Source organism: Ascaphus truei, chromosome 1, assembly GCF_040206685.1.
Source record: "Ascaphus truei isolate aAscTru1 chromosome 1, aAscTru1.hap1, whole genome shotgun sequence".
Taxonomy (NCBI): domain Eukaryota; kingdom Metazoa; phylum Chordata; class Amphibia; order Anura; family Ascaphidae; genus Ascaphus; species Ascaphus truei.
In genome coordinates, this window is record NC_134483.1 from 350,282,905 (window position 1) to 350,427,083 (window position 144,179).

The 144,179-nt window shown below is 43.6% G+C and overlaps 2 protein-coding genes across 3 annotated transcripts in view; one reads left to right on the forward strand and one right to left on the reverse strand.

Annotated features, from left to right (window-relative positions):
* Positions 1-9,432: 9,432 nt before the first annotated feature.
* Positions 9,433-105,800, forward strand: LOC142499569 (NACHT, LRR and PYD domains-containing protein 12-like). Of its 2 annotated transcripts, XM_075609101.1 has the most exons (7): positions 9,433-9,747; positions 17,170-17,447; positions 19,982-21,689; positions 27,402-27,488; positions 59,277-59,360; positions 99,558-99,641; positions 105,177-105,800. In XM_075609101.1, exons 1-7 carry the CDS (start codon positions 9,683-9,685, stop codon positions 105,562-105,564), a joined length of 2,694 nt encoding a protein of 897 aa, XP_075465216.1. In that variant the 5' UTR covers positions 9,433-9,682; the 3' UTR covers positions 105,565-105,800. The 2 variants fall into 2 exon arrangements, with proteins under 2 accessions (XP_075465216.1, XP_075465227.1); XM_075609112.1 differs by lacking the exon at positions 9,433-9,747 and having other exon boundaries at positions 17,193-17,326.
* A 21,889-nt stretch (positions 105,801-127,689) lies between these two features.
* BANK1 (B cell scaffold protein with ankyrin repeats 1) overlaps positions 127,690-144,179 on the reverse strand; it is a 562,852-nt gene continuing 546,362 nt past the window's right edge. Inside the window, exons 16-18 of the mRNA XM_075609123.1 lie at positions 144,160-144,179; positions 135,958-136,035; positions 127,690-130,228 (exon numbers count right to left, since the gene is read on the reverse strand). The exon at positions 144,160-144,179 is cut by the window's right edge and continues 48 nt beyond it. Of these exons, the coding sequence (XP_075465238.1) occupies positions 135,964-136,035; positions 144,160-144,179 (92 nt within the window). The 3' untranslated portion in view covers positions 127,690-130,228; positions 135,958-135,963. The remainder of the gene's footprint in view (positions 130,229-135,957; positions 136,036-144,159) is intronic.

A 144,179-nucleotide genomic window follows, 5' to 3' on the forward strand; every position in this document is an offset into this window, starting at 1 on the left:
GTATAAATGTATTGTTTCTGTGCCAGTGTCAACACCACACACACACACTGGGGCTTAAGGGGTTAATGAGCTGCAGATTAGGAAAATACAAATATGTGGTGTCTTTTCAGAAATATCTGGGCTTCAACAGGCTTGATTGAAGTTGGGTGTGAAAAGTACAGAGGGGGTTTGGTGTATGTTAACACATATTGCTGGTAGAGACAGCTAGGCCCATGTCTGGGGCATTGGGTGGGAAATCTAGCACCTGTGACAAATGTTCTCTACACACGAGTCCCTGCTTCAAAGGATTTATTGACATGGGGTTATGGGGGCCAGGGGTGCGGTTACCCAAGGAGATATTAGAATGAGTGACCTTTTTAAATATAAGAATATTATGAGATGTCCTCGGCTGAACGTGCTAAAAGCTACATATGTGTATTCGTGGGACTGATTCGCACATAACGATTACAGACACATGATGTCTAGCAGGTCCTAAGAGACAGATATTAATATCTCTCTGCATTTTAGTATTACACGATAATATTTAGTCTCATTGGGAGCGTCATGCGTGCCGGAATGTATTAATATGGCTCGCGTGCCAGTAAGTATTACTGAACAGAAGTTATGAAGTTATTTAGATAGGAAAAGCAGTTTTTTAAACGTCCTTGGGTGGGAGGAGTTTTACTATGTGGAAAACTGTCAACCTCACCACTGATTTATGAGAGGGGCTGGGTTTAGGTTGTGTTCAATGGGAAATAATTGTATAAGAACCAGGGTCAGCCTATGGCTATTGTCTTTCGTGTCTTGGTGATTTTGAAGATTGCTGTATGAACTGCCAGTCCAGAATTATGACTGCTTCATCATTCCATCTTAAGAAAGAGCCTATATTTTGTCTGTTATTTGTATAATCTCGTGTGTTCACCTTTTTCAAGGAATAAATTATATTTTATCATATCGAAGCCTCGTTCAGTTTAACCCAGTTATATCTTTGGTGTGTATTACTAATAGCCTGTCACAAAGTTACCGTCACACTTGTATGTTCCCCCGGTCATTTACAGTGCACAAGCATAATACATATATACTTAACCTGTTTAATAAAATATACTTTGGACACTTTTACCCATCTAAGTATTTTGGTTATGCGGGGTAGAATGGTACTCTATATTACTCTGCCCACTAGCCATATCCCTCAAACACTGGAAACCTGACTTAGATGTTAATAACCTTATAGCCACATTGGCTATTGAACATTTTATGAAACACAAAAAATATTTTCCTAATTTTTTTTCTTCTAAGTCCCAAAGTAAAATGGAAAGATACTTAGGGGGTCATGCACTAAGCAGTGATAAGTGCTTTTAAATGAGATAAAAAGCCATTATAGCGTGATATTGCCTGCTGTGAGATTCACAAAGCAGTGATAAGTCTTTAAAGTGAGATAAATGCCTTTATAGCGTGATACTGTCTGCTATGAGATTCACAAAGCAGTGATAAGTGCTTTTAAGTGGGAAAAAATGCCATTATACCTGTAGCACGATACTGCAGTGTTATCCCTGCTTTGTGAATCTCACAACAGGCAGTATCACGCTATAAAGGCATGTGTCTCACTTAAAAGCACTTATCACTGCTTTGTGCATAGCACCCAGAAAACCGACTTATCACTGCTTAGTGCATGACCCCCTTAGAGTCAATTCCAGAGCTGTAGCCCCTTCCATTAAGGAAACCTAATTTTCTTTAGAACCAAAAAACGCTTAGGCACACTCCCAGGGCTGTATCTCTTTTCTTTACTGAAACTAGGACTTAGGTTTCATAAAACCCCTTGCAACTTAATATACAGTTGGAGAAACCCCCCAGAATCTCTATACTGATCCTGGGGAACCGGGCTTATACCGGGGAACCCTCAGGACCCTTGACTGTACCTGGGATATACAAATCCATATGCCCTCATTTATCTTTCTGGACGGTGCTGAAGCAGGGAAACCTGGCAGTGAGTCGCGTACATTGGCAGCCGCCTTTAGTTTAAAGTGGCCGCCTCCGCGATTAGTTTTAAATTGCGTTCAGACGCAGGCTTTTTTTTTTTTTGCAGCGCCGCAGGCGCTTCCTTTGTTCAGCGCCACTAGGCGCTGATTGGAGAACCGGCCACGCGCTGCTGTGAGATGCGGCTGGCGTGCGGCCAATTCCGGCGGCAAAATTGAAACGGCCGGGACAAATGCGGGCAAGCTTTAGAATAAGCTTGGCCGCAGCAGTAACTGTTTTCAAAGGAGGATTTTGACCGGAGTGATGTCTATATGTCCTCGGGAATATGACCTGATTCCTCGATACATTTTTGGGGTAGCTAGCAACTCTATACCCCGGCTACCTAGACACAATCTGACAACACTTTTACCGCAAGCCCCCCTTGAAACTCATAGCCTGAGACTCTCCATTGTTAGCACTGCCGAAAAGGTAAAACACATGCATTCTTTATTGACATACAATTATATTCATTGCACGTACTATACACAATAGCTGGTAATCTAAAACCTGAGATAGGGCTCAGAGGTAACCAGCCGGGCATAATACCTTTATTGATGGCCTGGTTACCCTTTCACCATCACATCTATGTTTCCACTTAACTTGAGAGAGAACCACATTTCCTAGCCATTGTTGCTCCATTGTTGCTCCTCGCAAACCTTCACATCCCTTGTGGAGCATAAAGGCAACCGATGCATCGCTTCCTTGATCCACTATACTCAAATTCCTCTAGATTTGCAAAAAAAATGCTTTCATTCCTCCCATGCTTAATAAGCGCCTGCCAGGTGTTCCACCAATTCCACTATTCTTCCAATGCCAGCATCTGAAGTTGCTCTCTGCCTGGAACAAGGCTGCGCTGCTGAGGCTGCTTCTGGAGCCACATCTCTTTATACTATTAACTTAAAGCGAGAAAGGACACCGGTTATCATATGCTTTATCCCAGAAACCAAGCCTTAAAACAGATATTTTCTTTTAAACACCATAAAAGCAATCATCTTAAAAGCATAGTGACAGCCAATGCATTTGCTGACAGGCCGATTCTTGGCGAATCCACTTCCATATTATGACCTGAAAATGACCTCCTTAGCCAATCTTCAACAGAAAACGTTGCCAATCTGCAAACTCCAAATGCATTAGTAATGACTGCAATTGCTTTAAAGTTGCTTTTTAATCATCCTTATTGTCAACTCTACCAATTTCTTTTAAGGAAGCCTGTATCCCCTATTTATTGTGTTAATCTCTATCCTGAGAAAATGAATCACCATAGCCAGTTCTTCCTTTTTGTCTTGCACCAATGGCACCCCAAATTCCCACACCATAGTCTGGTGGCCATTCACACACACCTGCAGTCCCAGTAAATAAAAAATCAGAAAGATATTGTAAATGACTTCCAAAACCGGTTCTCAACTATAAAACCCACTTCAAAACAGTGCTAAGATCTCCACAATAATGTCAGGAGATAGAGTACGACATGGGAAAACATAAGTCAATATTGAATTTACAATCTAGCTTGCAACATAAGATATGTAAACATTTAGAATTAATGGGCAACTACCTACATGCAGATTCTACATCCTTTTTTTTGGGGTATCAGTAAATCTTGCCCACAATCCTACACCAAGATCATAGCTTTATCAAAGGATGCATAGCTCACTTTACATACCACTGTATCAATAGCATCATTAACACAACCCCCTGGATGAATAAAAGATGTAGAAGCGCTGGCAAGAGTTGTGCAAATGTGTTACATTTGCTCTGCAAAATCTTTTGTGTTTTTCTCCTTTAATTTCACATTTTCGTTAGTGATCAGTGTCACGGGAGACAAGAACTTAACTCTGGATCAAGGCATCAGACAGGACGAAGCAGTTCAATCAAGATTTTTTTTTATTCCAGCCGGAGTCAGAGAAAGCACAGCACAAAAACACAATCAGAGCTATACTCACTACAACAGGGGCATACAGTGGGAATCCTAGCTGGTTAGGTGCTGGGTGCCACATTGAAGACTTACCCAGGGTTTTCTTCCACACACTGTAGGAGTAGGGACCGTCCAGACCTCTCTGGTACAATTTGCTGCAGAACACTTTCACAAAGTCCCACTGAAAAGTCCTGCTTTCTGCTCCTCCGGCACAGTTACCGTCAGAGGCGTAACAAGGATGGTGCAAGTGGGGTACAACATAATCAGGGGCGCAAAACAAGTAAGCAAAAATAGTAAAAAAGTTTTTAAAAATTGTAAAAAGCGCGGCATGTGCTTACCTAGTTTCCCTTTATTTTTTGGACAAATGCGCATTATATGCACTATGTGCACACACACACACTCACCCTATGATGACGCGCGCGACACTTGCTGATGTTGATGATATTATGTGCAATGTCGGTGTATCAATGCGTATGGTGAGTTGGTAAAAATATGTCATGATATTTTCCACGCCCCTGTGTAATTTTTTCAACATGAAATGTTACTATGACGTCACTACATTAGGTCCTAGAGGGGTCCTATCATATGAACTGAGTTGTAAGTGTTTCTAAGTCATTATTATGTCACGTCATGAAATTGTTGAAAGCTGTTTTGATTCGTTAATACATATCACGTGGCCTTATGAGTAGCCAATTAGAAGTAAGCCATCAACAACCATGTAATCTCATTAAGGATAATATTACTCTGATAAATCCCACTGACATTGCAAATGCATTCAATGAATACATTGTGGGGTGTACTACTAACTTATTAGCAAAACGCAACCTGAACTACAAACATGAAGCTCAATCTGTGAGTACCTCTATAGCCCCACCCTCTACCAACACTGCTCTCAATTTTCAATTTGTCCCAGTATCTGAAGAGGAGATTACACAAGCGCTCCTCAAATTAAAACTAAGCAGCTAATATGGACCTGACCTACTGCAATCAAAGTTCCTACAACTTGGTGCCCAGCCAATGCCATACCACTTGCTTTGCAGGCCATATACCTAAGGCCTCGGTCCCGCTGCGCTCGTTGGCGCGGGCGGCAATGTAGCGAGTTCCCCACCAGCAGGGGAATCCTCGCGAGCCGGTCCCGGTCCCCACTGGCGGCACAGCTGACTACACGCTGTCGCGCGTCAGCCGCTGGAGACACCAGAGAATGGTGTTTTCTAGCTTTGACGCGTGACGTGTGTGGCTGTGAGCCAATGGGGAGGGGAGGCTTCGGGAGGAGGAGAGGCTTCGGGGAGCGGGGAGGAGTGTGGAGTGAAAGCAGGTGAGTGCCTTTCTCTGGGTGTGTGCCTGTCTGTGTGTGTATGTGTGTGCCCGAGTGCGTGAGTGCCTGCCTCTCTCTGTGTGTGTGTGTGTGTATGAGTGCGTGAGTGCCTGCCTGTGTGTGCGCACGTGTGTGTGTATGAGTGCGTGAGTGCCTGCCTGTGTGTGTGTGTGCGCGCGTGTGTGTGTGTGTGTATGAATGAGTGCCTGCGTGTGTGTGTTTAAACTTACTTTCCAGCTCCAGCCCGAGTCCGTGGAGGGAGGGGGGGGAGAGTAGCGGGTCCCTCCGCTCAAGCCACGCCCCCCCTCCCTGTCAAACCGCCCACCACCCGCCCACCTCCCGCTCCGGCTCCCGCTCCCTACAGACCGCATATCGCGGTCTGTGTATCTCAGCGCACCGCCTGTCAGCAGTGCGGGTGCGCTGACTCTGGGAGCGGGGCCTTAGCCTTAGACTTTGAAAATTGCCAGAGTTATCCCAAGCTTTAAAACACTGTCTCAAACTACAGGCCAATCTCTCTTCTCTCAATATTACCAAAAGTGCCCTGCAGGCACCAACCTTGTATTCCTAGGTCTTCTTCCATTTTCACCACCCACTGTCCAGCTTCTTCTGCCACAATCAAGCTTTTGCTACTTCATCCCACCCTTTCCTTTACCTCCACAGGTACCCTAGACCAATGGTGGCTCATTACTATCGTTTCCACCTATCCCTGGTGTTCTCAATAGCATCCTTAGCTTTTCTGGAAACCATGTGGGTCTGTCTAGTGTGACCACTATCTCAGGATCTCCAGCACTGACTCAACTCACAGCTATTTCTCCATCCCGCTGGACTAACAGGTGTATAGAGGTAAGCTCTCCCTCCAATCTTATTTTCTCCACTCCAAGCTCTTTCCCTTAACCCTTTACACAACAGTCGTCTCTCAACCCCTCAGTCGTGTCTGACCCTCCTTCATTGTCAGGGTTCTATTCTCCCCTTGCTGGAGAGCGTAAACTACAGTAGAAAAAACACTGCAGCAGAAACTGGATAATATGCGGTAGAACATAAATTTACATAAAGAGGTATGCAAAAGATGCACAAAACAAGATGTTTTCTAACAGGGACATGATTCCTGTCAGCAGAGTAGTTAAAGTACAAAATCCTAAGGGTATGAATTTAATATTACAAAATGTATATGTAAGGGGGTCACCCCCGGTATCCCTGATTTTCCTTTGCCCCCTGTCTTACCCCTGTGGTAGTGGGGGAAAGGGACGGCGACTTCTCCCGGTGGGAGCCACCAACTTGGTTGTGACGCAAGGTTCGCGCAATGCGCAGAGGTTGGCAAGGGTAGCGGTGGCCATTACAAGTGTGCAGGAGCTCTGGGAATTTGTGCAGGCGCAGTTAAGCGTAGCGGCGGCCATTACAGCTTCGCACAGGCGAAGGAGAGATCACGCACGCGGTCCCCATAGGAAAGAGGTCCTGAGTGGACTACATCTCCCAGCAGCCTCTGGGGAATGCCCTATGATCCCTGTCACCTGCAGCCAGCCACTAAGGCCTCGTTCAGGGTGCCAGCTGCAGGACTCGGAGGGAGGGCGGGAGGGAGGCAGTGCTGCAGTTTGCTGGGCGATCTGTGTTTACCACCCAGCAGACTTTTCAGCGTTGGGGAGGGGGCGGGGTTACACACAGCAGGGTAAGTATCCAAGTTGCAGTCATGAAATCATTCTGAAGAATGATTTCATGCTGCCTAGGTCCCTGTGACGCTGCTGCAGTTCCAAAAAACGAAATTTTCATTTATTGAAACTGTAGTCAGCTTCAACTCCTGGCTTCGGAGACAGGGCGGTTGCTACCCTGACAACCAGTATTCAAATTGAATACTTTGTTTCTCACGGCAGCACGCACGGCAGCACGCCCTCCCTCCGAAGCCAGCACCCTGAACGAGGCCTGAGACTTGCAGATTCTTTGCAGCAGGGGATTTGATACAATGTTGTGAAGCACATGAGTCAGTCAGGCTGAGGATACAGAGGGGGAAAGAAGGGGGGCAGAGAGCTGCGAGCTTCTGCCCTAAGCCAGGAATCCCCAGGCTAGAATTGAGGCTCTGACTTCCCACTAGTGAGGGTGGGTGGTCACAGGGACAGGCCCTAGGATAGGGATCTGTCACATTAGAGAAGGAGAAGGAGCTCTGCGTGTAGGGAGGCAAGTAGCCCCTACACTAGGCCCTATACCCCAGGCCCAGTTAGGCCCTGAGTCATTGAAAGGTTGGAGCTGCTACAGGGACATACCCTAGATAGGGAACGGATCCCCTCAGCAGTCAGGTGTGTTATAAGATAGTCAGGGACACAGCTGTGTGCACGTGGCCTGGCAAGTTTGGTCTGGGAACAGAAATCTTCGGGAAAGAGACAGTCTTCACGGTGGGAGCGTCTGGCGGGACATCACCCCACGCGGAGGCAGGTTTCATCGCAGGATCAGCGGATCCTTTGTGAAGATTCATCATACTGAGTGTGGACACACTGGGCAGGTACAGTCACCAAGTGCACCACCATTACCGGTACCACACAGGCACTGATCACGCCTAAGGTTGCATAACTCTTGGGACACTTGGGACTCAGGGAATAAGGTGTGGGGTACAAGGCCCTGCGAGGTGTGTGGCTAGTTGTGTCTTCAGTGGGTAGAGTGATAAGATATTATCATAGAGTTATAAGTCAGTACATTAGAGCGTTAAGAGATATGTTATGTTCAGTAAAGCCCTTTGCTATTTCACATCCAGTGTATGTGTTAATTTGTATGTGTCCTTCGAGGAACAACTCCCGCTCTGCTGGGAGCCATCGCAGGTGGAGGCGCTGCACCATATAGTAGTGTTAAGAGTAATTCACCCCAGGTTCCCCGTGGCGGAAGCTCAGCCCTCCTGGCTGCCAAACAGGTACAGCACCACACTGATAAGTAGTCAGATAACCTACCCACCTCAATCTCCCTTAGGGTGGGGGTAAGAGGGCTTCATATGTATTCTTTGTGACATTCTTTAAAAGGGATAGCACCTGATTGTTAAACATGCAGGTGAAAACAAAGGTAATTTCTAAAGATCAGCCCTTTAAAACAGCAATCCTACTTACTCTTTTTTTGTAATCCCTCATCTCTTTTACAGTAGAGGGGAACCCCATTATTTTCAGCTTTCAGGACTCCACAGTTTTAGAGATACTGGTATATGGGAAACCAGGGGATCCCCAGAGCTGTAAATGGTGCGGTTCAGCTTCAGAAGATCCCCAGTTCCAATCCTGTATTTAAAAAAAACAGACAGGTATATTACGGGTGCTCCTGCAAAAGTTTGTTATCCCCTTCTTTGCAATGCCATCAGGCCAACCAGAGAGTGGGAGAGCCGGGACACCTGTACTGAGCCTGGCGGCTGCGTAGGGGTCCAGACGCACCCTCTCACCCCCGCAACCAGTGGGTGGGCCTCTGGTGGCAACCTGTATCCAGCTTTCCCCTGCTGCGGGCCGGTCTTCACCCTCGCACGAGTTTCGGATATTGGGCCCAACGTCCGCATCTGCCCACGGGATCGACCCAGCGCAGGTGGCTTTCCACCAAGGTAAGGTTAAGTAAAGTGTGTGTGTATTGGGGAGGGGCTATTCTGTGTGATCAGGGCAGAGAGTGAGGGGGGAGAAGTACATGGGGAAGTTTGAGAGATGGGGGTGTAAGAGAGAAAGGAGGAGAGGGAGGGGGGTATAAGAGAGTTGCAGTGTGAGATGGAGGGGGGAGAGTTGGGGTGGGAGAGAAGGTGAGTGAAAAACAGAAGAGAGGATGAGGGGGGGAGTGAGAAGGGTAGAGAGAGAGCGAGAATGAGAAGGGTGTGAGAGAAGTGGGGGGGGGGGGGTGTATGAGAAAGAGAGAAGGTCTCACAAGGCCGCTATCATGGGAGGGGGAAACAGGGGAAACTCTAGTCCTGGGCCCTGGGAAAACTGTCGGCGGCCCTGAGTGCAGTTCTATCTGACAGTAAAGGAGTTAGTTTTATATTTGTCAACTAACCCTGCTGAGCAGCGCGGAAACTTGTTTCAAAGGACTGTAACTTTTAAAATTGTGACGTCTGATCAAGCTACTTTCTAACTCCAATCACTGTACCTTACTGCTGAATCATTCTGCAATGCATTTAGTATTGGCAGTTTTATGACCATTCTTAACAGAGAGGGTGGTGTAAGCAAGGTTAGGGTGTGTGCTAGGAAGTGAGCATGTGACAAATCAGAGAGAAGAGGTTGTGAAATTGTGTGGGAGAGGACACGGCGGTGGCTGTGTTATGAATTAGTTAGTCTGTGAGGTTGCTTGTAGTGTGACCTTTTATCTTCAGCGCTGGAGCATAGGGTAAGAAATTATGCTGCTCACCTGTACAACTTTAGCAAGAAAATGATAGAGGCAAAAACAAACAGAAAGCAAATTGCAGCTGGAGTGATACCAACATATACGTGGAAGAAAACGAATGAGTAATTCACTCAGTGAAGCACGAGATGGAGGAAGTGTCGGTAACCTGTGAAGGGGAAGAGACCGTGCTAAGCAGCTGGCAAAGTAGCAGGTAAAACTAGTACGATGGCAGCAACATTTCAATACTGTTAATCCGGCTCAGTTTCATGATGAGATCTAGGTCCAGTACTGATTTTCCATGTCTCCGCTTCCCATAGTGATATGGCTTTCACCAGCCAGAATACTATGGCATTAGGATTAGAAAACAGAGAGTAGATTAAAGTCTCATGATGACCATTTTGAATCACTTTATTCCCAGAAGGAGAGTGGGATGCATGTCTGTGCCTTGTGCGGCAGTCTTCTGTGGCAGGGGAGGAGGTTAAATGTGTGTTAAGGGAGATCTGTAAATCCTGTTGTTTACTGTGATGATTTGTGTGATTGCCATTGCAGCCTTGGAGCATTCGTTCTGTACTGAAATTAGTGGTGCTGCTGGCTCTGTTTTGCAGGTCACTCTTTGTACATTTCTGTTTCACTCATTCACCACATGGAGTGTCACCACAGATGTAATACTATAGAATCTTTGCTCCTAGATCTCTTTCCGCATGTCTTTCTTTGAGACGTGTAATAATCCCTCGTGATGCAGTAATCCATTCTGCTCGTTTGTTTGTATAGTAAAGCCTACAGTATCTTTTGTTGTAGGTGATCTGGTTGCAGGCTTGCAATGTTTTGACCAAAGGATTCAACTAAATGACTCATACTTATGAGAAGAAAAAATATTGAAATATCATATAGTAATGAACTAAATCATTTGTCATAATAGATGTGCATTGAGGCTTCTTTGTTTTTTTTTGTAGTTAATTGAGGTCACTTTCCCTGTGGCACTTCCGTTGACACAATTATATACATATATAATATTGTGTGTCTGAGTTCTGAGCTTGCTAAGATTGTGTATGTTTCATTGTTAGGGGATGTGTGCACCATTTTAAACTTGTAGTTGCATTATGCGGAAATACAGTAATATTAGAAAATGTGCCTTCACTGGGATTTTAAAGTGACAGCTGCCATAGTCCTATCTTCAACAAAGAGAGGATCTTCATGGTGCCAGGACAACTAAAAACAAATCAATGCTAGGTTTAGAAAAAGAAGGTAACAGCTGGTCACACAACATACTGTATACTGTAATGGAGGGAAATGATTTCCCAACACACTTAGCAACATAACACTGAAAGTTATTACAGTATAATATTTCCTCTATCATTTAATGTTTTTTTTTTTTTTTAAGCATGTTAATAGCTATTGAAATGTAGACCCAAAGTATGTTGCATAATGAAGAATACAGTATGCCTCTTGGGGGACTATGAACAGGATGCAATATTACCATGCTAGCCAAATCCCAAATTATCATCTCTGTGAATTATAATAATAATAATAATAATATGTGTCCTGCAACAGAATTGTCTATTTCCGTTTCCCCCTGTTTCCTCCCCCCCTTTTGCAGCTCTGCCTGCCAGCCCTTTACAGCAGGGTTTCCCAAAGTTTTTTTTCCGTGACCCGGTTATTTTTTAACTTCTTTTTCGTGACCCACTAAAAAATGTATCGCCAATACTGGCCTATAGGGCCTGCACAGACACACACACAGCCACTGATATACACACACACACACACACACACACACACACACACACACACACACACACACACACACACACACACACACACACACACACACACACACACACACACACACACACACACACACACACACAGCCACTGATACACACACAGACACACACACAGCCACTGATACACACACAGACACATACACAGCCACTGATACACACACATACACAGCCACTGATACACGCATCCACTGACACACACACTGATACACACACAGAGCCACTGATACACACACACGCAGACACTGACACACACACCCAGCCACTGGCAGACACACAGACACTGCTACACACACACACACACACACACTGATACACACACACTGCTACACACACAGAGACACTGCTACACACACAGAGACACTGCTACACACACAGAGACACTGCTACACACACAGACACTGCTACACACACAGACACTGCTACACACACAGACACTGCTACACACACAGAGACACTGCTACACACACACACACACACACACACACACACACACACACACACACACACACACACACACACACACACACACACACACACACACACACACACACACACACACACACACACACACACACACACACTGATACACACACACACACACACACTGATACACACACACTTACACTGATACTGATACACACAGACACACACACACACACTGATACAGATACACACAGATACACACACACACAGACACTGATACACACACACACAGACACACACACACACACACACTGATACACACACACTTACACTGATACACACACACTTACACTGAGACACTGCTACACACACAGAGACACTGCTACACACACAGAGACACTGCTACACACACAGACACTGCTACACACACAGACACTGCTACACACACAGACACTGCTACACACACAGAGACACTGCTACACACACACACACACACACACACACACACACACACACACACACACACACACACACACACACACACACACACACACACACACACACACACACACACACACACACACACACACACACACTGATACACACACACACACACACTGATACACACACACTTACACTGATACTGATACACACACACACACACACACACACTGATACAGATACACACAGATACACACACACACAGACACTGATACACACACACACACAGACACACACACACACACACTGATACACACACACTTACACTGATACACACACACTTACACTGATACTGATAAACACAGACACTGATTCACACACAGACACACACACACACACACTGATACAGATACACACAGATACACACACACACACACACACACAGACACTGATACACACACACACACACACACACACACACACACACACACACACACACACACTCGCTCTCCCCTATACGCACACAGACACAAACAGTGAATTACAGGCAACGACGGATGTGAGTGACTGGAGGGGGGGCCAGGGACACTTGGGTGGGAGGGAGGGGGCCAGGGACACTTGGGTGGGAGGGAGGGAGGGGGCCAGGGACACTTGGGTGGGAAGGAGGGAGGGGGCCAGGGACACTTGGGTGGGAGGGAGGTTGGGGGCCAGGGACACTTGGGTGGGAGGGAGGGGCCAGGGACACTTGGGTGGGAGGGAGGGGCCAGAGACACTTGGGTGGGAGGGAGCGTGCCAGGGACACTTGGGTGGGAGGGAAGGGGCCAGGGACACTTGGGTGGGAGGGAGGGGGCCAGGGACACTTGGGTGGGTGGGAGGGAGGGGGCCAGGGACACTTGGGTGGGTGGGAGGAGGGCCAGGGACAATTTGGTGGGTGGGAGGGGGGCCAGGGACACTTGGGTGGGAGGCAGTGACTGGGTGGGGTGACTTACCTTGCCGCCGGACGCTTTCCCCTGCTGCCCCCGATATCGGTGGGCTTGGGGGCACGGGAGGTGAGCTCGGGAAGCTGGCCGCGGGGGGAAGCAGGCTGCAGTAGGAGCTTGTACTTCCCCCTCAGTCCCCCATGTAACGTGCGGGCCGCAGAGGAGCTGGTACTTCCTCCTCTGTCCCACGTTGGGAGCGGGGGGGGGGGAGGAAGGGAGCGGGCCCTGCTTGCCCTGCGCAAGCGCGCGGGTCCGCGGGGGGAATCGCCGCCATTTTTTTTACTTGAGCGGGGGGGACGGGAGACACCGCGCGGCCAGCCTCGCTGCGACCCGGCAATTTTGGTGCCGTGGCCCGGTGCCGGGTCGCAACCCACCATTTGGGAAACGCTGCTTTACAGTATTTGGATGTAAGCTTTCCCTGTAGCTATCACTCCTAGTGCAGGAGGGAATGGATACATTTAGATACTTCCCAATTCTCCAGCCTGCTAGAAGTTGGTTGCCGTGACAACCACTTTAATTCCACTGGCTAAATGGACTTTTCCATACTCCCCTGTCTGTTTTCACAGGTAGCTTAGCCCTGTCCCTATTCCTGTGTGACAAACATTACACACTTCCTTTTCTTATCCTGCAACTGAGTGAGTACTACCATTCTTGCTTACTCCCTTTCAAAGCAATCCGTTTGACTGTCCCTTGATACCGAAGCACTTCACATAGATAAACACTCTCTACCCACACAACACCCACAACAACCTTTCCATTTCTGTTACTCCCTCAATAAAATTTAAAAAAAGACAAAAGGACTTGTTGTGCTTTCAAAGTTAAGCGATCTGGCCATACATATATCTCCAGTAGCATGTAACCCTGTGGCTACAGAATATCATTCTATTTATGCTTCTCTGAAAAGCAAATTGCTGGAGATTTATACAATTGATCGAGTGACAAAGAAAAGAAAATTGTTGAAGTTTATGAATAATATTTTTGGACTGACGATGTTATGTAACCTTTTATGTATACAGCAGCAATCACTCACCCAATATTTTTAATTTATGTAACGGGTATTCCACCCCACCCAATCTCATATATAGTGTGGGTGAGTAGAACATGTGGTGTTACCGGTGTGGTGCGTATACCTGCAGGCTCACAGGAGGTCTCAGCCTCCGCTAGTGAGAGCCTGGGGTGAATCCTCTGGAACGTTTCTTCTTTCAGCGCCTCCACCTATGCAGGATTCTATGGAAATGTAGAATGACCCTAACATAGGAACCCACTCAGAAACCACATACACCAGTATTATGGATAACAGGTTTACTGAATGAACAAACACTTTACTAACACACATATAAGACATTACACAACATCATAACCTTATGCTATAACCGTATCACCTTCTGCCCAATGTCTGGTGTTCCCACCCAGTGTCCAGTAATCCCCACCCAATGTCCTGTACTCCTACGGAGGTCGTGGGTGACTGCGCAGTCACTAGGAACTAATAGGCCTGTTGGTGCACATATAATACAGAGGTACCTTCCGAGCACTCCGATGCTCGGGCCTGCAACACTCTTCTCAAAGGGTCAGACGTGCGATGCATCCGTCTGATCCTATCCAGGTACTTCTCCAGGAACCCCAACGAGGGTCCCACCGCTTCACGGGAACACAACCGAATCACGGGAACAGCAACCGCCGCTATCCCTATCTATCCCTAACTAACCCTAAAGTGACAGGAACCCTAACCTAGGGCCTGTCCCTGATGAACCGTAACTTGGGGTGGCTTGGGGAAATCTCCTAGGGCCTGCGGAGTAATAACCTGCCCCACTCCCCTAGCTACCCAAGTCCCTAATCCTCCCTAACATATAGCTACTCGCTACTCCTAGATACTAACACCTAACGCGCCTGCAGCCGACACACAGCTCTCAGTCAGCCTGCAGACAGTAACACACGCTGCACACACACTGCACTCATTACATGCAGCGTCACATGCAACACTCAACACCGCAACCTGGAACCCGCAGCAATAACCCACTGCACACACTGTGCCTATTTGCCAGTGCGCACAGCACTACCCGCTGTGGCACTGCCAAACCTGCACCTTACACACACTAAGGGTGACCTCCCTATCTAGGGCCGTCCCTTATAAATTACCCACTAACCTGGTGGGGAGTTGGGGCCTACCTGGAGGGTGAGGGTACCTATCTGGATGCAGGAGCTGCACTCACTCCCTGCATCCTTCCTTCCCCTTCAGCTCCGCTGCTCCAACTGACGTGACCAAAGACCGGGAAATGTATCTATTCCTCTCAGACTCTTGGCCCTCATTGGCCACACTGTCCCACCTGGTGTGCCTGGCCCTAAGCCTCATGGGAATTGTAGTCCCGAGGCCCCTACAATAACATTGGGGCCGCGTGCGCTCCTCCCCTCTGCCTACACTAACTCCTAATGGCCGCCGCAACCCTTCCTGAGCTGTTCCTACTCTCGCGCGACTCTCCTGCGCTTTCCCTTCCCTCACGCAACTGCTCCCTGGCGCTAGGGTTCTCCCTGCGCATGCGCGACTATCTCGGGCCGCCGGGGACTCACTGCGCATGCGCGACCCGGCGCAACATGGCGGCGCCCTATTCGCCCGGCTCTGGGAGCGCCGGGAGCCCTGAGATGCGCGTGTGGCCTTGGCAACCGGCCGCACGCGTCCCCGGCAACCCCCGAGCCGGGACCTGACCGCCCTCTCCCCTGCCACTGCCTAACGGAGCCGCCATTGGACGCGGCGGCCCCCGCGATCGGCAGTCAGGTGAGGGGGGTGCGGCAGCGCTGGGGAGACCTGGCTACATTTATTAATTTTTTTACTTATTTATTTTTTTTGCTTAGATTTTTACTTTTTAAGCCAATTATTAAAGAAACAAATATACTTACCTGAAATAGAATTGCGTTACCACTGAGGCCCAGATCCACAAAACTCCATTATTGACGTATCGTTAATCGTTAATTTAAAGTGATAATGGGGGTCTTCAGAGCTCACTAACGGTGCAAGGAAAGTAAGCGCAAAAACCCTAAAAATACATTATTAAAAATAAAAACAATAAATATCACCAAGAGGAGATGAAGCTGGTGTGAGTGATTTCGCAATCACTCAAGGTAACGTCTGGGGGAGGACACAGAGCGCAATATTCCTCTCCAAGCTGGAACAATCACTTGGAATCTCAAATCGAAAAAGGCAGCATATGTAAAGAAAAAAGAAAGAATATAGTGCAACACAATTTAATTAATAATACACTCGAGCAAGGAGGCTCCAATACACTCACATGCTCCAGGAAATAAAAAAGCAGTTAAACCACTCTAGGTTCAGAAGCAGTAAGTAAGCTCTGGTCGCTGCTGCACATCCACTTCTTCCGCATACAAGCGGCGTCTGACGTCACGGCCTGGGTCTCTCAGCGTTCCAGCAGTAGAGGAAGATCGCAAGGCTCCGTTGTTGTTAGCAGCAATGCAGGACGCACAAGTGGCCCCACTCCTTGCTACTGCTGTGCTCCGTTTTGGACCTTTTGGGACATCCATTAAAGCAGCAATTGCTCTCCCCATGACTGTTTTTTTTTTCACATTGCCAGAACTAAGTTGTCCCCCGGAGGTCACAATACTCTGACCTTTTGGGGTCACCATGGTTCCGGAGATGTCAGCGTGAGAGTTTGCTGGTGAACAAGGGGGAAACAAAGCATCATTAGAAATCTGGGATATCATCTCCAGATGTTGCAGTTTCTTGAAACACCAGAGTAAACCCAATCACCATATTTAAAATGGAAGTATATTGGGAACAGTGGGTCAGAGTAGTGTGGTTACACTCAGAAGAAAGCCCTGTATGAAATGTTTTTGAGAAATGGGGATTGTGTCTTTATTCAACTCAAATCGTTAGTGCAATGCTCACTTCAAACAAGTTAATTTATACAACAAAAATTTGGTACAGCTACTGCATTTGTATAAAGAAGGGTCTAGTCATCATAACAGTTGTTAATATAACACTTCTGTTTCTCTCTCTAGAGCGTCTTCATCTTTGTTTTTGAGAACGCACCGTGGGAGACTTGTAGATGAGCTTGAAGATTATATTGATTTCATTGTCCAACAAGCTTTGCAACAAGATCTGATCTCAAAAGATGAATATGAGGATGTTGCATATGAACCTGGTCCCAGAAAAAAAGTAAGAAAATTGCTAGATGTCCTTGACTGTCTTGGGGAAAAGCGTGCATCTCTTTTTTGCTCACTCTTCATTCAAGTCAAAAGCACAAAATTAAAGAAGCAGACAGTGGACAGTGTAAATGGTGAGTACATAAGGACAAGAAGTACACTTGTATTCACTTCATAAACATTGCATCTACAGATGCAGCCACCAGTATTAGATCACTTGCCTTGGAAAATCTGGGGCAATCTCACAGTAAATGCCCCAACATGTCTCAACATTTCTGTGACATCCTAATGGCCCATCGGATTAACACAGCAGGGGGTCCCTGCAACACATTCAAACTGAATGGGACTGCAGGGACCCCTGCTGTGTTAATCAGATGTGTCATTAGGAATCTCAAAGAATTTTTGAGACATGTTGAGTCATTTACTGTGAGATACCTTAGTTTTTACCCAGGCAAGTGATCTAATAATGGTGGCTGCATCTGTATGTTACTTTGGTTGACCATACAATTGAAGAGAGTACAGGGAAAACGGCGGTGCATCTGCTGCTGCTGCTGAAGATTGGAAACCACAAACTGCAAACCACAAAATATCCTAGGTGCAAAAATTTATTTTAGGGCATAGTAACAGCCAAAAAGAACACTCTGACGCGTTTCCCCTGGTATCCCACGCTTTATCAAAGAGTAAAATCACTTACAACGATCACATACGTAAGTGATCGTTGTAAGTGATTTTACTCTTTGATAAAGCGTGGGATACCACGGGAAACGCATCAGAGTGTTCTTTTTGGCTGTTACTATGCCCTAAAATAAATTTTTGCACCTAGGATATTTTGTGGTTTGCAGTTTGTGGTTTCCAATCTTCAGCAGCAGCAGCAGATGCACCGCCGTTTTCCCTGTACTCTCTTCAATTGTTCCTTGGTAGGAGCACGCAGGACAGGACCAGGATATCCCCAAGGTCAGCAGTGAGTAATCCATTTACTTCATTTATGTGATCAGTCCCACACACGGTTACCTAGACCACCACATAAGACTTACCTATATGGCTAGTGGCACAATCTATGGGAGTGTGTTTAACATTGGACTATCTGGAATCCTGAGTCTTATGAACTGTCCTATGCTATGAAGATGTTTATATTTTTATATCATGATCAAACATTGCCTACTCCTGGTTAGCATCACATGTGGGAATTAACCCTCCCCTTCCCTTCCAGGTTGACCATACAAAGCAGATTGTAGCTGGGCTCTGCATCATACATTAAATAAAAACTGCTTTTATGGCTAAACACATGATATGGCAGATTGTCCAATTACAAGTGCTAACCTAAGTTGTTTTCCAAGAACAATGGGAAAGTTTACCGATTCATAAGCAAGTTATACATTTAAAGGATTGCCACTGTATGAGGGAGAGCATAGAGTTGCTATTTCTTTAGTTACAGTCACCTGCATGTTTCATCTGCACTGTTTACTTCCTCTAAGTGTAGGCGATGGCTTCCTCAGACTCGAATTTCAACATTGTCTGTCATGCCATGTTGTTGTTTCGTAGAAGGGCATATTAGGGGAAATTTTGTCTACTTAGAAAAAAAAATCTAAGTTTAGAAGGGTGCGGCTGGAATGCCCTTTTAGAAGCAGGGAACTACATTTAGTTCATATTGTATTTATATAACACAGCACCACAATTATTTACTATTAATTTACTGTATGCATTATAAATGCTTATTTTATGAATCTAGATTGATGTCTCGTATTCATAAGAAAACCTGTTGCCTTGATGCACTGAAGATCCTGCAGTAATTCACCTTAGCACAGTGTTTGATTATGGGTGTATATTTCACGGTTGATATATTGTGTATGTTATTGCGTTCTGCACACGATTTGCAATGATGCTGACAGAAGGGGGGTGACACCTCTCCTTCCCAACAGTGATGTAGTGATCACATGACCACTTTGGAGGGTTAATGTAGCAAGCTTGCATGTGTTTGTGCTGCATGAGGGCTTTATGGAAGCTTCTATAGAGAGGACAAGACACACACTCCTCTTACATGCTGGATAGTATGGTGATGCCATGCAGAGCAGCTAGCAGCTGATGAGATGATCTTTGGATCCTTCCTGCACCACCTTGCTACAGATTAAGTATTGATATGTTGCATTGTAGCTGTGGGACTCTTTTTGCTTCCGGAAGGGAAGTACCACGTTTTTGTGGGAACGTCCAAGAAGGGCTAAGTGCCCAAGACATTATCGCCCCCCTTGACTTTTTGGACTGTGTTTTCCTTTTTTGTGATTGTGCCTTTTGGCACTGTGCAGCACCTTTTCCCCCCCAAATCATCAATAAAGGAGGAAGTATATCTTACTTTGCACGGATGAATATATAGAAAGCTTGACATTGTTCCGAATATAAATGTTCACGCTGTCGGCACCTATTCCACTTATATTAAGTTGGTAGATAATAATACAATACAAACATTTTAAATACGTATGCAGTAGCATCTGCAAGAACTGCCCAATCCACGGCGGATTCGAATTTCATTGAATATTTTGCCCATCTCTATATTTTCTACCTTTTCTAAATCAGGTTGCAACATACTGCTCTTTTCAGCATTCAATGAAATAATTCGCTGTGACAAAATGTCCCATACTAATAATAAGATCGAAATATCTTTCTTTCTTTCCAGAATATTCCAAAATTATACAGAAGCACAAAGAAGTTCTTATCCGGCGGACTGACTGTATGAAGTCTTATAATAGTATGCATGGGGAGAAATTCTACTTTTCTGATCATTTTGTAAATCTCCTGCTTGTCAGGGGGCATTACAGCCTTGATATTAAGAAAAATGAGTTGCTGACATTTGGTCAACAACGAATACACCTCCAGAACAAAAAAGAAAAGAAGTTTGATATAAAAGTTGACCAGCTCTTTCACAAGCTAAGTAACAGGAGGGCTCCAAAGAAAATCCTTGTGAGTGGCGTAGCGGGAATTGGGAAAACTGTCTTTGTTCAAAAAATTCTGCACGACTTTTCAAAAACACTGGCATATTGCAACTTTGATTTTGCGATCAATTTTACTTTCCGGGACCTCAATTTAATAAATAAGCCAACTACCTTGAGGCAAATCATACTTAAAAAAAATGGACATTTGTCGCGGACATTGGATGAAATTTTTTGCAATAGTGAAAAACTTCTGATCATCTTGGATGGGTTTGATGAATTTAAATTCTACAACGAGCTGGATATAGACCAATATATATGTGATCCAGATGAAGAAGCAGAGCAGTCTCAATTAGTGGGCAGCCTTATGAAGGGTGAGCTCCTTCCTGAATCAACCATCTTAGTAACCAGCAGACCCACTGTTATCAACCACATCCCTGTTGATTGCATTGAGCGCTTTGTTGTTATTACTGGATTCTCTGTCTGCGAAATAGAAGACTATTTTCAAAAATTCTATGGAGACCATAAAATGGGAAGTGAAATATTTGAGTTTGTTAGAGATAACCATTTCCTATTCACTTTGTGTTACATCCCCACCTTCTGTTGGATTGTCTGTAGTGTTCTCAAAGAGAGTTCCACTCTTCATCGTGACCAGCCAAAAACAATGACTGATATATATTGCCGTTACCTTGTAGTTTTATTAAAATTCCATACGCATCAGGTGGGTTGTGCTAAAGATGGCACCGACGACTTCTCGGCATTGAAAGCAATTCTTGGTTTGGGTCAACTGGCATACCAATCACTTTTAAAACATGAAACACTATTTTATGAAAATGACGTGAAAATATTTAATGAACTACCAATTCACATTGTTAATAGTTTTCTGGATAAAACATGCGTCCAGGAGCTGGAATGTACAGAAAACGTTCTTTCGTTTACACATTTTACTATCCAGGAATTTTTGGCAGCATTTTATTATGCTCACGAAGTTAATCTCTCAGATGATATTATGGATTTGGAAGTGCAGAAAAGATTTGGCATTCATTCTGGATACTTGGATTTATTTCATAGGTTTCTTTCAGGTTTACTTTCAGTCAGAAACCAAAGTATTCTATTAAAACATCTAAAAATTAATGAAAGTATCAAATCTGAGAGTTATACATCATGGTTAATTAAATCAATTATTGAACATTGCCAAAATGGATCTTATATTCTGAACCTATTGCACTGTTTATTTGAGCAGCAGGTTAATTGTTTGGCCAAGAGAATAACCCCAGCTATATTACGTCTTAATATAAGTGACAACATATTCTCACCAATAGACTTTGATGTACTGAACTATTTCTTGAGTCTTGTTGATGGAGACATTGCAGAGCTAGATTTAACAGCCACGCATATGAATGCTGGATACCTTAAGCAACTTCAACCACATGTTCTCCGGTGTAAACAACTATGGTTAGTACTAAGCATATAACTAATATTACATGTATAATTTGGCAACTTTGTGTTTACTTGCTGTGGGACTTGATTTGAAAATCGCCAGTCATCCTAAATGCAATATTGACTATGTTCCCATAAAAATGTCTAAAATATTGGAAGACTAGACTGTGATGTCAATAAGGATATAAGGGAGACAAGAAGTTAAACTCCCTTTACAGGGCAGGATACTGAACTAGGCATCAGGTTTTCTGCAGATGAGATTAAAATTCCTGTTTGAGCAGGGATAAAATGAAGGAAGTAGCTGCTGTCAGTGTCCCTGTTGAGGTTCTGTGAGAGGATCACACATCACAAAGCTCCCGCCTGCAGGGATCTAGGCTTGTTAACAGAGGATTTTGCCTGGCAACAGTGGGGAACTCAAAGCCCCACACAGCAGAGAACCCTGCACACACAGAAGGGCAAAAGACTTCCTGGGAGCAGCAGGAATTCAACGCCTGCAGCTGGAGAAATCGGAGACGCCGGACCAGCATGTCAGATAAGACTATATATTGTTCCTTAATATTGTTTTTATAAGATTTGACTGGAAATTGGCCTACCCAGCCATCAGATAGAAAGGGCCGGGGTAATGTTTATTTAGTCTTCTAACATGGAGTAGGTGTTTATTTTTTGATTTTGCATTTTTGCCTTAATGGGGCAGTAGCCCCAATGTTTTAGTTGCTTTTGCGGAGAATACAACCACTCAAATATTATGGTTTGCCCAAAAATGCATGTGTGGACTAACACCTTGCCTAGCTTTGGGTTACAACTTTTCATTTATACTTCTGAATTATTGTATTAGCTTCTAGTACCCACTCTATCAGCTATTGTTAACTATATATATATATATATGTATGTCTGTGTGTTCTATCAATGATTTTTGAGACCACACTATAATAGAAGAAAAAAGAAAGAAGAAAGAAGTGGCCTGTACTCCAAAAGAGATTCACTTAAATGCACACTACCTATATTTAAAATTTAACCTTTAATATCAAATACTTAAAACATATATTACCAAAAGAAAATTTGATAACTTTTAAAAATAAATTAAATAAAGTAACTCGTGCAACCAGGCAGTCTCTAATGTTTAAATGCTCCAATATATCATTAAAACTGGAGAATGAGAGGCTGCTAAGGTGCACGCAGCCAGAGTGAGCAACCAAGCCCAGCACTTCACTAGTTAGCCTAGTAGAGTAGTGGATATCGTAGTGGCCATTAATATCATATGTTGTATCTTGATATGGGCAGTATAACCTCCTAGTCAGATCTTAACCACTCCAGGAATCCTTGCCTAGCCACTACACTGATTTTTATATATTGGCTAATCTAGTGACCGGCTGACAAGTACTGTATTAAAATAGCCCCATGAAAGGGGCTGACATCATCAACACGTGTCCAACACGCGTTTCCCTCCTACTACGGAGCTTCCTCAGGGACAAAATTTTGAGCAGGGAGATATATATATATATAGTATACATATAGTATACAGAGTCAGATGGCACTCGCAGAAATGTTGAAGATAGGTGCTTGTCCCATAAAGCAATAAACAAAAACAGGAATTCCTTACCAGGCAGACCGGGAGTCCAAGACCACGCAGCAAGAAAAGAGACAGCACTCAGTATAAATTCCAAAAGATGTATTATAAGATAGGCACATACAACCGATGTTTCGGTCCTTAAACAGGACCTTTCTCAAGGGGGTGCTCCCTTGAGAAAGGTCCTGTTTAGGGACCGAAACGTCGGTTGTATGTGCCTATCTTATAATACATCTTTTGGAATTTATACTGAGTGCTGTCTCTTCTCTTGCTGCGTGGTCTTGGACTCCCGATCTGCCTGGTAAGGAATTCCTGTTTTTTTATATATATATATATATATATATATATATATATATATATATATATATATATATATAAAAATAAATAAATGCAAGCGCCATAGTGTGATACTGTATGAATTAGTTTTAATGTTACAAAAATAAAAAAGGCTCTCTTGGACATGCATTCACTAGAGGACTTGAAAAAAACAGCATTTATGAGATAAATCTCAGTAGTAGTGATGTCACCATGGAAGTAGACAGCAATCCCAATCGCTGGTAAGACAGGGAGCCCCAGTCAGATAAATGCTGAATCTTGCTTCATGGTGCGAAAGTGACTGAAAACCGCCAAGATCCCACAGCAGTTTCAATTGTTCAGTGTGTGCTGGTCTCCTCGTGGATTTGCGAGCGGACTGTGGTGACGTCAGTACGCAAGACATAGCGTCCTGACACGTTTCATCACGGGCTGTGACTTCATCAGAGGTTCCATCTCTCTATTGAGCCCGTGGGTTACTTACTGCACTGCTGCACCAATTAGATATGTAGGTGTGTTATTTTTCACTTTATCACGTACCTCCCATTATACATACCTCATCAGCTGACTTTATGAAATGGTATATGGTATATGCTATATTATAGCAATTATACACACTTAGGTGTTTAATTACACTGTGTATTATATGTTAACTTGTTTATCAATTTATTATTAACATTTTATTATTTTTGAACTTTTAGTACTATGTGGACATATATATTATATTTGTCAGTTTCTGGATAGCCTTTGGTTTATCGACCCCCTTGTAGAGATATTTGGAATCTCACGGACTATTAGTCCATCTATCCCTTTCCACAGAGAGTGCTAGATAGGATCTTTTCAGGTTCCGTTTGGAACCTACCTTGTTAAAAATGATATAGTTGTTTCCTATTGCACCCTGTTGTATAGACTTTATACTTATCTGAGTATTAGGCTGAGCAATACGGTCACCACAATTGTTTATAGAAAGACAAGGATCACTGCGCTGGATAAAGCAACAAAACGAGGCTGCACAACAGACGGTGACCCACGAGCGGTACTGATTCTGGGAGCAAAGAGAGCAAGACGGCTACAGGTGGTGACCCGCGAGAGGTACTGATTATGGAAGTAGGGTCTGTCACACTGCATAGGACTACCAGATGTGATTGGAGTATGCAGGAAAAGTGGAATAGGGTTGAGGCGAAGCTGAGCTGAAGCAGAGAAACGAATGCAGACGGTGACGGCGTGAGGTAGTGATTCTGGAAGAAAAGGTGGATGAAAAGTTTTATCTGATGGTTTGCTGAAGTCCCGACTGCACAGCGACAGTGAGACCCAACAGCAAAATGCCCATATGATGTATGGAGTGCGAGGACCTGGGCCACTCGGAAGAAACGTGTCCATACATTCATGAATATGAAGAGTACCGGCAGTATGAGGAAGATTGCCTCCAGCAAGCAAGGAAGCAACGACAGCAAGCAAGGAATATGAGCTCAGTACTGCTCATGCCTCAGAGCCTACCAAAACAAAGAAAGAAAAAAAAAGTTAAAAGAAAAGAAGTTCGCAACTGACAGCGGAAGTTACAGAAATGGTTAATGATGAGCCTGCGATGTCAAGAAATTGTAAATCCGAAGGGAGTCGAAAAATGTTCTACAGCCTATAGGGACTGGCGGAATCCTCCTGGGAGTGGCAGAATATTCAGTGTTGAAGGCGTGGATTCAAATGGAGATGGAAAAGGAAAAAGATGAGAAAAGGGTTGATTCCTTAAGCCAGGTTAAAGTATGCATTGTGAAGTGCCAAGCATAACTATGATCTCCTCCACGAACAGTTAAAAGGAGCAAGAAGCTAAGACTGAGCTACAGAGGGGTCTGTCCGCAGCGATCGTCAAGTGTATAACTCTGGAGAAGACAAAGCGTCACTTGCAGAGCGAGTTCCCAGACATGAGGACTAACCTTGAGTGGTCAAATGCAGTTCCTGCCACCAGGGATGAAGAGGCAAAGGCAGAGTTGGAAGGCTGTCAGGAGATTCGCCGTCTCATCGCAGCGCTGAATTTATATCATTACGGCCTTGAAGAGGTCAGGCAAACTATAGAGACTGTAAGAGAAGAGAAGAAAAACCTACAAGAGAAGGTTTCAGATTTGACTAACCAGGTCAGTAAAAGAGATGAGAAGCTTCACCAGGTAGAAAATGTGAAGAAACAATTGGCCCTGGAAAAGCTAGAAGTGCAGCAAGCAAGTAATGCAAGGAGAACGTGTCTTCTTAGAGCAATGCACACATGCAGAACACGAGCTGCAGAGCCAGCTGCAAAGTCTGCGCGCAATTCTGCAGGAGGCCACGGAGAAACAGGCAGATGCTGAGGAGAAGAAGCAAGTGTCACAGGAGCGTCTGAGTACCCAGTTTGTCCCCGCAGAGCAGCAAGAGGAGCTAAAGACCACACTGAGCATAACCAGAGCATTGCTGGAGGAGGATCTTAGAGGCCAGGTAACTCTGTTTGAGAAGGGACACGAGACGTCCAGAAACTGGAGCTGGAGGAGCAGAGAAGTTGCTCCATCCCCGAAAGTCAGTATGACCAGGAGAAAGAAACCTGGGAAAGGCAAGCTGATGGTAACCTAGCGGAGGAATTGGCAGACATCCTGGACATGATGATGGCAGAGTTCCTAAACGTAATTAAGGATGTGTTGATGCACGCTGAGAGACAGCACCATACATTTTACATCTGAAATTTCAGAATTACTCCTTGTAAAGTTTTTTGGGGATTAGTACAAAATCCAGGCTTTCTACAATACCAATTCAGACAGGCAGAAAAAAATCAAAACTGCAGCAGGAGACCAGGAACCTCTAATAAAGGCTCACTTTATATGCAATTGCTTAAACAAATGCAATCCGATAAAATTATGTTTGCACACACGGCCAAAGCATCTTGCTGTAAATAACACCATGCCTACATTGTTTTGTTTACATATTGCTTGTCAAGGAAAGGCAATATCCGGCAAGATCACTTTATATGGGGGCCACTGGATGTAAATATGCATACATGAGTAATATACTGTACATGGTAGAAGCAGCAATGAGAGGCTCTGAGGAGATGTGTAAAAGCAGCAATTCGTTCATTTAAAAGTTTGTCTGAACTGGTTGACCCTCCGGAGCTACTCCATGGTCCCCTGATGTCTGGAGACTCCCTGCTATCCGCGATCTGGCACGAACAAAAAGATGTGCCTTCCGGGCACAAAATGGCCACACGGTCAGGGCTTGCTCTTGCGAGCAATAGAAAGTAATGAGGTTGCTTTCTATTGGTAACCCCGGTGGCCTTTAATGAGTCTATAAAGTGTATTCCAGCCCTAGTTCTGTAGGTGTATTGTGGAATAGCACTGCATAGTAAAATTGAAAAGGAAACTGGGTTAAGGTAAACACTGACAGGCAGTATTCATTAATGTACCTTTCCTAACACAGTTTACATGCCATCTAATATTGCAATGTAGAAATGTGTAAAATGAATCTCGCTGTGAAAGTATTTATGCATTCAGAGTATAGATATTGTAAATATTTATTCATAGTCCAAATTGCTGAGCACTTTAGACTTTCGTAATAGCATTTTCTCTGGTTCTCTAGGATGTTCAATTTGTTACTGAGGCTTAAAACTCCTAAGGATCCATGTTCCTGTTTACGTTGTTAGAAATGTCTCGTGTCATCTGTCTCTTTTGCACTCTTCCTGCCAAACAGACAAAGGATCATAATGGTTAAATTTGCTCCCCCATTACCTAACCATATAGCCTGGAAACTATTTCCACCGAAGAGCTTATAGGGGAAAATAACAATCTCCACAATTAAAGGAAGGCCTTTAAGACCAGCATAACAATACTTGTATCTTTTAGGCTCGGTGAAAATAGCCTGGATATGGAATCAATAAAGGTTCTTTCAAGTACCCTCGCCTCTCCAGATTGCAAGATACTGGATTTGGGGTAAGCCTCTTTTTTTTTTAATACTTTTCATTTCACAACGTGCTTGTATCACATACTGTAACATTGCTTGTATGCTCTCCTTTTTTTACTGTTTATTGTTAATAAAGTCAACAAAAGGCTGGTTGTAGGAAATAGAAGCAAACTAATGAGTAAGAGGACAGAGGACAAGAATAGGTAAAGAAAAACAAGGATACATGAGGAGTCAGGTGTGCAATGGCTCAGTCAGTGGAGAAAATGGGTCAGACAGTTAAAAGGGGAACACAATATTGTAGGTATATAAGCAAAAGAGAAAAACAAAAGGATGGAAAGATTAAAGCGTGAGTGGAAGGACGTGTAGATGAGGACAGAAGTACAGTAAGGCAGATATCTTAAGGAATGATCTTTGCAGCCGGAGGGAAGGGTAAGGAACCACAGATATTGAACAGGAATATAAATGGTAGAATAGAAAGTGCTTGTAACACCACTTACCTTTTTTTGGTCACTATAAACAGGTGTATTTCCAGTAGACTGCAAATGTCGTCGCACTAAACAAAAGTGAAATGATGTAGGAGGCATGTAATTAGCAGTCAGTAAGCCTGACTTTGGTAGTGGCGAATTAAATAGAAACACTAATGGAAGAACAAATTGTTGAATATCTGAAATCCAGCATTCTAGGCGGCATAGATTTACATGGGGGATATCAAACGCATCCAAATAATTTCTTTTGACTGGGTGGATACAGTAATGGATAGGGGAGGAGCTGTAAGTGTAGCTCACCTGGATTTCATTGTGGTCTATGCAAACTCCAATGACTCAAGTTCAAAAATACTCCAGTACAAGGGCGGGCGGCTACCTCTGAGATCTGTACTCTGTGCTTTTTAATGTCTTTATTAGTGATATTACATTTCTTCTGGAAGGAAACATTTCTTTTTGTAGTTCATATAAAGATCTGCAACAAATATGTATTATTATGGGTATACATACTGATGAGCAATTTAGGTAACTAAAGATGGTTAAGAGTGTGACAACTTCAATTTAATGCCAAGAAGTATACAATCATGCACTTGAACCACAAGGCACCCACATGCACAGAAAGGTGCCTTGGAGTCATTAAATCAGATGACTTAAGAGAAGGCAAAGTATGTAACAAAGTGGTTGAAAAAGCCACCAAGATGCACAACTGTATATGAAAACATGGTGAACATGCAATTTTATAGATCATTGATCTATTAAATGATTACCTATAGTACTGTATTCAGTTCAGAAGGACAAATATCCAGAAGTAGATGATGCAAAAAAAGGCTACTGAAATGATGTGTGGTTGATATCATAAAATGTAGAGTATCAGAAAAGCCGGAAGGCCTTCAAAATGTACAGCTTGGAAGAAAGAAGAAAGTGGTACATGGTGGAAACAACATTGTGACAGGGTGAAGTCAACCCCTATCAGTTATGCCTGGGAAACATATGTCTGAGTGCTTCATCCAGCACTCAGAAGGTTAACTCAGGAGAAAGCTAGGTAATCAGGAGGTAAGCTGACACCTGATAACCAGCAAGGTAGAAAAGGATCTTGTTACTGGCAGTAGCTGGCTGCCTTAGACCAGAGCACGCTGCGATGTGAGCTGCTAGCCAGACGGATTCACCAAACTAACTGCTTCAACCAAAGTAAGAATTGTTCATTTGTTTTTCCTGACTGCTTAAAATACACTTACGGTTTGGTAATGGTTTAGCCAGCCAGCCTGCTAGATAGGCCTGGAGTGTTAGTCCGTTCTCCCAATGTGGAGCAGGATTTTTTTTTGTTTAAAGGGACAGTGTACCCACATGTTATGTTATGCTGTGGAGAAATAAAGCCACTGAACGTTTTCATTATCCTGAAACTATACGTGTGGACTGTTCCCTGACCTCGGCTACAGGCCGTCCTGCCACAAACATATAAAAGGGAAGCATAATACAGAGGAATGCCAGAACAAAAGGTCAAAGTAGGGTGGACGGCTCAGGTGGAACGTGAGGGTACTTTTTGTACAAATGGTTGTGGGTTAATGGGGCAGTCTCCAACAGAGATGATGGGGGCTAATACAGTGAAATAATTCAGGACTGCTTGGCTTAGATACAAGGATATTTAACATATGAAAAAACAAGGACATCATTCATTCTGAGGTTTCACATAGGTAGGAACATGGCCAGGTTATGTGGGCGCCGTTGTGCTTCTCTGCCAACAATTTATGCTTTTATGTTTTCCATGTATGACTGTGACGCTTACCTTTGTTTATGTACAGTATGCTGCTGTATTGGTATTGTCTCTGAAAATGCTGTGTGACAGAGCTCACAGTGAAAAGCATCCTCAGAATAAGAAACATTGCTATGTGCATATACTCAGTAATCACAACATGTCTTTAGTATGCCATTGTGACATTGGGTGGATAGTTAAAAAACACAAAAAAACCAAGGTCAGACTAGATGAAGGGGTCCTTTCCAGGATGTTAATAATAACACATAGTGAAGTAAAGGCAGAAGTTTTAAAGTTAGATCTATTACTAGATGATATACCCAGTGTTGCCCGGGATTGAATGGTCCCACTCCCCCTCTCTGTCCACTCACCCCCTATCTCTGCTCCCCATTGCCCTCTCTCTGTGGGTGGGTGAGTTAGTGACTGGGTGAGTTAGTGACTGGGCGGGTGAGTTAGCCAGTTAGTGAGTGGGTGAGTTTGTGAGCGGGCGGGTGAGTTAGTGAGTGGGTGAGTTAGTGAGGGCAGGTAAGTGAGTTAGTGAGTGGGGTCTCTCACCTAGTGACTGGGTGGGTGAGTAAGTTAGTGACTGGATGGGTAAGTTAGTGACTGGGTGGGTGAGTTAGTGACTGGGTGGGTGGGTGAGTGAGTTAGTGACTGGGTGTGTGGGTGAGTGAGTTGGTGATTTGAGTTAGTGACTGGGTGGGTGAGTTAGTGACTGGGTGCGTGAGTGAGTTAGTAAGTGGGTGAGTTAGTGAGTATGTGAGTTAGTGACTGGGTGAGTGAGTTAGTAAGTGGGTGAGTTAGTGAGTGTGTTAGTTATTGACTGGGTGAGTGAGTTAGTGACTGGGTGAGTTATTGACTGGGTGGGTGAGTGAGTTATTGACTGGGTGGGTGGGTGAGTTAATGACCCTTGACTTAGTGACTGGGTGGGTGGGTGAGTGAGTGAGTGAATGGGTGGGTGGGTGAGTTAGTGACTGGGTGGGTGAGTTAGTGACTGGGTGGGTGAGTGACTTAGTGACTGGGTTGGTGAGTTAGTGACTGTGGGTGAGTGAGTTAGTGACTGGGTTGGTGAGTTAGTGACTGGGTGGGTGTGTGAGTTAGTGACTGGATGGATTGGTGAGTTAGTGGGTGGTTGAGTTAGTTAGTGAGTGGGTGAGTTAGTGAGTGGGTGGTTGAGTGAGTTAGTGACTGGGTGGGTGGGTGAGTTAGTGACTGGGTGGGTGGGTGAGTGAGTGACTGGGTGGGTGAGTTAGTGACTGGGTGGGTGAGTTAGTGACTGGGTGGGTGAGTTAGTGACTGGGTGGGTGAGTTAGTGACTGGGTGGGTGAGTTAGTGACTGGGTGGGTGAGTTAGTGGGTGGTTGAGTGAGTTAGTGACTGGGTGGGTGAGTTAGTGACTTGGTGGGTGGGTGAGTTAGTGACTGGGTGGGTGTGTACTTGGGTGGGTGAATTAGTGACTGGGTGGGTGTGTGAGTTAGTGGGTGGGTGAGTTAGTGACTGTGTGTGTGGTTGAGTGCGTTAGTGATTGTGTGTGTGGTTGAGTGCGTTAGTGACTGGGTGGGTGGTTGAGTGAGTTAGTGACTGGGTGAGTGAGTGCATTAGTGACTGGGTGGGTGTGTGACTGGGTGAGGAGTGAGTGAAATTTCCCCCTCCCCCCCATACCGGAGGTGGCGGCGGCGGCATGAAGGTAGAGGGCAGGCCGGCATCCCCCCCGCAGCCCCCATACCTCACGTAGCAGCGGCATGTAAATAGTTAGCGTCCCGGCATCCCCCACACCGAAGGCGGCATGAAGATAGCGGTTAGACATCCCCCCACCTCACGCGGAGAGGAACTTTGGGGAGGCGACAGGGAGGTATGGGGGGGAGTGAGTGTGTGTGTGAGTTAGTGACTGGTTGGGTGAGTTAGTGACTGGGTGGGTGGGTGGGTGAGTTAGTGACTGGGTGGGTGAGTTAGTGACTGGGTGGGTGGTGAGTTGGTGAGTTAGTGACTGGGTGGGTGTGTGAGTTAGTGGGTGGGTGAGTTAGTGTGTGGTTGAGTGAGTTAGTGACTGGGTGGGTGGATGAGTTAGTGACTGGGTGGGTGGGGGAGTTAGTGACTGGGTGGTTGAGTTAGTGACTGGGTGGGTGAGTTAGTGACTGGGTGGGTCTTGAGTTGGTTAGTGACTGGGTGGGTGTGTGAGTTAGTGGGTGGGTGAGTTAGTGTGTGGTTGAGTGAGTTAGTGAGTGGGTGGGTGGGTGAGTTAGTGACTGGGTGGGTGAGTTAGTGACTGGGTGGGCGAGTAGTGAGTGACTGGGTGAGTTAGTGAGTGGGTGGGTGAGTTAGTGGGTGGGTGAGTTAGTGACTGGGTGGTTGAGTGAGTGAGTGTGTTAGTGACTGGATGGGTGGGTGACTGGGTGAGGATTGAGTGAAATTTCCCCCTCCCCCCCATACCGGAGGCGGCGGCATGAAGCTAGAGGGCAGGCCGCCATCCCCCCCGCACCCCCAAAGCTCACGTGGCAGCGGCATGCGAATAGTGAGCGTCCCGGCATCCCCCACACCTCAGGCGGCATGAAGATAGCGTTTGGGCATCCCCCCCACCTCACGCGGAGAGGAACCTTTGGGGAGGCGACAGGGAGGTACGGGGTTGGGGGAGAGGAGTGACGACAGTCATCCCCGCTGCGTCCGCCACTGGTCTGCTCCCCCGCTGGCATGTTAAGGGTGCGCCGAGGTGTGTGTTTCAGGCGGGAGAGGGTGGTGCGGCTGTGGCGCCCCTGAGGTCTGTGAGGTGCAGTGGCGGCGCCCAGTGGCAGGGAGGCAGCCACCGTGATCGGGCAGAAGGGGGGGCAGAAGGGGGAGACATCACCCGCCCCCCCCCGGGGACAGAGCAACTCCGCGGCAGTGACACACACCCCCCCCCCCAGCTCCCTACCTCTACTTACGTCCGCCGCCATCTTAGGCACTTGGTGCCGCGAGGGAGGAAGGGGGTCCTTCCGTCCGCCGCCATCTTGGGCACTCGGCGCCGCAAGGCAGCCTGCGTGCCCACTGCCTGTTCCCCCGCCAGGGAGTGAGGGAGGTGAGTTGGAGCGCCGGGGAGTGAGGGAGGTGAGTTGGACCACCAGGGAGTGAGGTGAGTTTTGTGTGTGTCTGTGTCTGTGTCTGTGTGGTGCGTAGTTGAAGGTACTGTCGTCGTGTGTGTGTGCGTAGGCCATGTGCCCGTTGCGGACAGAGAATGGAGTTTTGTTGCACGGCCATGTGCACAGGGAGTTGGTGATGGAGAATGGTGGTTGAATATTTGCGGCGGCCATCGGGATAATAAAAGTACACACGCCATAGCATGAGTGTGCGTTGCGGAGGGAGAATTAAGGTAATGGGCGGCAGTTTTGTCACGGGCATGTGCACAGGGACTGACATGCGGTTGGTGATGGAGAATGGCGGTCGAATGTGCGCGGCGGCCATCGGGATAATTAAAGTAGAAAAAGCCATAGCATGAGTGTGCGGGCCGTTGCGGAGGGATGATTAAGGTAATGGGCGGGCATGACAGTGTATACACAGGGGTGACAGCATTACTGAGTTTTGTGATGACAGAGGTCATTGTGAGTGAGTGTGTCACAGGGGTGACAGCGTGATTGTGAGTTGTTGTTTGACAGGGGTGAGTGTGAATGTGTGTGATCTCTGTGTGTGTACACAGGGGTGACAGTTGTGGGATGACAGTGAGTGTGTGTGTGTACAGAGTTGAGAGTGAGTGTGGGGGTGACAGTGTGAGTGTGTGTGATGTGTGTGTGAGTACACAGGGGTGACAGCATGACTCGGGTGACAGCATGACTCAGAGTTGTGGGATGACAGTGAGTGTGTGTGTGTGTGTAGACAGGGTTGAGTGTGTAGACAGGGTTGAGTGTGAGTGTGTGAGTGTGGGGGTGACAGTGTGACATGTCAACTTAGCAAGGAGTCATCAGAGGTTCTGGCCGTATGGTGTCACTGCAAGTGTGTGAGAGTGAAGGAGGTGTGTGTCAGTGATGTCACTGTACCTTTTGACCAATGAGAGTCGTGTGGGAGGCTGACTATTGGAGGGCGGACCTAGTGCCTATGTGTGTGTCACAGTGGGGCGTACCTCTTGGCCAATGAGAGTCGGGGTGGCCACGGACCAATCAGATTCACCACAGATAGCACTAACCATTCGATTTTATATATTAAGATTTGGTGCAATGGTTTGGTAGAGCAGTCATAATAAAATGCAGGAACGTTGCTTTAGTTTCTCCAGAGTCACAGGAAGAAAATCAATTTGCTGTGGATCCAGGGAAGAAGCAGCTGCGGTTGCGTGTGCATGTTTTATTATTGGCTTGGGAGGGAGGGAGGGGGGGGTGTCAGGGGTGTGAATTAGGCTAACTTTGTACCTATTGGGTGTACTCTGAAGAAATATCTTTTTTTTTTATAAAGACAAGAGCATTCAATACAAATAGGTTGGGAACCTGCTACCCGTCTAAAGACAATATAGCAAATAGCAGAAAATGTATCCCATATATAACTATATATTTAAATATTACTGCCCAGGTGGTTATCTGCTGAAGGGTTTGGTACTCAAACATCATGCCACTACCTCTGCTCCATTGGTAAGATGTGACGGTATCCTTTTTGTATATTTTTGTATTTACTATATTCCTTGTTTACAATGATTTAATTTTTTGTGTGTCTTAAATGCGTTATTTCAATTGCATATTGTGATGATACAGATATGCTTGACTAGCAGCAGATTAGTTCATCTGTTTGAAGTGATTAACTGGAAATTCTAGTTGCATTCTTCGGTAGTTTTTGCAGGTAATAAAGTTTACTTTGCTGCCACAGAAGAATGTGCAATTCTCAAAAGAAGGCTGCACAACTTATTCACATCAAACTTGCATATTGCAGCAATATCCCAACTGCCAACATACTGTATATGATATAAAATTAATATATCAAAATGTATGCAAAAAGAAAAATGACTTGCTTAGTCAACATTTGTGTCATTAGGCAATGCAACACAAAGTACGTAACACCAATGATGTCAGGGCAAGAACATTTTGTCCAAGTAGAAAAGAGTGCGCACTTTATTTATATCTTTATCACAAAAACCATATACTGTACTCAATACAAATAATGGTACTCAAAAGAACGTGCTGACAATGATGGTCTTTCTCTCCTATATTGCAAAAAAATGGACACTTTTGATGTGAAAACTGAATCCAAGGGAGATTTTTTTTTTTTAGTAGTGTATCTATTTTTTCATCGATAATTTTATTGAAAACTAGGAGAACTTCCGATTTTTACAAACTCTTTTCATTTTTAGGTAATTAGCACTGATTTTCACTATAATGTCTAAGCCCCTATGAGATATTTAGTATTAACGCTAATTATTAGGATACTTTTTAACAAAGAGAAGGAGTTTGACAACAAACGCATGCCACATTTTTAAATTGCTTCATAATTTAGGTATATTTAATTACCTTTTCAAATGTGTTAGGATGGAAATCTAAAGTATATACAGTAACAACAAATACCTAGCATAATATCATGTTTACATAACAGCAACCTAGTGTAGCTCACATAGTGTCAGATCCACTAAAAGGTGCTTAGCACACCTTTACTCCCATTCATCAAGTTTTTAGACACGCTGTAACAGCGCCTTTTCCCTGTCTAAAAGGCTTCCAAAATAAAGCCTGTCTTCAGTTAATGAGTCTAGCAGAGAGCTGGTTAATTTCAGCAGCCTGCTTAAAAGTCTGCTGCACAGAATGCATGGGATCTCTAGCACAGGGAAAGTGTGTGCTGCCAGAGAGATCCCAGGGAAAGAGAGACTCTCTGTTCCAAGGAACCCCAGTGCCTGAAACCCACCAGAAGGAACCCCCACTACAAACCCTGGACTGACTTGTAGAGCACCCTGCCTACAGCTACTGTACTTCTCTTTGGCCTGGTGTCAAAAGGTTGATAAGAGGCCTAGCCTTCCAGCCCTCAGATAGGGACTGCTTAATGCTAGACCGTTCCATGGGGTTAGGTTATTATGTTCTGCTCTAATTTTGTTTCTGTTTAAAGCTGCTGGCTAATAAATAAAATAAAGCCTGTGTTTATTTCTCCTAAAACGTCTCCAGTGTTTTACCCTCTGCGCACATCTACACATTCCAAAATAACACAATAAACATGATAAAGGTGAGAACTTGAAACAATGTAATAAATAATAAATATATACTATAGTTGGTAATATCTAAATCTGCCATTTTTATTACTGAATACATTCTTCGCAATATTGTCCAGGGCAATTGTTATTCTACTGTTTCGGAGTATGATCCCTAAGATTTGGGTGTTAAAGCATTATGACTGAGAGACAAAAATGAGTGCTAGTAGATTTAATTGTAAGATAACTAATTACGTGTGGGATAAAAATCTTTAGAATCAGCATTGTGATCTCCCGGGTGTTAAATTTGCCCAAAAGTAGTGCAAAAAACTGCACCTGTTTACTAAAGAAAAGGAATTCAAATGCATGCAATGGGACTTCTTTGCTTTGCTACAGTAAGTCAAGTACATTTATTTAATCCAGTTTCATACATAAAAAGTTTTCTGCATACCAATCCTTTATTTGTGGCAGTTGGTGAATCTGACTATAAATTATGTAATCATGCAATCAATTATGTAACAGATGCACACTGACCTACTTGCTATTAGACTTGGAAGGGGGGAAAGAGACTTGTGGCTACTGTGTTCTTAGTTCCCATATGATCACTTATTGCATTGTGCTCAGATAATTGTCCTTAGGAAAGGTTCCTATACCAATCATAGTTGGGAAGTAAAAATGACACTGAATCTCGTGGATAGTGAAGTCATAGGCTTTGATGTCTGGCCATCTGTGCTTTTTCATTGTGGTTTCCTGTATAGTGCAGAATATTTTTAGGAAGTTTTATAGAAACTTGCTTTCTGCATCAGGAACAAAATCTCTAATGTTGACCTACTGATGCAGGGCAGATACTGCTGCCTTCAAATTGTACATAATCTGAAATACATCTCAAGTAATACAATTTACATAGTCTGAAAAAAAAAATTGCCCACCCAATCATTTAACCATTTTTGTTAGGATTAATATTGTTGTTAATTAAATTTTATACGGCAAAGTTATTTGAGGACCCTTTACAATCTGGTTTTCATATAGCTCACTCAACTGAGACTGCCGTCACTAAAGCAATGACGCAAAATTCCAAGATAATTTTCCCTGCGTATCCTACTTGACCTCTCTGTTGCTTTCAATACATTTGACCAATCTCTTCTTCAGATTCTACACTTTTTTTTATCCAAAAAAACGTTGTATTCCATTTCTCTTCATTACCTTTCCCACTGATCCCATTCTGTCTGTATTGCTAACATGCCTTTATTCCCTATTGATCTGTCTCCTGGTGTACTTCAGGACTCTGTTCTAGGACCCCTCACTTTCTCTCTACACACTATCGCTTAGTAACCTCATGCGCTCGTTTGGTTGTAAATATCACCTCTATGCAGATGATATTCAGATTTATCTATCCACCCCTAGCCTTACACTTGCAATCCAATCACAAGTCTCTGATTGAGTTGGCAGAGGATATAGCCAATGGCAATCTCCCCCCCCCCTCTGACCTCTACGCAAAGAGACAGTAAACACAACAGTGTGAATAACAAAGTAAAAGTTACTATGTATGTATATCTGGCTGCAATAGCCATGTCAAACAGGTAGATTGCGTATCACAGTCGGTGCACTGTTGTGTTTACTGTCTGCTGCATAGCAACAAGAGGTCAGGTCCCCCCCCCTCCTTGGGTGTTTTTATGAGTTATTGCTATTTTAATCTTCTGCGTGAACATTTGTCTCTCTTGTCATATTCAATAATTTGTCATTCCCTTTTTATACTATGGAGTGCATGTTTTCCATTCTTTCTTTATATATATATATATATATATATTTATTGTGACATAGTCCAAAGATGTTAGGCAGCTTTCTGCCCCATTTTAGGTCAGAAAGTGCAGGAATAGTGCAAAATGATCCATTCCACAGCTTCACATTTACTCAGGCTGGTGGATGGAAAATCCAGACCACAGATTACAATGTGTCTAGTTCTCCCTCACCTGCTTTCACTAGCACAGATATTTAGAGCAAAGAGGGTTTCTTTTCAGTCAGTCTTCTTAGAGCCTGGGGGCTGGGGGTTTCGCTGCTCCCCTGCATCCAGTTCGGGGAGGACGCCCCCTTCAAGTATCACAGTACCAGAGGATTTGCCTGGACACTTGGTACCGAGTTCCCACCACGAATAGATAAGACAAACAAATGTTTATTGCTTTATCTAAAAGACTGTATGCTGTATCTAGTGACCCTAAATGAGAGGGCATTGTTTTAAGCTGGGGAACCAGGTTAGTTGGCCCAGCAGCAGTTAGAGAGGCTGATTCTGCTGTGTAGTTAGATCCCTGAATGGGATAGGATTTTGTTTATATGATTTGATTTTGGTTCTTAAAAGTGACAGTGTGTGAAATGTTATAACGGTGATATGAGTAAACCGCTGAAGGTTCATGTCTGAGTGCCTCCTGCCTACACCTGTTAAAGCTGCAGTCCCTTACTGGGATGAAAATAAAGCAGGCAGAAGCCTGAGTTAAACAACATAATGCTTTGTATGATCCGGTTATTCATATAATTAACCCTAGAAGACTGTGTCGGGAAGATCCCAGACAGACGTCCGCACTACAAAAAAAGGGCATTTGTCACAATATATATATATATAGATAGATAGATCACACTTAGTTAAGTTATGGTGGGTAAAAAAAAGTGAAAAAAACCCTCCACAGTAAAGCTCTATGGTTTACTGTGGAGGGTTATTGTCACTTTTTTTACCCACCATAACTTAACTAATGTGTGGTGACACCTATCCAAAGCTTCGAATTGCAAAGCCAGTATAACCAGCCTCACACTGATGAGACCCTAACGGTCGAAATGGCTGTCTGTGGATAGGTTTACAGGCTATGCATCTAAACCCAGGCTGTGCTTTAAAGCTGTGTAATGCAGCAGGCATAAGCTTATAGGGGATCATGTGGATTTGAAGCAAAGGGTGGCACGGTGTGCTCATTTGCATGTAATTTCCCAGAATCCCTTGCTACAGTGGAAGCACTGTATGCTGGGTGATAATGGTGAAAGGCAGGGTTGCAGACCTGTCTAAGACATGCAAATGAGCACACAGTAATATTTTAATTTTCTCTCTCTCTCACACTCTATCTATCCTATAAATATATATATATATACACACACACACACACACACACACACACACACACACACACACACACACACACACACACGAAGAAGGTCCCCCTGGGGACGGAATTGTCGGGCATATGTGTGCATTTTGGACCCAATAAACCACTTTTATGTGATTATCTCTTGTGCTGTTGGATCTCTAGGTATCCTTGCAGACGTGAACTATTTATCCTTTACCGTGTACCACACTTGCCTCTGCTGAGGTTTTTTTAAGCGTGTTGTGTGTTTTTTTCTCTCTCTCTCTCATTGAAAAAATAAAAACTATTGTTTGCAGTGGCATTTGTACAATGGCTATGTCACCATAGCAACACGCTATTCCAAAAAGAATGGAATACAGATATACTGGGAAACACATTTTATTGCATGTCTTGTACTGCAGAACTATGGTTAGAAACATCTAGACACATGTAGACCTTTTTCTGACACTCTAACGAGACTACGGGTAACTGCACGCACCTGCGGCTCCAGGAGATCTGAGCCTCCGTTAGCTGGGAGCCTGGGGTATCACTTATTAGCGCAACGTCTCCACTTACCCAGGATCCCCGTGATGTGAGATTCCCCTGGGCAAGAAACATATACACCCACATATATGATGCAACCAACTTTACTATAATGCACGGTAACCTTAGCATTCTATCATAGCAGTCAACACCTAACTTAACACTTATACTATAACGTTTATCCTTAACGCAGCTAAATGGTAATGTCCTTATAACGTGAGTGGCCCAGCCACGCTCTTAATGAGTATTGTCCTGTACAGTAGTGGCTCAGCCACGCTCTTAATGAGTATGTCCCTGTCCCGTCACCGCGTGCCCCACACACCGTGTCCTTACACTAATAGAAAGGAGTGCTCCGTGTATTAGGCCTTTGGCCACTCACTAGTGTCCCCAAAGAGTTACGCCTAAGGCGGGATCAGCGCCTGTTGACCGGTGTTGGTGCACTTGCTGTAAATAGCTTCTGGTCACGGCGGTGACCGGTAACACTTCGAAAAAGATCAGACGAATCCTTGCTTGTCTTTGATGTCCGCAGTGCAGCTGCCTGGTCCCAAGCAGCTCACCAGCAAACCTGCTCCGCACGCTTGTCCCTGTCTACACAATAAGGTGACTGATCGCTACCACTATGGGCATCCCTGCAGCACAGCAACCTACTGTGGCTCAGGGTTTTTTCCTAAGGGCCTGCGGGGTAAAGCTAGCCTATGCAGGCGGGTCACGGACCCCCTGCACGCATACACCCTCCTCCTTTACCTTCCGGAGCCCCTCTCACTAGCTCAACCTATACCTGCAGCAACTGCACTGCACTCAACCTGTGTCCTGCAGCAACCGCACTGCACTCAATCTGTGTCCCCTTGTCAGCGCCCACAGCACTGACAGCTGTGTCACTGACAAGACTCCACACCACACACACACCTAAAGGAAGGGTCCCTACCTTAGGGGCCTTCCCTCAGCACCTACCCACTACCCTATAGGGGATTGGGGCCTGCCTGGGACCTGGGGATTACCTTGTCTGGTGTAGGAGCCACATGCTCCCTACACCCTGCCTCCCCCTTCCTGCTCCCAGCTCCAACTCACTCGCTCCTAAGCCCGCGAAATGTATCAATTTGCTCTCCCAGTAACGTTGTGCTCCCATTGGCCACTCTGGGACACCTGGGGTGCTTGGCCCTAAGCCTCATGGGAACTGTAGTCCCGCAGAGGCTGCAGATACATTGGGGCCGCGTGCGCGCTTGTCCTGCGCATGCGCGATTCCCTGATATCCGCCGCATCCCCTGCACCTTACTGTGCATGCGCAACCAACGCTCGTAAGCGCGCAACCTGTCATGGCGGCCCCCGCTAGCCGGGTGCGCCGCAGAGCCTCGGAGCACTCCCTACTCCGGCCCCCACCTTCTCATCGTGCCGGCGGGTCCGTCGCTGCCTCCGGCGGCACTCGCGACCTCTCGGCATGCAAGGTGGGGGGTCTCTGGGACCAAAAAGAGATCAGGGCCACATTCTCCCCCTCGTGAAATCCCAACGACCTCGCTTGGGTAGCAAACACAGCAGATGATTATATAATGAAAATGCATTGCAAAAGACATACAACACATCACATGCATTTTCCCATTGGTACCCAAGATCATCACGTGGATACCCGAGGCCAGCTGAGTCTCATAGTGGGGTACCCCTAACTGATTTAGTGAGGGCCCCTCACTTTGACTCCTGTGAGTCTTTTGGAGCTCAAGATCGGGTGCTACAGTCTACTTCCAAACCATCGCCTCCCCCTTGTAGAAAAATAGTAAGGGGTCCTTGGTATTGACCCTTGCCTGATCATCCGCTTCCGTCTCGCGGGAGACAGGGAGGTTCAGTCTCTTGCATCGGTCCACCACATGGCGAATGAAGCGCTCCACCGTGCGCATGAAAGAGGCAACAACTACCAGAGCGGTCACAGCACAGTCTTGGTTCGCTCCAGCTATCCCTTTAGCGGTGATGTTTTCTGGGGACAGCACAATGTCTATGTGCAGGCCCATGTCTTGAGAAGAAAAAGCTGGGAGGTTCCTCATGTAGGAGTAAGCATCGCTCATGGCCAACGTACTGGATACCTTGATGAGGTCAAATCTGCTCCATGGTCTGCAGAGATCATCTAGGGTAGACACCTATACCAGGACGCGATGACGAGGTGAGCCCATCGCCCGGGTGACCCTACCTTTGGAGATACCAGGCTCCACGATCACCGGGGAACTCACACCCGACACCCCTGGGGCAGTCAACTCACCATGTCATGGTTGGCAGGTACTGATCCCAAGCCTGGGACCGATGGTACCATCGTTGAAGACCGGACTGGCCACAGTAGGGCACATGGGCCCATAGCAGAGTCCGCCGTATATGGGGTAATCAGCCCGTTGTCCGCAGCTTCACTGGAGTGGTCCGCTGGCAGGCGCATCACCACGAGTGGTTGGTCACTGGAATCATCAAAAGAGGAGGGGGGTATAGACACCTTACCCTGTGATGCCGGAATCTGCGGTTCTGGAATCGGTGGTTCTGAGGGTGTAACTGAATCTAGAACCGGGGTGCACGGACCCCCTGGAACATCTGGTATTGCACACTGACTCGGTGCGGCCACAGCTCCCAGCTCCAACTCACTCGCTCCTAAGCCCGCGAAATGTATCAATCTGCTCTCCCAGTAATCTTGCGCTCCCATTGGCCACTCTGGGACACCTGGGGTGCTTGGCCCTAAGCCTCATGGGAACTGTAGTCCCGCAGAGGCTGCAGATACATTGGGGCTGCGTGCGCGCTTGTCCTGCGAATGCGCGATTCCCTGATGGCCGCCGCATCCCCTGCACCTTACTGCGCATGCGCGACCAACGCTCGTAAGCGCGCAACCTGTCATGGCGGCCCCCGCTAGCCGGGTGCGCCGCAGAGCCTCGGAGCACTCCCTGCTCCGGCCCCCACCTTCTCGTCATGCCGGCGGGTCCATCGCTGCCTCCGGCGGCACCCGCGACCTCTCGGCATGCATTCATTTATTTCACACATTTATGCAGAAATTCATGACATCCGACCCCTGAAAACAAACACGACACAGAGTAGTTATATAGGACACAATTAAATACTTCTATTTCCCAATCAATACCCTTTTTTTTTCAGTTCTAGAAAGTCTATGAAGCAAATGCATGCCTAAAGTCTTAGTTTTGGTTCTTGTTTGAATTACAGATGTAGCCAGACTAAAAATCCCTGTAGTTAGGAAATGCTGCAGAAAACCGACCTCGGCCTTCTCCATTTGCATGTAGCTGCCAAGCTAACATTGAGCTACTGTGACGGAAAATACTCCCCCTCCCCACAGCGTCGCAGCTGTCCATTTTGATCAATATACCTTTCTCCGCTGGCTCCGGCTCTAGAACCGGATCTGGAACCGACATCTGGGGTTCCGACATCTGTGACTCCGCCTTCGGTGGCCCCGGCTCGGGACCTGAGTCTAGAATGGCCATTTGGGCACACGGGCCCTCCACAACCTCCATAGCTGGGGTAGGTTGAATAGCAGTGGCTTCAACCACCTGGGTAGAGAGATCAGTCACATCAGTGTGCTCTGTGGATTCCGCAGGCTGGGGCATAATAGGCTTCAAGAAACAAGCACCGCAGCAGGCACATTCGGGTTCCCACGCCAGTGCGCCTCTAGAACAGTCACAGGCGGTACTAAAACACTGTATACATTTTTCTCCTTCCACCTCGGTTGTCTTGAAGCCTAGCGGGAACTGGGACATGTCGACTCCCTTGTCATAGGCTTCCTGAAGGCAGGGGCACATTAGCGCGAGGATATCTATTCCTGGCAATTGCCGGGACACATACACGTTAGGGTGTAACCCCTTGCAGTCTACTTCATTCTCGGAGGAAAAATAATCAGTTTCTGCAACAGTGTCCTCCTCCTCTTCCTCTGGCGGTTCTGTAGGCTGCGGCAGTCTGAGTTTCAGGAACTGCACCTCACAGTCGGGACACTGGGGCCCCCGGGTGAAGTCACCAACGAGGCAATCACAACCAATCAGGCAGCAGTGCAGGCATCCTTCCCCATCTACCTCTGTCGTCGTGAGCACTACTGGTAACGCAGATAAGCCCGCTGCCCCGCCACCAGACACATTATATTCTTCTAACACACATGGGCATACTACCATTGGCGAGCCTAAATGTGAGGCCCGTATGACTCTATACAGCCAAGGGTGTGTTTCTCTGCATCCCTTGCTTTCCTTAGGAGGAACAGAAATGGCTGATTGCTGTTCACTGTGCTCACTCACATGGTGGGGGCGGGACTCTGATTTTCCCGCCAGTCCTGGACAGATGCTCGCAACATTTTTCTGTGCAGGCTGGCAGTCAGCCGCACATGTGTCATTTTGATTTGGCGGGAGCCGCCATTTTAGGTGGGACTCACTGTTAGCATCCCTTGCTACAGGAGCCTCCATTTTGATCACTGTCCTGTTCACTATACTAGGGCCCTCGGTGCATGCAGAAACTGCCAAGTCAGGGTAAATAAAGGGGCATCCATCAGTCGGACCCTCGGGCAGATTGAAGAATTGGGGGCCATCTTCCTCGCTTATGGCCTGGCCTACATACAGCAGTACAGTACTCCATTGCAAGGTGACATCATACCTTCGCCCTCTGACCCACATATAAGCTAGCCCAGGGAGTTTCCGAACATGCGCCTGGACATCTAGCAAAGACACGCCAGCTGGGACTGCCCCCACAGCAACCACGTGGTTAGGAGTCGCGTTAACCTTCAAGGCCCATGCGTAGACCTCCTGCCTTGTGAGCACCCACATGGTAAAACAAAAATAGCACAATTGAGAAAAAAATTACAGGGCACCCCAGGTCTGAGCTCTCAGCAGCGCCTACAAATGTAGCCCTTTTTCTTACACTCTAAAGAGACTACGGGTAACTGCACGCACCTGCGGCTCCAGGAGATCTGAGCCTCCGCTAGCTGAGAGCCTGGGGTAACAGTTATTAGCGCAACGCCTCCACTTACCCAGGATCCCCGTGATGTGAGATTCCCCTGGGCAAGAAACATACACCCACATATATGATGCAACCAACTTTACTATAATGCACGGTAACCTTAGCACTCTATCATAGCAGTCAACACCTAACTTAACACTTATACTATAACATTTATCATTAACTCAGCTAAATGGTAATGTCCTTATAACGTGAGTGGCTCGGCCACGCTCTTAATGAGTATTGTCCTGTACAGTAGTGGCTCAGACACGCTCTTAATGAGTATGTCCTTGTCCCGTCACCGCATGCCCCACACACCGTGTCCTTACACTAATAGAAAGGAGTGCTCCGTGTATTAGGCCTTTGGCCACTCACTAGTGTCCCCAAAGAGTTACGCCTAAGGCGGGATCAGCGCCTGTTGACCGGTGTTGGTGCACTTGCTGTAAATACCTTCCGGTCATGGCGGTGACCGGTAACACTTCCAAAAGGATCAGACGAATCCTTGCTTGTCTTTGATGTCCGCAGTGCAGCTGCCTGGTCCCAAGCAGCTCACCAGCAAACCTGCTCCGCACGCTTGTCCCTAACTGACTACACAATAAGGTGACTGATCGCTACCACTATGGGCGTCCCTGTAGCACAGCAACCTACTGTGGCTCAGGGTTTTTTCCTAAGGGCCTGCGGGGTAAAGCTAGCCTATGCAGGCGGGTCACGGACCCCCTGCACGCATACACCCTCCTCCTTTACCTTCCGGAGCTCCTCTCACTAGCTCAACCTATATCTGCAGCAACCGCACTGCACTGCAGCAACCGCACTGCACTCAATCTGTGTCCCCTTGTCAGCGCCCACAGCACTGACAGCTGTGTCACTGACAAGACACCACACACACACCTAAGGGCAGGGTCCCTACCTTAGGGGCCTTCCCTCAGGCCTGCCTGGGACCTGGGGATTACCTTGTCTGGTGTAGGAGCCACTTGCTCCCTACACCCTGCCTCCCCCTTCCTGCTCCCAGCTCCAACTCACTCGCTCCTAAGCCCGCGAAATGTATCAATCTGCTCTCCCAGTAACCTTGCGCTCCCATTGGCCACTCTGGGACACCTGGGGTGCTTGGCCCTAAGCCTCAAGGGAACTGTAGTCCCGCAGAGGCTGCAGATACATTGGGGCCGCGTGCGCGCTTGTCCTGCGAATGCGCGATTCCCTGATGGCCGCCGCATCCCCTGCACCTTACTGCGCATGCGCGACCAACGCTCGTAAGCGCGCAACCTGTCATGGCGGCCCCCGCTAGCCGGGTGCGCCGCAGAGCCTCGGAGCACTCCCTGCTCCGGCCCCCACCTTCTCGTCATGCCGGCGGGTCCGTCGCTGCCTCCGGCGGCACCCGCGACCTCTCGGCATGCATTCATTTATTTCACACATTTATGCAGAAATTCATGACATCCGACCCCTGAAAACAAACACGACACAGAGTAGTTATATAGGACACAATTAAATACTTCTATTTCCCAATCAATACCCTTTTTTTTTCAGTTCTAGAAAGTCTATGAAGCAAATGCATGCCTAAAGTCTTAGTTTTGGTTCTTGTTTGAATTACAGATGTAGCCAGACTAAAAATCCCTGTAGTTAGGAAATGCTGCAGAAAACCGACCTCGGCCTTCTCCATTTGCATGTAGCTGCCAAGCTAACATTGAGCTACTGTGACGGAAAATACTCCCCCTCCCCCTGTTGCTCCAGGGAAATATTAGTTATGCTACATCTGCGTGACAGGACAGTGTCACAGCTGGGTCACAATTATAGGGTAACAACATACCAGTAGTCGTGAGCCAGTTCAACTTCCTCCACTTATGTGAGATGCTGAGTAGAGATGGGTGAATTTTTTGGGCGGATTTGGATATTGCGTGTGTATCGGGCGGTTCCTTTGGTCCAAGGATTTCCGTGAATCAATCTAAAAAAAAAGGCCAATTTGTCTTTTCCTGTTTTTTTGTTTTTTTTACCACCGACAACCCAATCCGTGGATTCCGCAATCCGCTGGTGAATTTTAAGAATCCAGTCCATGGATTCGTGCGAATTGCTGAATACGCGGATTGGGTTGGTAAAATCCACCAGAGAATTTTATGCAATGGTGTTTTTTTAAATTAATCTGCATGTATTGCAACTGGAACAATCTGCCGATAGATTTTACACCGCGGAACGACTTTTGAATGGAAGATCGGGAAATTTTGACATTTTCGCCCATCTCTAATGCTGAGTAATCAGAGCACAGCTCCATGGTAGCTCAACTAATTACTGTAGGGTGCAGGCTTTTTGAACCCACCATCGAGGCACAAGCAATTTATCAGGCCCCTGAATACGCCTAGGGCAAATCTGCCTAATCATCTGGGCCTGACCCCAGAGAGCTTCCGGATGGCTAAATTTGATGCAGGTGACAAGCCCCATGCGCTGGCTCAGAATCAGATGAATGGATTAAGCAGATTATCCTGGAGCAGGGGCGTAGTGCTCTAGCAGCAGACACCGGAAGTAAGAATTCGGGGTCAGACAACTAGAGCGCGCTCCTCCCCAGCCGTCCTTCTCTCCCTCTGTAATAGCTGCTCATTCCTCTGCCGGGTTATCTTCTGTTTAATGCTGGGGCCCCACACCGCATTCCATCTCTCCCTGCCTGAGAGGAAGAGGTGATGGGGAGGGGGAGAGTTAATGATGAGGGGGAGAGGTGATGGTGAGGTGCAGTTTCTTTAAGTGTTCTTTGAAAGTTTGACCAATTACTATGATTTCATCCAGGTTTACTAGACCGGAGGTGCCTTGCAGATCTGCTAATAATATGTCCATCAGCCTCTGGAAAGTACAGTACTAGGTGTATTACACAAACATGGCATCACAATAAACTCAAACAGTCCAAGATTGGTATTAAATGCAGTCTTAATTCTGTCACTTGGGCACACTTCTGCCACACCTGCCAGTATCCACTGGCTAGACCTAGAGTTGAAAATCAGCAAGCCTATGCCGGTAGGTCTAAGCGGTGTCGTCAATCCTGGGGTGGGGGTAAGCCTAATTTTTTGTCAAATCATTCAGTCGCTTATAGTTTACAGACAGACGAAAGGCCACCATTTTTCTTTCATACTAGGACGACAGGAGCTGCCCCATGGGCTGATAGAGGGAGTCATCACCTCTCTCTCTCTTAATTCTTGGAGTTGTCCATCAAACTCCTGTTGGAAATTAATTTACTCCCGCCTTGAGCAGCCTGTATCAATCTTGTGTTGCATTAACCCTGTGCAGTGTAGATTATGACCACGAGTGCTGAACACTTCTTTACACTGCAGGAAGACATTTGTTACGGCCTGCACTTGAGTTAACTAAAAAAAAGGGAGACAATCCAGTGCAAAGATTTGTCTCCAAAAAAAGTGGGAAGGGAAAAAAGGGGAAGAATAGTATGTTTTAAAATTATCTTTGATATCCAAAAATTATTAGATATTGCGTTCACATTTAGTGCCTAGAATATAGGCATTGATTCATTAGGTGAATCTCCTTCTTGGTTTGCTGTCACAGGATGTGGGGAAAATAAGAAAACACAGGACACACAGAGCGTAATATGTAAAGTATAACCTTTAAATGGTTGGTAGGTAACTAAAGAATTCTTACAATGTTGCAATTCTTTTGAGCATTGGTTAAAACTTTCTTGACACTTGAAACCGCCAGTGAGTTTCAGGGTTGAGTTTCCTTTCTGACGTCTCTACAGTGGAGACTAACATTTTGTGAACCCTTTAGGGTTTTCACATATTTCAAATATTTCAAACTTTAAATATTATTAGATCTTAATCTAAGTGCGAATAATAGATCAAGATAACTTGATTAAACAAATGAAACAAACATGATACCTTTTCAACCTTTTTTGTATCCAAAAAATGATTCAACATTCAATATCCATGTGTGAAAAAGTATGTGAACCTTTAGATTTAGTACCTGGTGGCACATCTTTGAGCAGCAGTGACTTCAACTGTTTCCTGTAACTGCTAGTAAGTCTCTCAGATCAGTTTTGAGGAAGATTAACCCATTCCTCCTTACAGAACTGCTTCAACTGGGTGACATTTGAGGGCTTTCTTGCATGGACAGCTCACTTCAATTCTTGCCACACCATTTCAATAGGGCTTAGGTCTGGACTTTGTCTAGGCCATTCTAAAACGTGGAATTTCTTCTGCAGTAATTATTTTGTAGATCTGCTTGTATGTTTAGAATCACTGTCTTGATGAATGAACCACTTTCGCTTCAGCTTTAGATCACAGACGGGTAGCCTGATATTTTCCTCTAGAATCTTCTGATATAATGCAGAATTTATAGTTTTGACAATGATGGAAAGCCATCCATGTCTTTAGGCAGCAAAGCAGCCCCAAAACACACTCTCCCCACCATGCTTGACCGTTGGGATGAGGTTCTCATTTTTTGAACGCTGTGTTTGGTTTTCACCAAACATAATATTTCTCAGTGAGGCCAAAAAGTACTACCCTTGACTTGTCTGTTCATAGAACATTGTTCCAGAAGTCTTGTAGATCATCTGTGCTCTTTGGCAAACTTCCGACAGACAGAAATGTTCTTTTTAGAGAGTAGTGGTTCCTCCTGAATTTCCTTCCATGAACACCATTGTTATTGAGTCTTTTCTGATAGTTGACGCATGAACACTCACATTAGCCATGGTGAGAGCGACCTGCAGATGTTTGGATGTTACTCTGGGGATCTTTGTGACTTTATGGGTGATTTGCGTTTTTTTTTCTTGGAGAGATTTTGGTAGGACGACCGCTCCTGGGTAGAGTGACTGTGGTCTTGAGCTTTCTCCATTTGTAGACTATCTGTCTGACAGTGGATTGGTGGAGCCTCAAATACTTAAATAGTTTTGTAATCCTTTCTAGACTGATGAGCATCAATAACTGTATTTCTGAGGTGCTCAGAGATTTCTTTTGATCATGGCATGACGTGTTTCCACACACCTGTATGGTAAAGACAAAACTCACAAAGTTTCTGATCTTTATATTGGACGGGGCCTCCCAAACTCACACTTAAAATATCCCTAATTATTTAAACACCTAATTCTAAGTATCCCCTTTTAACTTAGCTTACAAAACCAGGGTTTCACTTACTTTTGCACATACCATGTCTCTTAATTACTCATTGTTTGTCTAATTCATACATCATTTTGTTTCAAAAGACATGGAATTGGTTAATATAAACCCTATTTGATTTTTAAGAAAATACTAGTTTTGATTAAAAAAAGGTTATCATGGAAAAACTATGGAATTTTCGTAATTATCAGTGGGGTTGACAAACTTTTTCTCGCTATGGTATGTCCGTTCTGATCTTCCTGGTGTCTGACACCACCATGTGGTCTGTCTCTTCTAATCCGGGTCTCACGGGGTCTCTCTCACTCCTGCAGCTTCTTACCCTACACGTTTCACAACTTGCTTTCTCAGGGCCTCAGAGAATCTCTCCCCTGCAATACACTGGCAGTTTCACGTTTCAAGAAAGTTTTAACCAATGCTTTAAAAAATTGCAACATTGTAAGTAGTCTGTAGTTGCCTTACTAACCTTTTAAAGGCTATACTTTACATATTACACTGTGTGCCCTGCATTTTCTTATGTACCCCACATGTTCCCAGTGAGGAAAATCCTGTGACCGCAAACCGAGAAGGAGATTCACCTAATGAATCAATGCCTACTGTATATTCTAGGCATGAAATGTGGGTGCAATATCTATTATTTTTTGGATATCAAAATAATTTAAAAACATACTATATCCCCCCCTCCCTTTTTTTCACCCTTTCTTTTTCACCCTCATTTTTTTAGTTAATCTTTGTGCTGGATTTTCTCCCTTCATTTTATTCTACAATCAAAATGGACTAAGGAATAGTCTTTTTATTTCAGCAGCATAGTTATTAGGGACAGTTCACTTTGGTCACCACTTTTATATAGACTGATATTATTGATTTTTTGGGGGGTTTATATCTTGTATTCTGTCTGTATCACTGAGTTAACTCCAAACTTCTCTGCTCTACTTTCAGTTCTTCTATCAAACCCCTAGTGGTCCAAAGGATCCTTCTTTTGCCAAAACCCCATGGTTCTCTCCTCAATCATTGGGTGCTTCACAGCCTCACCTTCTGGGCAAGAGCATCCTCTTCCATCTCCACCGACACTCCACCGTGAAGCAGTCCAAACAATATGCTAGAATATATCATCTGGGGTTGGGTAGTCACATTAGCCAATCTTTCAGGGATCAGGCCCTGTTGACTTTTTCCTAAAGAGTATACAACAAGCAAAGCCATCTGACTTGCAAATTCAGGCTCCAATAGACTATCCTCCTGGTCCAGACCAGTTCTTTACTTCTTCACTTCTTTCCATATTGACTTTCCGTATCTCCCCATCTTAACTTAAAGGGATGAGAGTGAATTATCTTCCTTGGAGGGTACAGATATGGTTTCATATCACTAATAATATACATTATCATATGAGTTACCTCATAGTTTTTTTTATTACACAGTTCACAACTGTATGTCAAGTGCATTTCTAAGCCTCAAGACTGATATAACTACTGAACAAATTAGATCTGAGAGTGCATGTAATTGTTTTTTTTTATACTTTCCCTACCTTTGGGGATAGATACCTCTTTTTAGACTTGGCTAGTTGCAACTGAACTCATAGATCTCCACTTGTTGATTACTGAATAAAAGTATCTTGGCTAAAGAGTCCTGAACTTGAGGGCTGGCCTGAGGAAAGTCTTTTACAGCCAGATGTTTCAGGGAGTACCCAAACTGAGACATTTTCTTTCCTTTGTCTTTTCTCGATTTTGAAAGGGGTGTGGTGCCGGTCATCATAGTCTTCTAGCTCCAGTGCTTCTTTTAAAGCGTCTGTTAAAACCTTATAATTTTGATGCACTTCAGCTGCTAAGCCTCTCTATACTTCTCTCACCTTTCCATATACTGTAGCAATAGACCTATGAACTTTTGGCAAACCGATTCAGTTCACCCGTTATATCTGCTGCCTTTTCGAAATGTTCCAGTCAGTCAGTCCACCCTCTTTGTTCGCCATCATAGGGGATGTGAATAAAAATTGGTCTCAGAAAAACATATGACTAGATGAACTCATGAGAAATGGAGGAGTATAGGTGGATTTGGATTTAAACAGGGCTTGAGGTAGATCTCCATCTGGACCCTTGAATTCCTCCAGTAAGGCAACCATATCCTGAATAGTGTTCGTTTCAATCTCTGTGAAAGTCTCAATAGAAGCATAGATTTTTTGAAGGAACCTCTGTGGATGGGGGGCTCACCTGGGAGGTCTGAACCCAGACGTTAGGCTCCACGGGAAGTATGGCCCAAATTACATTGTCCACCTGGTAGGACCCTCTCTAGCCCAGGTAAGGCCTGGACGTACCCTACTCCATAGCTAGGGCCAGGGGTTGTGGGGGTTTAGGTGAGGGGGGAGAGGAGGGAAATCAGAGGGTGGAGGAAAGAGGGAGGGAAAGAGTGGGAGAGTGGTGAAAAAGTGTGAGGGGAAGGAGAGAGACTGTGAGACAGGGCAGAATGTGTTAGAGGGAGAGAGCGGGGGATTCATAGGGCCGAAAAATGGGAAAGTGGACACCTGCCACTCCTGCTCAACAACCCATGGAGACTCAATTCCTGGGCCCTGGGAAAGCTGTCAGCACCTGCATTGTCTCAAATACTAACTTTTCACAGATCATTGAATTAATTTCTGTCACCAAACATTTTAGCTCTATTATAAACTCTTCTATTCGTTCACTTACACCTTATACCCTGTATCCTGAAAATATTGGGGTTACAGTACATAATCTTCATATCTTTTGTAATAGGCACTAGGCACGAAGCTCTGTTATGGGTTAACAATCCCGATACGGCTTTAACAGCCAATGACTTGCATGGTAGTTAACAGCGGATCAGGTGTGCTAACCTGCAACCGGCCTTTGTGAATCTCGTAGTAAGGCCTAGATTCACAAAAGGGTGTTTAAGCGCTAGCATGCCTCTACTCGCATTCATATGAATGGGAGCTGAGGCATGTTAAAGCTTGACACTCTTTTGTGAATATATTTTGTGGGGGCTCAGGGGTTCCCAAAAAGAGCTTGCTGGGGTTTTGTATTCTGTTAACCTATTCTCAGCTGTTGGGGGTTGGTGGCTCCTCCTTCCCAGGTTTTAAGCCCGCCCCTCCCCACTTCCCTAGTTAGTAGGTTCTTTCATTCTACTGGATATAGATCCAATGTGGTCTTTCCCCCTCCTAATAGAGGTAAATGAGAATTTTAATCCTAATAGAGGTATATTAGTATTTTATCTGGTAGTGTTAGTACTTGCGAACGGGTGTCTGCCTTGTCGTTGCTCGCAAGCTTACAACGCTTTGACCAAAGGGTTAAACTAAATGACCCTTTTTCAAGAGAATATATAAGTATTTTACTGTGTATTTCTGTCACGTTGGATGTAGCATTGGGCTTCTCTGTCGTCTGTTGTATACATATGGCACGCGCAATAGCACTCTATTTTGACACTTAAATACATACATATATTTTGTGGGGGCTCAGGGGTTCCCAAAAAGAGCTTGCTGGGGTTTTGTGTTCTGTTCACTCTTTGTGAATGCAGCCAAAGTTGTTTATTCTGCTCTGGTGATGTCTTATAAATGTTCCTTCCTTTCTTTTTTGACCTTTATAAGCAGGCAACAGCACTCTTTCTCTTCTTCTTTTGACTTCAGAGGACCTCTCGAAATTAGCTCTTCGTGCTGCTTAAACTTCTACCACATTTTCTTGAATATTAGTATTTTCATGGTTCATTCTGGGCAAATGCATAGCAGCAAATTCCCAGATTGTTCTTAAAACTGCTTGTTCTTACGGGCTTTTGATATAGGTACTGTACTCTGCCTTCTCACAGCATGTACTGTTTTTCTGCTTCCTGTGCCATAACAAGCTGCTAACAGTGAATTGCTTGGTCAGGGGAAGAAGGGGACAGTAGAGATGTTTTTTCTTAAGCATTACTGTATATTCAGCCACTTCAGTAACATGCAACAGGTCTATCTTAGAGAATTAGAGAAACTCCTCAAGAGTAACACACACACACACACACACACACACACACACACACACACACACACACACACACACACACACACACACACACACACACACACACACACACACACACACACACACACACACACCTTTAACACACAGTAACCAATGATCATGACATCTAATGTCTCCTACAATGTCACATGCTCTGTAGACACCCATATATATATTTTTGTAAAAAAAAATAATAGAAAAAATAACCGAAAAGCGCTAAAAGAAACACAATTAATCACCAATACCATTATAGAAAAAACACATACAAAAGATCTCACTAAGTACAGACGAGACCACGACTATTCTAAAGCGTGACTTAAACTAGCTCGGTTACATTCTGGGTATGTGCTGGGCTAGTTTAAGGCAAGTTTAAGGCATTTCTGCATTGACTAATGACCCATAGGATTAACACAGCAGGGGTCCCTGGCAGTCCAATTCAGTTTGAATGGGACTGCCAGGGACCCCCGCTGTTAATCTGATGGGCCATTTATCAATGCAGAAATGCTGGGGCTAGTTTAAGGCATGTATCCAGAATGTAGAAACAAATGTTATATCTATGGCGCTGGGTCAACAATATATATAAATGAATAAAAGTTATATACAACCAGTAAAATGATGCACTCCGCTGGATCTCTTCCAATGAAGACAGTGAGTCATGCAAAAGAAACAAACATGTTTCTTTTGCATGACTCACTGTCTTCATTGGAAGAGATCCAGCGGAGTGCATCATTTTACTGGTTGTATATAACTTTTATTCATTTATATATATTGTTGACCCAGCGCCATAGATATAACATTTGTTTCTAGGTTCCTCATCTGACCTGGGGGGTCAGAGTTATATCACAGGCTGCGGGTCCATTTTCTTTAGATTAGCGCTACCTTTTTTCTTTGTCCAATGTATCCAGAATGTACCTTGGTGTACCTGGGTCTTTTGGGCGATTGCCACTGGTTTGTGTTAAAATAGTCGCAGTCTCTGCTGTATGTGCTTCTTCAAAGTCCTTAAATGGGATGAAAGTCCATTTGTGGTACAGTAAGTGCTTCTACTTTCAGAGAATTCACAAATCTTGCAAAAAAGTCGATTCTGTATTGGGTTAGAAGAGCAGACACATAGCTACAATGGTGCAGATTGTGAATAAAATAAAGCTAAAAATTAAAAAAGGGGGGAAAGTTCCCACTCAAGTTTGGTGTCATCACACAGCACATAGGCATGCGTGGTAGATCACACAGGGATCTCTCCTTGTCTGCTGCCTCCGTTCTCCTCCATGGGTCCCCACACTCTGGAGTGAAGTTGCTGAGTCGTGCACTCGTGCCTTCACTTCCGGGTTTGTCGAGTTAAGTCGAGGAGTGCCATTGGCTTCAGCAGCTCCCTTGGGTGCACAGCTCTGCCAAAAGATCGCCCTGCGTATTCCGCATAACCTCTCTGCTTGCTCAGGGGCTTGGATGGGTTTCACCCTTTCCAGTAAAAGTCCCTTTTATAGTATAGAATTCAAATGTGTTACAATTGCACATGTAAATAAATAATCAATGTAAGATACACAGATATATTGGTATCAAGAGTTACCACAATAGATACAGATTTTATATAATGAAATGATCAAGATTGATCTAATACAGAGTGCTTTTCCTGGTATTATACAGGTTAATAAGAGCTTCAATCAGACTTAGATCTATGCAACTAATTTTGACAGATTTATTATAAATCATTCTTCCTGGTAATGTACAGGTTATTTAGAATCTATTTTAGTGTTAGGACCCTTGAGACGTGGTCTGCCTTGGAGGGGCTCAAGGGATTACAACATTTTGGCCAAAGAGTTAAACTAAAAGACCATTTTATTCAAAAGATATCGATATCTATCTATCTATATCTATCTATCTATATCTATCTATCTATATCTATCTATCTATATCTATATATATATATATATATATATATAGATATATATATATATTTAGGCACTGTACCGTGTATTAGTGTCTCTGTCTGTGTTTCATGTTCTGTCTCTTTTTTAAAATATATATTGCCATGCTCAGTAGCACTCCTATTTGACACTTATACGCATATATATATATATATATATATATATATATATATATATATATATATATATATATATATATATATATATATATATATATAGTGGTTATTTTGGGGGTTCAATATGAGCTTATAGGGGTCCTGTATGTTTTGCAATTCTTGTTCAGCTGGTCCTAGCTGATTTGGAGGGTGGCTCCTCCTTCCCTAGTTTGAAGCTCACCCCCTCCCACTTTAAAATGGTTAAAGCTCACTCCTTTGCATCTTCATTTGCGGCAGTCTGTGGACACTATAGCGATCAAACCCGTAAGAGATGGGACGCCCAGAGTGACGTCATCAGTATGCACCAGGAAGCTTGACACGGAGCATCAGCGTGGAGTAAGCTACATCACGCATTGGCAACACTGCGGTTTCCCCCTTGGAGAAGGGACGCCACGAGTGACGTCACCAGTGCGCACCAGGAAGCAAGACACTCAGCATCAGCGTGAAGCAGGTTTCGTCTCGTGTTGGCGGCATTGCGGTTCCCCATCTGGTGAGACGAGCAGTGTCTGAGAGGTGACAAACCCAAGACCACCCAGGGGGAGACGAGTCTTTTCATCATCCAGCCCAGCCGAGCCCCGAGTGAATCAGTGCTGCTAGCTGTTTGTGGTAACATGTCCATAACATGTCATGCCTAATATCTAATTTATTAATGTACGTGCAATACTCACCCACTGAATGAAACTAATACAAATATTTATTTACTACACTATGAGGTCTTGCGCTGTTCTCTCTTTTTGTTTTTTGTTACTACAATAGATACAGATTTTATATAATGAAATGATCAAGAATGGTGAGGTGTTAAAAAATGAGGGTTTATAGAGGTTTCTGTGATGTCTCCTCCCCCTGTGAGTTTTATGTTGTGAGTAATATGTTGTTAATGCAAAAAATGTTGGAATAACCACAAAATGGAGGAAGTTTAATGCAAAAGAATTTATTGTAATACCATGTACTGCAAACAAAAAACAAATAAACTTCAAGTTATAAAAAAAAAAATGAGGGTTTATAAAAGAAAAGGAAGATATACTGTACGTCATTGACAGTGCACTCCAACTAGAAGATCCATCAAACACAGAACCAACAATAAAAAAAATAATTAATTGATTAGCTATTTATAGTAATATCTCATAAGTTAGTTATATCAAATATATTTGAATATATTACATTTAGCTTAAATAGGTAATCAAATATATTATAATTATTTTAAAATAATTTTAATTAAAAGATTATTAAAACATTATTATTATTCTAGTGGCCACGGGGAATGAACTACTTAAATAAAATGTATATATATTTAAAAATTAAAATATTATGTGTTAATAGATCCCAAGCATGTACAAGACTATACTAATTAAATATCAATCATTATTTTAAGAAAGCAGCCAAATCAATATCTATATTTAGGCCTCTAGTTGTTAGAGTTTGTAGTTTGTAAATCCAATATGTTTCTCTTTTGCACAGTTTATTCAATCTTTTCCCTCCCCTCGGTACTAAGGAAACACATTCTATACCGTTGATAGTTAAACTTTTGGGATTACAATTATGCTCATCAAAAAAATGTTTTGATACACTATGTTGTTAACCTTTTTCAATATTTATTTTGTGTTACACAAATATTTCTTTGATCATTCTTTTGGTCCATCCCCCATATCGGAGCCCGCATTCCAATAGATATACAATATAGTGTGTTCTATAGTTAATAAATTGTTTAATTTTATATTCCATTCCTGTCGTTCTTGAATTTAAATCTTTATTTTTTGGATCAAAATAGGAACATGTAGTGCATAGGTTCCCACATTTAAAATATCCCAAAGGTTTTGTTAACATTGCTGATTTTCTGATTTAGATTTTTCCTTTTTTAATTCAGTTGGAGACAGTATGTTTATCAGATTTGTACTTTTGTTATATATTATTTCCGGTCTGTTGAGTAAAAAAGGCTTTAAAATCGGATCATTTAGTAAAATATGCCAATACTTATTAATAATTTTCTTAATTGATGATGCTCCTTCGTTAAAGCTGTAATAAAATAGGGTGTTTCATTTGTTCTTTCATGTACAACAATCTCACTTTCTTTAAGCAGAGTCGGTTTTATCAGATTTTCTCTTAAATTCAGATTCTTTTTTTGTAGTGAAGAATCAATTACTAATGGATTGTATTTGTGTTTCTTGAAGCGTTCCTTTAAAATATTCACATCAGACAAAAAGTCAGTATCTCTTGAACTATTCCTCCAGACCCTCTGGAATTGTCCAAATGGAATATTCTCAATCCTTTGTCTATGATGGCTGGTGGATGATTCCAAATATCTATTGCAATCCATATTTTTTTCTGTATATTTCAGTATGGATTTCACCATCCCCAGTGTGAAATAATTCCAAATCTAAAAATTCTATTTTCATAGCATCCATACAATAAGTAACATTTTATCCCAATGCTTCATTTTTTAAGGTTATTAAAAATTGATCTAAAATTGCAGCATCCCCTCTACAAATGAAAATAATATCATCTAAAAATCATCTTCCAAATATTATCCGTCTCCCACGGAAGAGGCTACAGAGGCAGTAGACAAGGAGAGATCCCTGTGTGATCTACCACGCTATCCCCATGTGCTGTGTGACAGCACATAACTTGTGAGAAGGAACTTTGATGCCTTTTTTTAACTGTTAGCTTTGTGAATAAAATAATCTGCACATTGTAGTGGTATGTGTGCTCTTCTAACTCTATACAAAATAAATATTTTTGTAACATAACAAAATACATTATTTTCAAATAAATGTATGATCAACTAGGCAAATATTGAAATCATTAATGCTACTGTTGTGTTAACTAGACAAAGCCCAATGATTACATTCTGAGATCTTAAAATATGGGAGTCAATATTTCATTACATAGGTCAATTCCCTTAGCAGTCATATCTAGATGAATGAAGAGCTCTCTTGGGTTTCAGTGTAGATTCAAATAGAAAAGATACCTGCTATATACAGTACAGCATGGGGGCATTTGCAGTCTCACCAAATACTGTATCTAATATTAGAAACATTTTATGGACAATTTATAGTACTTCTACTTGTACAATGAAAACCATTCAACTGAATAACTTTATCTCTTGTTAGCCATAATTATATTTCCAATTTGATACTTTCGTTTTCAGACCATATTATAGAGCTAAGCATTTTAGTTACGCTATATTAATGTATAACTCACTAGCTGTCCACTGGAGTAGACCTAAGATGCGATGTTTTAGTGATTCTACATTTGTTCTTGGTATATCTCTACAATAAAGTATGTCATTTTGTGGGTTATACAAAAACACTCCTAAAATAATGTGATTTCGGGCCTTGGTTCTGGGCATCACTTATCCAAGTTCTGAAGCTATGGTGCCACTGGCTCTTTCCATTGATAGCAGTAACCAATAATTACAGTGCATAATATTTAGGAAGTAAAACGGTGTTAAGAAATATCCCTTCTCCTTTACACACACCACCCACACCACCCACACATCCACACATCCACACATCCACACATCCACACATCCACACTCTTAATTATTTGGGTACATCCAAAGATGCTGCAATTAACCTATACAACTTGCTTGACCTTCCCTCTTGCAAGTTGAGTGGACATAATGACAAACATTTTTTCTTTACATATGTTGAAAATGAAATATTAATGGTAAAAACATAAAAAGTAATAATATTAATCATACATATTCACGTTTATTTTATAGACTTGGATGGACGAATCTGAAAGACGAAGAATTTTTAGAACTTTATAAATGTCTCACCTGCAACCATACTTTGAAAGAATTATGGTAAGTAGAGGAAGAAGGCAATGAATTGCTTTTGTTTTATTTGCAAGTTCTGAAAATACCTGCTTTCAGCAGTCTATTTAAGGCACTAGATATTTGTGATGTGTTTCAAATAAGATCACGGCCACCACTAAAGATGTTATTCCATGAATAAAACATCCGTTATGTTTAGGCATATTTCTCTTCTTAAAACCTGGTGCTGCATGTCAAACATTTGTACTCCGGCTATCCTTCCTTTTTCTTTCACACCTTATGTTTATGCTATGCTGAATGCTCACGGGGCACAATTGAGATATTGTTATGGAACATACAACACATACATTATAGATGAATGTAGTCTTGCAGAATCTTTCTCCATGCAAATATGTTCTCTGGAGTAATTCTTGAATAATAGAATTTGTCGCAGAGTGTGTTTTGTATGGAGTGTGCAAAACAAAACGCTGAACGTATTCACAGATTGTTTTTTTTTTTTTTTCTAAAGTGTTTTTATTTCCTAGTCTGTATCTTGGGTAATCAGATAAAACATGTATTAGGAATGGTGTAACAGCCATATGCACCAGAAAATGCAACAATGGTGTTCCCTTGATGGTGCACTCCGCCACACAAATCTAGCGATATATTAGTTGATAATAAAAACGTAGCTTTTAAATTAGATAGGCATACTTAAAATAAATACAACAAATAAATGACAGACATATAAAAGTGCTCCTAGATAATAGTGAATTTAAAAGATGTTCATCCCCAAAGTGTACTGAGATCAGAGCTGGTATGCTGGTATTAATGATCATGTTATACACAGGGATATTGTCTTGGTCCAAGGGGGGGGAAGGGAGCGATATATTCAGGAACACACCAAAAATAAAAGATAAATAAAATAATGGTGCAGTATATTAACACAACATGGAAAATGATGTACTCTTGGCTCTGTAGAAATTCCTACTTGCAACAAGTAGAGTAAAAAACGGGCAAGGGTCTGACACTGTCAGTATATGTGAAGCTGGATCTTCAGCAGAGAAGGAGATTCTAGATGGGAATTAATTCCGCACAGGGATCATTCGGGTGATATATACTCCGATCCACGGAGGATGTGTTGTTCATATGGAATAAAAAACAGACGAAATATGGTGTAGATCGTAAACCACAATTTATCTTAATAGGTAGGGTAAGAGATGTACTTACAATAAGTACATAGAGTATGTACACATAAAGGTATCGTGAGACAGTAGAGGGCTTGATCTTGTGGAAAGGCTTGCTGTACTCTCTCCCTCTGGCTCCCACCTCACCGCCGGTGGATGGCGTCTGACGTCACTTCCAAAAAACGGGTGATGACATCCGGTTGGGAGCGGGGAAGATAGATACCAGCAGATCAGCACCAGTTCAGCAGACACCTCTGGACGTCTTCACTCAGGGGGCAGCTGCAGCAGACTGACAGCAAAAGCTCTATGCGTTTCGCTGTACGTAGACAGCTTCCTCAGGAGCGAATAAAGACCCTCATGGTGGTGTATCAATATATAGCGTGGCTAATTGAAATCCATTAACAGACATCCGTCTGTGTCATATCATTATCAAATTAACACACAGGTTCCCAGAAAGCCGGCACATAACTCTTTAATGTGGTGTCCTGAGGTCAGTCAGTATAATGCAGGTATAGTTCATGTTAAACACAGTTTGATCTCTCATGTGTTTAACATGAACTATACCTGCATTATACTGACTGACCTCAGGACACCACATTAAAGAGTTATGTGCCGGCTTTCTGGGAACCTGTGTGTTAATTTGATAATGATATGAGACAGACGGATGTCTGTTAATGGATTTCAATTAGCCACGCTATATATTGATACACCACCATGAGGGTCTTTATTCGCTCCTGAGGAAGCTGTCTACGTACAGCGAAACGCGTAGAGCTTTTGCCGTCAGTCTGCTGCAGCTGCCCCCTGAGTGAAGACGTCCAGAGGTGTCTGCTGAACTGGTGCTGATCTGCTGGTATCTATCTTCCCCGCTCCCAACCGGATGTCATCACCCGTTTTTTGGAAGTGACGTCAGACGCCATCCACCGGCGGTGAGGTGGGAGCCAGAGGGAGAGAGTACAGCAAGCCTTTCCACAAGATCAAGCCCTCTACGGTCTCACGATACCTTTATGTGTACATACTCTATGTACTTATTGTAAGTACATCTCTTACTCTACCTATTAAGATAAATTGTAGTTTACGATCTACACCATATTTCGTCTGTTTTTTATTCCATATGAACAACACATCCTCCGTGGATCGGAGTATATATCACCCGAACGATCCATGTGCGGAATTAATTCCCATCTAGAATCTCCTTCTCTGCTGAAGATCCAGCTTCACATATACTGACAGTGTCAGACCCTTGCCCGTTTTTGAAGTGAAACTTCCTTAGTGGCACCTCATTCGAACTGGGGCAAAAATGAATTGTGGAGACAGAAATGAAACGGATGTGACGTCAGTGCTGGCAGTTGAGGCCGGGCTGTGTTCTGGCTCAGCCCGACCCCAGCCCGACCCCAACACTGACATCACACCCGCTCCACAAATCAGATGCGGCGGCGGCGATAGCCGCCGGCGCCGCTCCTAATGGCCCCCGCTCCCCCCACATGGCTGATAACATGCGGCGGCGGCGATAGCCGCCGGCGCCGCTCCTAACGCCGCCATTCCCCCCGCACATCCGCTGCCAAGCCGCGCATGCTCAGTAATGATGGGGACTGGAGGAAAGCCACGCATGCGCAGAAGCGGTTGGCAGCGGCGCCGTTCCCCGCCCGCTGCCACGGCTGTTGACATGTGTCCCCGTCTGCTGCCCGGGACAGCAGAGACCGCCCGACCGGGACAGCCCCCCACCCACCCTTTCCTTACCCGAATGGGACCTCCCTCCCAGCCCACACATGGGCCCGCCTAACTTCCACTACCGCTGCCATGCCGCGCATGCGCAGAAGCGGCTGGCAGCGGCGCCATTCAGCCCTCCAGTGACGCGGGCGTTTGCGGGCCCCCCAGGAAGCGGTGGTACAAAAACCCGGGCGCAACCCGCGCGGACCCCCCCCCCCGGACCCCCCACACACTGATGGACCCCCCCGGACCCCCCACACACTGACGGACCCCCCCACACACTGACTGACCCCCCCACACACTGACTGACCCCCCCCGGACCCCCCCACACACTGACAGACCCCCCCAGACCCCCACACACACTGACTGACCCCCCCAGACCCCCACACACACTGACAGACCCCCCCAGACCCCCACACATACTGACTGACCACCCCAGACCCCCACACACACTGACTGACCCCCCAGAGACCCACACACACTGACTGACCCCCCAGACCCCCACACACACTGACTGACCCCCCCAGACCCCCACACACACTGACTGACCCCCCCAGACCCCCACACACACTGACTGACCCCCCAGACCCCCAAACACACTGACTGACCACCCCAGACCCCCACACACACTGACTGACCCCCCAGAGACCCACACACACTGACTGAACGCCCCAGACCCCCACACACACTGACTGACCCCCCCAGACCCCCACACACACTGACTGACCCCCCCAGACCCCCACACACACTGACTGACCCCCCCAGACCCCCACACACACTGACTGATCACCCCAGACCCCCACACACACTGACTGAACCCCCCAGACCCCCACACACACTGACTGAACCCCCCAGACCCCCACACACACTGACTGAACCCCCCAGACCCCCACACACACTGACAGACCCCTACACACACTGCCTGACCCCCCCAGACCCCCACACACACTGCCTGACCCCCCCAGACCCCCACACACACTGACCCCCCAGAGCCCCACACACACTGACTGACCCCCCCAGACCCTCACACACTGACCCCCCCAGACCCCCACACACACTCACAGTCACACGCACACTCAGTCACACACACTCAGTCACACTCACACGCACACTCAGTCACACGTACACTCAGTCACACGTACACTCAGTCTCAGTCACACGCACACTCAGTCACACTCAGTCACACGCACACTCAGTCACACTCAGTCACACTCAGTCAGACGCACACTCAGTCACACTCACAGTCAGACGCACACGCAGTCACACGCACACGCATAGTCACACGCACAGTCAAACGCACACGCTCAGTCACACGCACACGCTCAGTCACACGCACACGCTCAGTCACACGCACATGCTCAGTCACACGCACACTCAGTCACACGCACACGCATAGTCACACGCACAGTCAAACGCACACGCTCAGTCACACGCACACGCTCAGTCACACGCACACGCTCAGTCACACGCACATGCTCAGTCACACGCACACTCAGTCACACGCACACTCAGTCACGCGCACACTCAGTCACACGCACACTCTGTCACGCGCACACTCTGTCACGCGCACACTGTCACGCGCACACTCTGTCACGCGCACACTCTGTCACGCGCACACTCTGTCACGCGCACACTCTGTCACGCGCACACTCTGTCACGCGCACACTCTGTCACGCGCACACTCTGTCACGCGCACACTCTGTCACGCGCACACTCTCAGTCACGCGCACACTCTCAGTCACGCGCACACTCTCAGTCACACGCACACTCTCAGTCACACGCACACTCAGTCACACGCACACTCTCAGTCACACGCACACTCTCAGTCACACGCACACTCTCTGTCACACGCACACTCTCAGTCACACGCAAACTCTCAGTCACACGCACACTGTCACACGCGGAATTCACACTGCCTGACCCCCCCAGACCCCCCCACACACTGACCCCCCAGAGCCCCACACACTCTGACTGACCCCCCCAGACCCCCACACACTGACCCCTCCAGACCCCCACACACTGACCCCTCCAGACCCCCACACACAGTCACACGCACACTCAGTCACACACACTCAGTCACACTCACATGCACACTCACAGTCACACGTACACTCAGTCACACTCAGTCACACGTACACTCAGTCACACTCAGTCACACGCACACTCAGTCACACTCAGTCAGACACACACTCAGTCACACTCACAGTCAGACACACACGCAGTCACACGCATAGTCACACGCACAGTCAAACGCACACGCTCAGTCACACGCACATGCTCAGTCACACGCACGCTCAGTCACACGCACACTCAGTCACACGCACACTGTCACACGCACACTCTCAGTCACACGCACACTCTCAGTCACACGCACACTATCAGTCACACGCACACTATCAGTCACACGCACACTATCAGTCACACGCACACTCTCAGTCACACGCACACTCTCACGCACACTCTCAGTCACACACACACTCTCAGTCACACGCACACTCTCAGTCACACTCTCAGTCACACGCACACTCTCAGTCACACGCACACTCAGTCACACGCACACTCTCAGTCACACGCACACTATCAGTCACACGCACACTATCAGTCACACGCACACTCTCAGTCACACGCACACTCTCAGTCACACGCACACTCTCACGCACACTCTCAGTCACACGCACACTCTCAGTCACACGCACACTCTCAGTCACACGCACACTCTCAGTCACACGCACACTCTCAGTCACACGCACACTCTCAGTCACACGCACACTCTCAGTCACACGCACACTGTCACACGCGGAATTCACACTGCCTGACCCCCCCAGACCCCCACACACACTGACCCCCCAGAGCCCCACACACTCTGACTGACCCCCCCAGACCCCCACACACTGACCCCTCCAGACCCCCACACACTGACCCCTCCAGACCCCCACACACAGTCACACGCACACTCAGTCACACACACTCAGTCACACTCACACGCACACTCACAGTCACACGTACACTCAGTCACACTCAGTCACACGCACACTCAGTCACACTCAGTCAGACGCACACGCAGTCACACGCAGTCACACGCACAGTCAAACGCACACGCTCAGTCACACGCACATGCTCAGTCACACGCACGCTCAGTCACACGCACGCTCAGTCACACGCACACTCAGTCACACGCACACTCAGTCACACGCACACTCAGTCACACGCACACTCTCAGTCACACGCACACTCTCAGTCACACGCACACTATCAGTCACACGCACACTCTCAGTCACACGCACACTCTCAGTCACACGCACACTCTCAGTCACACGCACACTCTCAGTCACACGCACACTCTCAGTCACACGCACACTCTCAGTCACACGCACACTCTCAGTCACACGCACACTGTCACACGCGGAATTCACACTTAGTGCAAATAGCTAATACAGGGGATGTGTGCCGAGCATGCGCATTCTAAGTCAAATTTATTTGCGTTTTGTCATTGAGATTGTATTTTTATTTTTAATTAAAACATCACCAACACCAACACAAATACAATTTCTGTGACAAAAGTCAAAGAAGTTTCACTTACTATGCGCGTGCACAGCACACACAGCTTTTTTTTTTTATTCTACTTGTTGTAAGTAGGAATTTCTACAGAGCCAAGAGTACATCATTTTCCATGTTGTGTTAATATACTGCACCATTATTTTATTTATCTTTTATTTTTGGTGTGTTCCTGAATATATCGCTCCCTTCCCCCCCTTGGACCAAGACTGTTTCTGTAAGGAATCCTTACATATTCCTTGGAAGGTTGAGCAGTATTTTTTGTGTTACATACCTTTTCACAGTGTTTAAATAATTTGTCACTTTAATATGGGTGTTGTTTAGCGCCGATACAAATCACTTGGGTTCATACACAGGGATACTACCAATGTGCCTGGCTTTAAGTAATGCTCAGTCTGTTAATACCACTCAGTCTATATACAATTGACTAACAGGTTTCATTAGTGTAGGTTCAGTGAAAAAGATACTGATCAGCCTTAAAGTATACATACATGTATGTGTGTATTTTGGTTTTAATGTGGATAGCAACAGTGTGGTCACACACTCAGACTGACATAATTAGGTAACTTAAATGCATGTTATCCTAAATACAGATTTGCCTACACACTGAAACCATCTCTCAATTAAGGGCGCAGGTTACATAGTTAATGCATGTGTTATGTACACTGTTTGGCATAGACCCTTATAGTAGTTAGAACGGAGGTTGCCAGCCCTAGCATATGTCACTCTTCCTATATAGGGTTAAGTAATTTTTTGCCTAGTATTAAAAACTATTTTAAGTACAGTATGCCTATCTAAATTAAAAGCTAAGTTTTATCATCAACAAATATATCGCTATATTTGTGTCTGATGGAGTGTATGATCAAGGCATCTCTTTTTCTATGTACCCGCTGTTGCATTTTCTGGTATCCTACTCATATCCCAGGTAGCACACACCTACCAACACAGTATTCTGTGAGTTGAGCGAGATCACTTAATTGATCAAATCCAAGAAACCTACGAAATCTGCATTTATTTTGATGAAACCCAATTGTTTTATTTTTACTACGATACAGAATCGATTAAAAAAAAAAGTGGCAGGTGTACTTAAAGTTGCCTGGTCCTTCCTTGGAATTTGTATCTAGTGGTCCTGATTTAGGGGGGCACGAACAATTTTTGAGTGAGGGTGCTATGCATACAAAATCAGTAATACACCTACTGTACATTACCATAATGCAAAAAGGTCTAAAGTCATAGGGAATAGAAAGAAAGATAGAGTTCAGAATACATTTAATTGTGTGTGTGGCTTACTGCAGACTGAGGAGGTATGAAATGATGGAAACAGATTTGTTCTGAGCATATGCATGGGTTAGGCCTGAAAGAGGGTCCACCCTGGGGTAGATATGGTAAACTATGGAGGAGGAAAGGGTGGAGGAAAACTGAAACAGCAAACAAAGGGAAATGAGGAACGGTGTGTATTTAAGGGAATTGGGAGAGGAGCCTATGGCCTTCCCAACAATCACAGCCATTTTACAGTAGAACCTGGTAACTCTGACTCCAAAGGGGCCTGTAATGCATTGTTTTGCAATAGATTGCTGACTTGTATAAGTAATTGGCAGAACACATTTAACTCAAATGGGTAATCAAAATGTATATTTAGGCCATATCACCACCAACATTTCAGGTCCCACAATAGTAGTGTTCTCAGGGCTCTCCTCCCATGTCAGCAGTTGTTTTAAATAACCTTTATGCAAAGAGTAAAAATGTGGCAATGGATTGTGCTGGCATGAGCTATCAAGTAAGGTGGCTGCAGTGGGTCAGAACACGGCCCTATGTTTGCTCCATAGTGAGAGCGCCCAAATCTTGCAGCCCCTACACTCATACTGAAATAGTATGTGACCTGATATTGACGGCATATTGGTATTCCAATAGCAGACACACTCCTTACCACTAAGAAAACTAACTTTCTTACATTGATAGTGGGAAGGTGAGGACCATGTAATGGCTGCACACAGTGTCCTAGTATTATTAGGGGTAAGGAGTTCAAGAAATATTTTCGTCTGCAGGGCTAAAATATTGCTGGTGGTGAGCACAGATAAAATTGATGCAGCCTGTCATTGTTAGGTATCATGCCTACAGTATATAATATGCAGTGTAGTCCTTGTCGAGTGCTAGAAATGAGTTCAGCATCAATCAAATTAGTGGGACTAAAAGTGGATGTTATAGCATATTGAATAGGGGCCTGATAATAAAGGCTCAAAAACTACATTTAAAACTGATTTTAGGTTTTTACTGTCACTTTATATAAAACACATCTACTCAGTTAGCAGTGATAAGAAGCTGGGAAGCAAATATCTGTGGGATGTTTCAGCATAAATGGACAACTCCTTGATGATAGCATAAAAAAAAAATGGTGTGTGGCGAGCACATGCATTTTAAGTGAAACTTCATTGTGTTTTGTCACTGAAATAATACTCAAGTATTTAATTCAATCAAAAACATCAAAATAAAACTACAATTTCAGTGACAAAACACAAAGCAGTTTCACTTAGAACGCGCGTGCTCGGTACACACACCGTTTTTTGTTGTTGCAGGGAAATATATATGTGTGTGTGTGTGTGTGTATGCCAGGTTATCTACTCTTGGGACAATATGAAGACTGGGATTCTGCTGTAAATTATGAACAAAAATTTGGTGTGTGTCTGAGCACGCGTCAGCCTATGCGCTCCGGCCATATCTGTGCATGCGCGGGGAGCTCTGCCACTTCTGCGCATGTGCGGGGAGCTCTGGCCGCTTCTGCGCATGCGCGGGGAGCACGATTCACAGAACACTTCACTTCCGTCACCATGAAGGAGATTTGCCCAAGCAAAATTTTAGTAGGTGCCACTAAAGAAGTTTCACTTCAAAAGTATGCAAAAATAATATAGTAATGCCTTTTATTTTAAAACTAATCAGCGATTGATGCATTTTGGTCAAAGAGAATTTAAAAATTATACTTTGGTTGTGTCCAGGGCATGGTTTCAGCCAAGTTTACCAAATCCTTAATTGGAAACAGGAATATTTTTACAGGGTAGTCTTTATTTCATTCTTAAAAAGAGGTATCAATAAGTATGCTAATTCAAAATATTCTGTGCCTATTATGTACTTCTTCTAGATAAATTCTCATCCATCAAAGAAAATTGATGCTATTTCTAAATACAGCTAAACCCCGTTATAACGCGCCTCGTTATACCGCGATTCGGTTATAACGCGGTTTTCCCGTGGCTCCCGTTTAAAAAAAAAAAAAAAAAAAAAAAAAAAAAAATTACATTTTTTTTTTTACATTTTTTTTTTGCACACTGCACACACTGCACACACACTGCCCATTGCTCACACTGCCACACTGCACACACACTGCACACTGCACACACACTGCTCATTGCTCACACTGCACACACTGACACACTGCACACACACTGCTCATTGCTCACACTGCACACACTGACACACTGCACACACACTGCACACACACTGCACACTGCACACACTGCTCATTGCTCACACTGCACACACTGACACACTGCACACACACTGCTCATTGCTCACACTGCACACACTGACACACTGCACACACACTGCTCATTGCTCACACTGCACACACTGACACACTGCACACACACTGCACACACACTGCTCATTGCTCACACTGCACACACTGCACACACTGCACACACACTGTACACTGCACACACACTCCTCATTGCTCACACTGCACACACTGACACACTGCTCATTGCTCACACTGACACACACTGCACACTGCTCACATACTGCTCACACTGACACACACTGCACAGACACTGCACACACTGATACACTGCTCATTGCTCACACTGACACACACTGCACACTGCTCACACTGACACACTGCACACACACTGCTCACACTGACACACACTGCACAGACACTGCTCATTGCTCACACTGCACACACTGACACACACTGCACAGACACTGCTCATTGCTCACACTGCACACACTGACACACTGCTCATTGCTCACACTGACACACACTGCACACTGCTCACACTGACACACACTGCACACACACTGCTCACACTGACACACACTGCACACTGCACACACACTGCTCACACTGACACACACTGACACACACTGACACACACTGACACACACTGCACAGACACTGCTCATTGCTCACACTTACTGCACACAGCTCTCACAATACACTCACATGTCAGCAGCCCACCCCCCCCTCACATGTCAGCAGCCCACCCCCCCCCCTCTCACATGTCAGCAGCCCACCCCACCCCCCCTCTCACATGTCAGCAGCCCACCCCACCCCTCCTCTCACATGTCAGCAGCCCACCAGCCCGTTTTTCACATGTCAGCAGCCCACCAGCCCGTTTTTCACATGTCAGCAGCCCACCAGCCCGGTGGAGGTTGGAATAATGACATCACCCGCAGGGGGCGGAGAGCGGACGGCTTGATTGACAAGAAGAGGGCTGTGGGCGGGGCGACTGAATGAGGCCAGGCAGTAAGAGTGCCCGGATGTGGAATGCTTGTTCTGCAGTCATTGGTGCCATATAGGAGGAGGTAAGTGGGCGTGGCTTGCATCCTTTACCCCCCTTTGTCTCTATGGCAACTCCTCCTGCCCGGATGATTTGCAGTGCAGGGTGGGCGGAGGTGAGTCAGAGCCGGGCGTGGTGGACCCGGCCGGGGAGGGGGAGCCTCGCGCTCCGGGACCCTCTCCCAGCCTCTCCTCCCCACCCCTCTCCCTCCTTCCCGCCGCTCACCAGGACTCAGTGACCGGAGCTGCAGCTAACCCAAGTCCCGCAGGCTGTGCGAGGTGCTGGTATCTGTCACACCCTCCCTGACCCCACACAGCGGCTCTGATGCTGGGCGTAGCGGTGATGACGAACAGGTAGGGGACCCTGCATTAAAGCCTGAGAGAGATTAGTGTCTCCTCACCCTGCCCACCCCTTCTCACCATCATACACACACACACACACACACACACACACACACACACACACACACACACACACACACACACACACACACACACACACACACACACACTCTGTCTCTCTCTCTCTCACACACGCACGCACACACACACACTCTGTCTCTCTCTCTCTCACACATGCACGCACACACACACACGCTGGGAGGACACAGACACGTGCAAAACCAGGGGGCTGAGAGGGAGGACAGATGAATCGCCGCCATTTAAAAAAAAAAAATTATTTATTTATTTATTTAACTTCCTTCCCTCCTCACACCCGATCAGGAGCGCGGCGGCCATTTTTTTTTTTAATTAGCGCGACCCCGTTACTAACGCGGTGGACTCGGGGTGGACCCCGAGCACCGCGTTATAACGGGGTTTAGCTGTAATAGCTGAACTAAAATATTTTTTTTACAGAAATCAATCTAGTATTTTGGCTTCTTTCAATTACTAGTATTCATGCTGATGTAGGTAAGGTACTTTATGATAAATCCCCAAAAGCAGATATTAACAAATGTAAACACTTATTCAATCATATTCTTAATGTATTAAACACTTTTTTTCTTTTTTTTTTATAAATGCCAATGTTGGTAAAATCATAGAAAACAAACACAAGTAAGCTTGTATTGGCCCAAATCTTTATAGTACAAGAACGTCTAAGTATTACAAAAAATAATGGGAAATATAATGAGAAATATTTGACACTATATTATTTCACAAAACAACCCTATTTTATACCAGGAAGATATGCCATCATGAATATAATGAATATATAATACTATGAACATTGCAAGTTCAGTAACCATCTGTTGCAAAAAGGCGACATGAGGACTCCTCCAATTTACAAAAGATGATTATTTCTTAAAATGATGTATTACAGTCGAAATATCAGACCCAAGCAATGCAGAGTACAAGCATATTTTGTCTAGCACTAGCAACTTGTGGATGTCCTAACCTGGTTTTTATACCTTATAACAAACATTCAAACACGCTCACAATCCAATGCCTTTGATCTCCTTTCTTATTTAGTGTGTCACCTTTGCTGTTATCTCTGTCCTTGCTCTTATTTGAGTGTTCTGCAGCTGTTGCTTGGGGTTGGAGGTCAAAGAATATCTCTGAGGTTAGACCTTTTGGATATGCTGATCTTGTTTTCCCACTCAATCAGGTTATGGTGTATGTGAAGAAAGTAATTTAACCTGTTCAGCACTGATGCTTGCATGCTTGTGCTAGGTTGTGCACAGAGTCCACGCAAATGGTTATGAATAGTACAATTTGCCCTTTGGCCCTGATAAGGGTCACAAGTTCAAATTTCCATGATCCTGGCCTTTGTGGGTGGGGTAGAACCTGTAAACACATTCATTCAGGCAAACATTTCTTATAAGCCTATGTCTTCCCCATGTTATCATGAAGGCACAAAGTTGCTTAATTGTCTCACTTATAACAGCTGCCTGGTTTCTAAAATGAGCAGTTTGCAAATATTGGAGGAATGAAGGGGTTAATGAATTAACCAAGATTCCTATGTGCACTCACTATGAACAATTGAGGGCTAGGAAATATTCAATCCTGGGGTGACCCCTAATTAGCCTCTCACTAATGTGTTAAAAATGTGCTTTATTAAACATATATGAAATGGACAACAATAACTCCATTAAAATTGACAGGGAGAGATTATTATAGTGGAGGATATAGTACCAACTCTTGTCTGTGTGCTAGTCTATATCCTCTGTGGTGAGCTGTAAAGGGAGGAAGTGACCGTTTACATAGGTACATGTACCCTAGAGTTATGATCTATTCACAGTGGCTATATTAGTCACTAGAGAACACACCCAAACTGACTACTAGGACTCTAGTGCACATAGGAATCTTGGTTAATTCATTAACCCCTTCATTCCTCCAATATCTCCTTCCCGTATGCACCCGATTGACATGTACAATCCATTCATACAGTAGGAGAGCGGCAGCATCTCTAATTTTCACAGTTTGCAAATATTCAATATTCTCTTTAACCCAATAACACGTCAGAATCTATGGAATACACAGGGTAACCATGTTAAATGTCCTTTGTCTTTCCCATAGATGACAATAGCATAACAGAACTCGGCATTCTGGTTTTAGCACATAACAAGAAACGTTTATTCTGAAGATAAATACTCACATACAAAAATGGCGGTGATGTCAAATAAGTTATAATATTTTCAAAGATGGTTGCATAATTATTATTTTCCAGGTGTTACCCCTCTGTCATATCTTGGTGGTATATCTTCTCTCCCAATGTTAACCCTCTCTCTCTCTCCTTCTTGGTGTAATCCTTCTCTCATCTATTTACAGTACTAAATCTGCCATACTGTATTTATCTAGAGAATATCCCTTAGTCAGCCCTTCCTTCTTCCAATACAATAAGATCTTTGAGCTCCTGTTAATCCAACATGTCATACCTGATATCGAACTACCCATCCTCCATACAAGGGAATAAACTAGTTCTTATCAGTTTTGATTACCTCAGCATATCATCAGCAACTGTTTATCTCTTGCTGGCCTTTCCCCAGACGTCTCAAGACGGCAGTACTGCCTCCTTGTCTATCCATACATTCGGCTTGTTAGAATAAGTTAGCCACACCCCTTTCACTTGAAATACTTCACTTGTAATGAGAGCTACAGAAGATTCTGACATTATCCTATGTAAGAAGATCTTCAGAATGTATTCTAGTCTCGGAATAAATTAGCCATATTTCCTTTTCTTCCTAAAATATACTTCCAACAGTTGTCTTATAATCATCACTCTCATTCATAATCTTAAGGGGAAAATGCAATTTCTTACAAACCATAAGAGCAAGGAGTACAATTATGGGGCGGATAGACCAATAGACCCTGCCCCATGTCTCTCAATATTATATTCAGTCTTCTCCTTTTCCTAACATCTTCCCTGATACCTATGTAATTTATCCCATAACACCATAAACTCAGAGCTCTCTATAGCAGGGGTGTATTGGATGCAGGTGCTGAATTTAGTCTTCACTAACCATTTTGCTAGGTCTATGTTCCATGTCACTTGCCTGTAGTAGACACCCGTCCCCAATAAATTAACAGTTGATATCTGCTATTCCAGTGAGCACTCACTGTAGGCCCTGTCAGCATGGGTTATGTTAATGTTTGAGTTTGTATGTGTGAGTTCCTAACTATGTCCTGTCCATTCCCTTATATATGCATTGTGTGGGGGAGGGCTTGGCATAGGATTGGGGTTTCCACAGTCCAAACTCCTTTACAGACGTGGGATAAAATTTGAATTACTGTTAAAATAATCACTGGAGGGAGCATCATTTGTATTACATTATCTTCTTGGTAATAATCGTAGTGGTCTTTTCTTTATTATGCTGAACCACCAGGGCAGTTTTACTTTCCTTAAACCTGTTGGGGATTTCTAAAGTACTTTGACTTTTTATCCTTTCTTAATTTGACTATTCCAACATTTGGCCTTCATTGTAATGCACAATAGCTTCATGGGCGAACTCACATTTTAAATATGTTCTTCCCAAAATCTATCGACATATCTCTTCCTTGTTGCAAAGAGATATCTACAGTATCATGCTTGTGTAGTGACAGTGAAATCTCTACCTTTGGTACAGAGAAGTTCCATTCTCCAGAGCAGGCCTGCACAAGGTGTTTTCAGGAAAAGATCCCATTCACAATGAAGAATTACAACCAAAACTAGGGATGCTGTCCATGTATTCCTTCTGTTTCCTACAAACAATTCCAAAGCGTCCACATCAATTTCAACACTACAATACCTGCATGCATGTTGCTTTTACATCTTGCGGTATGACATTTAAACTAAAAGAGAGAAGCATTTATATGCATATATATAGTAAGTTTACTTACTACGGTTGCACACATTTTCACTTACAGTATACAAATGTGAAACTGCTCTTTAAATATTTTATTGTAACCTCCCACCACAGTAAATGTGAACATCATCACAGCTCTGAATATTATCTACTTACACATCACTCATAATGAATTCTCCCAATACAGAATATTACATTACTGACAACATATAAACATGTAGCTATGATGATTCCACACCTTTGAATGTGTATTCAGTAACCAGAATAATGCACACATCTCTTCCAAATATGTAGGTCACTCACAGAAGCAGAATACCCATAAAGAAAACATCAAACTATAAAAAATAACTCTATAATGCTGTGGTTGATATTTGATTAACACACCCTTATAGAAATGCCCTCCAAAATGGTAGTCCATTAACAACATTTCGTTATTTGAACTTTAATTAATGAAAATGAATATAACAAGAATCCATGGCTCTGGCCATAGGTCAATACTTTGTCTGCTCAAAAATATTTCCATGCATTCAAAAGATTGTGAAAAAGATCAAACTGGAGTATCAATTCTTATTAAAGGACAATCCTTCTGGGATCAAAACGTATTATAAATATAATTTATTATAAATATATACTATAAATCTGTGTGATTTACTTTTTATCACAGTCTAACATCTACTTGTATACCATTAATATTTGTTGAAAATTGATTTGATGTTCCCTACAAACTTAGTGATATATTTGTGAATTTTAAGTAATTGAGTAAGAGAAAAAAGAAACATAAAATAAAAGAAATCTTAACATCATTGTTGCAGTGTACATGCAACCACACGTGGGTTTCTTGAAAAGGCTTATTTATTGAGCCTAGAAAAATATGGCACACAAAAACAAAACGGCTTCTTTTCAGCATATAATACAAACTGAAAATAAGTCCTGAGCAGGGCTTTGCCCTTTTCCCAACAAGGGCTTTCAGAGTCCAGCGAAACAGTCTAGCAAACAGTATAGTGAAGACAGACATTATTGCAGTAGTTCTCCCTCAGCCTTTCAGTATCTCACTGGTTCAGACAGCTGCATGTGTGTGTAGCCTGGGGTTTTTAAAGCTCCTTGATGAGGCAGCTGGGACCAGACTAATTGACAAGATCTTCCCAGCTGAATGTTAACCCGGTCACTGCTGCACTGCAGACCTAAACATAGGTCTGCCAGGCATAGGGCTGGTGACGTTTATTCACCCTGTCACAATCATACATAACAATGTATGTGAAGTTTGTGAAACCTCTGATACACCCATCATTTTCCCGTGATGTAGCTCTGCAGCTGGAGTGAAACGTGCATTGGGCACATCTGAGTGAAGTAGGCAGAGTTTGCAGTGAGGATAATAGCATAGGAGGCATTGAACACTAGGGTTTAGAGTGTTGGGATTTCAAAGGCAGCATATTATTAGAGTAGATCAACAGTGGAAGCATATGCATACATTTATTTATGAGTTTTATCAGCAGTTGGTAATCACTGTGGTAACAATCCTTAGAACACACCCATGACCCTGTATGAGGAATACTGGAAAACCGATCAGTGCATGCCTTGTTTCCTCTATATTTGCTTTAATTGTCAAGCAGCACTGTTGCCTTTCAGGATTAAAGTCAGCATTACAATAGATCTGTGCACTGAACAACCCATTTTGGAGTGGATACAAATTGTTGACTGCACTTTCTGAGTTTGACTAATGTTAGAACAATATCATAAGTCTATCTATCTATTTGGATTAACATCCTCAAGTACTGGTTTGTTACATAGAACTCAAATAATAATTTGAGGCCACATCCTCTTGATATCACCCTTTCATTCAAGCGTCTTTATTGGTATTAGAGTGCTACATTCTGTTATGTTTGTTATTTAGCATGGCATGAATCTTGTTATATCATAGTGGCACAGGTGGCCTTCTCTACTGCCAATACTCCCACTCACCTCACCTTTTAACCCATTATCCATGTTTTAGTGTAGTGATATATTTTTGATATTATATATTGTAAATAAATGTTAAGTTTTAATAAGTGGTGTGCATCTACAGAAATTAAACTACTTTTTTTAGAGCATATCTCATTTATGCGCTTTATTTTTCTCTAAATTTCACTGGAGTTCATAGTAGGGTTGGGCAATATACCGGTATCATAGTAATACAGCGTAATAAAATCTGATGGTAAGCTGATATGGGAGGGGATTTATTATCATGGTATTACGTGGTATGTAAAGGAGAAGTGAATCTCCACGTAGTGCAACAGGAACCTATTTAAAGTCCAATGTCAGATAAACATCATCTGAATCCCTCTTATGTAGCTTGGGATGAAATGCAATCATGAGCTGTATAAATGGCCAAATAAAAGCACTGGAATAGAAGCCAATAGGTATCCCACCCATGTGAGGTAACCTGTGGAATCAAGAAACAACCAGCTACTCAAGGTCAGTTCCGTGTATCTTCCATAGGCAGTGAGCCAACAACAGGAGAGAATCCACTTGTACTCACGGACAGCTGTTCATATTTTCATCCTGACATGCATCCCGTCAACGAAGTCCAAGATAGAAGTATCTAGAAGAGTCACTTTTTGATAAAGCGCAGGTCGGCGAGAAACGCGTCAGAGTGCTTTGTAGCTTTCTCATGGGCATTGTTTGCTGAATAAAACTTTTTTTATTTTTTCTACATTTTGATCTGCCTCCAGTTCTTCCGTTGCAGTGCTCCTTGTATTTCATTCTACTTCTATCATGGTATTACATGGGGCAGGCTTCTGGGATCATCAGAGGTGCCGCTTTGAAGCTGCCATGCTGTGAAGTCTCTGATTCCTGAGTCCTCCCTCTCTTCCTGCTTCTGAATCAGAGGAGTAGTTCTGGCAGCATGGGGGAGAGACAGTGAGAGACAGATGGCTGCAGCACTGAAAGCTAACTCCTCTCCTCACTTGTTTCATTCTTGTGTTAACCCCTTCCCAACTATCCCCATGGGACCCCCAGAGCACTTAATCCCTCACCCGAGGCACTGAACTCCTTCCCCACCATCACTACTGGGGCACTTAACCCAACCCACATCCTCCCCCTGGGTCCTTTAATACCTTCTCCACCCTTCCACTGAGACCCTTAATGCCTTCCTCTCAACCCCCTTGGGACACTTAATCTCTCCCTCACCACCTTCCCAATGGGATTCAAACCCTCCACAATTCCTCCCCCTCACCCCTGGAGTATTCTTACAACCTCCCTCCCCCCCAGTCTTTCCATGTCTGCACTTCACCCTTTCTCACCTACAGTGCTTCCATCGCCTTAAAATCCCTCTCACCCATCCACCCTTCATCCCATCACTCTCACCCTTAGCTACTACCTCCATTTAAAAACACATATCATTTTTAAAATAGAAAATAATTATTTAAAAAATTTTTTTTTGATTAATCTTAAGAAAACACATTTTCTTAAGAATCGTCGAATAATCTGTTTTTTTAATTTATAAAATGTTAAAAATATGCTTTTAAATGGAAAGAGTATCTAAGGGTGAGAGTGATGGGATGAGGGTTGGAAGAATGAAGGGGATGCTGGGGTGAGGGGAGCAGTATAGGTGAGAAAAAGGGAAGTGAAGTGCAGACTAGAAAGGGTTTTGAAACAAAGGGCTCTATATTCTAGAAAATCGGAAGAAACTGTATTTTTTTTGAGAACACATTTTATTTAGATTTACTGGAACATTTTAAGATTTTTTTTGATCAAATAGTTTTTGCGATGAATGTATTGATACCATTATTGTTGGATCTTTTTGGTTTCCGCCCAACCCTAGTTCATAGTAATGGACCCACTCACACATCACTTATTCTATTGTTGCATTATTAGTTACATAGGGTCTATGTAATGTTATGACTAAGTTGATTAATTTCTTCATTTGATTTTGTTTGAACTTATAAACAGCTCATATTACAGTCCCATAAAGCAGGGGCATACAGCAAAAAATAAATGGCACAAACATATATATTAACAACAGTGTGCTTAACTTTTTTTTATGAATAGCATTCAACTAGGGCAAGCAACCCATACTTTGAAAGGAAAGGAAATGCATCACATTAAGGATCTGTAGTATTTGAAACAGAAAACAGTGCCCTTTCATTCCAAAGCCTGAAAGACAATGTTTCAAACCGACATTTTTGCTTAAGGGATTTAAAAAATCTATCAGACCATATTTACCAAGCAGTGTTATTCATTAGGAGACTTCCAATACTGAACATTATTTTTGATTGTTTTTTCTTTTGTGATTTCATACTACTTTGGCATATTACATAGTTACATAGTAGATTAGGTTAAAAAAAAAAAGACATATGTCCATCGTGTCCAACCTATGTTAAATGTAGATGTCAGACACTCATCCTATATTTGTACTTACAGTATATTGATACAGAGGAAAGTAAACAACTTTTCTCTTCCACCCCCCCCCCCTAATCCCCCTACGGTAGTGAGAATCATAGCATTTACTCGCATACATTTATCAGGGTGACCACTTGTAAGTCACCACTTGCTGACACTCGAGGTTACTAGAGCACAATTAATTACATTCTGCTCCACCAGGGGTCACTAATAGGTAACCTACAAGGCTTTGTGTGCTTTTAACAAGGCCACACCAATTATATATACTAGGTTTTTAATCACTTTTACTACACTCTCTATTTGTGGCGAACATCGTCTTATGTAAATAAGGAGTAGCAGTACCTGGATAGTACCAGGACTCAGGATAAACTGCTCACCTACTCAGTGGCGATGTTCGCCTTTTGATAAATACGGTATCTTACCTTCATCTGGTCCTGACAGGACTTTAGGGGAACATTCACCTGTTATAATAGGAACACACATCACAGACCGTCATATCAGTTAGATATGAATCTGAGAGTGATTAGTTAAGATAGTGATTTTTTGAGGATTTTGTGTTGTGTAGTCCACCATTATTTTATCATTATTATACTAATAAAGTTTTTATTTTAAATGACATCATCATTACGTTTGTTGGGAGTGCTATACAAGGGGCCCTTCTTTTCCTATACCTATGTCCCTTCATAGGAATTCCTTCCACAGAAAGTAAACAACCCCCTCCCCCCGGTGAAACATTATCCAATTATTTCTCATTTCACTTCTAAAATATAAATTCCTTCCTGATTCCAGTAATGGCAGTCAGCTTTCTCCCTGGATTAAACATCCTTCCTAGGTTACTTATTTGGTATATCTTACATTACTAAGAAGATGTCTAACCTTTTCTTAAAGATATCTATTGTATCTGCCATCACATTCTCCATGGTTAATGAATTCCACATTTAAACTGCCCTTACTATAAAGAACCCTTTCCTTTGTTGCTGGTTAAATCTCCTTCCCTCCAACCTTAAGGGATGACCTGTGCCATTGGTAATGTCCTTGGGATGAATAGTTCTTTTGAAAGTTCCTTGCATTGATATTGAAAATATTCATATATAGTTTTCATATCCCCTCAGACGCCTTTTTTCTAATGTAAAGAAATCTAATTTAGCTAGCCTTTCCTCATAAGTCAGATGTTCCATACCCTTTATTAATTTGGTAGCTCTTCTTTCTTTAGTTCCATAATATTTTTTTTATGGAGTGGTGCCCTAAACTGTACTCCATATTCAAGGTATGGTCTTAAAAAGGATTTATACACTGGCAAAATTGTTTTTTTCCTTTCCATCCATACCCCATTTAATGCAAGCTAAAATCTTATTTGCCTTTGTGGCTACTGCTTGACATTGGGCACTATTACTAAGACTGCTATCTTCAAGCACTCCTAAATCCTTCTTTATCAAGGATTTACATAATTGTGTACCATTTCATTTGTAAGTAGCCTGTTTATTATTGCTTCCCAAATGCATACATTTATCTGTATTAAACTTCATCTGGTATTTACCTGCCAAAATTTCCAGTGTATTCAAGTCCTTCTGTTGAGATATTACACCATGCTCTGGTTTTACTTAATTACATAATTTTGTGTCATCTGCAAAGATGAAGAATTTGCTCTCTCTATGCCAACCTCAAGGTCATAAACAAACAAGTTAAATTAAAAAGCAGTGGCTTCAGTACCAAACCTTGAGGTACTCCACTTACAATTTTAGCCCAACCTGAAAAGGTTCCATGTATGACAACTCTGATGTCTACTCTTTAACCAGTTTTCAATCCAGTTGCAAATATCTTTACCCAGACCAATGTCCTCTATTTTGTACTGTAACCTCTTGTGGAACACCATATCAAAAGCCTTTGCAAAATCTAAGAAGACATCAACTACATTGCAGTGGTCTAAATTCCTACTTACCTCCTCAAACTAATAAGGTTAGTTTGACATGACCTATCCTTCATAAATCCATGCTGACCATTACAAATAACATTGTTATCCATTAGGTATTCTTGAATATTATCCCTTACTAAACCTTCAAGTAGCTTCCCACTATTGCGCAAACAAATATAAAGTCCCCAGCGCTATAAGTCCAAGATACCGTGACCTTAAAGGAAGTCCCTGATCTTTCAAGATGGTAGTTGGGCTTGATAAAGATGTTTCAGATGGGACGGTGTCTTTGATGTAGATGAATACACCTTCTGAAATATAGATGACAGACACACCTGATTGCGCAGCGTATTTCTACAATCAGATCCCTATCTAGGATAATACAGAATCTTACTCACATAAGTTACATCTGTATGTTCATTGGAGAGAATCTGTGGTGGCTCCCCTTCTTCTCTGTTCCTCTCACGAACCCCCGTGTGGAGACAGCTTAATTGGGATCAATCACAGTCCTCGATGACGTCAGGGATAGATCCGTTGCGACACCCCCACCGACGTGAGATAAGATGGGCACAATATGGTGTAGTATGCAATTACTTTATTGAGCTAAAACACTTAAACAATGCTTTAAAATACACTCACATGGTGCAATGTGGATGATACTCCGCGCTAATGCCGTCCGCAGCTTGCAAATCCTTCCAGCACAACGGGGAGGTACACTGCTCACAGACACGCTGTCGACTCGGCGTGTGACGTCAGTGATGCAGGAAACCCTCCTCGTGTCAGGACTACAGATGCTGCGATGGCTCAAATCACTAGGCTCCTCCTCCCTACGCGTTTCGTGACACGTGGTCACTTCGTCAGGGGATGGTGGAGCCTAGTCGCTGCTAACTTATATGCAAACCCAAATGGAGAGAGACTCCTACTGGGGGTGGAGTTAAGCTTAACAATTTACCATGGGATGTCTGCTTGGTAGTAACCGCGCGACTGGGGTTCGTGTCCATGGCAACTCCAAACACAAAATCCCTCCTGCATAGATAGTTGAATTGATATACGAGTATCACAAATATTAGGAATAAAAGAAATAAAAATACAAATTACTTATCATTGGTCTTACATTGACACAATTCAAATAATGATAAATTATAATAATAAGACATCCACTAGAATTAATAAAATAATTAAAACACTGAAATTGATGTGGTTCATTTGACATACAAAAATTCCCACTAAATTGAATAAAATTATTTAAGAATCCTTCAGAAAGGCTGCAAGATCGAACTCAATGTTAACTCCTAGGGGGGACAGGGTTTTGAGTGTGTAAATCCAATAACTCTCTCTTTTAGAAACTGTATTGAGCCTGTCCCCCCCACGCCAGTTACTTTTTGGATTGTCGATCCCTACACATACTAGACCTTCTGGATTCTGATTATGGTGTTGCCTGAAATGATTAGAGACACTGTGTGTCTCGAGGCCCCTCCTGATGTTATAAACGTGTTCCGCGAACCTCCGTTTGAGGGGTCTCCCCGTGCGGCCCACATATTGCAGGCCGCACGGGCATTCCAGCAAATAGACACAGAAATTGGTTTTGCAGTTGATGAAAGTTTTTATGTTAAAGCTTTTGCCTGTCACATTAGATTTAAAAGTCTTTGTTTTTATACTGTGTTTACATCCGATACAGTTGGAGCATGTATAGTAGCCCTTGAGGTCACTAAGCCACGTTACATGGCGGTCTCTCAGGCAATCTATCGGGCAGCTGGGAGATAAGGAAGATTTTAGATTTTTAGCTCTTTTAAACACAATCTTAGGTTTAGTGGGGAGAATGCCCTTAAGGACTGGATCTCTTTGGAGAATACTCCAATGTTTATTCATGGTCTTCAAAATGATTGGGGCTATGCCACTATACTGTGTGATAAAAAACGGAAACTGGGCCCGACCATTATCGACTGTCTGCCCTTTTTCACACAGTAGTGACGCTCTGTCTATTCCATTGACCTCTTTAATTGCAAGGTCCAGTTCCTGCTTTTGGTACTCCCGTTCAATAAATTTAGTTCTCAAATCCCCAATTTGCTGGTGATACACAGAGTTTTCTGAACAATTCCTCCTAATTCTGAGTGCTTGCCCCTTTGGGATATTACGCAACCAGTTGGGGTGGTGGTGGCTGGATGCCAATAGATACGTATTGGCATCTACCTCCTTGTGGAAAGTTTTGGTATGGATGATGCCATTAACTACATACAGGGAAAGATCGAGAAAATTTATAGAAGTTCTATTCTGACTGAACGTGAACCTGAGATTCCGCGTATTATCATTCAAATACAGCTTAAACTGTTCAAGTTGATCTAATGACCCCTTCCAGACACACAGCACATCGTCGATATACCTTTTCCAGAGCACCAGGTTTGCACCGAATGGGTTGGAGGACCTGATATGGTCCTCCTCCCAGATGGACATAAACAAGTTAGCATAACTAGGTGCAAACCTGGTGCCCATGGCCGTGCCGCATGTCTGGAGGAAGAACTTATGGTCATGGCTGAAAAAATTATGCGTAAGGATGAATCTGATTCCATCCAGAATGAATTGTTTCAATTTCTCGTCTACTCCAGCGTCCTGTTCGAGGACTCTTTTAATAGCATCTAGTCCCATCTGGTGATCTATCACCGTATATAACGAGACTACATCGCAGGTGACCCAACAGAAATCCTCCCCCCAAGTCAGATCTCGTACGAGATTCAGTACCTGCGATGTGTCTTTCAGATACGACGGGATCTGCACTACATACTTTTGGAGTAGATAGTCTAAAAATTGGGAAAGGTTGGAGGTAAGGGAATGGATCCCAGAAATTATTGGGCGGCCGGGGGGTCTGGTGAGGCTCTTATGGATCTTCGGGATGAAATAGAACACTGGGATTCTTGGCTGTTCAATCATAAGGAACTCCATTTCTTTATTACTAATAATATCATCCCGAAGACCCTGATCCATAAGAGCTGCCATTTCTTCTTTGAAAGAGTCGGTTGGGTTGGACTCTAATTCTCGATAGGTGGCACTGTCCCCCAGAATTCTAAGGGACTCCTCCCTATAATAAGAGGAGTTCATCACCACGACTCCTCCCCCTTTGTCTGCCGCTTTAATTACAATCTGCGAATTGGACTCAAGGGATTTTACTGCCACCTTTTCCTCCTTGCTAAGGTTTTGTTTACGGCATTTAAAATTAGTACTAGCTTCTTCTAAATTCGAAATAACCATTTCGGCAAAGGTGTCCACGAAATTCCCTTTCATACCTTTCGGGTAAAATGTAGACGGCTTTTTAAATGGAGTAAGCGGCGGGTTTTTCACCGAAGTAGTGTTATTTGGTAATATAACTGATCTACTCACCGCATCCTTGAGATAGTATTTCTTGAGGGAAATTTTCCTCAGAAATCTGTGGACATCAACAAAAATGTTGAACATGTTGGGTCCACTTACTGGGGCAAAGCTCAAACCTCGAGATAGCACGTCTAGCTCTACTGGTTTGAGTTCTGTGCTACTTATGTTGAACACATTACTCTTTACCATTCCCTTTTGGGGTTTGGCCTTCTTTTTTCCCTTTCTCTTCCCTGTACCTCCTCTTTTCCTTCGGGCTCTTCCAATCTGGGCCTTTTCTTTTCTACCCTTGCTGGCTCTTTTCTGTCTGGTTGTGCTCTTGTGTCTCTCCACTGTTCCCGCATTGGGGCTCGGCCCTGGCGCTGTTCTAAAAAAGAATTCGTATTGTGGTTATTTGTCTCATAGTGGCCTCTAAGTGTTCTCTCTATAGGTGATCTTTCACGGTAGTGGTGGCCCTCATAATTCCTATGAACCGGTGATCTATCCCTATATTCATGTCCCATACGGCCTTTATCCTCTTGGAAATTCCTATGCTCACTAGGATCTCTCTGATCCTGCTTATTGGACTTCTTTTTTCCTTTGCCAGGGTTGAGGATGGGCTTATTATCTTTTTTGGGGGGATCATCTTTCCTTTCCACTATTACATCCTCTACCCCATCACTCCTAGTGGAGTCTGTCCTTCCTCTAGGCGTACCCAATGACTGGTTAGACTCACACCCTCCTGCTTCTACTTCTACAATTGTTACTACTTTTTCTATTTTCCAATTCCTCTGTCTATTTTCATCATAATCCTTCTTGTCTCGGATACATTTCTTATGCTTAGTTAATTTGACCTCCTTTTCAACCTTATCAATTCTTGAAGATGTTTTCTCTTCTAGGCTTTTATACTCCGGAAGCTCTACGAAGGGTTCTAACTGTTCTTTAATTAGATTTATTTGACCGTCCAGAGCTTCCAGTGTATCAGCCCTACGTTTGATAAGGTGTAGCATGAGATTGACCGAGCATGTGTCTAAAATGCAATTCCATTCTTTCAGGAATTCCTCGTTATCAAAATCAGACGTCGGTGGTTTCAGGACTCTAAGCCCCCGTGGGATCCTTTTATTCTCAAGATACTGTTTGAGAGTAAAGGTCTCCCAGATCTGCCGCATCTCCTGCGTCAGTAACTTTTCTAGTTTGGAGAACTGAGTTTCCAAGCTTTCCTTATCTGTTTCCATAAGGTCATTGGTATCATTGAAAAAACCGGCTAAGGTCTGTCCTCTCAGTGCTCTATTGGTAAATAGTGCCATTTAATGTGTGGTTTGCTGCTGAGGGGTTAAGGAACACAGAAATAAACAAAACAAAGAAAATAACCCCTCCAAAAAGCGCTAACCTACACTAAAAATATTAATAAGTGCTAACAATAATGTGCTAAACAATATGTGTCATTAAATACATCAATGTGAGAACAAAATCTATAGCGAAAGCAGCTTGGTGACAATAATAACAGGCTATTCCAAACCTGGTAACAAAAGTGCACAAACAAATATAAAGTCCCCAGCGCTATAAGTCCAAGATACCGTGACCTTAAAGGAAGTCCCTGATCTTTCAAGATGGTAGTTGGGCTTGATAAAGATGTTTCAGATGGGACGGTGTCTTTGATGTAGATGAATACACCTTCTGAAATATAGATGACAGACACACCTGATTGCGCAGCGTATTTCTACAATCAGATCCCTATCTAGGATAATACAGAATCTTACTCACATAAGTTACATCTGTATGTTCATTGGAGAGAATCTGTGGTGGCTCCCCTTCTTCTCTGTTCCTCTCACGAACCCCCGTGTGGAGACAGCTTAATTGGGATCAATCACAGTCCTCGATGACGTCAGGGATAGATCCGTTGCGACACCCCCACCGACGTGAGATAAGATGGGCACAATATGGTGTAGTATGCAATTACTTTATTGAGCTAAAACACTTAAACAATGCTTTAAAATACACTCACATGGTGCAATGTGGATGATACTCCGCGCTAATGCCGTCCGCAGCTTGCAAATCCTTCCAGCACAACGGGGAGGTACACTGCTCACAGACACGCTGTCGACTCGGCGTGTGACGTCAGTGATGCAGGAAACCCTCCTCGTGTCAGGACTACAGATGCTGCGATGGCTCAAATCACTAGGCTCCTCCTCCCTACGCGTTTCGTGACACGTGGTCACTTCGTCAGGGGATGGTGGAGCCTAGTCGCTGCTAACTTATATGCAAACCCAAATGGAGAGAGACTCCTACTGGGGGTGGAGTTAAGCTTAACAATTTACCATGGGATGTCTGCTTGGTAGTAACCGCGCGACTGGGGTTCGTGTCCATGGCAACTCCAAACACAAAATCCCTCCTGCATAGATAGTTGAATTGATATACGAGTATCACAAATATTAGGAATAAAAGAAATAAAAATACAAATTACTTATCATTGGTCTTACATTGACACAATTCAAATAATGATAAATTGTAATAATAAGACATCCACTAGAATTAATAAAATAATTAAAACACTGAAATTGATGTGGTTCATTTGACATACAAAAATTCCCACTAAATTGAATAAAATTATTTAAGAATCCTTCAGAAAGGCTGCAAGATCGAACTCAATGTTAACTCCTAGGGGGGACAGGGTTTTGAGTGTGTAAATCCAATAACTCTCTCTTTTAGAAACTGTATTGAGCCTGTCCCCCCCACGCCAGTTACTTTTTGGATTGTCGATCCCTACACATACTAGACCTTCTGGATTCTGATTATGGTGTTGCCTGAAATGATTAGAGACACTGTGTGTCTCGAGGCCCCTCCTGATGTTATAAACGTGTTCCGCGAACCTCCGTTTGAGGGGTCTCCCCGTGCGGCCCACATATTGCAGGCCGCACGGGCATTCCAGCAAATAGACACAGAAATTGGTTTTGCAGTTGATGAAAGTTTTTATGTTAAAGCTTTTGCCTGTCACATTAGATTTAAAAGTCTTTGTTTTTATACTGTGTTTACATCCGATACAGTTGGAGCATGTATAGTAGCCCTTGAGGTCACTAAGCCACGTTACATGGCGGTCTCTCAGGCAATCTATCGGGCAGCTGGGAGATAAGGAAGATTTTAGATTTTTAGCTCTTTTAAACACAATCTTAGGTTTAGTGGGGAGAATGCCCTTAAGGACTGGATCTCTTTGGAGAATACTCCAATGTTTATTTATGGTCTTCAAAATGATTGGGGCTATGCCACTATACTGTGTGATAAAAAACGGAAACTGGGCCCGACCATTATCGACTGTCTGCCCTTTTTCACACAGTAGTGACGCTCTGTCTATTCCATTGACCTCTTTAATTGCAAGGTCCAGTTCCTGCTTTTGGTACTCCCGTTCAATAAATTTAGTTCTCAAATCCCCAATTTGCTGGTGATACACAGAGTTTTCTGAACAATTCCTCCTAATTCTGAGTGCTTGCCCCTTTGGGATATTACGCAACCAGTTGGGGTGGTGGTGGCTGGATGCCAATAGATACGTATTGGCATCTACCTCCTTGTGGAAAGTTTTGGTATGGATGATGCCATGAACTACATACAGGGAAAGATCGAGAAAATTTATAGAAGTTCTATTCTGACTGAACGTGAACCTGAGATTCCGCGTATTATCATTCAAATACAGCTTAAACTGTTCAAGTTGATCTAATGACCCCTTCCAGACACACAGCACATCGTCGATATACCTTTTCCAGAGCACCAGGTTTGCACCGAATGGGTTGGAGGACCTGATATGGTCCTCCTCCCAGATGGACATAAACAAGTTAGCATAACTAGGTGCAAACCTGGTGCCCATGGCCGTGCCGCATGTCTGGAGGAAGAACTTATGGTCATGGCTGAAAAAATTATGCGTAAGGATGAATCTGATTCCATCCAGAATGAATTGTTTCAATTTCTCGTCTACTCCAGCGTCCTGTTCGAGGACTCTTTTAATAGCATCTAGTCCCATCTGGTGATCTATCACCGTATATAACGAGACTACATCGCAGGTGACCCAACAGAAATCCTCCCCCCAAGTCAGATCTCGTACGAGATTCAGTACCTGCGATGTGTCTTTCAGATACGACGGGATCTGCACTACATACTTTTGGAGTAGATAGTCTAAAAATTGGGAAAGGTTGGAGGTAAGGGAATGGATCCCAGAAATTATTGGGCGGCCGGGGGGTCTGGTGAGGCTCTTATGGATCTTCGGGATGAAATAGAACACTGGGATTCTTGGCTGTTCAATCATAAGGAACTCCATTTCTTTATTACTAATAATATCATCCCGAAGACCCTGATCCATAAGAGCTGCCATTTCTTCTTTGAAAGAGTCGGTTGGGTTGGACTCTAATTCTCGATAGGTGGCACTGTCCCCCAGAATTCTAAGGGACTCCTCCCTATAATAAGAGGAGTTCATCACCACGACTCCTCCCCCTTTGTCTGCCGCTTTAATTACAATCTGCGAATTGGACTCAAGGGATTTTACTGCCACCTTTTCCTCCTTGCTAAGGTTTTGTTTACGGCATTTAAAATTAGTACTAGCTTCTTCTAAATTCGAAATAACCATTTCGGCAAAGGTGTCCACGAAATTCCCTTTCATACCTTTCGGGTAAAATGTAGACGGCTTTTTAAATGGAGTAAGCGGCGGGTTTTTCACCGAAGTAGTGTTATTTGGTAATATAACTGATCTACTCACCGCATCCTTGAGATAGTATTTCTTGAGGGAAATTTTCCTCAGAAATCTGTGGACATCAACAAAAATGTTGAACATGTTGGGTCCACTTACTGGGGCAAAGCTCAAACCTCGAGATAGCACGTCTAGCTCTACTGGTTTGAGTTCTGTGCTACTTATGTTGAACACATTACTCTTTACCATTCCCTTTTGGGGTTTGGCCTTCTTTTTTCCCTTTCTCTTCCCTGTACCTCCTCTTTTCCTTCGGACTCTTCCAATCTGGGCCTTTTCTTTTCTACCCTTGCTGGCTCTTTTCTGTCTGGTTGTGCTCTTGTGTCTCTCCACTGTTCCCGCATTGGGGCTCGGCCCTGGCGCTGTTCTAAAAAAGAATTCGTATTGTGGTTATTTGTCTCATAGTGGCCTCTATGTGTTCTCTCTATAGGTGATCTTTCACGGTAGTGGTGGCCCTCATAATTCCTATGAACCGGTGATCTATCCCTATATTCATGTCCCATACGGCCTTTATCCTCTTGGAAATTCCTATGCTCACTAGGATCTCTCTGATCCTGCTTATTGGACTTCTTTTTTCCTTTGCCAGGGTTGAGGATGGGCTTATTATCTTTTTTGGGGGGATCATCTTTCCTTTCCACTATTACATCTTCTACCCCATCACTCCTAGTGGAGTCTGTCCTTCCTCTAGGCGTACCCAATGACTGGTTAGACTCACACCCTCCTGCTTCTACTTCTACAATTGTTACTACTTTTTCTATTTTCCAATTCCTCTGTCTATTTTCATCATAATCCTTCTTGTCTCGGATACATTTCTTATGCTTAGTTAATTTGACCTCCTTTTCAACCTTATCAATTCTTGAAGATGTTTTCTCTTCTAGGCTTTTATACTCCGGAAGCTCTACGAAGGGTTCTAACTGTTCTTTAATTAGATTTATTTGACCGTCCAGAGCTTCCAGTGTATCAGCCCTACGTTTGATAAGGTGTAGCATGAAATTGACCGAGCATGTGTCTAAAATGCAATTCCATTCTTTCAGGAATTCCTCGTTATCAAAATCAGACGTCGGTGGTTTCAGGACTCTAAGCCCCCGTGGGATCCTTTTATTCTCAAGATACTGTTTGAGAGTAAAGGTCTCCCAGATCTGCCGCATCTCCTGCGTCAGTAACTTTTCTAGTTTGGAGAACTGAGTTTCCAAGCTTTCCTTATCTGTTTCCATAAGGTCATTGGTATCATTGAAAAAACCGGCTAAGGTCTGTCCTCTCAGTGCTCTATTGGTAAATAGTGCCATTTAATGTGTGGTTTGCTGCTGAGGGGTTAAGGAACACAGAAATAAACAAAACAAAGAAAATAACCCCTCCAAAAAGCGCTAACCTACACTAAAAATATTAATAAGTGCTAACAATAATGTGCTAAACAATATGTGTCATTAAATACATCAATGTGAGAACAAAATCTATAGCGAAAGCAGCTTGGTGACAATAATAACAGGCTATTCCAAACCTGGTAACAAAAGTGCACAAACAAATATAAAGTCCCCAGCGCTATAAGTCCAAGATACCGTGACCTTAAAGGAAGTCCCTGATCTTTCAAGATGGTAGTTGGGCTTGATAAAGATGTTTCAGATGGGACGGTGTCTTTGATGTAGATGAATACACCTTCTGAAATATAGATGACAGACACACCTGATTGCGCAGCGTATTTCTACAATCAGATCCCTATCTAGGATAATACAGAATCTTACTCACATAAGTTACATCTGTATGTTCATTGGAGAGAATCTGTGGTGGCTCCCCTTCTTCTCTGTTCCTCTCACGAACCCCCGTGTGGAGACAGCTTAATTGGGATCAATCACAGTCCTCGATGACGTCAGGGATAGATCCGTTGCGACACCCCCACCGACGTGAGATAAGATGGGCACAATATGGTGTAGTATGCAATTACTTTATTGAGCTAAAACACTTAAACAATGCTTTAAAATACACTCACATGGTGCAATGTGGATGATACTCCGCGCTAATGCCGTCCGCAGCTTGCAAATCCTTCCAGCACAACGGGGAGGTACACTGCTCACAGACACGCTGTCGACTCGGCGTGTGACGTCAGTGATGCAGGAAACCCTCCTCGTGTCAGGACTACAGATGCTGCGATGGCTCAAATCACTAGGCTCCTCCTCCCTACGCGTTTCGTGACACGTGGTCACTTCGTCAGGGGATGGTGGAGCCTAGTCGCTGCTAACTTATATGCAAACCCAAATGGAGAGAGACTCCTACTGGGGGTGGAGTTAAGCTTAACAATTTACCATGGGATGTCTGCTTGGTAGTAACCGCGCGACTGGGGTTCGTGTCCATGGCAACTCCAAACACAAAATCCCTCCTGCATAGATAGTTGAATTGATATACGAGTATCACAAATATTAGGAATAAAAGAAATAAAAATACAAATTACTTATCATTGGTCTTACATTGACACAATTCAAATAATGATAAATTGTAATAATAAGACATCCACTAGAATTAATAAAATAATTAAAACACTGAAATTGATGTGGTTCATTTGACATACAAAAATTCCCACTAAATTGAATAAAATGATTTAAGAATCCTTCAGAAAGGCTGCAAGATCGAACTCAATGTTAAGTCCTAGGGGGGACAGGGTTTTGAGTGTGTAAATCCAATAACTCTCTCTTTTAGAAACTGTATTGAGCCTGTCCCCCCCACGCCAGTTACTTTTTGGATTGTCGATCCCTACACATACTAGACCTTCTGGATTCTGATTATGGTGTTGCCTGAAATGATTAGAGACACTGTGTGTCTCGAGGCCCCTCCTGATGTTATAAACGTGTTCCGCGAACCTCCGTTTGAGGGGTCTCCCCGTGCGGCCCACATATTGCAGGCCGCACGGGCATTCCAGCAAATAGACACAGAAATTGGTTTTGCAGTTGATGAAAGTTTTTATGTTAAAGCTTTTGCCTGTCACATTAGATTTAAAAGTCTTTGTTTTTATACTGTGTTTACATCCGATACAGTTGGAGACAGTCGATAATGGTCGGGCCCAGTTTCCATTTTTTATCACACAGTATAGTGGCATAGCCCCAATCATTTTGAAGACCATGAATAAACATTGGAGTATTCTCCAAAGAGATCCAGTCCTTAAGGGCATTCTCCCCACTAAACCTAAGATTGTGTTTAAAAGAGCTAAAAATCTAAAATCTTCCTTATCTCCCAGCTGCCCGATAGATTGCCTGAGAGACCGCCATGTAACGTGGCTTAGTGACCTCAAGGGCTACTATACATGCTCCAACTGTATCGGATGTAAACACAGTATAAAAACAAAGACTTTTAAATCTAATGTGACAGGCAAAAGCTTTAACATAAAAACTTTCATCAACTGCAAAACCAATTTCTGTGTCTATTTGCTGGAATGCCCGTGCGGCCTGCAATATGTGGGCCGCACGGGGAGACCCCTCAAACGGAGGTTCGCGGAACACGTTTATAACATCAGGAGGGGCCTCGAGACACACAGTGTCTCTAATCATTTCAGGCAACACCATAATCAGAATCCAGAAGGTCTAGTATGTGTAGGGATCGACAATCCAAAAAGTAACTGGCGTGGGGGGGACAGGCTCAATACAGTTTCTAAAAGAGAGAGTTATTGGATTTACACACTCAAAACCCTGTCCCCCCTAGGACTTAACATTGAGTTCGATCTTGCAGCCTTTCTGAAGGATTCTTAAATAATTTTATTCAATTTAGTGGGAATTTTTGTATGTCAAATGAACCACATCAATTTCAGTGTTTTAATTATTTTATTAATTCTAGTGAATGTCTTATTATTACAATTTATCATTATTTGAATTGTGTCAATGTAAGACCAATGATAAGTAATTTGTATTTTTATTTCTTTTATTCCTAATATTTGTGATACTCGTATATCAATTCAACTATCTATGCAGGAGGGATTTTGTGTTTGGAGTTGCCATGGACACGAACCCCAGTCGCGCGGTTACTACCAAGCAGACATCCCATGGTAAATTGTTAAGCTTAACTCCACCCCCAGTAGGAGTCTCTCTCCATTTGGGTTTGCATATAAGTTAGCAGCGACTAGGCTCCACCATCCCCTGACGAAGTGACCACGTGTCACGAAACGCGTAGGGAGGAGGAGCCTAGTGATTTGAGCCATCGCAGCATCTGTAGTCCTGACACGAGGAGGGTTTCCTGCATCACTGACGTCACACGCCGAGTCGACAGCGTGTCTGTGAGCAGTGTACCTCCCCGTTGTGCTGGAAGGATTTGCAAGCTGCGGACGGCATTAGCGCGGAGTATCATCCACATTGCACCATGTGAGTGTATTTTAAAGCATTGTTTAAGTGTTTTAGCTCAATAAAGTAATTGCATACTACACCATATTGTGCCCATCTTATCTCACGTCGGTGGGGGTGTCGCAACGGATCTATCCCTGACGTCATCGAGGACTGTGATTGATCCCAATTAAGCTGTCTCCACACGGGGGTTCGTGAGAGGAACAGAGAAGAAGGGGAGCCACCACAGATTCTCTCCAATGAACATACAGATGTAACTTATGTGAGTAAGATTCTGTATTATCCTAGATAGGGATCTGATTGTAGAAATACGCTGCGCAATCAGGTGTGTCTGTCATCTATATTTCAGAAGGTGTATTCATCTACATCAAAGACACCGTCCCATCTGAAACATCTTTATCAAGCCCAACTACCATCTTGAAAGATCAGGGACTTCCTTTAAGGTCACGGTATCTTGGACTTATAGCGCTGGGGACTTTATATTTGTTTGTGCACTTTTGTTACCAGGTTTGGAATAGCCTGTTATTATTGTCACCAAGCTGCTTTCGCTATAGATTTTGTTCTCACATTGATGTATTTAATGACACATATTGTTTAGCACATTATTGTTAGCACTTATTAATATTTTTAGTGTAGGTTAGCGCTTTTTGGAGGGGTTATTTTCTTTGTTTTGTTAGCTTCCCACTATTGAAGTAAGGCTTACAGGTCTGTAATTCCCCGGTTGTGATCCAGCTCCCTTTTAAAATATACGCACCACATCTGCTTTATATCAATTTATTAATGCTGAGCAAGTGGAAATGGAGTAATTGAATATTAAATATAATAGTTTGGATATTACTGAGCTTGGCTCCCTAAAAACCCTTGGGTGCATGCCATCGGGACTAGATGCCTATGTACTTCTTACTCTGTTAACAAAATGTTACTTACAGTAATATTGAGTTTGTGTCTTTCTTCTGTTGCAATATTTTTGCAATTGACTCCTCCTTGCTAAATACAGCACAAAGATTGTATTTAATACCTACTCCTTATCGCGAATAATTTGCTTGCACAAAGCACCAGATAGTGTCCTATATTCTCTTTTGTAATATTTTTGTTGTTAATTTACTTAAAATATTATTGTATTTACAAATGTAGTATTTAAGTGCTAACAGATTAGAACTAAATTAACTACCTTGATTCACTCCTTATAGCGATACTCTATACTTAATCCAACTGCACTTGAACCAAAACTACAATTCAGTCACACAGCTCAGTGCTTGCAGGCTCAAGGATTTGTGATAACCCTCTGTTTAAATTACAGATACCCCAATCAAGTCTGTTAAGAAAGCACAATTAACTCACACACACCTGCACACTTTCAAACTAGCTAGTAAAAAAGTTTGCAACAAACTCCCAATACCCACGCAATCAAAATAAATAAACCCACTGTACACACTCCAAGCTCACAGACACACCAATAGAAATATATCTGTCCCCAATAATAGTGATACACACTACCAGTTTCCTTCTGGTTATACTGGTAACTTCCCACTTAAACCAAACTGCAATTTAGTCACATAGTTCAGTGCTCAGATATTTGATTAGACATCAATTAAAGTCGTGAAAACATGTTAGCTCATGAAATACTAGTGGATTCAAATAGTTAATTTGTACTTGGGATATATTGGTAACTTTCATATTTTGATATTTTGCATTAAAAAAAAAAATGAACAGCAAAACATTGAATGCAAACCAAATTAAAAATACAAAGTATAATTTTGAACAGGCACTATAATAAATAAACATGCTGGTATACAGTTTGTAAAAAAATTACTTTCTTGTCTAAGATCACGCTTAGATAATCGGAGCTCTGAAATAGCGAGTTTATCACAGATCTCATCTCGCCACCCTTGGAAGGGATTAGTAGGATCAAGTAGGACTTGAAAATAAATGTATTTTTATTGCATCGTATTGAAGCTGGGAGTCTCCGGAGCTGATATGCATTAATACCAGCTCCGACACCCCCTGCTTCAATCCTATGCAATAAAAATACATATACAGGCAGCTTCATTACCTTTGCGGCTAACCGCTAAGACAATGAAGGAGTTACATAATAGTGACCGGTTTATTGTGGGTAGTAAGGTTTGGTGAAGGTGGTATTTGGCCCATGGTGGGTGTTTAGGCCTTGCGTGGAGTTGAGCAAGGAGATAACCCCTTCATTACCTTAGCCTATATATACCCATACACATACAGTAGAGGCAACGCTTATTCTAACATTTGCTTTAAACTAGCCGGGTTACATTCCGGGTATGTGCTGGGTATGTTCTGGGCTAGTTTGAGGCACGTTTAAGGCATTTCTGCATTGACTAACGACCCATAGGATTAACACAGCAGGGATCCCTGGCAGTCCAATTCAGTTTGAATGGGACTGCCAGGGACCCCCGCTGTTAATCTGATAGGCTATTAATCAATGCAGAAATGCTGGGGCTAGTTTAAGGAAAGTTTAAGGCATGTATTCAGAATGTACCTGGGTGTACCTGGGTCTTTTGGGGAATTGCCACTGGTTTTTATTAGAATAATCGCTGCCTCTACTGTACATGCACAAAAATGGGTAAGTAGCAGGCACTCCTTAACTGTACTGTATATGAGTAGAAATAATTCCCTTATCTTTTGATAGGTGACCAACACACTGTCACAGTTTCCTAACGCATGACTGGAACATATAAACAAAAGGAATCCTTTATCAATAACAAAAATCTATAAGTTGTATTTACTCCATCCCTGAAACAAAAAAATTCACAACGCTTCGGGCCTAGCAGGCATACACACACAAACACACACACACACACGCACACACAACTTTTATATGTTTCATTTTATTATGTCAAATGAAAAGTTACATTTTACTTAAATTGATTTGTATAGATTGAGCCCAGTTCTCATGTGCTTAGTAAATTAGAAACAGAAAAAGAACAGCGCAAAAAAACAATTGTGTAGTATATTTAAATAATTTTATAAAAGGCGAAGGTGAGTATTGCACGTACATCAAAAAAAAGGGTTAATAGCAAGACATGTTAGGGACATGTTACCACTCGGCAGGCACAACGGGATACAGGCACCAGGAATTGGACGTCCTCCCTCAAGATGTTGGTATCTGGATGCAGAGTATACAGCTCAGCGTTGGGGAACCTTCCCGCGCCTTCACGGAGCTCACAGCAGTTGTTTGCAGGGGTAGATCGCCGCGTCTCTTCCTGGTTAGTCCACGTTGGCGTGTGACGTCATCCGGCAGCGTCTCTCAGCCGGTCGCATCTTTAATGCGTCACTCCTTAGCGATATGTAATCGGGCGGTATACAGAGTCCCAGACAAGTCCCGCAATGAAACAAATGTCCCAATACAATGCCGCAATGGGGGTATATGTAAAGAATAAAGGAACGCGCCCTCTCCTACGCATTTCGTACTTTCGTACTTCGTCAGGGAATGATGGAGGAGATTCCGAGGGCGGTTCTTATACACTCAGCATTATTGCTATTGGTCAGAGTAATTGTATTCAACTCCCCCCACCTGGAGAGATATTTACTCATCCCGTGGAGGGGCTCAATCTGCAAAAACATACTAATATAAAAAATACATGGGATAAAGCACACTTAAAATAATAATAAACTTTAATAACTCGAATCAAGACTCTAAAAATATAAATATAAATAAATCGAATCAAGACTCTAAAAATATAAAGAAACAGAAAATTAGTCACATAATAAAAATCACATTTAGAGATGTAAAGTGCTAACTCCCAATAATTAAGAATAACATAGATTAACATATGACTTCTAATAGATATATGTAAGTACACATGGAAATTTATAAGATAATGTAATGGTCTAGGAATAGATCTTAGGGGATGGAATTTGTTGTGATTATTCAGAGAGAAAGGGTATTATGATAATCCTTGGAGGTATTATTTATATTTTAAAATAATTAAATATTTATTAAAACTTAAAAACACTGGTATATGTTTAATTGAAAAATCTCTAATTAAAAAAGGGACCATACGTCAATCTCATCATTTAGACCTAGTGGAGACAGAGTCTGGAGTTTGTATATCCACAGACTTTCTTGTTTAGACAATTTTTTGTCTCTGTCTCCACCGCGTCTTCCTGATTGTACAATCTGGATTCCCACATATGTCAGGAGCGAAGAGTCACAATCATGTTTGATTTTAAAGTGTCTGGACACGCTATGTTGTTCTAATCCTAGTCTAATATTTCTAGCGTGTTCTAAAATCCTGACTCTTAAAAATCTTTTTGTTCGCCCAACATATTGGTATCCACAAGGACACTGCAATAAATAAACCACATATGTGGATTTACAAGATATACAATCTTTCACTGTAAACTTTTCCTTAGTTGTATTAGATATAAAAGATTTACGGTTAGAACTTAACATTTTGCAGGCTTTGCACTTTCCACAGCAAAAGTTGCCGTTTGGTTTAGTCGGCATCCATGATGGCTCCAGTGATGTATTAATTGGGGAACCAATATCACTAGGTGCTAGGAAGTGCTTAAGGGTCTTGGCCCGACGATAGATAAAACTTGGTTTGTTTTGGAGAGAGGGGCCCAAAATAGGATCATTACAGAGAATGCCCCAGTTTTTGTTAATTATTTTTTGCACACTGGTGCTCACTGAGCTAAACTCTGTAATGAATGGAACTTTTATTTTATCGTCTACCTCATCATTTGTTGTTCTTTTTATCTTCTGGATCAGTAGAGAGTCCCTATCCATTCTATCGACTTTTTCTAATGAACTGAGCAAAAGGGCCTTATCATACCCACGTTCTATGAATTTCTCCAAAAGAGAGACTGATTGAACTTCAAAGTCAGCTTGGAGACTGCAGTTGCGTTTGATGCGCATAAACTGACTTTGGGGTATGTTGTCAATCCAGGATCTTTTATGATTACTGGAAGACAGAAGGAAGCTGTTAGTATCCACTTTTTTAAAATAGGTTTTAGTGTTAATGTTTTCACCAACCCTTGACATTAAACTTAGGTCTAGAAAATCTATCTGACTTCCATTTGACTCAGATGTAAATTTCAAGTTGTAGTCATTTGAGTTCAGATAGACTTTAAAGAGCTCCAGAGTGTCTTCATCACCCTCCCAGACACACAAGACGTCATCGATATATCTTTGCCATACAATAACTCGATTAGCGAATGGGTTATTGTGCCATATAAAGTTATATTCCCATATCCCCATGTATATGTTCGCATAACTGGGAGCAAATCGCGTCCCCATGGCAGTGCCACACAACTATAAATAGAACTGATTTAAAAATAGAAAATAGTTGTGTGACAATATAAAAGTAATGGCATCGATAATAAATTCACAATTTAAAGGGTGAAGATCCATATCTTTTCAGCTTAGTAAATTAGAAATATGAATGAAATGTGTGTAAAATATTTAAATAAATTACATCAGATGTATGTAAAATGAATAATGCTATTACACAAATCACAAACAAGAAAAATAGACAGAAAGCAAATGAACTGAAATGTAAACCATAAAATCAACAAATAAACTATGGTACAAATATTAATATGCACAATTCATTGAAAGTAGAAAACGGAAAAGAAAAAAAAAGATGCTTAGTAAACAATATGGTGAAACCACAAGAAAAAAACTGAGAAAAGTTTTCAGTACAAAGGTGGAATGTGTTGGTGAAGGTAAAATTAAATTTGAACACATCAAGAATAGTACACACATGCTATTATGCAAACCAGAAACTGGCTGAGGATTAATTCATAGTGAAAAAGTTCTCATCGGATCCGATTTGTATGCACCAAATGAAACACACTCATGAACAATAAAAAAAAAAAGTATTTGAATAATTAATTATATTAAATAGGACATTTAGCAAAATAAATACATTATTAACAAAGACAGTCAATTATCATAAACTTATACTGGTTTGCAAGAGTGTTCAGGATGCAGTGAGATCTCCGTTTGGAGGTTAACGGGGAAGCCTTAAGCAGTATTATTAGAGGCAGTCACATTACAACCTGATGTTGGAGGCATTTGTAGTACAGTAGTTACAAAACAGAAATGCAAAAAAGATTAATCGCAATTGAGCTTGCTTGCTGGTCCACTGTATACTGTTGCTCTTTTGAGGCCATAAAAGCCTAATAAAAACATGTGCTTATCAAAAAAAAATGTCAATTTTTAATTGTGACGGTATAGATTTTTATTTTGGCTAAATGCTCAGCATGTTCCCTAATCTCTTAATTAAATGGAAAATGGTTGCTGAAAAATTCTCATTCCTTCTTTTTATTCAGGGTAGAAGGAAATGATATTAGTTACAATGCAATTGAGCAGTTCTCAGACATATCATCATTCAACTCAACTTTACGACATGTTGTGTAAGTATACTGTATTCTAATATTTATTGATATTTCTTTAACTTGGAAGCGTCAACATTGCAATGACTAATTTTTGTTTGGCTTCCGAGTCTACTTTCAGTTTATAATCAAGAAAACAAAGATCTGTGCTAACTCTTATAAGTGTAAAAGAAGTGATGCTCAAAATAAACTTAAATAATCCTTAAAATACACTGTAACAGGCTACTTGGGATCTCAAAACACCAGGCAACACAGAGGTTAATAAATAAAAATGTATTCGGGAAAAGCCAACAATGAACCACACGTACAAAACATACATATACGTTCCCAAAACGGGGATACACAGTAGGGCCCCGCTTCTTGGCGTTTCGCTTCTCGGCGATCCGCCAATACGGCAGTACCGAGAAGGGGAGCCGCCATGTTTGTGCATGCGCAGAAGGGGGGCGGCCGAGTTTGCGCATGCGCAGAAGGTGGATGGAGTGTCTGCGCATGCGCAGAAGGGATATGAGAGACGTAAAATCACCGGTGGACATAGCAAATGCTATGTTCCGCTTTTCGCCAATTTTCGAACCCGTCGTATGAGTGGGGCCCTACTGTACAGGGGACTCCTAGCTTGATAGGTGTAGGGCACTGCCGACGCTACAGTAGCATACACTGGATGACACCTTAGTAGTTCCCTTATGGTTCCCAGGTACAATCGAAGTCCAACCCAGGTCCACACAGTTCATGCCACCGTTGGTCTCCTGACATCGAGACAAACCATGAACAACTGTAGAGCTCTGATCGGCATTGGTTTCTATACTTTCCCGGTCTTCATTTGGAAACATGGAGAACAGGGTTCCGACAATTCAGTGGAGTCCATTACTCTGATGAGCCAATCAGGACTGAGGGGGGCATCTGTAATTGACCAATCAAGAGAGGGGGTGGAGCCAGAACTGAACGATGGCCCCCAAGGGGGAGTACTGTGTTATTATACAGTACCTGACCAATGGGAACCAGGCCAATGGGACTAGGGCCCAAATTCTAGTCCCCGAATTCAGTTCCAGGCATACCGCCGGGTTACATGCCTTGCTGCCATGGAGAGAACAATGCTCTGGCTTTAGAGCATGTACTCTCTCAGCAGACGGGCGCATACTTCCCCCAACTTCCCATTGTCCCTTAACACAGCACCTGGCCCCACAAAATGGCTATCCCTCTAACGCTTTGCATGCCTGGTACTCGGCCATAGTTACTGGCCCATGCATGTAAAGAATCACACAAAAAAAAATAATAAAGTGCAATTAAACAGTAGATTACACAACACAGATACATAATCCTCAATTGCATATTAGCACGGATGGGAGGTCATTTTCGAACCCTGGATGGCGCATTAACATTGCAGTAGGTTTCTATCTTGACTGGCAGAGGCAGCAACCTTTATTTAGGAATGCCATGTTGTCGCTGTTATCACATACACCTAAAACATGTCTATCTATCTATCTATCTATCTATCTATCTATCTATCTATCTATCTATCTATACACAGTATATGTCAAATGTAATACTCAAATAAAATTCAAAAATATTCAGCGTGAAATCCAAAAAAAGTCACAATATATGTAGAGATGGAATGAAACCATGAAATGGTCAACTTAATAGTGCAACTGGTGGGCAGTAAATAAATATGGATCTTCAGAGGGGGATCAAAAGAGAAATGCTACAGCTTCACAGGATAAAGACCATATCCAAACAAGTACCTTCAATCAAAGAAGAAAAATGCTTGCTCCCATAATGTGATCCAGTATTTTAACCTACCTGAAGATAAAAGCATATAGTTTATGCTCACACAAATTAGAATAAAATAAGCAGTTTATCTGGAAAAAACCACTCCGCTCAGGTGGCGCCTGACTCCGACTCTCACTCTGCTTCTACCTTGACCGGGGCTTCGACCCTGCGTGGAACCTGTACACAGATGTAGCTTCTAGATGCGTTCCTGCTTACTCCCAACGCTTTGCAACTTCTGGGGTAAATGCCATGACCAGGAACAATGTATTTATAGAGACCATGGTAACTAATTGCGTTCTCTAATAAAAATAGATAGCCTTGGCAACAATTTACTCGGAAACTACAGTACATTAATAAAGGGATAAATATTGACATTTATATATAGTAATCTTAAATGGTCACAGGAAGTGGTCAAAATTACCAGCACCGCACAGAATATATAAAGAAAATATTGTTTTATTAGTCCAACTGGCACTGGTCCCCCATGGCTAATACACCCATATTTTCTTTATATATTCTGTGCAGTGCTGGTAATTTTAAACACTTCCTGTGATCATATAAGATTACTGTTTAATTGTTCTACAGAGCACCACGCTGAAGGAAGTCAAATCCTAATAATGTGCCTATAAATTAAAAAAATAATGTACTGATGCGATTATATACTGTATCAAAGAGGTAATATATTGAAGGTAAAGTAACAATTCAATAAAACCACAATAAAAAAACGACATATAGAAGTGTTCTAAAAAGAAGAATGTAATAATGACTAATACACATACTCTATGAAAATGTGTTCATTTCTAAACATTCATTCAAGACTTCAGGGTATAAAGTACCCATTTTAAACATCTATTGGGATTCCTTCTTGCAAAGACTGGAAAATCTTTCACCCTCTAGAGCAGAGGTTCCCTTCTCCAGTCCTTAAGGGCCACTAACCGTGCAGGTTTTAAGGCTATCCTCTCATTAGCACAGGTGGCCCAATCATTTTTGACTGAACCACCTGTGCACAAGCCGGGGTAGCCTTAAACCCTGCAGTGGTCCTTGAGGACTGGAGTTTGGAACCACTGCCCTAGAGTATCAGCCGAGATATGTCCCATACCCATCTAATTCCCAGCACTATTATAATGTGTATATTTTCTTAGTTTAAAAAAAAAATATATATATATATAGATATATATAGATATATATAGATATCTATATATATATCTTTTTCATTAACCTCTTTTTTTATATTTAAATGTAGGTTTTTATCTTTTTTATGAATGTAGTTGTCATTTTAGTAAATTGTTGCCAAGGCTATCTATTTCTATTAGAGAACACAATTACTTACTATGGCAACTGCACTCTATAAATACATTGTTTCTAATCATGGCGTGTACTGTACCCCTGATTAAGTTGCTTACAACGCAACGCATTTGGAGTAAGCAGGCATGCATCAGGCAGCTACATCAGTGTAAACGTCTCACGCAGGGTGGGCAGAGCCAAGGTCAAAGCCGAGGGAGAGCTTGTGAGGCGCCACCTGAGCTGAGTGTAACTGTCAGATAAGCTGTTTATTTTATTATACTTTTGTGAGTGCTTAAACTATATGCTTTTATCTTCATTTATATATTAAAATACTGGATGACATTATGGAAGCATGCATTTCTCTTCTTCTTTGTCTGTAGCTACTTTTAGTTTAGTACATCACTTTGTGGCTCCTTCTGAATATGCAATGAAGCCCTCTTTATTGTGGTGGAGAAAGGATTCAGATCTTTATCAGCAGGGGGAAGACGTTCTCACAGCATATTGAATAGGGGCCATGTGTGTTTTTTTTTTTTTCAAATATAGTATATTGGGATTAGCTTAATTATTAATGTGCCCAAAGTACATGACTTATTTTCATTTGTGGAAATTTTTGCAGTCTATTTTCAAAAATTTTAAAGATGTAGTCACTTTTACTCATACTGGATTTAGGAAAAAAAACTACACATTGTTGCGGTCATATGTTTGATGACCCAGGGCAGGGATGGAAAAATCCTGGTTGTCTGGTTTCCCAGACACCTAAAAGTTCACTGCTGGTGCCTGTCCACCCACTCATGCTGATCTCCTCCATTCCCATGCCTCACTCCCGCTGTTGTCCTCTGTTCCCGTGCCCAACTCCTGCTGATGTGCTCCGCCCCCGCTGGCCCCTGCAGAACAGGGTTGACAGACCTGTCAGTTACTGTGACTGGCAGCAGTGCAACCTACTTTATCTTGCTTTAAGCAGGATAAGTTGCGCTGTTGCTGGTCGCGAAGTTGACAGTGACAGCCAGGTCAGTGAACATTGTGCTACGAGCCGGTGGGAGTGTAGGACACTGGTGGGAGTGAGGCACAGGAGTGGAGGACATCAGCAGAAGAGGATGATGCTGACAGGAGCAGAGTACAGCGGCAAGAGGGTGGGAGCCTTCCGTGACTACGAACCCCAATTCTCATAATTTGTGGTTTGAAGTAGGGGAGGAGCATCTCTGTCAGTGTGTGTGTGTGTGTGTGTGTGTGTGTATGTGTTTGACACATTGACACAAATAGCCAACGGCGATCAAATCCTGGCTCCTAAAAATCCCGGCTCGCTTCTAATTTTTTATATTTTTTTGTCCACCACTGACCTGAGGGAAGGATAAGGGTAAGCGCACTCGGCCCAGAGTTATGTTCCATTCAAATTAATGTGAATTAACTCCAGACAGGGTGCGTGAACTCGTGACAGCGCTTGATGAATCTGCCCCTTTGTGTCACTTTCCTGGTTAGTTACCAGTGGAAATACATATTTGCCATTTTTCAGAGAGAGAATTTGGAACAGCATTCAAGACAGCTACAAAATGACCTCATATAAAAGTAATATGTAGTATAAAGGTAAATTGCTTTTTAAGGTAATTGTATTACTTGGCTGATACAAATGTGACAGAAAAAGGTGTGTGTGTGCCGAGCACGTGCATTTTAAGTGAAACATCTTTGTCTTTTGTCACTGTTTTGTCACAGAAATTGTTTTTCTAATGGAGATGTTTTTAATTAAAAATCAAAACGCAGTTTCAGTGCCAAAATGCAATGAAGTTTGACTTAGAACACGTGTTTTAGCTATTTGCACTTCTATAGTTATAATAAGTGTGTATCAGTGTGTGTGTCTCTCTGTGTGGAGTGTGTTATTCTCAGGGACCTGCCACCACCCCCCCCCCCCCCTCTCGCCTGACTCTTCACCCCCCTCCATTCCCACGGAGCTGCAGACACGGCTGTGTGTTCTGGTGGCATCTGCCGGAGCAGCCTCCCCCCCCTGCAGCGGAGGTACAGGGATGGGGGGGGGGGGGTCTGTTTGAGTGCCCCGGAGCAGCTCCCACTCTCTCCCCCAGCAGAGGAGATTAATTTGATAATTTGTGGTATGTTAGGATCTTTCCTGTTCCCGGACAGCGTATTCCTAGTGTTTTGCCAATACACTACATTGTAATGTACAGTATGTGTTATGTTATATTGAATGCTAGTATTGTAATATTTTAGTGAAGCATATATCAAATCATATTTGAACACATGAGCATGACGCTGTGGGCTGACAGTATGACTTATTTATAAAAGAATGGACAATTTTAGCTTTTTCATATCATCTCCAGTTTGTGAACATAAGCACTATGTTAATATTTTTCTCATTTGGCATTCCCACTGCCTTGACCTCCATGTAATGTCTGATACTATTCTGCACCAAATTTGAATATGATTACTCTGTTTTACAGTATCTTGCCAGGCATATAACTATTTTACAGATGTATCTTTTATGTTTGATTTTTTTTCTAGACTCTTAGGAAACAAGTTAGAGGGAGATGACATTACACTACTTAAGGCGAACCCACACAGGAACGTAATTGTTGCTGACATCAATGATGAATTTGGCAAAGACTTTTGGCAGGACTGGTGGCACTGGATATTTAAAAGATGCAAAACGTGCAATGATGAGAAAATTGTATCTTTCTTGACAAAGGTGTACTGCGGACTTAGTCTTAGTCAAGGGAAAGATATTGAATGGTTAAGTGACTGGTATACGGAAGTGGACACTTTTCTGCAGGAGAGAATAAAGCAATGCACTGTGAACACCATGAAGAGAAGAATGGAGGGTCTCCAGCAGTTGTTTCACAAACAATCATGTCAGGATTCTCAGATCGTTGACTGTCATGGATGCTTGTAATATGCTATGATGTAGTTGACGTGATTGTGATGGCATTATGGAATTTCTGAATTAACCATCAACTTTAAATATAATAGGTTCTCCAGTACCGAAAGCCATCGATGGAAAAAATAAATCAGTTCTGAAGTCAAGAATCCTATACATTGTTTCATATGAATGATGGAAAAAATTAAAATTTCTATAGCGCTCTATTTATTTTTGGTACAATGAAACAATAAACTGTAAGCATTGTTTTATTTTTGTTTTGTTTACTTGTTAAGGATTAGATGCAATTTTATTTAATCGCTTGCAAAATTGTATGTTAGGAAAATACCTACACATGGAATGTGTTTTGTAATACTGTATTTCCTGTGCGTTATTTAAAAGTTTACCTTTTAAATACATTTTAATACATGACACTTTGGGGTCTATTTCCTAAAGTCTCGCCTGCAAAACTGGGTGCAAGACCCATGAAAAACAATGGCACCAGATTTATTAAAACGAAAAACTTCTGTTGCTTTTCCTAATAAGATTATATTTCTTTGATAAATAAGGTGATGTTTGTTGCACTGATTTTGCCCCAGTTTTGCAGCTGGGTGACTTTAATTTAAAAAAAATCACATTTGTAGGTATGTAAATAACACAGCGCAATGTTCAGCTCCCGGCATCTGACCACTGCTTGTTTTACAAATACTGTAAATTGCAACAAAGCTCTGCATAACATTCACACACTCTGCAACTATCTTCTGCATAACATATAATGAGCCGAGGAAATCAATTAATTTCACACAAAAAAATATTTAAGGGCCTTTTCGGACAAAATGCCTACTGCTATTCTGTAAGCCTCGATAAGTGGGCGATAAAGGCATGAATCTCCAATTTTTTGGTGACGTCCAAAACACATCGCGTGGTGAGCAGCGATAAGCCACTTATCGGCAGGTTCTGAAACTCGTGCAATTCTAGTAGCCTCGATTTAGTTTATCGAGGCTAATCGCAGCTCTAGAATGGCGAGTTTCTCACAAAATCCTCATGCCAGGAAAAGTTGGCGTGAGGCTGGGGAGAACCTGCTGAGAAGGCGGCGAGAGAGGACTTAGAAAAAGAATAGCTTTTTTCCTGCATCGGATTAATGCCGGGAGTCTCTGGAGCTGATACCCATTAATATCGGAACAGGAGACCTCCGACATGAGCCCATGCAACAGGGTTAACTTATAACATAAAATAGAAACAAAAACCTAACTACTTTTCAGAGTTCTGACTAATACAGCTTAGTCCCTAACTAACAGTGGGGGAAACCTAAGGTCTTTCCCCACTTTAGACACTGTACCTGCAGCTTCCCTTTGCAGTATCTCACAGGGCTGTCTGTGTGTGTGCCTTCAGACCAGCACAGCAGCAGCACAGGAATCTGTCTGTGCTGCCTTTTAACCTTGAAGCTCATTAATTAGGGCTCAGGTGAGAGTGAAGGGAACACACCCTGGAAGGTGCTGGGTCCTATGTACCTCCCCTCAAACACCTTTTGCTTCAATATATCACAATATATATATATATGCAAAAATGAGTGCTACTGGGCATGGCAATATATACTACAAACAAACACAAACAGAGCCCAGTGCTACATCCAATGGCAAAAATACACAGTGAAATACCTATATATCTCTTGAATAAAAGGGTAATTTATTTTAACACTTTGGCCAAAGCATTGTAAGCCTGTGAGCCCCTCCAATGCATGACCATAATTCACAGGTCATAACACTGAATACATTTCTTAATAACCTGTACAATACTAGGACGAATGATCATAATTGATCTGTCATAATTAGCTGCATGGTTCTTAATCTGATTGAAATTCTTATTTACCTGGACAATAGCAGGAAGAATACTCTGTATTAGTTCTGTCGCAATCAGCTGCATGCAAAGACCTGTACATATGGAAAGTGGGATGGGACGAGCTTTAAACCTGGGAGGGAGGGGCCAACCTCCCAAACAGCTGAGAACCAGCAGGACAAAGTTAACAAACACACAGATACCCAGTAAGCTCATTTAAGCCCCAAAAGTTACCACAAAATATATATATATATGTATATACATGTCAAAAATGAGTGCTACTGGGCAAGGCAATATATACTACAAACAAACACAAATAGAGCCCAGTGCTACATCCAATGGCAAAAACACACAGTGAAATACCTAATTATTTAATCCTGATTAAAGCCCCTGTGAGCCCCTCCAAGGCAGTGTTAGGACCCGTGAATTATGGTCATGCCTTGGAGGGGCTCACAGGCTTACAATGCTTTGGCCAAAGTGTTAAACTAAATTACCCTTTTATTCAAGAGATTTATAGGTATTTCACTGTGTATTTTTGTAATTGGATGTAGCACTGGGCTCTGTTTGTGTTTGTAACTTCATTAACCTTACCGGCTAACCACCAATGCAATGAAGGGGGGCGACAGCTTTAGAAGCCCCCCTCCAGTATCGTCCCGGTGAGTAGCCCAAAATCAAATCAAGAAACGTACTCTACTGTAGGATGAAAAAAGTCTGTCTGCTGGTGAGAGGATAGTTACGGAAATAACTAAGGCGCTCTCTCTAACCAATAAAAACACAGAAGTAAACGGTTTCGATACAACTGTGATGCAGGACTCCTACGTGCACCCTGATATCAGTGCACTACTTCGGATCCCAGTGTCTGCTGCTCAACCCCAAGCGTCTTTCCGGGAACCCCAAACAGAAGCAAGAGATAAAGATAAATATATGGGGAGCTCAGATATAAGAACTGATATATAGACCCCAAATGGGATGGTTGATACAACCACTGTATCACTGAGATCAGAAAAGGGCTCAGAGAGACACAGTCAATGCATTCCCTTAGTGGTAAATAGCAGGATTCAAATGGTCACGTGTATAATATAAATGAAAATAAAAACTACTTACACGGCCATGTGTAAGTAAACAGTCCTTCAATGGTATCTTTTCTTTTTCCTATTGATTGGAGGGGTGCTTCCGTGTGATCTCCAGCTGAATCGTGCTCCAGATGCAGAATCTTCCCCAAAATCAATGGGCAAGCATGGAGAGTGTATTCAGATTAAATTACAGAGATTTATTAAGTAATAAACATACACACTCACATATAGGTACTCCTCAGCGGTCACGGCAGAATCCGTGTTCTCTGCACCCGAAACAGGTCTTCGCTACCGCGTCCAGTCTCCAGCTTGGAACACTGCTGGAACGCAGATGAAACTGACAACTACGGCAGCCGCCGAGGTACGAAATAGTCCCACAATAAGAGCAGGAGGACTATTTCGTACCTAGGCGGCTGCCGTAGTTGTCAGTTTCATCTGCGTTCCAGCAGTGTTCCAAGCTGGAGACTGGACGCGGTAGTGAAATACTGCTATTTACCACTGAGGGAATGCATTGATTCTGTCTCTCTGAGCACTTATGCTGATCTCCGTGATACAGTGGTTTTATCAACCAACCCATTTGGGGGCTATATATCTGTTCTTATATCTGCGCTCCCCTTATATTTCTCTTTATCTCTTGCTGGTGAGAGGAGGTGGCTTTTATGGCCTACCTGCAGAAGTTTGTTCTGTCCTTCCTCAGGCTGGGGAAGAGATACCCACTCGCATCTCCGACATGAACAGTGAACGGGAAAGGAGTGTGTCCATTTGCTTATACTGTATGGAAATGTATTATGTATAGGCACTAGTAACAGTGGTTACAACAAGCATTACTTGTTTTTAAAGGTGCCATAGTATATTTTGCGATAACTATCACTTTAGCATTAAAGCATCAAGTTGCGTTAACGGGTGAAAATATGTACTCGTAAAACTTCATGTAAAAGTTACATCTGCACCTTTCTCACCCACTTTCTACTGCAAAAAGTCAAATTTCACAGTCAAGCTGTGAATAATGTCAAAATTACCATAGGTATGGCTTAAATAACAACGTTATTTCTTGGCATATACCTTAACGCTCCTTAATAAATCTGGAATAAATATAATTTAGGCTGTGATGAGCTCATTTACATATCATGTGGTAAACAGGTGTAAAAATAAGGCAATTTTTTTTTTACATGAGTAAGACTTGGTTAATATCACTGTATTTGCTTTAGTAGTGTTAGCAGCACATTAAAAAAAAAAGGCTAATGGAGCTTGGTGAATCTGGCCCTTATTAAATAATGTCTGATAAGGGAGATTACCACACAATTGGCTGAACACCTGCATCGACTTCAATGACAGGTTGTCACATTGCAGTACGGTAATGACCTTACTGAATAAAAGCCTTAGCAATACAAGTCGATGTGTCTGGGAAACTTTGGTGGTAACATGCTATCAAGTGACTACAAGACACAGTTTATTAACAAGGAAAAGTGACCACTAACCCCAGAATGTTTTGAGAAACATGTAAAATAATTAGAGGCGTGGGTCAATGTGTTTCAGACACATATGTACACAGTCACAAAATTAACTCAGATGATTGTTACATTACAATATTCTCCTCAAGTTCAGTGTCATTAATAGTGTAATTAGTTAAGTGATTCATTTGCTCTGTCATGTATTTTTAATCTACTGTACAGTAATTCCATGTTAAATGCTGGCATTTTATGTGATTTTACTGTGTCAAAGGTCAACTAGTGCAGAGAATTCAGGAAGCATACTACCCTGTAAATCATAACTCTACTTCTACCACAAGACATGCAATTTGAATGTGGTTCGCAAGGGAATACTACAGCAGTTAACATTGGGGCAAAAATATACTTTGTAACCTGTGGTTTCTGAATATTACAGCTTTCTGCTGATATGCTGGTATTGTTGCATTGGTTTGTAGATACAGTAATTAGGATGGTTTATTCATTCCCATTAGCGGTCCACTTTCACCTAATCATACATAATTTATACTTTTATTCTACTGAAAACCACTTTTTGGCAGAGTTGCACATTAGCAATTAAGTTATCAATGGACAAATTTATTAGATAGCATTAGTGATTTTCTTCCAAAGATGTTGCTTGTAAGAATGGTTTGAGTTTTGGACTACGGGGAATAGAAATTTGATCCTAAAAATCATAAAATCATAACCTGTTGAAAAAATATAAGTAAGGTGGCTGTTAACCCAACAGAAATTGATTGCGTGGTGAAGACACTACTAAAGAGACGTCAGATGGTGGTATCATGCCCACTAATATTATGTAGGAAAAACAAGCAATGCTAACCTAACTTAAAACTAAAGATGGGCAAAATAGTTGGAATCAGTTCTGCAGATTTTTCCAGTGTTAAGTGGTCCAATACGCAGCATTAAATCCAGAGTTTGGCACCTTACATCTGAGTGGAATACGACTGTGCAGTCCGTCATGTGGCTTCTGAGGAATCCATCCTGAATTCATTCATGGTAGCAGTCCCCAGGATTGCCTGCCTGATATTTCAGACTCTTCCACTAGCTCGCAAGCATCACAGGGGCACGTTTGTCTGCCCCGAAGAGCCACAAGCATGATGTGGTAATACTTCAGATTACCCAGCCATGGCTCGGTGAGTGACTCTGCAGTGGTGCACTGAATGCTATATGGTGCGCCTGTGCATAGGGGAATGAGTGGAGGTTGCCTGGGGACGAGTGGTCAGCAGCAACACTTGCAAACCAACCACTATGACTTCTGGGAGAGGCAGTGCCAGCAAACTTGTGCATCTTCACATATCTCCAGAAATGATGAGGCGCAGGAAGAGTCATCATGGAAGAGTCACCACAACCCACTGAAGGAGGCATAGTCACCCACACCTTCTCTTTTATGCCATACCAGTCCCAGGTGGGCAACACAGTCAACCCCTGCTGGGAAAAGTCACTGTTGCTTCTAAACTAATCTCCCAGCCTGTGGAACTCTTCTTTCCCCCACCACATACAACACCCCAGAGACAAGGGAGCACAGGAGGGAGAGAGACAAATTTAGCTTCAGAGTGGGACAGGGTGGGGTGCCACAGGTGAGAGAGTGTTTCCATTTGTGTTGCATTCATGGAGGTGCAATGCCTGTACTGTGGGGATGATGTTTGTAATGATGAGGTAGTTGAGGAGATGCAGGCACGGGTCATCAGCGAGACTGCATCCCCACCGGCAATTCCACAGTTAGGAGTGCTTTTGGTCAGACTCACAGCACACTAATGATCCTGAATTATCACATTTGATGCGCCTCAACTACATGACAATGGAGATCCTTCATCCTCTCCATCCTCACCGTGAAAGCAATTGGCTGTGTCCCAATTCAATTCCTCCAGCCTGCATTATCTTGCTTTCACTCCTTGACCTCATTATTTTCTGTCTGCTCAGAACACCAAATTATTTGACAATTATCATGACACAGATGTGTACTAGCACCTTCACTGCATCTTGGCCATTTTTAAAGTTGGGGTTTTGCTGTGATGCATCATCATTCATTTTTCATAATGGTATTGAATATTACACAATCCCTTACTATTATTCTGATCTCTACCAAACAAATCCTCCTCTTTACTTCTGCTGACATGATTTGAACATAACACTGCTGTTTTTGTTGATCTGTTCTCTTTTAATTATATTTTACAGTTAAATTTAAAAAAAATCAAAAAAAACAATCAAACAATTATGTTGAAAAGCTAAAAAAAAAGTTTAAAAACATTACATCTAATTATGTTTATAAAGGTTAGTTACATTTCATTTTTTTAAGGTAGCTTAATCATGTTTACCAGTTAAAGGCTGTGTTAATGGCCTTCCCCCCCCCTTCAAATTAATATGCAATATGATAAATTGAATGTAATTTCATGCATTTAACATTGACATTTACCAGTTACGACTTGTCGTTAATTATTAAATTAATCGGGTTTTTCTAGTTAAAGGCTGTGTTAATGTGGCCTTTTTTCAAATGAAAGGCAACATGTTTAATTGCATTTAATGCCATGCAATTGTAGCGCACTTTTCCCCACCCCGTGGGAGATGTGTAGCTTTGGTGTGTAGGGTGCAATACCTGGTGGCTCACATGGGGCCTGAGCCTCCACTGCTGGAAGCCTGGGGTGTATCCTGGAATAATGCTCGGCAGCGCCACCACCTGTTCTGGATTCTATGTGTAGAATGACCCCGTCACAGGACACAATAAGAATACACACTTTGTAAAGCAGAACAGTTTTACTATATACAGACTACCCACCAGGCCTCGCACGGTCGTACCTCCCAAAGTACCTAGGGGCCCTTGGGCACCCAACCAACCCGGTGTCCACAAAGTCAAATCCCCCCCACCCAATGTGTGGTACAGTGCTGCCCACTAATGTGTGAAGGTGAGTTGGTGCACTTAGTTGGGTACCAGACGGGTTTGTCCACACCCGGGCTCGCTGATGCTGTACTGATGACGGAATCCACGGATCCGTTGTCGTAATCCGCGAAGCCCCCACCTCTACGTTGGGTGGTGTCCCACCTGGACGATGTCACCATGAAGAGTGTCCTTGCTGGAGATGGTGCTCTGGTCCCAGACCACTGGATGCCAGAATGCAGAATGTGTCCCTCACTACAGGGGCAGAGTACCTATTTATGGGCCTGTCCCTGCAGCAACCACAAGCTGAGGGGAGTTGGGCCTAGCTGGGGCCTCATAGGGGGTATCTGGCCTGGTGCAGGTGCCATAGACACCTGCACACACAACCTACCCCTTCCTTGTCCCAGCTCCGTCTGACTGGAGTGACTTTGTCCGCGAAATGTATCTAATTTTGTCCAGGAGGAAAGCTGCAGCCCTATTGGCTAATTCGAGCCATGTGACTATCAGCCCTGCTGCATTCTGGGGGCTTCAATCCCCGCGGAACCTTCTCTGGCTAATAGCCACCTGTAGCTCTCTCAGTGCATTCGCGACTCCCTTCCTATTAGCTGCTGCACCGGGGAGCTATCTACGCATGCGCAACTCACCGCACAGGCTCGACCACACTCAACATCGCTTTGCCCTGAAGAGGGAGCCGCCGGGGACCGTCGTCTGTCGCAACTGCTCACAGCTCTCCCTGCACTACCGACATTCGCCGGGTGCACTCCTCCGCCGCGCCCCCGCAGCGCTCCTGCTCGCTGCGGAGGTGAGTGGGACTAAGGGGAGCCCAGAGGGAGACCCTGCAACATTCTCCCCCTGGTGAAAAAACCAACGTCCCCGCTTGGGACAGTGTGCAACATATAAAACCATAACAACAACAGTTATATAATAAAAATACATCTTCAAAAAAATACAACTTAACACAATATGATCTGACTTTACATTAAATTGTGCATTTCGGTGAACATAACAATAACCAATTTCACCTTGCTATGAGCCCACTCCTGAGCCTCATAATGGGGTGCCCCAATTTGGTCATAGGTCACCCGATTGGGTGGATGCATAGCTCTCGGGCTCCTCCTGAACTCCCTTCAACTGCCTTCTGCAACTCCCTCTGGGGAGTAGTACACACAGTCCTGAGGCTCAGCCTCTCCCATTAAGGGCATAAATATATCTGAATAGTCTCTGTTTGGAATGAAGCACGGGCTTCTGGGGTCCTTGCAGGCGTTGTGCGTCTGGGCCCTTTACCCATAGCTCCTCTGGGAGGTGCTCCGTGACTTCGAGGTCCCCTTTGAGAGGGTCCCTCCATAGGATCCTCTATGGTCTCTTCAACTTCTGGATGATCATTAGTGGTCTTAGAGATAGGTTCATTTACAGTCCCTTGGCTATTGTTTAATTGTTCCGGCTCACCATCCAGTGGGGTAGCCGGTATCTCTGGTTCCTCATCTCCCACTTGTGGAATAGGGAGAAGGTGGTTACAGTGCCAGACCCTTACCCAGCCATCCATGTCTTTTATACGGTAGACCGGGAGGCCTGGCATCTGTGACTCAACCTCATAGCCACCATCACGCCAACGGTCAGCGAGTTTATGCTTCCCAGGTGTTACGCCGATGCTCGCCACAAACTGGGACCGGACCGCGGGGCTGAGGTGGGGTTATATAATCACCGACCTTAGTCCACGCAGACTGATCCGGAGTGCGCAGTTCGTAGTCGTACATCGTAGGGTTAGGATTGGAGAAGGCAGCATCGTCGTTAATGAAGCAGGAGTTCGGCAACAGAAAGTCAGGAGTTCCCCGCTTCAGCTTAGGAGCGTGAGCGTGGGGGTGGCTTCTGCGCAAGGAGCGGCCTCGGCCCATGACGCCGATCTCAGCAGGAGGAGACAGCAGGCTGGCCGAAGTTCACCGCAGGGCAGCGTCGGGAAGAACCAACGCTTCAGCGCAGAAGTCCAAGGCAGGCCACTGCAAGAGGATAGCAGCAGGCCGCAGGAAAGGAAGGGTAGCCACTGCTAGGAGGGAATGCAGCAGGTACCAGTGCTGGCAACAACGCGTCAGCACAGACGTTCAGGACAGGCCACTGCAGGGGGATAGCAGCAGGCCGCAGGAACAGAAAGGGCAGCCACCGCCAGGAGGGAATGCAGCAGGTACCAGTGCTGGCAACAACGCTTGAGCACAGACGTCCAGGGGAGGCCACTGAAAAGAGATAGCAGCAGGCCGCAGGAAAGGAAGGGTAGCCACTGCTATGAGGGAATGCAGCAGGTACCAGTGCTGGCAACAACGCTTCAGCACAGACGTTCAGGACAGGCCACTGCAGGGGGATAGCAGCAGGCCGCAGGAACAGAAAGGGCAGCCACCGCCAGGAGGGAATGCAGCAGGTACCAGTGCTGGCAACAACGCTTCAGCACAGACGTCCAGGGGAGGCCACTGCAAGGAGATAGCAGCAGGCCGCAGGAAAGGAAGGGTAGCCACTGCTAGGAGGGAATGCAGCAGGTACCAGTGCTGGCAACAACGCTTCAGCACAGACGTCCAGGGCAGGCCACTGCAAGGAGATAGCAGCAGGCCGCAGGAAAGGAAGGGTAGCCACTGCTAGGAGGGAATGCAGCAGGTACCAGTGCTGGCAACAACGCTTCAGCACGGACATCCAGGAACAGGCCTCTGGATACTCAGGAACTTGGAAGGTAAGAACACTAGGAGAGAGGCCTGGGTTGGTTTGTGGCAGAGACAGTAACATAGAGGTAGGAATGCTTATGCTCGGCACTGGTTCAGTGCCGACGCCTAGAATATAAAGGGCGGAGATCCAATCACAGGAGGAGGGTGTGTGAGTATTCCTCCAATGAAGTAGCACAGGGCAGAAGCTGCAATGAGAGGCAGCATATGTGCCTTAGATTGCCAGGGGAAGCTTGCAACTGCATGATTCTGCAAGGCTATAGTCAAAGCCAGTAGTGGATTCCTTACAGTACCCCCCCCTTCAGGTGAGACCTCCAGACGAACAGGAACCATCACAGATTTGGGGGACATGGAATTGTTCCTAAACCTCCTTAGGCGAGAGGTGGCGTTGAAAGCCCATAGTTTGTTGGGATTCCTTACAGTATCCCCCACCACTGGGTGAGAAGCCTGGGTGGACAGGACCATTCATAGGTCTGGGAGACATTGAGTTGTTCCTGAAGTGTCTCCGGCGAGAATTAGGTCCACAATCCAGGTGTACATTGGCGAGTGCCATAAAAGACAGCGGTGGCACTACAGTTCTTGGTACATGGACAATGGGACCTGAGGGCTGCGGAATGGGAACATCAGAAGGACAGTAGCCAGGTGTCCGGTGCATAGTAATAGTCCAAGAGTACGGTACACAGGACACAGATTGTCGGACAAAATTGGCAGAGGGATCTTCAGAGAAGGCAATGTCTTTAGTGAAATCAGCACGGAGGAAGTTGAGAAAGTCTTTAGCTTCCAAGGAAATCCGGGTGATGGTTAGCGAGGGAATGGGGCGGGAGGGTTCACTACACACTATAGCAGCGGTACTTTTGATACAAAACAGGGTTGCTATCCTAGGCAATTTGCAAGAGTCTGTAGCAGTGTGTATGCAACCCGTGGTCATGGTACTGGCAGTTGAAGAAGGATCCGCTTCCTTTGGTTTGTGATCTTTAGAGAGAATCAACTCCGAAATTGTGGCCTTGGTGAAGGACATAATAAGCATGTCTATACCCATAATGGACCCATAGAGAATAGGGACGGACGCTTCAGGTAAAGCGACGAGGTCCAGTAAGGGTATCCTCGTCTTAGAGAAAGGCCAAATGCCATCCAGAAAGGGCACTTTGGGCACCGCACAGAGACCTGCGTGTAAGGAGTCTGTTTGAAAGGTGAGAAAACAGATCTTATCCAAAAAAACAGGCAGGCGGTTAAATGGTGCATCAGCCTTAGGGAAAAAAGTCTTGGGGTTAAAGCTGGGTACCTCCAACACAGAGAAAGAAGACAGAGAACTAGAGCTTGGCTTCGGAGTGGAGGTCCCAGGTACCCAGGTTTCACATGATACTGTGGGAGAAGCAATGCAAATTGTTACTGTTTTAAACATAGGGTTTTTAACATCGGTAGCTCCAGGCACCTTCTTGAGAGGTAACCCTAGTTTTGGGACAGGACAGTCAATAGCAAGTACCCCAAGTATTGTGGAAGACACAGAGAAATATAAGTCCATCTTAAAGACAGGATCTTTTGAAAAAAGGGAAAGTTCCAAATGCGATACCCCTGAGTTCGTGGTAGTAGACATACAGTCAGTAGTGGATACCCAGAATACTGTGGGTGAATCAGCGTGAAACAGTATTATTACAGGAGTGGGCATCCCAGACTTAAAGTCATTTTTAATGATCCCGGAGGCTGTGGCATGATCCGTGAGAGAAACGGAGGTAGACTTTCCAATAGAAACAAGGGACATCTTGCTTGTAATGAAAACAGAAAACATTGCGCTTGTTTCAGAATTGGGTCCCAGAGAATCCCTAGTGAGGGCATCAGACTCCATGGGAAACTTAGTGACAGGGTTTTCGGAACCAATTAAAGAAATTGCAGGTATCACAGAGTTAATAGGAGAAATACCTTGCAAAACAGAAATTTTAGTAAAGGTGATAGGCATCACAGAAAGGACAGACAGAAGTAAGCTAGGCAAGATTGCTTCTACAACAGAAGTTTTTGCAGCGGCAGAGCTTAACTCAGCGGCTGCTTGAGAACCTTTAACTACAGTGAGAAGGGACTGCAGGTTTACAAAATCAGGGATAAAGGGAGTTTTACATTTGAAAACTTGATCCTTCAAGAAGGGGAACCCTGACTGTAATTGTTCAAAGGGAGCAACAGCAGATATGCTGATCTCAGAAGGGGTCACTTGGAAAGGGACATAATATGTACTGTTCACTTTAAACTCTAGGATTTGAGAAAAGGGAACCACAGACAGTGCAAGTGGGGCAACCACGACTGTGCTGGTCTCTGAAGTGGGTATTTGGGAAAGAGTGTCTGGGACATCAGAAACGACAACAGATTCCACGAAAAGCGGTCTATGCTCAGAAGCAGGGGTTTCAGCTTTCTGAGTGACAGACGGGGTCAGTGAAATACCTAGGAGTAGGGATTCTGTGAACAGACTTAGACAAACAAACGGCTCCAAAATACTCTTAACTGGAGCCAATATTATTGCCGAAAGTTCAGGGGGGGTAGCCCCGAGAATTGTAGCTGAGTCAGAGGACATAAGGGGTTTATCCTCTGAAGCTAAGGAGGTGTCCTTGACTGACGAACTATAGGAATTTACCAAGGGAGGTTCATAAGGCTGACCTGCAGGGGTTAAATTACTCTGTACCTGAGAATCAGAGAAATAGAAGCTAGTCTCCGAAAGTGGGGTCATAGGGGGTTCTGCTTCTTGCCCTAGGGACCTAACATTAGACTGCGGAATACTAGGGTTAGCAGTAGGAACCTCACAGAGCAGACTAGCAGGGGTTAAAACAGAAAAAAACTAGGAAACAGAGCTTAGAATCTTTGGTTTAGAAAAAGAGGGCAAACAGGATTCATTCTCTGGTGCTAGGGAAGACACACTGACCTGGGGAATGCAGGGATTTACAATGGGGGACGCATAGGCCTGACTAGCAGGGGTTAAGACCGGAATAACCTTGGGGACAGAACCCAGGGAGGTTAACTCAGGATTGGGGAGCGTGGCAGCTTCTTCCTTAGTGGGCAACGACAGAGAGATGGTTTGACCATTCTTAGGAGAGGGAGGTACCCCTACAGGTTTAGCAACAGGACTGGCAGCATAGAGAATCTGCCAAGCAGCAGCGTAGCTGGCAAGGAGGGGATCCTGTTCTATTATGTGAATGTCTAATGTTGAGGAAAGTACATGGAGTGTATCTTGAGACTGAGCCAATATGAGGAGGGCGCCCTGTTCTACTAGGTGAAAGTCCAGTGATAAGGCCAGGGCGTAGAGTGCCTCTTGGGCGTCGGCCAGTTCCATAGGGTACACGTTATCCCAGGTTATAGGGGAATCAGGAGAGCGAATACAATCGGCCAGAGACGGTTTTAAGTTCTGGATGCAGTAAGCCTTAATAAAGAGATCACAACGGCATTGTCTTTGCAAAGGGGTTAAACCTTCATAGGTAAACAGTTCATCAATCAGGGGTAGTACTTTACACAAATACTGGCCTTCAGAGTGGGACTGGTACGCAGGCCGGGACATAACTTCAGTTGGTAAATTGCCATCCCCCGCCACGGCACGGTCCTGTTTTAAAGGGCCAAGCATACTGTTACGATTGTGCTCGCCACAAACCGGGACCGGACCGCGGGGCTGAGGTGGGGTTATATAATCACCGACCTTAGTCCACGCAGACTGATCCGGAGTGCGCAGTTCGTAGTCGTACATCGCAGGGTCAGGATTGGAGAAGGCAGCATCGTCGTTAATGAAGCAGGAGTTCGGCAACAGGAAGTCAGGAGTTCCCCGCTTCAGCTTAGGAGCGTGAGCGCGGGGGTGGCTTCTGCGCAAGGAGCAGCCTCGGCCCATGACGCCGATCTCAGCAGGAGGAGACAGCAGGCTGGCCGAAGTTCACCGCAGGGCAGCGTCGGGAAGAACCAACGCTTCAGCGCAGAAGTCCAAGGCAGGCCACTGCAAGAGGATAGCAGCAGGCCGCAGGAAAGGAAGGGTAGCCACTGCTAGGAGGGAATGCAGCAGGTACCAGTGCTGGCAACAACGCTTCAGCACAGACGTTCAGGACAGGCCACTGCAGGGGGATAGCAGCAGGCCGCAGGAACAGAAAGGGCAGCCACCGCCAGGAGGGAATGCAGCAGGTACCAGTGCTGGCAACAACGCTTCAGCACAGACGTCCAGGGGAGGCCACTGCAAGGAGATAGCAGCAGGCCGCAGGAAAGGAAGGGTAGCCACTGCTAGGAGGGAATGCAGCAGGTACCAGTGCTGGCAACAACGCTTCAGCACAGACGTCCAGGGCAGGCCACTGCAAGGAGATAGCAGCAGGCCGCAGGAAAGGAAGGGTAGCCACTGCAAGGGGTTAATGCAGCAGGTACCAGTGCTGACAACAACGCTTCAGCACCGACGTCCAGGAACAGGCCTCTGGATACTCAGGAACTTGGAAGGTAAGAACACTAGGAGAGAGGCCTGGGTTGGTTTGTGGCAGAGACAGTAACATAGAGGTAGGAATGGTTATGCTCGGCACTGGTTCAGTGCCGACGCCTAGAATATAAAGGGCGGAGATCCAATCACAGGAGGAGGGTGTGTGAGTATTCCTCCAATGAAGTAGCACAGGGCAGAAGCTGCAATGAGAGGCAGCACATGTGCCTTAGATTGCCAGGGGAAGCTTGCAACTGCATGATTCTGCAAGGCTATAGTCAAAGCCAGTAGTGGATTTCTTACACCAGGGATCCCTAGATTGCAGAGAAGCACAGCATCTCCAAGACGGATTTCCAGGTGTCTGACCTTGTGGTCATAGCGCCTCTTGTTGTTTGCGTTGAATTGAGCAGCGGACTTCTCGGCTTGCTGGTAAGCCTGGTGCAGGTTTTCCTGAAGCCTTTGCATGTATCTGAAGTACGTTGCATTATGTAGCCCGTCTGTTGACACTCGAAGACGTACATCCACCGGCAGCCTGGCTTCTCGCCCAAAAATAAGGATGTATGGGGAGAATCCTGAGGACTCGTGTCGGGTACAGTTGTACGCATGTACTAGGGTCTCCACATGTCGTCTCCACTCTGTCTTCTGAGCGCCTTTCAACGTGCCGAGCATGTCCAGCAATGTCCTGTTGAATCGCTCCGGCACAGCGTCACCCTCTGGATGGTACGGAGTTGTCCGAGACTTGGTGATGTCCATGATTTTAAGTAGCTCTCGGATCAGTTTGCTTTCAAAATCCCGGCCTTGGTCGGAATGAAGGCGTTGGGTAGGCCATAATGCACAAATTACCTTTCCCACAGTATCTTTGCCACTGTGATGGCCTTCTGGTCTTTGGTCGGGAAAGCTTGTGCATATCGCGTGTAATGGTCTGTGATGACCAGCACGTTACAGATACCTCATGCATCAGGCTCGATGCACAGGAAATCCATGCACACCAAGTCCATGGGACCCGAGCTCTTCAGGTGGGCCATTGGTGCAGCTCGGGTAGGCAGTGTCTTGCGTTGAATAAACCAGGAGCACCGTCGACAGTGTCGTTCTACCGACTCGTGCATTTTTGGCCAGAAGAAACGGTCTCTGACGAGTCCGAAAGTCTTTTCCACACCGAGATGTCCATGCTCATCATGCAAGGCTTTCAGTACCATATGTTGTAGGTTCCTGGGGAGAACCAGTTGTCATCTATCTGGGTTGTTGTGGTATTGCACCACCCGATAGAGTAGCCCATTGTCAATCTCAAACTTATTGGCTTCTCGCATGAGAATGGCGACCATGTTGCTAGGAGCACGTTTCAGAATTGCAGACTTGTTTTTCTGGACAGCCTGACGGATGATGCCAGCTATAGGGTACTGGATCTGATCTTGGAACATATCCTTCCACGCTATGATTTTATCGTCGGTGATGTTCATCCTTTCTGGATCACAGTAAGCGTCAGGGATGGCTTTGGATTGCCACCCTAAGGAGTCCTCGGCCCTTAACTCTGAGAAGTCCACTCTATTTTCTATGACAGCGGCCATGTTGCACATTGCTCTCATCCCTGGTCCTGGGATCTCCTCCCAGCTGTCATTGTCTGGAGTGGGGCTCAGCCCATGTCTTTGGGATAGGGCATCTGCTCTGATATTCAGAGGCCCTGCTTTATATTTCAGCATGAATTGGTAGTTTGATAACGCTGCCAGCCAACGGTGGCCGGTAGCATCTAGTTTGGCGGATGTAGGTGATGGTATTATTATCTGTCCTCACTTCGAAAGATACGCCATACAAGTAGTCATGGAGTTTGTCCACAATGGCCCACTTGAGGGCGAGGAACTCCAGCTTGTGTACCAGATAATTCAGCTCGCTGGGAATCAAACAGCGGCTGACGTAGGCTACCAGTCGGAGGCCTTCCGGATGCTTCTGATGTAAGACTGCACCTAAGCCATTAACACTCACGTCTACATGGAGGACATAGGGCTGTTCCGAATTGGCATAAGCAAGAACCCGTGCCTTGGTTAAGCTACTCTTCAGACCCAGAATGGCCCATTCGCATTCAGTCATCCATTTATCATCCAACGGCTATCTAGCAGTTGCAGCCTTTTGCCCGGTGTCTTCAGGGTATATCTTGAGGAGATTATTTAGAGGCCTCACTGGAATACCCCTACACAAAGCGACGATAGTAGCCACAGAAGCCGAAGAAAGAGCGTAGCTCCATAACGTTTTCAGGTTGCGGCCAATTCACCACAGCCTCGACTTTGGTCGGATCAGTGGCGATTCCATTGGCAGACACAATGTGTCCCACGTAGGTCACTGAGGTGTGACAGAACCGGCACTTGTTGAGTGACCGTTTCAGGCCCTCTCGCCCCAAACAGTTCAGCACTTTAAGCAGCTGTTCTTCATGTTCTTCCAAGGTTTTACCAAAGACAATAATATCCTCCAGGCATTCCCGAGGATTCATGTCTCCAATGGTTTTCTCCATTAGGCGTTGGAATGTTGCTGGAGCTCTTAGATGCCTTGGGGCATGCACGTAAACTGGTAGAAGGCCACGGGACAGACGAAGGAAGTCTTTTCCTGGTCTACTTCACTCATCTGTACCTGGTAGTACCCAGATCGCAAGTCCAGAACACTGAACCACTGGCTCCCAGTTAGTGCATTGAGAATCTCTTTGATGCGAGGAAATGTGTACTGATCGGTTATGGTTCAGTGTCCGGTAATCGACACACAATCTTACCGATCCATTCTTCTTTCTCACCACTAAGATGGCTGAGGCGTAGGGACTTCAGGATTCAGTCACAATCCCCGCTGTTTACATTTCTCGTTAGACGTGCGGCACTGCAATGGAAACTAGGTTCGCACCAAGTTATACAAATTTATTATACGGAATGGGAACCCATTTAGTGCGAGCCTGGTGCTCTGAAAGAGATATATCGATGATGTGCTGTGCGTCTGGAGGGGATCTCTAGAAGAACTAGATATGTTGAAATAGAGCAAAGCTCTATTGTGCACATACTATATGGTAGTGTAAACATGTTATTGGCCTTTTGCAATATTCGCAAGTGGAAAAAAGGCAATGTTCCACTTTTCGAGGAATTGCGCTTTTCGGCGGGTGTCTGGAACCTATCTTGCTGTATAAGTAGGGCCCTACTGTACCTGTTTTTTTGGGGGTAGAGGGGATAAGTGAAGGGGTAGTTGACCCAGGGTGGGGGGTTAGGCCTACCTGGAAGGTTGTGGGAGAGGTCAACCCTGGTAATGAAGGGGTTAACTCATCCTACTACCGACCCAAGAGGCCAAACCACTGACCCCAGGGCAACTACCCCCTTCAGCCACCCAATCAGACCCCAGCAAACCCCCTAGCACCCCCACAAAGGAATGGACAAATGCCCTAGTAGCCAAATAAGGCTACTAGCGCTTTGCTCATTCAAATAAAGTAAAATACATACAGTAAAATACATAACAAATTAAATGAATAAATGTTTTACTTATCCCTGCCAGGATGAAGGCATTCTCCTCCTCATCTTCTGCCCGAACATGTAAGGGCTGATGCCCAACTACTAAAACACCAGTAACCCCTTAATTACCTTAGCGGTTACTACCATTAAGGTAATCAAGGGGTGACTGGTGTTTTAATGGGGTGGGTGAAGGGTGTACTGTAGTTTCCCCAGGGAGGGTGGTTAGGCCTCCTGGGAGGGTTGCAGGATGGGTTAACCTCTTAATTACCTTAGCATTTGAAACCGCTAAGGTACCGAAGAGATTAACCCCTTCTGCAACCCTACCGATAGGCCTAACCACCCACCCTGGTGCAAATATCCCCATCACCACACAAACAAATTTTGCAAAAGCACTAGTAGCCATAGGGCTAATAACGCTTTTGTCCATTTGTGATGCAAAAACCAAAAATACACAATTAAATAAAATAAACATTAAAAAACAATACAACAAAAAATACTAGCCAATACACCTATTGATTGCCACTGTGGTTACCTATACCCTCAATAGGAGCACAGATAACCCCAATGGCAAAAAATGGGTACCCTACTACCCACCCCTTCTAACCCCAACAGCCTCCCCCCCCCAAAAAAATACAGTACCATACAGTACAGATCTGGATAATTGCACATTTGCCCATTAAAAATAAAACATTGCTCAGCCAGCATATAGTAAATAAAAGTTGTATTTACCCCTGCGTGTATCAATTTCGTACTTGCAATACTGGTCCTCTGTGTCTTCAGTGGGCACCAGCAGTCAAATAAAAAAATAGAACTACTGGCTTGTAACTCCTTAATAATGTTAGTGGTTATTAACCGCTATGGTAATTAAGAGGTTAACCCCCCTCCCGCTACCCACCCGGGAGGCCTAACCACCCTCCCCAGGGCAACTATTCCCACCCCAATCCCTGTACCAATTGATTTTCACTGGGGTAAACTATGCTCAGAATGGGGGCATGGATTACCACAATGCCAACGAATGGGCAATCTAAAAAAAAAACATCCACAAAATAAAATACATTACAAATAAATATAAACAAACATTAGCGAATAAACCCATTGATTGTCACTGTTGTAAGATAGGCCACAATGGCAATGAATGGACAACTTATTTTTAAAATCCACAAAATACAGATGTAGCGGCCTGTTCTCTCCCGCTTGACAAGGAAAATCTGTGAATATCTTGCGGTAATCTTGCAGCAATCTCACAGCAATCTTGCAGCGCGGGGTGGGTTTAAGTGCAACATTCTCAAGGAAAAAAAAAAAACAGCTAGAACATATCTATAATACATAGAGAGCTGCATGCAAGCAGTTGTATAATATCAATCAAGTGTCTAAAAAAATGTTCTCTTCCGCTTGCCTTGAGAATTCTGCTTTTAAACGTATCCCGCGCTGCGAGATTGCTGCGAGATATCCACAGATTTTCCTTGGCAAGCAGGCGAGAACAGGCAGTTACAGCTGAACAATACATTACAATGAAATAAAAACAAACATTTGCCAAAAAATGCATTGATTGTCAATGTGGTTATCTAAACCCTCAAAGGAACATAGATAAACACATTGCCAGTCAATGGGCATCCTAAAAAAAATTACACACAAATAAAATACAATCAATGTGTTTCTTAACTTTGCCGGGATGAAAAATCCTCCTTCTCATCCAACTGCGCGCCCACTCTTGACCCACAAAGCAATGATGTGAAGAAGGCCACGATCCTCAGTAGCTTTCAGAGGAGTCCTCGGTAAGTAGTTCTTCTTTCCATTCTTTTCTTCTTATCTTCATTTCTTTTCTTCTTTCTTCTCCAACAGGTGCAGGAAATGTTGATCCATCTGCTTTTTGAGGTCAAATGAGACATGACAGGCCTTATATAAGACCTGTGATGTCACATTTGACTGACAAATTACTGTATACATCCACCAATCTGATTGATATATACACCAAGTGGACTCTCCGATTTCCCTCTGTAACCTCTTTTTATTTGGCCCGGCGCTGCCAACGCAGGTGTTGTGAGTATACAGAGAAAAAACACAATTGTGTGATGCTCTAAACACAGGATATATATTGCTGAATTAGCATAGACATAAAGGCTTTCAATGATGTACCCTTCCGGTAATTCAATAATAAGCACTAGAGTCTTCCACCCTTGATGTAAAAACTGGAACAATCCCACTTACAGCAGCACTGAGGTAAGGATTGAGCACTTGCTAGTGTCCAGACAAATGTATACATCACTAATAAGAGATTGGAATAAATGACTCACATATAGCTGTGCTTTTCTTGGAGGTCAGCTTCCACCTGTCCTGGGGTACCGGCGTGCGTCCGTTCAGAATGAGCAACAGGTAACAAAAGGAAACAGCAGAGCACTACACCTTTCACAAAAGCATTAAGCAGATGAAATGAAGTCCCCGAGTTATGAAAAATGTATTGATTGAAGGAAACAAACATAGAAAAATAGGCCTTTAAGCAGCACCTACGCGTTTCAAGCAGGAATGCCCTTTATCAAGGTATCTGAGGGACAATTACCTGAGCATTTAAATACTGAAGTTTTGCGCCGATTTCTCCCTTCCACTTCCTGGTTGGTCAGGTGGTGAGAGAAGTCTGACATCAGTGCTTCAGTATTCAAAATTGTAAAAAACTTTATTCAATGGAAAACTTTATTTACAAACGTATCTAGACAAATGAACAAGACAGCAGTGTCCCGCAGTAAGTAGTTTTAAAACAACAAACAAAATAATAAAACACTATTTTGGGCATGTGGATACAAATCCCAAATATACACTTAAGATAAGGGAAGTATGTCCCCAAAATTACCACAAACAAATTAAAAACATAGCAATTGATAACAGTTTTAGTATGTTGAAAAAAAAGCCACTTTTTTACATAAAGCCTAACTATGTGAGGCAGACAACCTAAAAATAGCATTGTTAACTAAAAAATTCTAGATCTGTTATTGAGTAATATACTGTATAACTTTATTGAAACTATAATTGTTTAAATTTAGTTTTGATCAATATAAAGATTAATCAATATTTATTTAACAATGCATATGCTAAAGCACAAAAAAAATGTTGTATGACCCATCCAGCGTAAGATTTTTTAGCTTTCAATGCTATTTATAGGTTGTCGGCGCCTGCCCCACCCACCCCATTTTAAGTCAAAATAAATAAAAACAAGCTTTCAGCTTGTTTTCACTTCAGGATTGGCCAAAGAGGGCAAAAAAGCAGTTTCGAGGGATCCAAATTAAAGAGGACGCTAGGAGTTTATCCCCCCAAAGTGCCCATGGTTAGTTATTCCATACTGTCTTTAAACTATAACACATAAAGTCATATATTTAGCAGTGCGATCTCATTAGATATCTTCTGATGCCCGGAGACAGCCCCCTGCAGCTAATGGACCATTAAGTGTTGTGCCGAAAGTGGTCTTATGCAATAGCATCACTTAGTACATTTGAGCCATTGTGTATTTCAATAGGGGTTTCACAAAAAGAAAATACTGTTGTGAAAATCCACCTACTTTAATCATTAGTGAATACTTAATCTAATTCACATAGTTTATTTAATTCACCTCAGATTGTTGCTTGCTACTTCCAGTGAACCTGGTTAAAGAACTTACCAACATATTAAAAACCAACGACCTATAATGAGAGAAGTGAAAACAAGTGTTTTTTTTTTATTAAGAAAAACCCCAGAACTAAAATCCCACAGGAAGTAGCTACTTCATTAGGGCCGCGCTTATAGTGCCATCGCCGGCGACAGTGACGCTGACGTTGCGATCGCGGGAAAAAATCAAATTTAAGTGACTTTCATCGATCGCGACCAAGCCGTTGCACCGCGCCTACTATAAGCACACGCGACAGCTCCAATACATTTGTTTTGACGCGACGTCGCCGGCACTATAAGTGCAGCCTTAGAAAGAAGGTGCATCTCTCTATTATCATGAATTTATTAAAGAAAAACATTCCTGTGTTCTCTTCAATTTCAGTTAAATAGGATACAGAGTTTGAAGGACTGTTTGCCAGTATCACTAATTCTTGTGTTTTAATTCTGCATTAGAAAAATTATCGTAAAACCTTAGCAGCAGACTGAGCCTACAAGGGTTCGGCTATGAAAGAAAGTCACAAATAAATGTGAAAAAGAAAATTGCCTTGAAAAATTATCAGTATAACATGAAACTGTATCACACATTTATAAAAAAAAAATTCAAAAATACTTTTGCACAAACAACACAAATACCGTTTAAATATAACATATTTAATATCTAGATTAACTCTTCTTGTGTTTAAATTTTAGAGTAAAACATTTGGCCGCTTTTTTTAACACTTTTTTTTCCACCAAATCTGACATAAGAAACAAATGCAAATATGAACATTATGGCAGGCAATTTATTAAGAACCACAAATTGGCAGACAAGATGAAAACTAAATAGAAAAATGTCAGAATATGATGTGCTTCTTCTGTTACTAATGTCCTTTACATTCGTACGTATTTTAATGAAAATGTACCCTACTGTGTAATTTTCTTATCAGCCAACAGAGCGAATTATGGTTATAAATCCAACAGCCCCATTATAAAGCAATCATAAAACAGTCAAGGGGAAGTTTAACATACAAATGAGAGCCAAATGATCCCATAATGACATTATAAATGGAAACTAAATCAGTGTTGTTGTGAAACCACACAATATTTGACAGTTGTGATGTTAACAGTTTCATTGTTTATACTATTCAAACTTACATTTTTCATTTAACATCTGTATGTCAAGCTACAGTACTAATCCACTAAAATGGTACAGTAACATTTAAGGGCAAAAGCTAGCCTTGGCCACTTTCATATTTCATATTCCATAAGACACCTTCTGAACAGCTTGGTAAACATGGGCCTTTGTTTCAATAATGCTAACACACATTCATATACTGTTTACAATTGGTCACCAAGATAGTCATGTGTCCTATATGAAACTCGTGTAAAATATTGTTTATTTCAGTAACATTAGGACACTGAATTTCTGGTTAAATAAAGGTAATATATCGAAAGAAAAGTAGAACTAGAGAGCACCGTAGCTTGCCCTACATTAATAAATGGTATATCCTCAAATAGAAAAATTAGAGATGTACCAATTACATTATGCATCTCTCAATATTATACATATAACATATTATCAAAACAGAAATATAAAAATTACAATGAAACTGTCCATCTCTAATTGAACACATCTTTTTTTTCACCGGCCGGACCTAAAGTGCAAAGATATAATCTGCTGTCGGTCCACAGTCAGAAAATATAGAATGTACAAAACCACACTTGTCTACTTCTCCAAAGCATTACAATATTTGCCCTTCACAAATTGAGTGCCCTTAATATTCCCTCCATGGAAGGGGAGAAATGATCTCCTCACAGGTGCTATCAACAATGCTGAAAGATTATAGGATATATTTTACCTCATACACATTTCTGTAATGGATCCCTTAGCTCTGAATCTACGTGAGCTATGTTGTTGTACAATGTGCTGTTTTTTTGCCTCCTGGTTCAAAAGAGAAGGCATCAGGTTTCAAGTGTTGGCAAATAAGCATTAAAACAAGATTCCGACTCAAGCAAGTTTATGTTTCCATAGCCATAAAAAAAATAATAAAGATACTTATAGTATGGATGTTGACTCAATCTGGTCAAATTATTTTTTAACAGGTATCAAGTAGAGAGGTTATATTTACTGTGCAACATGATCGTGTTAGACTGATATGGTGCAACATCTAAATCATGAGAAATTGGTGAATCTGGTTTGCTCCATAGTGGCTCCATGTGTCATTGTCGCCATCTTGAAATCCACTAACGGGCATTTCACTTCCTCCTAGGAAGTTTCTTGCCGGGGAAATTTTAGATTATATTGTGTATTGAGAGATTGATCATGTATTGAATAAAAAAAAAATATTTTTCTATATTTGTATATAGTATTTATTCATACGGTATAGTTCATAATATTTGGGCTAGCTACTGTGCACTCTTGTCCTACTTTTCTTTTGATGTATATTATCTCCCTAGGACTGAGCACTCTCACCATTATTTAAAGTGTGAGCACCCATTGGTAAAAACCTTAAGCAGAGTATACATTTTCTTTTTTTTACAAACATGTAGCCTGTCTTTTTTTTAACCCTTATAATTTCTTATAGTAGGAGCACTCATGATACTCAAGTTAACTTGGCCATGGGTGCACAACCAACAATATCCTCACGCAAAAGTGAACCCATATAACCAAAGAGAGGAAGGCACTCCAGTTGTCTCAATATATAAAAAAGTAATTTATTAGTTAAAAATGATAAACGTTTTGGTCCAATCTAGGACCTTTGCTCTGGACAATTTGTAAAACATTTTTTAACTAATAAATAGCTTTTCTTGAATTGAGACCACTGAAGTGTCTTGCTCTCTTGGGTTATATTCTTTTAACCCACAAACATCCTCTTGTGTGGCTGGAGAGCACAGTACATCTAAATTGTGTGAGAATAAATTAAATTACACATAATTAAATAAGCTCTATAGCCAACAAACCAAAACTGTATAATTTCACACGCATCATTTGTCTTTTGGTTTTCTTTTTCCCAAAATAAACTGAAATGTTATGATAGTGAGTAAATAAAACAAATTAATTTTGGTTTAATACAAACAGGTTACATGTACAAACGGTAAACTTTATTAAAGTAAAAAAAAAAAAAACTTCATCCAAAGCAGATGCTTGGAAGTGTAGATTATATTCTTCATTGGCTTTTTGGCCGTTTTTCCTTGTGATCTGCAGAAGGTCATTTGTCTTTCCATTACTTCTAAAACCTGTAATATACAAAGGATCACAGTAAATGGCATTATACAATGCATGTACAGTATATGAGAACCTTCCAGTAAGACTGTGTCAAAAAGTATTTAAAATATTAAGTCACGTAACAATATCAAGTTTATGATGAAATAATAAACAATTACAGTACACAGTATCAAACTTTTCATAAACAAATGTATTATATATTGTGAGGGAGGCAGGCAGACCACACCCTAGATGTATGCTGTGCTAGGATGTGGGCAATTATCTCCTGATCATGGCTTTAAAAGGCAGGAAGTGGCTCCATGTCAGTCCTACCTTTTCCAGAACCTGCATAGACAGTCAAGGGGCTTTGGGAACTGCCCAGAAAGATGTATCTGGGAGCTGCAGAACTCTGCAGCCATGAATGAGATAGGCCAGGAGGAAGTCAAGCTGCCTAGAGGATGTGCCTGGCACAGGAAATTGACTTTCCTCAGGAGCCAATGTAAGGAAAATTTAGTCTGCCTGCTACACTGCCTGTGATTTAGCTATCCCTGAGCTTTGATTAAATGGTAAGTGGGGTAGCCGCCCGGGATAGTTACGGGCAAGATGGGTACTGTGTAGTTAGTGATCATAGAGGAGCTAAGCATTTTGTTATATTGTTTCTTTGTGTTATGCCTGTAAGAATAAACTTGCTAAATAATTCTTATGCTTCTTGCCTTTAATGTGAGAGCATAGATCCTGCAACGTGGCAGAGTTGTCACAATGTGTGTGTGTGTGTATATATATCTATATATATCTATATATATCTATATATATCTACATCTACATCTACATCTACATCTATATATATATATTTCATAATTTTAAAATACTTTTTAGTCATATGAAGTTTTTAGGGGAATAACAAGTGGGTTCCATTTAAATACCATTACATATCATATATTATATCGTACGAAATTAACGGGAATAAGGGACAGGTTACGTACATTGCATTTAGATTTTGAAGACACACTAGTGCCTACTATTGTTTCTGTGATGTATTGCAACCAACGTTAAAACTCAATTTTCCCGTCCATGACGCATTCGCAGGTCAGCAGCGAGCAGCTGAAAACTCTTTTGATTTTTAGAATCAAAACCAAACTAGAAAAATGATATAGAACAAAAACAAAAAATACCAGGCCAAGTGACCATTGCAAGATGTTATTTCCATACTGTATCTTATTAAATAAAATAAAAATTCAGTAATGTTATTATAGTTTCTGAATTGTCTTTACACTTTTATCATTCTTTTAAGCATTTTCCACTCTTTACTATGTTATTTGGAGCATTTCCCTGCTTATCTTTAGTTTCCATGTTGGTTTAAATTTTCTAGCCTAAGTATATAATGGCCATTAGATACATCCGCCAAACACCATCCTGGGTACAGTAGGTGATAAAAAATTGTGGTACTTTTTGGCATTAGCCAGGTAGTGGTAAATATTGGGACTTGATGATTGGCATCAAAATTTGTATAATTGCAGTATTTCCTCATTTTGGACCTGGTCCTGATATTTTTAGCGGCTGCATAAAAAAAATCGTTATTTTTAGCGGTAACAAGTTGATGACTTGCATCTTAAAAAGTTCACATGTTTTTGGGAGATATTGCCTCAAATTTAGTATACCACAGTTTTATGTATCCAGGCCACAGAGCAGTAGTAAGACCAATACAAGTGTTTGTGATGTTCTTTGCAAAACAGTGCTAGTGAATTTGTTTTTCTGTGACAATACACCAATACCATGATCTCAGAAACATTATTAGAGAGGGTTGGTGTTCATTACAATGAATCCGATCTCAGACACTCTATTAGAGAGGGGTGGGGTTCCATATAATGCATCTGTTCTCAGACGCGCTATTAGAGATGGTTGGGGTTCCTTACAATGTATCTGATCTCAGATGCGCTTATTAGAGAGGGTTGGGGTTCCTTATGTAACACCCCTTCCCTCCCCCTCAGAGAGATATGCGTGTTATATTATTGGATATCTCCAATAACCAAAATAAGTATGTACAACCTATTTACTATGGTCCCATAGTCTCAACAGTACAACACACACAGAATACAGTAAACATCCCCCCCCCAAGTACTGTGGGTGCCCTGGGCACCTGAAACCCAATGTCCATCCGAACAGTCCCACGTAAATATATGCGAGGGCAGCACTACCCTCCTGGTGTGGTGTTTGTTCACGTGGTGGTACCTTCCTGGCTTACTCAGGTAAACCTGGGGATTTGCAGACAGGTTGCAAACGTGGTCACATGATGCAGGGGCCTTCAACACAATTCCCTTCTCGCCTTAGTCCGGTAGTACTGTGGAATCGATTCCACCAGGCCTGGGGAATCTTCCTCTGTATCTCTGTCGGCTCCGCCGAGCTATCTGTATACTAAGGGGGCAAATCCCTTACTATGGGCCATCACTACAATACATCCGCTATTGTGTAGGGGAAACTACCTGGGGCCTACGGGGAACAGGTCTGGCCTAGTCCAGGGGGCTTGACTAGCTTCCCGGACCCTACCTCTCCCTTCGCCGGCTCCATCAGGACTGCCACGCCATCTCCAGACAGCAGAGGATATCCTGAATGACAGGACCTCCTCCTCTTCCAGCGCCAACCTCAAGATGGCCACTGCTTTACACGTAGTCCATATGTATGTGGCTGTGCCAACCACAACATGGCTGACACAGCTCAGTAAACCCTCCCATGTGACGGGACCATAGTCAGGGAGGAAGCAAGGGAGGGTAGCCTACTACACTTACAATGCATCTGCTCTCAGATGCGCTATTAGAGAGGGTTGGGGTTCCATACCATGCATCTGATCTCAGATGCACTATTCAAGAGGGTTGGGGTTCCTTACAATGCATCTGATCTCAGACACACTATTAGAGATGGTTGGGGTTCCTTACAATGCATTTGATTTCAGACACACTATTAGAGAGGGTTGGGGTTCCATACAATGCATCTGATCTCAGGTGCACTATTAGAGAGGGTTGGGGTTCCACAGAATTTCACAATATAATTATAGGGTTCCTTAACAAAAAAAAAAGAAGGTTTAGAAAACACTTCATTAGGCAACGCTTATAGTGCCGGCGACGGCAACGTCAGGCTGCGGTTACTGGAAAAATCAAATTGAGATCACTTCCAGTGATCGCGACCAAGCCGTCACTACGTCAAGCAGCGTTTACTATAAGCGGAGCCTTACACTATAGATATTCTACATAGAAAGGAGATATGTGTAGAGGGAGAGGGGGTTGGCCTGGTATTAAAGGGGTTGCACCCCATATGGCCACCCCCTGACCTCACCAGGGAGGCAAGGGGTTAACTGGACTGCGGTCCAGGAAGGTGTTTTACACCTTGTCATGTCATGAAAATGTATGTTCCCCTGTTCCCATGTTTCATTATAATCCTGTATTTTAAAGATGTTTTAAAGTGCATTTCTGTATCTCCAGTTCTGGAGGTCGCAGAGAATTGATATTTGGCCAATATGTGGAGTCACTGTAGGCATTAAGAACTGGCAAATTTCGACCCACTGAGCCCACCAGAATGGAACTTATTAATATGTGTAGATATTAAAGTGTATATGTATGGTATTTTGGAACTGCCCTGAAAATGCAGACTCCATCTGCTATGCTAATAGGTCATGAAGGGCAGCCGGCTGATTGAGCCTAAGCACTGTGATCAAAAGTTAACTGCCCTATTGTTTACACTAAGTACTAATCAACAGATCAAGTATTAATCAACAGACTCTGCCACTCTAATTGTTACCTGAGGGTGGGGAATCATCAAACTTGAGTGGTTTGTAAGTGTTATGTGTACACCTACCAACAATGCAGATACTTCATTTGATAGACTGGTCGTCGCCCCTTATTTAATTATGGGGCTACCCATAGAGTCCCAGTACACATGGGCTAATTAGCTGGGGGGCATGGGTTAATCTGTGTCTCCACGTTAGGGATTGGATACAGATAATTGTTCACCAATAGTCTGTATTCAATGTTAAGAATAGGGTTACACAGGTATATCAACTGTGTCAACCCTACAGTTTTTAGTTCTTCTTCTGATACCATCTTGAATGTCACCGGATTGCTGGAGAATTGCTAGCTGATACTTCTCCATTCCCAACCCTAAGTAAGTGTTACCTTCTTGTCTGTTAATTGTACTATATTGCTGTGTTCACCTTTTTAAGGAATAAATTATATTTTATTATATCTAAGCCTCGTTCAGTTCAACCCAGATATTTGATGTTCATTATATCTTGTCATAAGCTACTGTGACAATATGTTGTGAAGTCAAAGAAAATATTTTGCTTGTGTAGCACCCTGCTAGTAATTGCACTTTACCCTGCATGTCAGTCCTGGTAGCTGCAGGAAGTGCTGGTGTTAAGTTCTCACAAGGATCTGACATGTGTTAGTCACAATAATGTTATTATAATGTTGCACTTTCTAGGCACATGTTTGGCCTTGTGCTAGTTCTAGAAGTTGCTGGAAGGGCAACAATTATTCCGACCGGTTACTGAGGCAGAGTGTTGGCCACAACCCCTAGGTATATAAGATGGGTTTCTCCATTTTGGAGGCAGACCACAAATGAACATCAGGGAGATCCTGTAAGATCTGGGAGGACTCCAGGGAGGTCTCAGGCTGTAAAGCAGCAGGACCCCTTTTATTATTTTCAGCATAGGGTCAGTATCTGATTTTTAGGGGCCCCTTAGAAAAGTGCTGAGGAGGTACCTTGCTGCATGGATCAGTTCCATTCTCATGGTTAAGTAAGGACCTGGGGTGGACTAACTCTGTTCCATTCTCAGGGTTAAGTAGGATTCAGGGGTGGACTGTCTCCGTTCCATTCTCAGGGTTAAGTAGGGACCTGGGGTGGACTGATTGGCAATGGGAGAGACGGATTGACACTGGATCTAAATACTGAAAACCTGTCCTGTTCGTAACCACTAAGCTGCTGCTCTAAATAAAGGCAAGTTAAAAGTTCCTGGTGCCCCCTTCTGTTCACCACTCCCTTATACAAGCTGCCACAAATCCACCATCTACCCTGAGATGAAAAAGGTTAACGGCTGATCTCCTATACCCCTTTGAACAGGTATAAACCCTGTCAAAACCACAGAGGCTGTTTCTACCCCTTATTTTTACATGTACAACCTATCCCTCATGTCGGGGTGTGGGGTGTGGAGTGTGGGGTGTGGAGTGTGGGGTGTGGAGTGTGGGGGGTGGGGTGGGGGGACTAAGGGTGTTACACCTGTAAAAAGTATTTAAACAAGAAACCAGCTAATACAGACTTTTGTGGAAATCTCCATAAATACCCTTTCACTATGTGATCACGGACTATTGCCCCACTGGCATTTATTCTTGCATTGCCTACATAACCACAAGCAAAATGTTAATATCATAGAGCTGTGGCGGCACACAGTTCTGTCTCTCACATATTCATATTATTCGAGAGAGAGAGGTAATGTAATTTCTATATATTGCAGTTGAGCCCCGCAATTATAATATTTTATCTTTTGTATTTGCAATCCCTTGATTTGTCTCATAACAAGAGTAAGGTTCTGCGAGCATATTTTCCTCAGAAATCTCTTCTGTGATACTACATTAAAGTGCTCACACCCATACTCACAATTGATAAATGTGACACATAGACATGACTGCCAATGAAGCCAGTTGAGGATGTTTTAGTATAAAAGTAACATAAAATCAATTATTTCCTTTTTTTCATGTTTGTGACTCAAACTTACCATCAGCTACTTTGCTTTTGGTGATTTTCCAGCCATTTCACTGTCTGTCTTTGCTGGTTTAGAAGGAATGGATGAAGGCTAAAACAGAAGAATACATTCTTACAGACATTGTCAATACATTCTGAAATTACAGAATATGAGGGGGGATCATTTATTTCATGTATTCAACTATTGTAGTTGTAGCCCTTGTTCCCCCGTAACTAAAGGGGCTACCCGTGCTGCTGTTACCTGCTGGCTCACAAAAGGCCAGAGCCTCCACCAATGGGAGCCTGGGGTGATCTAATGTCCGCTTCGGTGCAGCGCATCCACCTGAAAGGGATCCTGACTCAGCAGGATAAGCCCCTTCCAAGAACAATACCAGTAATACACACACGCAGGTATATAATAACAACCTTAACTGTACACACCATAAAAAGTACCCTGTACCACATGGTATCATAGGCCCCCAACCTAGTACTACCAATGAGTGTCCCCAAAGTACATAGGGTGCCAGGCACCAATACCCTGATGTCCGTTTCCCCAATTTCAAGGCCCACACAAAGTGTATGGAGTAGCGCTATCCTGTGAACTGGTGGTGGACTTTTTTGAGGTACCTGCCGAGTACCCCAGTACTCGGTATGGCCAACAGCGATAGGGATCTGCTGATCCAGCGACGTCATCGTCTCCGATGGCGTCCGCCTCCACGTGGGGGGAATTTCCGTCGGATGGTATCACCATAGAGTGTCTCTCGCCGTGATGGTGGTCTGGTCCCAGACATCAGGCCACAATAACCGTTTGGCGTTTTCCTCTGTGTCCCTGACACTGTACAGTAAATGGAGAAGCGTCCCTGTCTAAGGGGCCTTCCCTGAAGAAACCACAATCTATACGTGAGCCAGGGCCTATCTGGGTCCTAAGGGGACAAACTAGGCCTAGCATCAGAGCCACAGGCTCCTGAGACACTAACTTCTTGTCTGGCTCCCTTATTCGACTGGCGTGGTCCCTCTGAGCGCGCCAAATGTATCTCAATCCAACTCCCTGCCTCTGTCCATAAGGCTCCTGGAACTTGTAGTCCCTTGCGGAGCCGTTTGGAGTAATGGCCGCTGCACTATACGTACTGTACATGTGCAGGGTGAACCAATATGGCCACCGCGACCCTTGAGGCCTACTGCGCATGCGCAAACTGTCTGCACATGCACCTGGAGCACAAAGATGGCCGCCGCCTGCATAGCAGCTCCAGCGACCGGATCGTCCCCCTACCTGCTCCTGCAATGCTGTCAGAGGTAAGGGGGAAGCTGAGGGAACCTGGCTACATCCTCCCCCTGGTGGAAACCCCAACGACCCCGCTTGGGAACAACATACTGCACCGACACACTTTATTCGAGCAAATACCCAGTATGTACCTGGCAGATACCTGGAATGCGCCGCTCCTCACCTCTGACAAGCCCCGTTGCGTTTGCCTTCCCAGCCTGGGTTCATGCCTGGCTGACGGGCGGCTGATCTGTTAAATGATAATGATTAGGATTTAATAGGCTGCAATGCTTCGCGTGTCTACCAGATGGCATAAATTCATGAATTGTAATGCAGTATATATATATATACTGTGCAGTATTGCAGCCAGTGGGAATAAAATGCTTCAATCCCTGCCTGGAAAATAACCCAATGCACTCGGGCAGAAAACAGTCACAAACCTCAATATACCCGGGTATACCCGAATTCGTGGGACTAGCCGAGCTCGAATAAAGTGTGTCGCCAGTGTATACTGTACCACAACACAGAGGAGTTATATAATGAAAAATACTGTACATATATATAACTTAACACATGAAACGGCTTTAAGAAATATTATACCTCTCAACGAACATGTTGATAACTGAGGCCAGCTGGCTCTTAGCCAGCTGCTGAGACTCATATTGGGGTGCCCCTAACTGATCGTAAGCCACTTTAGTGGGAGAGCGTCTAACTCTCTGACTCCTACAAGTCTCTTCTGCAGTATCTCCCACGGGGCAAAGTCTATCATAGTCCTGGGGTCTTGACCCATCTGTGAGTGGCCATTCGGTCTCGTTAAAGTCTCTACTGGGTACAAAAGTGGGCTTCTTGGGTTCAATGGTTGGCTTGTTCAAGCCACAGGTGACGATACTTGAGGCGCAGGCCCATTACCTGGTTCTCCTTCGGGAGGACCCCACCAATCTCAATTGGAACCAGCGGAGGTTCCTTCCAAAGGATCTTGGCTGGACTCGACTTCTGAAGCGGGAGTCTCAGGGGACTCTTCTGGCTCACTGGCTCATATTAAAGTCTCTGGTTCAGAGTCACTCTCTACCACTTGTGTGATGGGCAACAAATGATTTCTGTGCCAGACCTTTACCCGGCCGTCCATGTCTCATATGCGGTAGACCAGGAGGCCTGACATCTGTGATTCTACCTCAAAGAATCACTTCGAAGGCCCTGTCACGCCAGCGGTCAGCCAGCTTGTGTTTGCCTGGTATTCCTAGGTTACGCAGATGGACGGCGTCTCTAGGCCTTAGTTCTCAATATCGGACCTTGTGGCCAAACCTTCTCTTATTATTGGCGTTCAGCTGGGTCGAGGCCTTTTCCACTAATTGATATGCACGTTGTAGGCTGAGCAACCACAAACTATACATGAGCCGGGGCCTATCTGGGGCCTAAGGGGACAAACTAGGCCTAGCCTCAGAGCCACAGGCTCCTGAGACACTACCTACTTGTCTGGCTCCCTTCTCTGACTGGCGTGGTCCATGTGAGAGTGCCAAATGTATCTAATTCCACCTCCCTGCCCCTGTCTCTAAGGCTCATGGGACTTGTAATCCCTTGCGGAGCCGCTTGGAGTATTGTCCGCCACTCTATTGCTCTGCGCATGCATTGGGTGAACCAATATGGCCGCTGCAACCCTTGAGGCCTACTGTATAAGCGCGAACCAGCTGCGCACGCATGCACCTGGAAAACAACATGGCCGCACCTGCATAGGAGCTCCGGCGACCGGATTGCCCCCCTACCTGTTCCTGCAATGCTGTCGGATTGCTGGGTGGGTAGTGGTAGAGGGTGGGTTAACCCCTTAATTACTATAAGGTGATTAAGGGGTTAGAGGACATTAGATTGTATTTTTGATTGTACTGCATTGTTTGTGGCAACAGAGGACATGGACGGTGATGAGGACGAGGACGGCCTTCATCATTGCAGCCTGGCAGAGGTGAGTGCAAGTTTGATTTATTTTATTTCTGCAGCTTAATGTTTTATTTGTAATGGACAAATGCACTATTATCCATATTTGGATAACAGTAATTTTGACCATTATTGTACTGTATGTGTTAGGGGCCGGGGGGGGGGGGGGGGAAGGGGGAGGAAGGGTGGGGGGTGTATTTATTGCAAAGTATTGGGTGTAATGTTTGTTTGGCCACACAATTGGTACCGAAGGCAAGCGGGGACCCCCGGACTCCCACGGGCATCACCAAAAGGGTCCCGGACTCCCGCGGGGATCACCCGAGGGCCCCAGACTCCTGCGGGGATCACCCAGGGACTCCCGCCAGCCTGTTGTATTAATTGTGTGGTGAAAAAAACGTAAACAATGATTTTTTTCATGGCTCCATTTCTTTTGCGCCAGCCTTTAGCTGGTGCACAAATCTGGCGTGCTTTTAAAGTATGTTTAACTTATCACTGCTTAGTGAATCGCGCTGACTGGCAAAAAAAATCACGTTTGCCGTTTTTTGCCTGATCGGACGTATTTTTTTTTTACATTTTTGGGGGGGCTGAAAAAATGCCTTTTACAGACGGTAAAGCGCTGTTATCACTGCTTAGTGAATTGCACATCAGACGGTATCGGTCTTAAAAGTCATTTATCATTCTTAAAAGCAGTTATCACTGCTCAGTGAATCACCCCCTATATGCCATATTTACACAGTGATGCTAAGCCGTAGATGTGCCCGTTAAATAGTTGAGCAAAGGGATGGGGTTAGGGGGTTGCCACCATGATGTTGAGCAGCTGCGGGAGAATGCAAAACAAGCTACATAAAGAACGAGGAAAGAGAATAAGATAAATGTAATACAATGATTCCCCAATACTATAACATTAATGGCTAGTGACTATCTAACAAGAGAGGATGAAAGTTCCAAGTTGATATTTTAGGATGTTTAACCGAGCAGTGGAAATTAATAACAGGCATACCCCAGTTTAAGGATACTCACTTTAAGTACACTCGCGAGTAAGGACATATCGCCCAATGGGCAAACGGCAGCTCACGCATGCGCCTGTCAGCACGTCCTGAACAGCAATACCGGCTCCTTAACTGTACCGCAGCTGTGCGCAAGCGGGGAGACTATAGAGCCTGTTACACATGTGTTATTTACATCAGTTATGTACGTATATGACGATTGCAGTACAGTACATGCATCAATAAGTGGGAAAAAGTAGTGCTTCACTTTAAGTACATTTTCGCTTTACATACATGCTCCTGTCCCATTGTGTACATTATAGCGGGGTATGCCTGTACTGTACAAAACAATTACCTATTCTAAAGAGACATTACTATTACTTTGGGATGATATTTCTATCAATTTTATAATTAGAAAACATAATGTTTTCAACCTAAAATGTAAAAAATAGTACTTCATTTTATTTTAGTTCTTAAAGCAGCAGTTTAATCAAAGTTGGTTTTGAATCTTTTCATATTATTATCCTTTGTAACCAATGAAGGTTACGGTGCACTACTACCGCATACTTCCTATTAAGTACCAATAAACAACATCTGGAAAATGTCAGCATGTGTCTGGTATTTCTTTTACTGGATGTTAACTACAATTAAAAAATGCAGTGTATTTTTCAGAATGCCAGAAACCTGTTTCAGTGTAAGGAATCCGCTCCTCGGTTTACTGTTTGCCTTACCTTGTAGACAGTGCAGTCCTGGAACACTTCCCCTGATATTTACTGCAGCCTGGATTCACTCACCAAAGCAATACTGCCACACGCCCCTTCTGCTATTGGTTCACTGACCTTTAAGTACTGCTTTCCCACAATGCTCCCTGCCGAGCATAGTCCTTTCTGGATGTCACTAACTGTTCTGCCACAAGCCCCTGGCTTGTTATCCTGGTTTCCTAAGGCCGGCTGCTATTGTCATGCAGCGGTCTGTTCCTGTCTCCTGTGCTGAAGCTGAGTACTCTCCTTGTTGTCTTCAGCCCCAGGTTTCCTAAGGCCGGCTGCTATTGTCATGCAGCGGTCTGTTCCTGGTAGAAAAAAGGGGTGTCCTCCGGTGCGTTGCTCTGCTTGTGGCTCCACGGCGTTTAAAGCATATAAGTGAGGGAGAGAAGACAGGGGACCACAGTAAGGGACCAACACAGTGATTATACACAGCTCTTCGTTTGATTAGGGAGGGGGGGGGAGTAGGGGTGTTAGGAGATCAATGGAGATTGAAAGATACTGCTGAATGAAAGGAGACACACTTACATCAAAATGTCTAATATCTTGAATTCTTCTACTCTTCTCCTTATATAGCTGTGTTTTGTTGAGGGTGAGGAAAAGCCTCCTGGTATCCTGCTTAGCAAAAAAATAAAGGGAAAAAAATAGTGCAATAAAATTTATTAACAATGGAAAAAAAGAGATTGAACACTTACAAGCGGCCGATAATTTCAGGCATAGAGAGGAGATGCTGCCAGACTCCACAACGGATCCCTTCCTGGGTTGGGGTGGTTTGTCCTGGCTGTTTCCCTGTTGGCAGATGATTGCTGTGTTGATCTTCACTTCGGGTGGCTAGGGTTGAGAGTTTCCAAAAGCCCGTGCACAGGCTATGTCCTCCTCAAAACGGCCTGTCCCTCAGCATACACAGATTTCAGCTCCCTGCTCCGGTGCGCGTGCGCATGCGCAGACGGCGGGATCGCAGAGCCAGATAGTACAGGGGAATCAAGTCCTCACTACGGTGGCTTGTAATGGCCAAAAAACGTCAAACGCGTTTCGCCAATGCTTCCTCAGTGACGTCACTGTGGAGTGAAGATCAACACAGCAATCATCTGCCAACAGGGAAACAGCCAGGACAAACCACCCCAACCCAGGAAGGGATCCGTTGTGGAGTCTGACAGCATCTCCTCTCTATGCCTGAAATTATCGGCCGCTTGTAAGTGTTCAATCTCTTTTTTTCCATTGTTAATAAATTTTATTGCACTATTTTTTTCCCTTTATTTTTTTGCTAAGGAGGATACCAGGAGGCTTTTCCTCACCCTCAACAAAACACAGCTATATAAGGAGAAGAGTAGAAGAATTCAAGATATTAGACATTTTGATGTAAGTGTGTCTCCTTTCATTCAGCAGTATCTTTCAATCTCCATTGATCTCCTAACACCCCTACTCCCCCCCTCCCTAATCAAACGAAGAGCTGTGTATAATCACTGTGTTGGTCCCTTACTGTGGTCCCCTCTCTTCTCTCCCTCACTTATATGCTTTAAACGCCGTGGAGCCACAAGCAGAGCAACGCGCCGGAGGACCCCCCTTTTTTCTACCAGTATCCACACAGAGGTTGGTGAATCACCTCTGAGAGACTCAGGCTGCGGAACTGCATTGTGCCAAGGACAGGAGCCATATACTGAACAGTAGGATAACTCTTTTTTGGCGCAACTTTTCTCTCTTTTTAACAGCGGTCTGTTCCTGTCTCCTGTGCTGAAGCTGAGTACTCTCCTTGTTGACTTCAGCTCCTCGTTTCCTGTGACCGGCTGCTATATTCACGCAGCGGTCTGTTCCTGTCTCCTGTGCTGAAGCGGAGGTTTCCCCAGTGTTTCTTCAGCTTCCTGGTTCCTGGGGTCTGCTGCTCATTCTCTATTGCAGAGGCCGTGTCCTGGTTCCTGCGCTGAAACGGAGGATTCCCCAGCCCGCTCAGGACTCTTGCACTGAAGCACTGGTTTACCAGTGCAGCTAGGCGGTGTTCTACTCTGGTCTGCCTATCACCTCCTGAGACCAGTACCATGGGCCATGGTCACCGCACGCGCAGAGGCCACTCCCGCGCTCCTAAGCTGAAGCGGGGTACTCCTGACTACCTGTTGCCGAACTCCTGCTTGAACAATGTTAATCCTGATGTCTCCGATCCTGACCCTGGCTTGTCCACTGGCGATGCTGTCTTCTCCACTCCTGATCCTGCTACGTACGACTACGAACTGCACAATCCGGATCAGCCTGCGCGGTCTAAGGTCGGTGCTTTTACAACCCCACCTCAGCCACGCGATCCGACCCAGGTTTGTGGCGAGCACAAGCGTGACATTCAGATTCCATGTTAATGAAGTCAATATTTTTACCTCATATACAGCAACGGATTGAAAATCCACCAACCCTCGGCACTTAGCTGTGGCGGCCACCTACTTGCTGTCGCCCTCCTTCTCAATCTCAGCATCAAATGACGCCGCGGACGTCACCGTGACATCGCACGGTGTCGTGTTTCCATGGTAACACGACATCATGACATCATGATGTCATTTAACACCACACCGCCATGGCAACGGGATGCTCTGTGACGTCACGTTGGTGACGTCCTCGGCGTCATTTGACGCTGCAATTCGAAAGGAGAAGGAGGGTGGCAACAAGGAAGCGACTGCCACAGCTAAGTGCCTTCCCATTAGGCCCAATTGACCTGAGAGTGCGGCAAATGTACATGTGGGCGGACATTTTTTCCGCCCCAAAATTTTGCCACCCTAGGTCCTGGTCTAACTGGCCTAATGGAAAATCCACCACTGCTCATATATATAGTATGTGTATATATACAGAATGTATGTTTATGCAGTTCTACACAATATATGTGTGTGTAATAAGTATATCTAAAATATACACATTTGTTTATTCTTAGTTTCCGAAACTACTTTAATATTCTGAACTTTTAAATGTAATCATAAAACGGTTCCGGTAGAACAAAGATAACTTCTACTACTGGGGAATGATATGCAGGATCTAAATGAGGGGAATAAAAACAATAAATCATCATTGCAATTGCCATAATATTTCAGAATGCCTGTACGACTAATAGAAAAAGGAAACTGAGCTGACAGATATTCCCTCTGTATTACAGTATTGGCGGTAATGCCTCAATTCTGTGGTGGAATGTTATTGGGAAAGGCATATTAAATGCTTGAGCTATTTATTATAATTATTATTTATATTCTAATTGTCGTTTATATCCTTTCTAAAAAGGGAATTTACACATACTGTATGTAATAGCTGCCATATGAAAAGGAAATCTAACTTACCAGTTGTGCTGGGGGCATTT

Excerpts from the sequence above, each read along its gene's own strand:
- LOC142499569 (XM_075609101.1), top strand. The coding sequence starts at position 9,683 with ATGGAGGAAGTGTCGGTAACCTGTGAAGGGGAAGAGACCGTGCTAAGC. Across the intron at positions 9,748-17,169 it reads AGCAGCTGGCAAAGTAGCAG|AGCGTCTTCATCTTTGTTTT; the intron begins GTAAAACTAGTA and ends TTCTCTCTCTAG. Across the intron at positions 27,489-59,276 it reads TGCAAGATACTGGATTTGGG|ACTTGGATGGACGAATCTGA; the intron begins GTAAGCCTCTTT and ends TTTATTTTATAG.